The sequence below is a fragment of the Mauremys reevesii genome, linkage group 2 (genome assembly GCF_016161935.1).
Source record: "Mauremys reevesii isolate NIE-2019 linkage group 2, ASM1616193v1, whole genome shotgun sequence".
Lineage (NCBI taxonomy): Eukaryota > Metazoa > Chordata > Testudines > Geoemydidae > Mauremys > Mauremys reevesii.
In genome coordinates, this window is record NC_052624.1 from 129,565,046 (window position 1) to 129,686,941 (window position 121,896).

Genomic DNA, 121,896 nt, shown 5'->3' on the forward strand with positions numbered 1-121,896 from the left:
CCCTCAACCATGCCCCTTCAACTTATCTTACTCTTCTCATCGGGGTAGAGTACAGGTATTGACTGGAGAGCGATCTGCAGTCAATTTGGTGGGTCTTTACTAGACCTGCTAAACCGAGCGCCGGTGGATAGATCTCAGAGCATCAATCCCTGCCGTAGTGTAGACCTGCCCTAAGTGAATGTGAGGTAGCTAAGCCTGATCTACACTTGACTACTTTGCTTAGTTCAGACAAACCCCCAAAGCCTTGACAAATGTTAATTCCCTCTTCATCCTTCTTGTAAAGATTTTTATGGGGCATCACCTTCCACTACTCCTGACTGGGACTTGTGGTACACCATGATATGTCCCAACAGTGCTACAACTCTACAGAGAAACAGTGCAATATAGAGAGTGTAAAGCACTGTGCTAATGCCAGAGTTCTGGTGGGAACGGAGAATATGCAAGAGAGTGTTAGAATGGGGAGAAGCACTCATTTATATTCTGCTAGCTTCATGATAGACCTAGTGGAGGCGGCCTATGGAGATGGAAGTGACAGCCCTTCCAGTGGCCCTGTGACATACATATCATCCCCTGTACCCACATATTCACCACTGTTATATGATTATATGTTTTGTACAAAGTATGCCTCGTGAGGTATTATTTGAAAAGTCTTGGTTTGATGAACCTCATTATCTTGCTCAAATGTGTGTATCATCACTGTATATGAAGTTATGAGACTTTGCCATATGTTTGTTACTGAAACATATTGTGAATCTGGGAAATGCCTACAGATTAGCTCTTCAGTAACAGCAAAAGAGTGACCAACATCCAGCCAGGTGTTAAGTGACCATCACTAGCCATTCACCAGCAGGGGAGTTGTAAACAATACATTTACAATTCATAATGAAGGATAAGACAGCAGCTCGCATACACCAGCAGCTCGCATAACCCCATCAGCATGGATTTTTCCAGCACCTGGAGAAAGGTATAAATGAGAGACAGTGACATCACCACTGGGCCTCTCTCCCCCCATCTCTACTGAAACAAGGCTTGAAAGACTTTGAACTGGGGGGATTGGTCCAAGGCTGGGAAGGGAATCCATCCAACCTGTACTAAGAACTGTGAAATGCCTACAACATCCAGGGGGGTGAGAAAAGCTGTTTGTTTCTAGAATTTTTAGCTTGGAAAAATTTAGTATTCAGATTGGCGTTTTTGCCATTTCCTTTCCTTTTGTAACCAGTTCTGATCTTCTATGCCAATACCACATAATCTCTTAAAATCTATCTTTCTATAGTCAATACATCTGTTTTATATGTAAGCAGAGTCAGGATGAGCCCCACCCTGACATCTGGTGGTAAATTATGGGGAGTGCGGAAAGTGTTGCATTGGTATTTCGGTTATTTGCATGGGCACTCCCACCCCACTTAGCATACCGCAAAGCAGCATGGGATGGTTATTTTCGCAGCTGTGGGAGCCCCAATTTCGTTGTTATTGGGGCAGGAGGAATGAAATGTTGTCACCCTGATTGGGTAAATGGGGAACTACAAAATTGTCTTGTGATGGGGGGGGGGGTTCATTGTCAGCTGGATAGCGCTTGCTAGATGGGGCACATGGGTTCCAAAACCCATTGGAAAGAGAGAGGCTGGGGACAGAGATCTGTACTTGGTGGTGCAGGCTCTTTGTGTGAGCCAGAAGCACCAGTTCCACCTGTGCCTCTCTCCACTGTGGAATGTCAGAGTTAATTTTTGATTCCCTTAAGAGTCTAAATGCAGGTTACTGAGCTGAATTCACTGGTACTGGGGCTCCCCTACTAAAAGCTGGACTCACTAAGAGCTGAAATCACTGAAGAGCTGGACTTGCTGAGCTGAGAGCACTGAGCACTGTGCTAATGAGTGGGGGAGCCTGAAGCCATACCGTGGAGCAGAGCAGCTGGCAGAGCAGAGTGGAGCCAAGCAGCTCGTGAGGACGGCTGGAGCGGATCACAGGACAGCTGGTGGACCAGAGCAGCTGGCAGAGTGGAGCAGCCCACAGAGCAAGCGGAGCTGAGCTGTTTGCGGAGATGACTAGCGGAAGCAGAACCCCACGAAGGGGCAGGGCAGTTGGCCCCGAAACCACATAAGGTGCCCCCTTTTCTACCCAGGCTGGGGAGGGGGACCTCTGCAGAGAGACTCTTGAGCTCTGGGGCTGCACTGACCCGGGACAGAGACTTTTGGATTGTGGGACTTTTGGGACTATGGGTGATTTGGGGGTTGCTGGACTCAAGGGCCCCGAGAGAAGGACATGGCCCAATTTGCTGGAGTGGGTCTTTGCTCACGGTTTGACCTATGAACTCTAGCTGAGGTATTTTCCCAGTTTAATGCTTGTTGTTTGTCATGTAATTAAACCTTTTCTGCTACACCAAGACTCTGTGCTTGCGAGAGGGGAAGTATTGCCTCTTCGAGGTGCCCAGGGGTGAGTGTAAGATTTTCCCAGGTCACTGGGTGGGGGCTCGAGCTGGTTTTGCATTATGTTGTGGGGAAGGGACCACTATGTATTGAACCCGGCCCTTGCTGCTATCGTTTCGGCCTGGCAGAAGGGTTACATATATTTAATCTAAACCAGTTGTTTTTGGCTGGAGTGTTTGGGGAATCTACTCAGGTATAAAGGGTGGTAAATATTTGTACCCTTTGATGGTATGGCTAACTAATTAACAAGCTTGCATTGATCAAGAAGCTTTTGAGCAGTGTAAGGGTATGCCTACACTACAAGACTATTTCGAATCAACTTAAGTCGAATTTGTGGAATCGACCTTATGAAGTCGAATTTGTGTATCCACACTAAATACACTAATTCAACTGTGTGAGTCCACAGTAACGGGGCCAGCGTCGACTTTGGAAGCGGTGCACTGTGGGAAGCTATCCCACAGTTCCCGCACTCCCCGCTGCCCATTGGAATTCTGGGATTTCCCCCCAATGCATGCTGGGGGAAAAAATGTGTCAAGGGTGGTTTTGGGTAACTGTCATCATTGAACCGTCAATCACGCCCTCCCTCCCTCCCCGAAAGCGCCTGCGGGCAATCTGTTTGTGCACTTTTCTGCTCAGTGACAGCGTGGGCGCCACAGCACTGCGAGCACGGAGCCCGCTGCAGTTATGGCCGTTGTCAACTCCTCGCACCTTATCTTCCACCTCTTCCACAGTCAGCTGCTGAGAAATAGGGCTACTTTTCAATGGTGCTGCGAGCACTGGTGGACCATGGGGGACATTTTACCAACATCAACGTTGGGTGGCCAGGCAAGGTTCATGATACGCGTGTTTTCAGGAACTGTGGTCTGTTTAGATGCCTGCAGGAAGGTAGTTTCTTCCCGGACCACAAAATAACTCTTGGGGATGTGCAGATGCCTATAGTGATCGTCGGGGACCCAGCCTACCCGCTAATGCCCTGGCTCGTGAAGCCCTATGCAGGCGCCTTGCACAGCGACAAGGAACTCTTCAAGTACCAGCGAGCAGCGTGACCTGTGACTGTTCAGTTTCTTTACAGAGAAGCTGAACCTGCCCCTGTTTCTTTACCAAGTTACTGTTGACTAGCATCTGCAGTTACATACCCCGTTCACCCCGCTTCCCCCACTTCCAACACACGTTTAAAAATAAAATACATGTTCCACTGTAACTTTACAAAGGTTTCTTTATTGATGACTTTGCGTTAAAGGGTTGAAACTGGGACGCGGACTGTGCTGGGTAGGGTGTGTGGTGATGTAAAGACCGCCTCTAAACTCGAGGAATGACAGGCTCCTGCTCCCAGAGCGGTCTGCAGTGCCGGACTGGTTGTTTCAACGGAGCCTGCCATCCCTCCTTTTTGGGACTCTGTGTGTGGGGGCTATGTGGCCTTTTGGCGGGGGAGGACGGATACAGATTCCTCTGCTGCGTGGCTCTGTGGTCCAGGACAGGGACCGATGCATGAGATCTGTAACCCCCCTCCCCCGCTACAAAGTCACGTACCCCCCCACCCACACAGAACCTGCAAACCACCTCCCATACCGACCAGGGTGCCTACTGACTGCACCGTGTGTGTGACCTGCTGCTGATCCTGCCCCCGTGTCTGTACCCTGGTAAAGGTGATTGTCCTGTCCAATTACCAACCCCCTTCCCCCCTTCAAACACAGTCTCCTCTAAAAGAACATGACGGAAACAGTAATTAACAGAAAAGTATTTTTTATTATCAACTAGACAGTTAGGGGATGAAACTGGGATGGGGGCTTGGATGAGGCGGGAAGGAAAGGACTTGGTAGCCTTGTCTGGGGTCCTTGATTTTCACGCGGCGCTGCGTTGCATCCCGCCTGTATCCTCTGTCTCTCATGGCTTTGGAGACCTTCTCGTAGCTCTTTGCATTCCATTTTTTGGAGCGCAGCTCCGAAAGCACAGACTCCTCGCCCCACACACCGATCAGATCCAAGACTTCCCGGTCAGTTTATGCTGGGTCCCTCTTTCTATTCAGAGATTACATGAACTCCTCTGCTGGAGAGCTCTGCATTGCTGCCGGTGCTGCTGAGCTCGCCCCGATGTCCAACCACGAAATGAGATTCTAACTGTCCAGACAGGAAAAGGAATTCAAATTTTCCCGGGGCTTTTCCTGTGTGGCTGGTCAGAACATCCAAGCTCGGACTGCTGTCCAGAGCGTCAACAGAGTGGTGCACTGTGGGATAGCCCCCGGAGCTACTAAGTTCGATTTGCCTCCACACCTAGCCTAATTCGACATAGCCATGTCGAATTTAGCGCTACTCACCTCATCGGGGAGGAGTACAGAATTCGAACTAAAGAGCCCTCTATGTCGAATTAAATGGCTTCCTGGTATGGACAGGTGCACGGTTAATTTGAATTAACGCTGCTAATTTCGAATTAAAGTCCTAGTGTAGACCAGGCCTAAGATGAACATTTTTGGGATCTGCTTTCTATACAGAGTTCCTGAGCGGCTGTGACAGTCTGGATGTAAATTTGGTGGGTGTGCCACTGCAAGCTGCCTGGAGGGGTTTGCTGTTCACTACCATAGCAGTTTAGGAGACTGCCTGGGCAGGACTGTTAAAGGGTGCACAGTGGTTCCACAGTACAGATTGCACCCTGAGGGATGTCACACTCTGAAACTCTACACTTGCTTTTACAGCTCTTTCATACCTTCCTAGATTTTAAGTCCTAGGGGGACTATTGTGGTCATCTACTGCATAACTTCCCAGACAATAGGGATCCCTGATTCGTCTAGTTCAGTGGTCCTCAAACTTTTGTACTGGTGACCCCTTTCACATAGCAAGCCTCAAATTGCGACCCCACTCTTATAAATTAAAAACACTTTTAAATATATTTAACACCCTTATAAATGTTGGAGGCAAAGTGGGGTTTGGGGTGGAGGCTGACAGCTCGCAACCCCCCATGTAATAACCTCACAATCCCCTGAGGGGTCCCGACCCCCAGTTTGAGAACCCCTGCTCCAGTTGCAGCTGCAATTCTCAGATGGCAGGGTGATTTCAGATAACTTGCAGCAACTACTCCATGCATCAGTAGCTACACAGTGAGTATCAGTGAGAGCATATGAAGAAGAATAAGGTTATAGACTTGTGTCGAACACACTACACAGAAAATGGTGGATTTTGTTAGGGATGTGTCTAGAAAGCCTCCAGGGGATTCAGTCTTCTATATCTCTCTGGGGTACAGGAGCATATCAATTCTCTGTGTCTCAAATTCAGGATAAACTCCCCTCAATGGCGCTTTACTGCCAGTATGTAAACTGAGGTAAAACCTCATTCTTTTGTCTAGGGCAGACCTGTTTATTACCTTTACCTAGGCTAGGCTGTCTTGTCTTAAACATGTTCTAGTAACATCATACAGAGGACATTCATAACTTCCCATATAACATTTAACACATTCATTTTATAATATTAATATTGGCATGTTATTAACTTTCATGATACCTCACCAGCCATGTTTTGTACAAATATTGCAGTAGTGCATAGGGTGTGAATATGTGGGTGCCTAGGGTCACACACAAGCCATAAAACTTACCCAAAATAATTCCTAGAGGATAGCTTTTAGAAAAACATCCAATCTTGATTTAAAAATTTGGTGCTGGAGAATCCATCATGACCTTTGCTAAATTGTTTCAAAGTTAATTACTCTCACTGTTTGAAAATGTCCAGGTTTTTTCCAGTCTGAATTTGCTCTTCTCTAGTTAGTATTAAATCTTTTATTGTCTATTATGCAGGGTTAAATACCAAACATTGGCTGCATAGGGGAAGCTAGTAAGAAGGAAGCTATGCCAGACTGTCAGTGAAACATTGGTGAATAAGTTAATGACCAGACTGTCAGTGAAACATTGGTGAATAAGTTAATGACCAAGGATCAACAGTGTGTAGAGAACTGTAAAGATATACTGAACAGAGCACTTGAGTTTTATGAATGCAAGAGCAAAATACAAGATGATGTACAGCTAATATGAATTAGAAATTTTAATCCTATTAAATTGCTGTGCTATTCTACATTGCAACCCAGGCTCGACTTGACATTATTTGACTCTATTGCTTGTGAGGAGGAGCTTTATTTCCTACAAGACAGGCAGCAGTGCGAACTGCTCTGCTCATGTATGTCAACCATAATCTCAAAAGTATCTACAGATGAAAGGATAGTTCAATCTCAGCCATGCATAATTTAGCCTCTTTGTTGAAGTCGTCAATCAGGGAGCTAATTCTGATCTCTTTCTACTAGAAACTACACCAAATAGCCATTGGGCTTTAATCACTATTGACCTGAGTCAGATTCACACCTGTGATCTAGTGTTGCAAAACTCTGTATCCTATTCATAATCCTCTATGCTGTTCAGTCCACCTTTACATATTTTTTTTAATTCCTATATTATTTTAACAAAATATGTATGGAGCCACACAATACAATGTCATGCACAGAAATCCACTCTTGTTCCTTCCTCCCCAAACCAACATGGTTTGGAGCATTGCCAAAGCATAATCAGTTGCTAAGGGCATGTCTACACTGGCAGAGTTACAGTGCCGGGAGTTACAGCACCGCTCAGAGAGCGCTGAAGGGAAACCACTGTTGTGTGCTCACACTGTCAGCTGCCTGCGCAATAGTGTGTTCACACTTGCAGCACTTACGGCGGTATTCGGAGTGGTGCACTCTGGGCAGCTATCCTACAGAGCATCTCTTCCTCTTCTGCTGGTAAGAGTTGTGGGAAGGTGGAGGAGGTCGCAGGGCATCCTGGGTCCTGTCCCAGTGCCCCAAGATGCACTGCTTTGCATCCCAGCAATCCCTGTGCTTTCATCCACATTTGGCACCATTTTTCAACAGTTTGTGTATTGTGCGCCATGCCTCTTTGGGCTGCAGGAATGGATCCTGAACTGCTGACCAGTATGCTGCTCGCTCTGACCAACACATCATGAGTGGCAGTGGAGCAAGGGAAGAAGAGTGCGACACTGATCTCGCCATGCGTAGTAGCTATGACACGAGATTGCTTGTGGCATTCATGGAAGTGTTGACCACAGTGGAATGCAGCTTTTGGACTTGGGAAACAAGCACTGAGTGGTGAGATCACATTGTGATGCATGTCTGGGATGACGAGCAGTGGCTGCAGAACTTTCGCATGAGGAAAGCTATATTCATGGGACTGTGTGATGAGCTCATCCCAGCCCTGCAGCGCAAGGACACAAGAATGAGAGCTGCCCCGCCATTGGAGAAGCGTGTGGTGATTGTACTGTGGAAGCTGGCTACACAGACTGCTACCGATCGGTCACTAACCAGTTTGGAGTGGGAAAGTTGACCATTCGACTCAAGTTGACAGAAGTCTGCAGGGCCATTAATCGCATCCTGCTCTGAGAGACTGTGACTCTGGGCAATGTGCGAGACATTTTGGATGGCTTTCCACAAATGGGCTTCCCTAACTGTGAAGGGACGATAGCTGGCATGAATATTCCAATTCTGGCACCAGACCACATAGCCACTGAATACATTAATTTCAAAGGGCATTTCTCAATGGTTCTCAAGGTGCTTGTGGATCACTGTGGGCATTTCATAGACATTAATGCAGGCTGGTCTGGAAACACTGGCCTGTTCCGGAAGCTGCAAGCAGGGACTTTCTTCCCGGACCAGATCACTGTAGGGGAAGTTGAAATGCCCATTGTGATCCTGGGAGACCCTGCCTACTCCTTAATGTTGTGGCTTATGAAGCCATGCACGGGGCACCTTGACAGCAGCAAGGAGCAGTTCAACACCAGGCTGAGCAAGTGCAGAATGACTGAGTGTGCTTTTGGCCATTTAAAGGCCGCTAGTGCTGCCTCTATGGGAAGCTGGACCTGGCCAATGACAATATTCCTATGCTTATAGACATGTGCTGTATGTTCCATAATATTTGTGAAGGGAAGGGTGAAAGCTTCACGCAGAGCTGGACTGCAGAGGCTAAGTGCTTGGAAGCTGAGTTTGAACAGCCAGAGACCAGGGCTAGTAGAGGGCTGCAGCGTGGGGCCATAAGGATCAGGGATGCCTTGAGGCAGCAATTTGAAGCTGAAAGCCACTATTTGTTGCTATGCTCTGGAGTTCAGTGCTTGTAATGCTAGGAGGTAATTGATGCAGACGATGCAATATGTGGGTTTAACATAATTGTATGTTGCTTTGCAGGAATCTTTTTGCTTTCAATTAATAGAATAAAGATTGCTTTCAAACCAATACAATTCTTTTATTAAAAAAAACAACTGGAGGAGAGAGTCAAACAAAACAAACAAAAAAAAACCCCATCAGCAGTGAGGGGTATGGGGGAAGGGAAGGTCCCAGGAAGAGGAGGGGTCCCGGGACGGCTAAAGGTTTGTGTATGTCTAGGGATCATATCCAACCTTCTCCTTTGGAGCACAATGCAACAGGTACTGTGCCTCAGCAGGGCCAAACTGCAGAGGGATGGGTGTTGAGTGCAGTGGGTAGTGGGAGTCCACACTGCTGGACTGTAAGGTGGGAGGAGTGGAATGCCGCAAATATAGACAGGAGCCAGGAGGTTGATAAGAGTGTGTTGGCAGTGTCTGGGGGGGTGCACGGGAAAGAGTTTTGTGACAGCAGCTGTAGGGGAAGGAGGGTGAAGAGCTAGTATAGCCTGGAGCGTGTCTGCTTGGCGCTCCATAACCTTTAAGAGCCGCTCTGTGGCTTCATTCTGGTGTGCCATGTTCTCCTTTCGGTCCCTCTTCTTGCTGTCCCACCACTCCTTCAATTCCTGTTTCTCAGCGGTGGAGTGCATCATAACGTCACTCAGAAAGTCCTCCTTAGTTCTTTGTGGCCGCACAGTGGCGCGGGAAAATTACCATTAATGCGGCAAAAACAAAGCAGCTCTGCCAAAGAACTTACGGCAGTGGATTGCCCAGTACCTCAACAAGAGTTTCCTGGAGATCTTTGAGGAAGATTCCCATGAAGTGAGGGAGTCAATTAACAGCCTGTTCTGCTGCTCAGACTAGGTATGCGGAGGGAGACAAGCCTACTTTCTGCAACCCTCCTTCCTCCAACAACTCAGCGATTCCCCAAAATCAAATCCACTTACCAAAGGCCTCCTCTCCAGTTTGCGCTTCGCCAACATCCAACAGCTGTGACTGGCTAGCCTCCCCCGAGGTAGAAAAGAGCTCCTGGCTGCATGCATCTCGACCTCCGAGTCGTCCTCTGCCTCTGGGTCCCTGTCCCCCTCCACATCCTCATCCAAGATTTCCTTCTCCTGGCTCAGTCCACTCTCGACTGGCACGCGAGCCACCAAAGTATCCACAGTAGTCTTCGCAGTGGAGGTGGGGTCACCGCCGAGTATCGCATCCAGCTCTTTGTAGAACCAGCAGCTCGTGGGCACAGCACCGGAGCGGCGGTTTGCCTCCCGCACCTTGTGCTGGCATTTCGCAGCTCCCTCACTTTGACCCTGCACTGCAATGTGTCCCGGTCATGGTCCCTTTCTGTCATGCATCATGAAATCTGTCCACAAGGATCATAATTCCTATGGCTGGAGCTCAGCTAGGACTGGACAGCCTCCTCTCCCTAAATGCTGATGAGGTCCAGCAGCTCGGCATTGCTCCAAGCGGGGGATTGCCTGGTGCGTGGAGCAGGCATGGTCACCTGGAAAGATGTGCTGAGACCACTGCATGCATCACCGAGCAAAGAGGAAAGGGACTTGCAAAATTCCAAAGGAATTTATGGGGTGGGGATGACAGTTGGTCACCTCAGGGCAGGGCAGTAGAGTTTAAATTGATGACCAGAGAGGTGAGAACAGGCATTGTGGGACACCTCCCACAGGCCAATCGGAGTGCTGTAATCAACCAGGGTGTCCATACTGCCACCGCAGCGCTGTACCCCCGGCGCAGAAAGCTGGACACCTCTCACGGGGGTGTTGTTTTTAAAGCGCTACAAGTGTACAGTTTTTGCAGACTAAGTGGCTTGGCAGCGTGTACACTCAGGAGTGATAATGCAGAAAGCTGCTTTACTGCGCACAAACTTGCCAGTGTTGACAGGGTCTAAGAGTATATGTGTGTGGGTTATCTTTTATACTGCCACGCATCCCCTTTTTATTGACTGAAAGAGCAATCCTAAGAGGCTTCAGAAGAAGTGCTTCCCCACCCTCAGCAGACAGGGGGAGGGATGTCCTAACCAGAGCATGACATTTTCAGGGAAAAGAACTCTGACAAGACAGCTCTGAGAATTCAATATATATATATGCACTACCCCTTGCTTTCTAGCTGATATTTGAAATGCTTTCAATAATAAGAGAAACAATATAACTCCAGTTATTTAAGGCTAGATTTTGCTACCCTTACTTGTTATGAAGTACCTTAATCAGCATGTAGTCCTACTGATTTCAGTGGGGCTACTTGTGGAGACTGGTATTCCACAGGTAAGCACAGATAGAAGAATATGATCATTAAAGGGACTGCTAGAGAGAGAGAGGTGTCCACACAATCAGAATTGATATCACCCAGAATTTGTGTTATCTCTACCTTTGGTACATCTTTGAGATAGGAATTCATTAAATGATGTAACCAATCTGAAAATGAAGTTTTCTAAGAATCCTGATTAAGCATATTTTTTTTCTAAGTCTAATTATTTAACACAATATATTTTTTTAAATATTAAGTAAGGGTTAGTCAGGATTCTACTTAAGTTATATTGGTTCCCGAAAAGTTTCAGAGAGTTTACTTAAATCGTGGCTTTTAGAAATTTAGGATTTGTACTAAACAGTTTGCTCAAGGCTTCCTCGCCTCCCCCACTACCTAAACTGCAGACACACATACTCTATATACCACTGATTGGCAATCAGCTTTTTGTCCAATATTAATAAAATCAGAAATGTAAACACATTACTTAATGGAGATGAACAAATGGGCAGCACAGGAGGTGAAGAAGTTGAAGGTGTTCTTGAAATTCAAATAACTCACCTGTCAATTGCAATTTCGTCCTGTGGTGTGTAAAAAAGCAACATGGACAGCTGCATGTCCCCTGGCTAAATCGCTTTTAAAATGTGTCCCTGATGTCAGCATGCTAAGCCGCAGCTTCAATCTTCTCAAAGAGACGTTGATCGGATTATGGGCCAGGACTTTTCTACATGTCTCTTTCTCTTCCTGTCAGCTGCTCCGTGCCTCCTCGCAGCCTTTCCCTACCCAGCTGAAGGGGGTGGTTGGGGTTTGTCTGGGACTCTCCTTTGACACCTGGCTGGGATGACAGCGGCAGAGGCAGGCGGACAGCAGTGGGTGTGTGCAGCAGGAGTTGTCATGGCTCCTGCATCCCAGAAGCGGAGCTAAGATGGGCTCGGAGTTTCGGATCAGCCGAACGAAACTACAGCTGCTGCCGGGGATTTTCGTACTGCCGGCGGGGGCTTGTGCGTAGCCGCGAGCGGCGGGAAAACCCAGCGGGGCTGTTTCGCTGTGGGGAGGGGGGAGCACTGGGTGTGGGGCAGAGACGCGGCTGGCTGGCTGGCTGCGAAGGGGGGATTTCCCACCGGCCCCTCTCGCTAGACGCGTGAGAGCAGGAGACGCGCGGAGATTGCAGGGAGGCGGCGCTTTCCCGGCCAGGGCGTCCCTGGGGCTTGTCCCAGCCTTGCCGGGAGCAGCTGGAGTTGCCGCCCTTCCCAAACACCTCCCGGGGCCCCGGGGACTCCTGCGCCCGGGGCGGGACAACTCCCGTAACCCGCCGCCGCCGCCGCGTGCAAAGCCGCGAGCTCCAGGAACGCGGGGCTTTCTGCCGAGCTGGCTTAAAAGTGGAGAGAAAAATCCCCCCGGCATTTGCATCGACACTGCCCCGCCGGCCGCCCCCACGCGTGTTCGGGAGCCGGGCCGGAGGGAGCCGGGCCGCTGCTCTCAGGGGCTCGCGGGCTGAATTGTGGGGGGCGAGGAGGGCTCAGGGAGTGAGTGTGCGCGGCTCGGACTGGGTGTGCTGTGCAGAGGGGGGTGGGAGGGGCTTAGTGGATGTATTGGGGGAGGAGCTCAGTGAGTGGGGGGTGTATCCATGGGGGCCCCTCAGTAGGCGAGGGGTGTGTGCGTGGGGGTAGCTGTGGGGGGGGGTCCCTGTGGATGAGGTGTGGGGGAGGGGTAGCTGTGGGGGTCTCCCTGGGTGAGGGGTGGGGGAGTAGCTGTGGGGGTCTCTGTGAGGTGTGGGGGGACAGGTAGCTGTGGAAGTTTCAGTGGGTGAGTTGTGGGGGTCTCAGTACACTGGGGTGCCCCCTTCCCTCTGTGGAGACTGGGAACAGCATCTGTGTCAGTGTCCTCCCCTTGGGAGGGGCAATCCCCCCCCAAGCACCTCTCCCAACTCCCGGGTGCGGGGATCATGGTGCTGCTGTCTGGGGATGGGACAGGTGCCGGGGAGTCACGTGGCCCTGGGGGGAGTCTGAAGGGGGAGCAGCAGCAGGTCTGGCCCAACTCAGGGGGGGAGAAGGATGCGCGGGGCCTGGAGGGGGAGCAGCAGGAACAGGTGGTGGCAGCGGTGGCGGAGGAGGAGGAGGACGACTATGAGGAGTACGAGGATTTCTCCGAGCTGCCCGACACCTGCAGCATCGCCTCGGATGATTCCTTCTACCCACCTTGTACTGAGGAGGATGAGGAGGAGAGCTGGTCCCTGGGAGAGTCGGATGTCAGCAGCCCCGAGACGCTGAGCCTCTTCCGAGCCTGCTGCACCAACAACGCCGTGGTGCTGAGAGCGCTGATGCGCCAGGGGCCTGAGGAGGAGGAGGTGCGGGAGACGGACCGCAACAACCGGGTGAGCCAAGCGTGGCCGGGCTGCAGCCCACATCTCCCCTGTGCCCTGCCACCTCTCATTCAGTCTCCAGCCCCACACACAGCCCAAGCCTTGCCCCACTACTGCCCCTGGGTACCACCCATTCACACAGGTCCCTTCCCTGCCCTGTCTCACCCTCTCGCTTCACTCACTCACAATCACACCAGAATTTCTCCACCTTCACATGCATCAGATCCCACTGCTCCATCCTGCTCAGCTTCCACCTCATACACACACTCTAACCCTCTCTTCAGCTATCCCCCAGTCTCCTGCCCAACACACTCTGAATGCATCCTGACCCTATGCAGACTTTATACCATGCCCATCTCTGTAGCATCTGAGCTATTGTTTTCCAAGGCTCTCTGCAGACTCAGGCAGACATCACTGCATTGTTCACACTCAAGTCACGTTCTCAAGCTTTTCTTTGCACTCACAAGGGCTAGAGCCTTTAAAAAAATAATAGCTGATATTGTGATGTAATCATGACTCCAGGATTTGGGGGCTTTCCGGTGTAGACATATACTGCCTGTACCTTAATCTGACCCTGTACATCCTCTTTGGCCTCCATTCGTTCAGCACTAATGCAACACTCCCAACACACACCCAGACTCTCTCTCCCCAAATATGCCTTCCAAACCCCAATGTGTACATCCAACACCCCTAAAATTCCCTTTATTATGCTTCCTAAACATACACACCACACTGGTCTCTTCTGTCCTCTCCTGTCTTCCAACAACTCCCCAGACACCCAGTAATTTTGAAATACTTTTGAGTTTGGCTCCTGTATTCTTTATACACTCTTGGCTCCACTCACACACTTTCCATATATCTCTAAAGCCATCCTTGGCCTCCCACACTCCTGACTCCGCCATTCAAACACACCTGGCTATCCCACACACCCAAATTCATCCTCTGTCTCCCCATACATACCCATGCTTCTGTCACACATCCTAACCCTCATGCCTGCACCCACACCTGACTCTCCTATATGCTCTGTCCTCACATTCTGAAACTTACTCAGCTTCTGTAACACCCAAACATGCACCCACCCCCTCATGTGAACCTATACTTGTTTGCTCACTCAGAGGACATACACCTGAATATGCTGGAAGTAGAAAATGAAGGCATTATGGTATCACTTGCTTTGTAGGGGTTTTAGGGAGAAGCATGCATCCACATTCCTAGATGGGATAGGGACACAGACCAAGTAGTACCCTTATGCACAAGAATGGAGAAAAAAAAGCATAGACCTTAAAACACACACTGACTAACATAACTTTCCATTCCCCTTGGACAAATAGGGCTCCATTTAAAAGAGGGGAGGGATGGTGGTCAAGTTTCCTTACTAAAATAAATGTTTTACCCATGAAAGTTTGAAACACCAGGTAATTTCCCAAGCTCGTCTTCTCAGTTTTATTTTTAGTTGGTTTCTTGTTCAAACAGATTTGTAGAAGGAATGACTTTATTACTAATTATTTTTATTTGCCAGAAGTAAACCAGCTGCTCTCCTGCCCTATCCCTGCATCAGGATACTTTACATTTCTTATTGATCAAGGTTAATAATTTTCTCTTTCTCTGTCTTCTCTCTCTCTTTACAATACTATTTATTTATACTAAAATATAAGCATTCTCTCAGCTTTGAAAATATCAAACAAGGTTTAATGAGTTTCTAAGCTAAAAACTGAGCATCTAGGAGTATTTTTTTCTGATTTCATATACATCTATATGTATTCTGGTTTCAACAGTTTTGGTTGGTCAGGCACTCAGTTTGATTAATTGGTGGGACAGATTTCTTTCACTAAAGCAGATGATATGTAATAGGCTCAGATGAGCTGCACAATGAAGATTCACAGCAGTAACTCCAGAATTAAGATTGACAGTTCCAATTAAAAGCCTAATTTGACACTCTCCACCTCATTTTTGCACACAGACAGAAAATCTCCCCCAATTTTTTTCAGCTTGAAATTGTCCATGCTTAGGAGATCAGATAGGATAATTCTGAAAGAAAGCCAGAGTATAATAAGGCAACTCATTTTCAAGTCCTGATCAAATTAGTGGCTTTTCACTGTTTGACCTACTTTGACCTCAAGACTTCAAAATAATTTTTACTTATTTATCCCAATTGAAAACTAGTGCAGTTTTAGTCTTTTGGAATTCACAAGTCTTTAGACACATAGTTCCCCCCAACCCCATGACCATTATAAACTCTCATGGAAGCCTATAGATCTGGGGTTGTCAAACTTCATTGCACTGTGACCCCCTTCTGACAACAAAAATTACTACACGACCCCAGGAGGGGGAACTGAAGCCTGAGCCCACCTGATTTGGGTGGGGGGCCAAAGCCAAAACCCCAGGGTTTCATCCCCGGGCATGGGGCCTGTAACCTGAGCTCCGCCACCCTGGGCTGAAGCCAAAGTCTGAGCCCAGGCAGTGGGGCTCGGGCTTGGGCTTGGGTCCTGGGCCCCAGCCAATCTAATGCCAGCCCAGGTGACCCTATTAAAATGGAGTTGTGACCCACTTTGGGGTCCTCACCCACAGTTTGAGAGTCGTTGCTATAGATATTAGAAACTCTTTGGTATTGTAAACTCCATGAACTCTGTTTTGGAAGGGAGAGGCTCTTGCACATGAGAAGAAGTTTAGTGGAGTGAGAGTTTTGAGCCTCAGAAGGGAAAGAGAGGGTCTGACTCAGGGGCCATGATGAGGCTATTAGTGAGCTCTGAAGCACATATTGCAGGAGACATTGCTACAGAGCTTATAATATCCTTTCTATGGAGTTTATACAGACAGTCCAGCAACACATGTGACATTTATAAATAGGTTACTCATGGACAAAACTTGTTTTTAAACTTAACTCCCCAGTAAAGTGAAGGGTCTGGCCAAGTTTATAAACTCCACTTCTGTTCATAGTTTCTAAGCATCTGTGACTGACAACTAATTTCAAGGAGACCATGCTATTTCACCAGAGTAGTATTTGATTCCAGAACCATGCTTACTTGTGTTTCATTGAACAGCATAAATGTCTTTATAGGTATAGTTATACTGTCAGGAGATAAGAGTCTAAAGTGTGTTTTTTATTTTCATAATTTAAAAAAAAATACTTTCCTTAAATACACCATGAAAAATCATAAACAAAACACCTTATGAAGATTCAGTTATGATTGTTACAACATATCAATTGCTTTGATTAAAATCCTCATTGGAATATTGTAGTTACCTTTAAAAATTTTGGTCTATTTTTCTTTTATGAGTTCTTAAATACCCACCTGAGAGCATTAATGTAAGTATCTATTTTTCAAAATTTTAGCCTTAAAACAAAAGCAATTCTGAGTTGTTTACATTTATGAAGAAACAAAAGTCTGAAAATTCTAAGTTAATGTCCACAAATAAACTTAATTCTTTCCCTTCCCATGTCCTTGAATTCTATGTTCCAGAGACAGTCTTATATCCCTCCACCACTCATTTCATATATTTCCTTTATGAAGCACATACTTTCCTTTGAGGGGGGACAAGAAGGGATTAAAGGCCCAGTTAGTCATATTCACTTCACCTGGGCAGTAATTAGGTAGTTACTTGGCAGACAGAGAAGGGGGGGAATAAGGAAGAATCAGATAACTCAGACACCTGGGCCTTATAAATAAGCTGAGAGTGTTCATCAGGGAAAGAAGCCACAGGGAGTAGATAGGAAGGCTGTTTCCTCAGAAGGGTTGATGTGCCAGAGATCCTTGGGATATGTCCACACTGCATCTGGATGCAAGCCTCCTAGCCTGGCTACACAGACTTGCGTTAGTAAGACTCACACTAAAAATAGTAGATGTTGCTTTGAGGTTGTGGCTTGGGCTGAGCTCGGGCTCGGGCTCGGGCTCTCAAGTTTGTCCTTCCTCTCTGCCCCTCCCCACCCCGTGCTACCATTAACATAAGAACATAAAAATGGCCATAGCTGGGTCAGGCCAAAGGTCCACCCAGCCCAGTATCCTGTCTACCGACAGTGACCAATGCCAGGTGTCCCAGAGGGAGTGAACCTAACAGCTAATTATCAAGTGATCTCTCTCCTGCCATCCATCTCCATCCTCTGACAAACAGAGGCTAGGGACACCATTCCTTACCCATCCTAGCTAATAGCCATAATGGACTTAACCTCCATGAATTTATCTAGTTCTCTTTTAAACCCTGTTATAGTCCTAGCCTTCACAACCTCCTCAGGCAAAGTGTTCCACAGGTTGACTGTGTGCTGTGTGAAGAAGAACTTCCTTTTATTTATTTTAAACCTGCTGCCCATTAATTTCATTTGGTGGCCCCTAGTTCTTATGGGAACAAGTAACTAACTTTTCCTTATTCACTTTCTCCACACCACTCATGATTTTATATACCTCTATCATACCCCCCCTTAGTCTCCTCTTTTCGAAGCTGAAAAGTTCTAGCCTCTTTAATCTCTCATCATATGGGACCTGTTCCAAACCCCTAATCATTTTAGTTGCCCTTCTCTGAACCTTTTCTAATGCCAGTATATCTTTTTTTGAGGAGAGGAGACCACATCTGTACGCAGTATTCAAGATGTGGGCGTACCATGGATTTACATAAGGGCAATAAGATCTTTTCCATCTTATTCTCTATCCCTTTTTGATTGATTCCTAACATCCTGTTTGCTTTTTTGACTGCCGCTGCACACTGCGTGGATGTCTTCAGAGAACTATCCACAATGACTCCAAGATCTCTTTCCTGATTAGTCGTAGCTAAATTAGCCCCCATCATATTGTATGTATAGTTGGGGTTATTTTTTCCAATGTGCATTACTTTACATTTATCCACATTAAATTTCATTTGCCATTTTGTTGCCCAATCACTTAGTATTGTGAGATCTTTTTGACGTTCTTCACAGTATGCTTTGGTCTTAACTATTTTGAGCAGCTTAGTATTGTCTGCAAACTTTGCCACCTCGCTGTTTACCCCTTTCTCCAGATCATTATGAATAAGTTGAATAGGATTGGTCCTAGGACTGACCCTTGGGGAACACCATTAGTTACCCCTCTCCATTCTGAAAATTTACCATTTATTCCTACCCTTTGTTCCCTGTCTTTTAACCAGTTCTCAATCCATGAAAGGATCTTCCCTCTTATCCCATGACAACTTAATTTATGTAAGAGCCTTTGGTGAGGGACCTTGTCAAAGGCTTTCTGGAAATCTAAGTACATTATGCTTGAAACCCTATGCTCCAGCCCAAAGGGATTTGGACTAGCCAATTCTTGCAGCTGGTCTGCAAGGGGCACCGGATCTGAAAACTCCTGCAATGTCACACACTGATACAAAGAGATGCACGGGTGGTGAGTGTTTGTCCTTACACTTCTCCATAGCCTACCTAATAATCTATGAACTGTATGCTGTCTAGGAGCCACCTACCAAAGGTGTAGCCTTTTCTTAGCTTCCTGCTGTGAGCCAGAATCAGTAGCATCCAGTCTGATAGCTATCAGGTGCAGCCCAAATATGGTTACACTCCCTTGCCACATTCCCACTGTAGTTGAGACAACAGTTTTGCAGTCATTGCCTGCATAAGTTCCTCAAACATTCACCCACCTCACCGTTCCGCGATCCTCTTTATGCAGAGTACAAAAACGGCACTATATAGTACTTATATTTTCCTCCCTCCTGCTGAGCCTGAGACATAACCATTTTAGAAATCCACTGTGACCCTATATAATGTTCCAATGCTAGCTGAAGATCCCAGAGGACTTAGCCTCACTCACCAAAACTTCTAACCTCAGGTATTCTATATAGTCTATGGCAAAACTCCTAATTGACTTCAGTGGGACAAGGATTTCATCCAGAATGCCTTATGTAGGTGGCAATTTACATCATGTGGCTAATATACACTATAGAGGAGAATGGGGGCTGTTGATCCTTAAATTTAACTTAGAACTTCTGGACTTTCAAGACTTTAAAACAACACCAAAACTTTAATATCCTAAGAAAGTTTTTAGTAGAAATCTCTGATACCCCTTTACAACCTTGTCTGTGTATCTCTTGTTCAGTTAGAAAAATTAAATTTAAAAAGTCTATGTAACTGAGTTGTTAAACATTTGATTCGGTCAGGGCAGAGCAACTTTCTTTAAAAAAAGGTAGCCTTGTTTCTAATACATATGGCAATTATCCTCCTAAAATAAATATTTATAACTATGGCAGAAAATATATTAATTATCTGCTTGATATTTCCATAACTTCCTTTTAGAGTTGAGCCTCTCCTCAAAATCTGGTGATGCAAACGTGCTATTATTCCTTCCTCCTCTTCAGTTCTTCACTTTCTTTACTTCATAGATCTCCCTTGCAGTTCTGTCGAGTGCAGAAACCACCACACGCAACACATGCAATTAAGACATTATTTATTATTTTCATAGGTTTAACACTGCATTTTGAGAATATCATGTTTGTGATCAGATTTTTACCCCATTATGTTAGAAAGTTTGAAGATAAAATATTTTCCATGTTTTCGTCCCCTCAGAGTTCTTGCATGTATCAACAGAATACCATTGACCAGCCTTATTCTATGCTGACTTTGCTTTTTCAGGGGTGAATGGCTTAAAGTTCTGTGAAACAGATCATATTTTTCTGGCCTTTGACTGTTTCTCTAGAGGCAGAATTTTGAAGGCAATTGTTGTTCACCATTAGCTAAGCTCCTATTGTGTTACCTTCTCATTAGTTGCTTGCTGCTAAGTATCTGCCAATAAAGATATACACCGGGGAAGGGCACAGACACACCAAAAACCCATAGGTATCTATTAGTCAGCAAACAAAAAGAGGTTAGGATCAGAGTTGTGTGAATAACTGATTTTTTTGGTTTGCTGGTCAAAAAAATTGGAAAAAAAATCATTTTGAGTTAATCACAAAAAGTTTTTGATGAAACAAAAATGCTGAAAAAAATTTGATGACAAATTGTTTCATTTTGGAGGATTTTTTTAACCTTTTTAAAAACAAAGATTGAGGTAATTTGGTGAATTTATGCACAGATTTGAAAAACGTTTTGGTTGACCTGAATCTCTAGTTTTTTGGTCAAATAAAAATGTTATCCAAAAAATTTCACCCAGCTTTAGTTAAGATCACATCAGCCTGGGAACCCAGGATCTCCGAAAAGCATGTTATAGAAATTTGGGTTGGTGCCAACCATTGACATAAGTAGGGTGGAGTTGCGGGGGAAGGACTTTCTAGGGGATGTTGCAGGGGAAGGACTTTCTAGGGGATAAATTCTGTTGGAGAGATCCACAGTCACATAAATATTGAGTAGAAATGCTTTTGTGCCTGCAATGTGGATCTGGTTGTGGCTATACAAAGAGTTTTCAGATCTTCATTGCCCAAGTAGTCTCCCCTTGGACCAATAGGTAGTTTCATACCTGAGGCTACAGTCAAACATGTCATTGCACAGTACTGTATGCCTTGCTCTGGCCAGCAAACATAATGACAGCTCTTTAGCCAGGCCTCAGAGTGGTCTGTAATTCTGTGCAGCTACAGAATTTGTCTTTGTCAAAGGTTTCTGCTCCAGAATTTGTGCTTTTAAACAAAAAATGTTTCCAGTGTTGTAAAGACTGAAAATATGAATAAAATGGAAACCAATGCAGTCTTCCTGAACCTTCAGACTGCCTGGAAAAACAACTCAGGCGTGAACTGCCAAAAATCATTGTTGCCAACCCCAGTAGTTTAACAATAATGAATCAGACCCACAAAAAACAAGAGATTGGCTCAAGAAGATTTTTAAAAAGATTAAATCATATTTAATATTGCCAACTCTTGCAAATTTTCAGTAACGTGATTTTGGCCTTTGCTGCAGGCAGCTCTTACTGGAGAAGCCATCTGAGCTCAGGCACTGCACAGATACACAATAAGAGTTTTCCCAAAGAGCCTACAATCTAGTGCAAAGCATGGTGGTGAGTTTGTGATATGGAAGCTGGAACTGATAGAGAGGATACAAAATAGGATTGCCAGTTTTGGTTGGACATATTCCTGGAGATTTAATCACATGACATCATCTCTAAATAAAGATTAATCTTTAATTCCTCGAGACTCCTGGCAACCCTAATACCAAACCTCCATCAGACTTGAATAACGTTTAGTCTCAGCTGACCTGGGCAGGATTCAATTTGGTGACAGGTGCTCTATTACCAACACCCTGAGGCATCCAGGAACACATAACTAATGCTAGATTTTTGAGAATCAGATTTGCTATCTGGCAAGATAAGTTTATAAAAAGAAGTTCTGACCTTTTCCCAGTTTACACAGGCAGGGCCTTCTACTCTTGGGACATGGGCAACATCTCTCCCACACTGCTCTCAGTCCTGGTCTACGGTACAGCGTTAGGTCAACATAAGGCATCTTACATCGACCTATTTATGTCAGTGTACACACAACAGCCTTGCTCCCACCGATGTAAGTGCCTGTGATGTTCCCCTCTGGTGTTATCTGGACCGGTGATCTGCCAGGTCACCCCAATCCTTGACTCTGGGGAGCCAGCCTTACCCTGCTCTGCTGTGAGAACCCCCACTCCTGGGGTGTTTACACACAGCCTCTGGCATGTAAGCTGCTCCTTGGATTGTGCAACTGAATGACACTAGCCAATACCTCCAGTGCCAGACACAACCCTAGGAATCTCCATCTTGCAGTGTCCAGTTATGCCTGGTGGATACTACAAGCTTATGAGTCCGTCAGTTTAACAAAGAAATTGGTATGTACCAGGCTTGTTATCCCAAGGGGAGTCTCTGACACGCTTCAAATCAAACACACTGCTTCAGGTAAAATAAACAAACAGATTTATTAACTACAAAGATAGTTTTTAAGTGATTATAAGTCAAAGCATAACAAGTCAGATTTGGTCAAATGAAATAAAAGCAAAACTCATTCTAAGCTGATCTTAACACTTTCAATGCCCTTACAAAATCAGATGCTTCTCACCACAGGCTGGCTGGTTGCCCTTCAGCCAGGCTCTCCCCTTTGATCATCGCTTCAGCCACTTGGTGGTGATGTCTGTAGATGTAGGGGGAAGAGAGAGGAAGAGCATGGCAAACATCTCTCCCTTCTATCATGTTCCTTCTTCCCTCTTGGCTTTGCCTCCTCCTTCCCAGAGTCAGGTGAGCATTACCTCATCGCAGTCCCTAACTGACCAAAGGAAGGGCTTTAAACTAGGTTCACTGGGGTAAGGAGACCAAACCCCTGAGGTAAGTGGGGAAGTGGGATACCGGGAGGAAGCACGAGCAGGAGCGCACAAGAGAGGAGAACTCCTGCCTCATACTGAGAAAGTAGGATGATTAGTGAGTTATCTTAAGTTCCTATACACAAATGCAAGAAGCCTGGGCAACAAGCCGGGAGAACTGGAAGTCCTGGCACAGTCAAGGAACTATGATGTGATTGGAATAACAGAGACTTGGTGGGATAACTCACATGACTGGAGTACTGTCATGGATGGATATAAACTGTTCAGGAAGGACAGGCAGGGCAGAAAAGGTGGGGGAGTTGCATTGTATGTAAGAAAGCAGTACGACTGCTCAGAGCTCCGGCATGAAACTGCAGAAAAACCTGAGAGTCTCTGGATTAAGTTTAGAAGTGTGAGCAACAAGGGTGATGTTGTGGTGGGAGTCTGCTATAGACCACCAGACGAAAGGGATGAGGTGGACAAGGCTTTCTTCTGGCAACTAGCAGAAGTTACTAGATCGCAGGCCCTGGTTCTCATGGGAGACTTCCGTCACCCTGATATCTGCTGGGAGAGCAATACAGCGGTTCATAGACAATCCAGGAAGTTTTTGGAAAGTGTAGGGGACAATTTCCTGGTGCAAGTGCTGGAGAAACCAACTAGGGACAGAGCTCTTCTTGACCTGCTGCTCACAAACGGGGAAGAATTAGTAGGGGAAGCAAAAGTGGATGGCAACCTGGGAGACAGTGACCATGAGATGGTCCAGTTCAGGATCCTGATACAAGGAAGAAAGGAGAGCAGCAGAATATGGACCCTGGACTTCAGAAAAGCAGACTTTGACTCCCCCAGGGAACTGAAGGGCAGGATCCCCTGGGAGAATAACATGATGGGGAAAGGAGTCCAGGAGAGCCGGCTGTATTTTAAAGAATCCTTATTGAGACGTATGGGCTGGATGAATGGATTATAAGGTGGATAGAAAGCTGGCTAGATCGTTGGGCTCAACGGGTAGTGATCAATGGCCCCATGTCTAGTTGGCAGCCAGTATCAAGCAGTGTGCCCCAAGGATTGGTCCTGGGGCCGGTTTTGTTCAATATCTTTATTAATGATCTGGAGGATGGCGTGGACTGCACTCTCAGCAAGTTTGCAGATGGCACTAAACTGGGAGGAGTGGTAGATACGCTGGAGGGTAGGGATAGGATACAGAGGGACCTAGAGAAATTAGAGGATTGGGCCAAAAGAAATCTGAAGAGGTTCAACAAGGACAAATGCAGAATCCTGCACTTAGGACGGAAGAATCCCATGCACTGCTACAGACTAGGGACCGAATGGCTAGGCAGCAGTTTGGCAGAAAAGGACCTAGGGTTTACAGTGGACGAAAAGCTGGATATGAGTCGATAGTGTACCTTTGTTGCCAAGAAGGCTAACGGCATTTTGGGCTGTATAAATTGGGGCATTGTCGGCAGATTGAGGGACGTGATTATTCCTCTCTATTCGACATCGGTGAGGCCACATCTGGAGTACTGTGTCCAGTTTTGGGCTCCACACTACAAGAAGGATGTGAAAAAATTGGAAAGAGTCCAGCAGAGGGCAACAAAAATGATTAGGGGGCTGGAGCATATGACTTATGAGGAGAGGCTGAGGGAACTGGGATTGTTTAGTCTGCAGAAGAGAAGAATGAGGGGGAATTTGATAGCTGCTTTCAACTACCTGAAAGGGGGTTCCAAAGAGGATGGATCTAGACTGTTCTCAGTGGTACCAGATGACAGAACAAGGAGTAATGGTCTGAAGTTGCAGTGCGGGAGGTTTAGGTTGGATATTAGGAAAAACTTTTTCACTAGGAGAGTGGTGAAGCACTGGAATGGGTTATCTAGGGAGGTGGTGGAATCTCCTTCCGTAGTGGTTTTTAAGGTCAGGCTTGACAAAGCCCTGGCTGGGATGATTTAGTTAAGGATTGGTCCTGCTTTGAGCAGAGGGGTGGATTAGATGACCTCCTGACATGCCTTCCAACCCTGATATTCTATTATTTTAAGGGGGTGACTCACTCGAGAATCCAACAGTGTTCTTTGTTCCTGTGAGGCTGAGCTGGATTTGTCCCATACATTCTCTGATGAGGCGTGAACTGCCCCTCTGCTCTGTGAGAGTTTTTGCCTGGGCTTGCTTTAAGCCACGAGGACACATTCTCAGCCTCATAACTATACACATGAAATTACAACCTGTAACATTACTATAACATTTCTATAACAACAATGCTCAGTGCATCATGAGCCTTCTGAAGACACCTGATATGACAAACTTTGAATTAGATAACACACAATTAAATTATAAGGATGAACATGGGGGTGCTGGGTGTTCCACCAAGATACAGACTGTTGCAGTGCCCTGCTATATTGACAATAACCCCACCTCCACGAGACGTTTATGTTGGTGTATAGTTAGGGTGACACAGTGTCTGTGTAGATATTGTGTTACTTATATCTATTGGCTGTCATTTTTGCTGGGCTACTGCCCAGTCTCTCCTCCAAGCCAGACTGCCACTCAGCTCCCTGCTCCCCGCCGGGGATGGGGCAGCCGCACTGGGTTTCTCGGCTCCACCCTCCCCGCTCGGAATGGGGCAACCGACCAGATACTGGGAGCTGATCGCCCTGCTGGGAGCCCATGTGCCCTCCCAGGGACTCCGCTCCCACTGGGAGCTCCACGCTTGGAGTCTGGTCGGCTGCCATGCTCCTGACAGAAAGTTGAGAGCACGGGGGTGGGGGGGGGGGAGAGAGGAGAGGGGGCACATTCCCAGCGGGGAGGGGAGAGCCACGAAGCCTGGTGTGGCTGCCCTGTTCCCGGCAGGTAGGGGAGAGCCGGGGGCAGGGGGTTGGCAGCCGGGCTCCCGCCAGGGAGCTGTGCATGGAGCTGAGAGCCCCGGCTCTCAGCCACCCACGCTGCTCCTTTGAAGCCAGTGGAAGTACTCTGGTGAGGACATGAACCACCAACAGGAGAAGTATCAGAGGGGTAGCCGTGTTAGTCTGGATCTGTAAAAAGCAACTAAGAGTCCTGTGGCACCTTATACACTAACAAATGTATTGGAGCATGAGCTTTCGTGGGTGAATACCCACTTCATCAGAGGCATGTAATGGAAATTTCCAGAGGCAGGTATAAATATGCAGGCAGGAATCAGTCTAGGGCAGTGTGGACATAACCACTACAATAATTTCTGGGATGGCTGTAAGTCAGCCTAATGTAGGTTGACTTAAGTTTACAGTGTCAGACATGCCCTCAGTATCAAACATGTTCTAAGTCTACTGCACTTTATCTTAAAGAAACAGCTCCCATTAACCAAATACCAATAATAAATAAATAACAGTAAAGCTAATTTTTGAACAATTTCCACATTCATCTTTAAATACATTTTGCAATATAAATTCATTCTGAAACTATAGTAAAGAACAGATTGATTAGACACATAGATGAACACTATTTGTTGGGAAGAGTCAACATGGTTTATGTAAATGGAAATCATAACTCACCAATCTACTAGAATTCTTTGAGGAGGTCAACAAGCATGTGGACAAGGGTGATCGAGTGGATATAGTGTACTTAGATTTTCAGAAAGCCTTTGACAAGGTCCCTCACCAAAGGCTCTTAAGCAAAGTAAGCTGTCATGGGATAAGAGGGAAGGTCCTCTCATGGATCAGTAACTGGTTAAAAGATAGGAAACAAAGGGTAGGAATAAACGGTCAGTTTTCAGAATGGAGAGAGGTAAATAGTGGTGTCCCCCATGGGTATATACTGGGACCAGTACTGGTCAACATATTCATATGTGATCTGAAAAAGGGGGTAAACAGTGAGGTGCCAAATTTGCAGATGATTTAAAACTACGTAAGATAGTTAAGTCCAAAGCAGACCATGAAGAGTTGCAGGGGGGTTGCAAGGCTACTTTAGGGGGTAATGGTATTGCCATTCTCACTTTTGCAGTGCCTTCAGAGCTGGGCAGCTGCAGAGCGGCAGCTGTTGGCCAGGTGCCCAGGTCTGAAGGCAGCTCTCAGCCAGAAGCAGCACAGAAGTAAGGGTAGCAATACCATACCATGCCACCCTTACTTCTGCGCTGCTGCCTTCAGAGCTAGGTGGCCAGAGAGTGGCGGCTGCTGACTGAGGGTCCAGTTCTGCAGGCAGCAGCGCAAAAGTAAGGGTGGCAATACCATACTGTGCCATCTTTACTTCTGCACTGCAGCTGGCAGTGGCTCTGTCTTCAGAGCTGGGCTCTCAGCCAGCAGGGAGCACTCTACTCTCCTTGCCACAGGAACAGCAGGCCCGGTAATTCTGTGATTGTCCAGTGGGTATGTCTGGGCACTACAGGGGGATACTCGGAGAACTCAGGGTTCAGAGGATGCTCAGAGAACCACTGTCCCTCATGCATCGCTAGGCTGCAGGGAACATCTAAAACAAAATCATAACATGTATTCTAGAGCCTAAACTCAACTACCATGTGCTCTTTTGTCTAAGACCCCAAAGTCTTCAGAGCATTTTTCAGCCAGGATGGGCTGAGACCCTTCTTTCATGAGATCAAGTCCTTTGGCAACTTGAACCCCCAGTTATCCTTCATCAAGGGGAGACATCTGTTCCCCAGATACAAGTTCATTGTCTTTACTCCTAAACAGAATAACCTCTGTTCTTGGTTGTTGTTTTTTTTCCTGCAAGCCCCTCAATCTATTGATTAGCATTTCACTCAAATTGTGAATACTCAATTTGCACATGATCGGACAGAGAAAAAGAAGCATATGCCTGTCAGGAATATCATCGAATCATAGAAGATTAGGGTTGGAAGAGACCTCAGGAGGTCATCTAGACCAACCCCAACTCCTTCCAGGGTTGCAAATGTTGTAATGCATGAGGGGGCAAGGGATTAAACCAAAACTAACTATTCTTCCTGTTGGAGAGAGTCCAGCAGAGTCTATTCTTCCCGTTCCCCCCACAGACAAGTAGGGGGAGGGATAGCTCAGTGGTTTGAGCAGTGGCCTGCTAAACCCAGGGTTGTGAGTTCAATCCTTGAGGGGGCCATGTAAGTATCTGGGTCAAAAATCAGTCTGGGACAGCACTTGGTCCTGCTGTAAAGGCAGGAGACGGGACTCAATGACCTTTCAAGGTCCTTTCCAGTTCTATGTAAAACAGGGCTGCATCCAAACCAAGGTCCCATAGGCCCAGTGGTGGCACAGTCTGGAAGGGCAGGTACTGAGCAATGTGTCTGCACACGGAGTTCAGGAGTCCTGAGCAAAGTTCCAGTCCAGTGGTGGGTCTTGGGTGCTCCTGGTTGTCTTCAGCACCAGTGAACTTTCCCCCAACAAACCCCTCTGGTGCCCTCTTCTGCCGCTCTCTGCAAAGCCACACAGAGCGACCACCTCCCCACTTAACTATCTAGCAGCCTCTCTCCTTGTTCCCAATGCAGGGTCACAAGCCCCTGTGGGTGAGTGTGCTACCACACCCCTATGTTGCGCACCCTGGGCTCTCCTTCACAGAGCAAAGAAACTTCTGAGTGACTTTCATCTCCATTAAAAAAAAAAAATGGAGAGAGGATTATTAGAAGACCTGTGCCGAGGGGCACGAATCCCAGTAACCAAAGCTGTGCTGGTGGCGGGGTTCCCAGAAGAGATGGAACCAAATGAAATTGAGAAGAGCCTAGATGCAGCTGAAATACTGGGGGGAGTAAAGGTCCACACCCGTATTTACAACCACAAAGTGCAGGGCATGGTAGCACTATGTACTCACTCCAAGGAAGCAGATCTTGATAAAGTGCCCAAAGAGGTGCAAGTAGCAGGTATCCCCTGGACAATTCTGGGGGCAGAGCAGTCCCCTCCTAGTGTGCCTGTGTCACTTGAGGTGGATTCTGTAGCACAGAAATTGCAAGCTCTGATGGTGGATGAGAAGCGGACAAGAGAAGAATTAATATTGGCATTAGGAGGGGCTCCCAACACCTGCAGCACCCAGCCTAGTGGGATGGGCCAAAGAGTGGGGAGATGCTCTCAAAGATGCATTGAAGCCGGTATATGACAGTGCTCCATACAAGTGGTTACTTTCTTTCTCAGGGATGTCACCTGTACCCTCAGGGGAGGATGATTACGAGACGAGGGAGAGGGAGAGGCAGTCAGCAGGCCCTGGAAAAGTGAAGCAGGGAGAACCTGCCTGCAGCCTGAGGAGGACAGGTCCGATCAGGGACAGCCCAGGACAGGAGCCAGGAGGAGCCCTGTGCCAGGGAGGAATCGCCTGAGAAGGACAGGCCAGAGCTGGATCCAGTATCACAGCTACCCAAAGCTGCATGGGGCTGTGAGTACTGGGGCTTGTGACCCTGCATTGGGAACAAGGAGGGAGGCTGTGAGATAGTTAAGTGGGGAGGTGGTTGCTCTGTGTGGCTTTGCAGAGAGCGGCAGAAGAGGGCACTGGAGGGGTTTGTTGGGGGAAAGTTCACTGGCACAGAAGACAACCAGGAGCACCCAAGACTCTGCACTGGACTGGAACTTTGCTCAGGACTCCTGAACTCTGTGTGCAGACACATTGCTCAGTGTCTGCCCTTCCAGACTGTGCTACCGCTGGGCCTATGGGGCCTTGGTTTGGACGCAGCCCTGTTTTACTGCTCCCCTTATATCTCTCTTTGTTGTATTTCTCCTCTCATCCCTCTGTAAATAAATATCTCCCTTTGTTATATCCATTGTACTTTTCCTGTGGGTGTGGGTGTTCACTCGGGGGTGAGGGGGTGTTGGAACAGGTGCCCCTGGGGTGGAAGGGATTTCTCCTGCTGCATTCCTGTGTGCGCCTTCTCTTGGCCAGAGCTGCTTGCAGAGCAGACTCCATCTTGGCTACAAGGGCGCTAAAGTTACACTTGCAATAGATATTAAGGAACTAAATCTTCCCCACCAGGGTTTTATCAAGCTGGGTCTTAAAAATCTGTAAAGATGCAGATTCCACTCCCTCCTTAGGTAACCCATTCCAGTGCTTCACCACCCTCCTAGTGAAATAGTTTTTCCTAACATCCAACCTAGACCTCCCCTACTGCAACTTGAGATCATTGCTTCTTGTTCAGTCATCTACCACCACTGAGAACAGCCTAGCTCCATCCTCTTTGGAACCGCCCTTCAGGTAGTTGAAGGCCCCCTAATCATTTTTGTTGCCCTCTGCTGGACTCTCTCCAATTCGTCCACATCCTTTCTGTAGAGGGGGACCCAAAACTGGATGCAATACTTCAGATGTGGCCTCACCAGTGCCGAATAGAGGGGAATAATCACTTCACTCGATCTGCTGGTAATGCTCCTACTAATGCAGCCCAATATGCCATTAGCCTTCTTGGCAACAAGGACACACTGTTGACTCATATCCAGCTTCTCACCCACTGTAATCCCCGGGTCCTTTTCTGCAGAACTGCCGCTTAGCCAGTTGGTCCCCAGCCTATAGCAGTACATGGGATTCTTCCGTCCTAAGTGCAGGACTCTGCACTTGTCCTTGTTGAATCTCATCAGATTTCTTTTGGCCTAATCCTCCAATTTGTCTCGGTCACTCTGGACCCTATCCCTACCCTCTCCCCCCATCTTCTTGAACTTGCTGAGGGTACAATCCATCCCATCATCCAGATCATTAATGAAGATATTGAACCAACCCCTGCAGGACTCCGTTTGATACGTGCTCACCTTTTGGTGACCTGCCCTAACTCACAGACCTAGAGAACATAATGGTTAGTATACATACCTAGCTCCTTGCCTATTTTCCTTACATACATCTCACAATGATTATGATGACCAGTGTGACATAGGCTTTCTGTAGAGACCTTATATGATATTCAGTGGTGAACTAATATGGAGATCCCAGACCCAGGGGACCCCTGTAACCCTCATGCATCCCTGTGCCGTGGGCACAAAGAGGTCCCTGGGTCACAGTAATTGAAATCAATGGAATCTCTAATTGAAGACTTTGTGTACATGAGAAAGCTGCACCAGGGCAGTATGTAGCTTTTAATGAAACCAAGCAGATGGCAGTCAGCCAGCTTCATTGAAATGTTTTGGAGGCTGCTGCATGTAACAAGGGTTCCATGGGATTCTTCCACTCGTACATAGCTTTTTATGCAAGATCCACACGTCTTTTGCTTTGCATGCAATAACTTCTTGCAATGGAGAGCCAGTAGAACAGTAGCTATAATGACTTTATTTTGTTCCCTCATCTCTTCTCTAAAGTAAGCAATTGCTCCCCTTTCAATCTCTTCATAAGGAAATCTTCTAGTGCCTCCAATCATTTTCATTATCCATCTGAACTCTTCTGTTACATATTTTTTTGCAAAAGGCTGGCCAGAGCTGCACAAAGTATTCCAGGTGAAAGTGTGATTTATATAATGCCATTATATTTTCTGTATTATTTTCTATTCCATTTTTTATACATCTTCACTGTTTGTTTGCTAGTTTGACCTCTGTTGCACGTAGGTTATCACTGAGCTGTCCAGATCCATAGATTCAAAGGCCAGAAGGGACCAGTGTGATTGTCTAGTCTGACCCCAGGTATAACACAGTCCACAGAATTTCACACAGTCCACAAAGATGCATAGGTCTTTTTCTTGAGTGGTTACAGTTGATTTAGAACCAAACACTGTTTATGAGTAGTTCAGACTATTCCTTCCAATGTACCCCATTACCTTGTATTTTTCAACACTGAATTTCATCTGCTACTGAGCCAGCCAGTCACCTAACTTGGAGGTGAGGCAGTCCTTGGAGTGCAGCAGGAATTAGGAACAATGAGTTAGGATTCCTGCAAAGGCCACATTCGGGCATGGGCTTGTTTCTAGACCATGTAGTAGGGGGCATGGATCCTAATAAGCTGTGCTGTGGAGATCTGACTTATTTTGGAATATAAAAAGGATGAGGGGGGGAAGACCAAGGTAAAGAAAAGAAAGGTGTGTGGGGACATACACGAGTACAAAAGAGGGAAAGGAGGGCGCGGTTAATGTACGAGACGGAAGATAGATTGTTGTGAAATCAAGGAAGGGAGAACTGAAAGCAGGGAGAAGCTGGGAAGGCAAAGTGGAACATAGTGAAGAGAGAAAGGAAGAAAATAAGAAAATGTTCAGAAGATAAATGTGTGAGAGACAAAGAAATAGAATGAAATAAAGTAGGGCTGTCGATTAATCACAGTTAACTCACGTGATTAACTCAAAAAAATTAATCATGATTAAAAAATTAATCTTGATTAATCCCAGTTTTAAATCACACTGTTAATCAGTAGAATACCTTTTGAAATTTATTAAATATTTTGGAATGTTTTTCTACATTTTCAAATATATTGATTTCAATTACAACACAGAATACAAAGTATACACTGCTAACTTTATGTTATTATTTTTTATTACAAATATTTGCACTATAAAATTATAAACAAAAGAAATAGTATTTTTTCAGTTCACCTCAGACAAGTACTGTAGTGCAATCTCTTTATCATGAAAATGCAACTTACAAATGTAGATTTTTTTTTGTTACAGAACTGCACTCAAAAATAAATCAATGCAAAACTTTAGAGCCTACAAGTCCTCTCAGTCCTACTTCTTGTTCAGCCAATTGCTAAGACAAACATTTACATGAGATAATGCTGCCCACTTCTTATTTACATCACCAGAAAATGAGAACAGGCATTTGCATGGGACTTTTGTAGCCGGCATTGCAAGGTATTTACATGCCAGATATGCTAACCATTTGTATGCCCTTTCATGCTTTGGCCACCATTCCAGAGGACATGCGTCTATGCTGATGGCGCTCGTTAAAAAAATAACGCGTTAATTAAATTTGTCCTCTGGAATGGTGGATGAAGCATGAAAGGACATATGAATTTTTAGCACAGCTGGCATGTAATTATCTTGCGATGCTGTCTGCAACAGTGCCATGCGAACGCTTGTTCTCACTTTCAGGTGACATTGTGAACAAGAAGCAGGCAGCATTATCTCCTGCAAATGTAAACAAACTTGTTTGCCTGAGCGACTGGCTGAACAAGAAACAGGACTGAGTGGGCTTGTAGGCGCTAAAGTTTTACATTGTTTGTTTTATTTTTGAATGCAGTTATTTTTTGTACATAATTCTACATTTTTTAGTTCAACGTTCATGATAAAGAGATTGCACTGCAGTACTTGTATGAGGTGAATTGAAAAATTCTATTTATTTTTTTCTTTTCTTTTCTTTTTACAGTGCAAATATTTATAATAAAAATAAATATAAAATTAGCATTGTACACTTTGTATTCTGTGTTGTAATTGAAATCAATATTTGAAAATGTAGAAAACATCCAAACATATTTAAATAAATGTTATTCTATTATTGCTTAATCGTGCAATTAATCACACAGTTAATTTTTTTAATTGCTTGAGAGCCCTAAAATAAAGGAAACCAAGCAAGTAGAGGACAAAAAAAAAATTAAGAATATGGAATTTGAGCATTCTCCAAATGGGTATTTTATATCAAGTCAACTATTTGGTCTTATGGAGCTTTTTGTCAAGCCTAAGAATGATCAGGGGTACAGTCAAGCACAGATTGACTCCTCATCTGATAAAATATGGTTAAATTTAAAATCACATGAAATTATAACAAGGTTGGTGGTCAGAGAGATTTGTTATCAATGATTCCAAGGACAAGACTAAAAAGAAAGCTATTTGTAATATAATGTGCTTTTAATGTAGTCATGAAATATAACCTCAATATGCCTTATTGCATTTTCCAGGAGGCTGTTTGAGGTTAGCTTTGCAATGCTGTTTTCAAGCTGTAATTCTACTAATGAATTAAGGCAGCAGCTGTGCTCCTTACCACCTCCTTCAACCCTTTATGAAATATAAGTTTATATTCTTGGCACAGGACTTTGGTGGAATTACTGACTCAAGAAACTGTACTCGTGTCCTCTCTCTCTTGGTATTTCAGTGAGATAGAAAATCGTGGTTAAAAAAAATCCAGATTTAGAAAAGTTTTTTGTGGTGCATTGAAAACTGTGTTAAAATTACACGCCATAACTAAGTTTTAAGAGGTTTCCTGGTCCTGCTTGCAGGCTAAGGGGCTCTGTAGGGAAGTAGCAATTTGTGTCTTTGGGTATGGCTACACTTGAGATTTGCAGTGCTGGGAGTTACAGCGCTGGTCGTACAGCTGTGTAGGGACAGCGCTGGTGTGTGGCCACACTCACAGCTACCAGCGCTGCAGTGTGGCCACATTTGCAGCATTTGCAGCGCTGTATTGAGAGGTGCATTGTGGGCAGCTATCCCACAGAGCACCTTGTCGCATTTTGGCGCTGAGTATTGTGGGAAGGGGAAGGAAGGGTGCGGGTCATTCCGCTTCCTCTCCCAACGCCCCATGGTGCATCGCTTCACATCCCAGCAGTCACAGTTTTCCTGTCCACGTTTCTTGCCATTGTGAGTGCAGCGCGATTTCTGTGTGAAATGGAGCCTGAGCTGCTGAGGACTTTGCTCATGAGTGTCGCCAGCACATCACGTTTGGCAGTTGAGCTATTCCTTCAGTTCCAAAGTGACAGTGAGGAGTCAACGATGATCTGGAGTCGCCTGACGCGTGTGACATGAAATTGCTTTTGGCGGTAACGGAAATGCTCAGCACCGTGGAACGCCGCTTTTGGGCTCGGGAAACCAGCACTGAGTGGTGGGATCACATCGTCATGGAAGTCTGGGATGACGAGCAGTGGCTGCAGAACTTTCGCATGAGAAAAGCCACTTTCATGGGACTGTGTGCTGAGCTCGCCCCCACCCTGCGGCGCAAGGACACGAGATTGAGAGCTGCCCTGACGGTGGAGAAGCATGTGGCTATTGCAATCTGGAAGCTGGCAACTCCAGACAGCTACCAATCGGTCGCGAACCAGTTTGGAGTGAGAAAGTCGACCGTTGGAATCGTTTTGATGCAAGTTTGCAGGGCCATTAATCGCATCCTGCTAAGGAGAACCGTGACTCTGGGGAATGTGCAGGACATTGTGGATGGCTTTGCAGAAATGGGTTTCCCTAACTGTGGAGGGGCGATAGATGGGACGCATATTCCTATTCTGGCACCACCCCACCTAGCTTCCGAGTACATAAATCGGAAGGGGTATTTCTCTATGGTTCTCCAGGTGCTTGTGGATCACTGTGGGCGTTTCATTGACATTTACACAGGCTGGCCTGGAAAGGTGCATGATGCACGCATCTTTCGGAACAGTGGCCTGTTCAGGAAGCTGCAGGACGGGACATTTTTCCCAGACCAGAAAATCACAGTAGGGGACGTTGAAATGCCCATTGTGATCCTTGGGGACCCCGCTTACCCGTTAATGCCTTGGCTCATGAAACCCTATACAGGGAAGCTGGACAGAAGCAAGGACCGTTTCAACTACAGGCTGAGCCGGTGCCGAATGACTGTGGAGTGTGCTTTCGGCCGTTTAAAAGGACGCTGGAGAGCGCTTTATGGGAAGCTAGACTTGGGGGAAAGCAGCATCCCTGCGGTTATATCCGCGTGCTGTACCCTCCATAATATTTGTGAAGGGAAGGGTGAAACATTCAGCCAGGCATGGACCAACGTGGTACAAGTCCTGGAGGCTGAATTTGCACAGCCAGAGAGCAGGGCTACTAGAGAGGCCCACAACAGGGCTACAAGGAGTAGGGATGCCTTGAGGGAGGAATTTGAGGCTGAAAGCCAACAGTAATGGTTTTTGCCTTAAACGGGAGTGAAGTGCAGTGGGTACAGTGATTTTAAGTGCCTGTGGTTTCCTTGGGGTTTGTTATCTATCACTTTATACAATAATAAAAACTGTTTCATACGCCAAGAAATCATTTATTAAAAAAAAAAAGTAAGTAAAAGGGCAGGGGGGTTGGTTGTTGAACTGTACATTCATAGGTTTGCATATGTACTGCCAGGAGTGCTGTGCACTTCAGGATTATAATGCTGCATGGTGATGAGGGTTGAGTGCAGAGGGTAAGGGTCGTAGTTGTCTGGGCTCATAGGTGACCGTACAGGTGTCAGGGGCAGCTGGTGGTGGTGTAGGTAAGAACCTGGATGGTGGGGAACGGGGTTTGGAGCTGACATTGGTGCACAAGGGCAAGAGGTTTGGGAGTGGGAGTGGGGGTTGGCACGGTAGTGCTCTGCCTGTATGGCTACCAGTGACTGGATACAGTCCGTTTGGCGCGCCATGAGGCTTATAAGCTGCCTCATGGTTTTCTTCAGCGACAACTCCTTTCTCCTGGTTTGTGTTTCTTTCCATTGCTGCATTTTGTCTCTCCATTCCTGCGTAGTTTTATTGTCTCTTGCACACTGATTCATAACTGCCTTCACCAAATCTTCCTTGCTTTTTTTAGGATTCCTCCTTAGGTTTTTAAGCCTTTTTTCAGTCTCTGATAAGGCCGGTCCATTTCTAGGACTAGTCAAGGACACTAAAAAAATACAACAAATGATACATTTTAAGAGAGCCTGCATTGTGTATAATCTCAGTGAGGTAGTTTCCAGTCTCACACTGTAGCATTCCTCACACATTCCAAACACAACTAGAGAATTCACAGCCTCGCAGACATGGTGAGTAATAGGGTAAGACATTAGTGTAGAAGTTAATCAATCCTGGAAGATATGTTCCTGCTGTGGGTTGCCTGCCTGGGAAGGGGTGCTGATTGGTTCAGGGATGCACTGGTGTTTCTGTGCTTTGGGAAAAGCAGAAAGCTGCTGTTGGGACCTGCAATGAAACAAGTGTCCCTTCATTTCCCACAGGAGTTAATCCTTGAAGATATCTCCCTGCTGCGGGTTACCTGGGAAGCAAGGGAGGGTCTTCTACAACAATGCGGATTCCGCCCTGGCCCCTACGCAGCTTGCCTGTGTGCAGCAATGGTCCCCCCACCCCACCTGGAACAGTGGCGCGGACGCGTTAGCCTGACTGGGACAGGGACCACACTGGCTCTCCCTTTAAACTTGCTCAAGCGCATTGCCTATGCTCTTGCTGAAACTTTTGAAGAGATTATCGAGGCCGATTACTGCGACGTGATAGACCACATCAATGGGATATTCCACGTCTAGGCATGCATGCATGCAGCCATACCCCGCCCCCCATCCTCTTCCAAAACATTTCCATTGCAATAAAAGCTGCTTACCTGGGACTTGCTCCTGTGATTCTTCTTCACCAAGTTCCAGGTGCTGCGACTGGCTAGCTTCCTCCTGGCTTGAGAAGAGCTCCTGACTGCATGCCTCCTGGGACTCCGGGGTGTCTCCCCCCACCGCAGTACCCTCACTGTCTGTTTCGATCCCACCCTCCTCCTCCCTCTCCTCTCCCTGCTCTGAACTGTCCATCGTGGTCCTCGGATTTACAGTGGGGTCACCCCCATAAATCGCATCCATCTCCTTGTAAAAATGGCAGGTCGTGGGGGCAGTGCCGGAGCGGTGGTTTCCCTCGCGTGCTTTGCAATAGGCACTCCGCAGCTCCTTTACTTTAACCCTGCACTGCAGTGCGTCCCGGTAATGGCCCCTTTCCAGCATGGCTCTTGATACCTGGGCAAAGGTATCATAATTCTTACGGCTAGAGCGCAGCTGTGCCTGCACAGATTCCTCACCAAAAACACTGATGAGGTCCATCAGCTCGCCATTGCTCCATGCTGGGGCTCGTTTGGCACGTGGAGGCATGGTCACCTGGAAAGATTCACTGATTGCACTCCACACCTGGCTGAGCAAACAGGAAGTGGATTTTTAAAATTCCCGGGGCATTTAAAGGGCGGGTCACCTGAGGCCAGGGCAGTAGAGTCCTCGGCTGATGAGCAGAGTGGCTGAACAGGCATTCTGGGATATATCCTTATACCCTAGAGGCCAATAACAGCGCTGGTGTGTGGCCACACTTTACGACCAGTGCTGCAGCACCAGCGCTGCAATGCTTATTCCCCAAGCAGACCCAGGTGTACGGCCAGCGGTGCAGCCAGGGCGTTGCAGCGCTGGATGCAGGGCGACTCTGGCACGCTGGTGCCTAGGGCGGCAAAAAATCTAGGGCCCCTGCGCCGGGAGGGCGGGCGGAGGGGGGTGGGACCCGCCATGGCGCGGCAGGCGGCAGGGCGGCCGGGGGCAGTGGGCCTGCGCAGGCATGCACCGGCGAGGCGCGTGGAGGGGCGCTGCTCTGGCCTCCCGCGCTGGACGACCCGGCGCAGCATGACCGGGCGCCCGGGCACGCACGGCGCAGCGGCCGCGCGCGCCCATGTCATGCCTCCGGGCGGCCCTCCGGGCTCCGCCCCGAGCGGGAGCCGAGCCGGGGGAAGGGAGACGCGGGAAGGGAGGACCGCCGCAGCGGCGGCGGGCGCGCGCGCGCGGCGGCGCCGCGCCTTGGGGGGCCTGGCTGGATGTGCCCTGCAGGTGTGGACAGTTACTAATTGCAGCGCTGGAAAGCCTCCACCAGCGCTGCAAATCTCAAGTGTAGCCATACCCTTTGACTTCAGCAGTCCGTCTGCAAAGAGCCAGCCTGGAGCAAGGAGGGTTGAATTGTGCTTCTGTGCCTTGGGTAGCAGCCTGCTTTCTCTCTAATTGGTTGGGGTGTGAAAATTTTCTGGATTCTAAGAGATAAAGTTGTTTTATGTTGCAATCTTACAGGAAGAGTATCTGTTTTTTTTCTGTGTGTATATGCCATGAACATAACACTTTAAATTTTATTTACTGTTTGATGGTTTAAAAGGCATAGTTCAAAGTCATTTCTTTAGAGACTTGATTTATGTCTATTAACACCGTATAACTGCTAGGAAAATTAAGGCTGAAGTTCCTTCTAACATTGGAGTCAGATGGCAGAGCAGGATTAGAGAAAAATGGTGGGATTAGAGCATTTTAGAAGTGATAGAGTGACTTGAGAAAAAAACATGAAGAGCATACATTTCCTTAGTAAATTCAGATTCCATTCCTGCTAGAGTGGAGATAGAAAAGGAAGACGACTTTTCCAGCCTCATGCCCTAGCATTAGAGTTCCAGAATACCATGCAGCAGACCTACACTTTTCACTCCAGGCTGGCCTCACAGGAGGGGAGAATTTGAGAGGCACCCTGGGATGGGGAAGAGAAGAGAATTATTCATGCCATTCAGTGGTGTTCCTGTGAGCTAGCTACATGAGGAAATAAGAGTTTTCAAATCCATCTGTCATCCCCCGTAACATTACTCTGAATTTAAACATTGTGGGACCTGGAAGATCACAGTGCAAAGTGACCTTAAAGCTGCTCCCTAAAGGGGCAGTTGAGGATACCCTCAGCATGGGGGAATCCTGAGATAGCGTGAAGTTGGCATAGCTCAGTACCTGGATGTTTCCATGCTGCCTGGGAGTGGGAAGGAAATGTGACAGGCACTGAAGAAGGTGGAAATGGAGGGTGATGTGCTTCACTCATCCCCGGATGGCAGAAGTCTCTAAGGGGTTATGCTAGTTGGCATCAATTTGGCCCTTGGCCAGGCCCAGGATCAGCAGAGACATGAAGGTGAGAGAGGCACATTTGCCTCTCCCCTGTCACCCTCTCACAGATGGGAATTGAACCCTGTCAATTGCAATAGGTAGATGAAGACAAACTTGTCCCGCACTTCATTTCAGAAAGCATTGTTGCAGCGAATTAAAAGAACTTTTTGGGGATATGTCCTGGACCAGCTGCTGCTTTCCAGGGTGTTTCCCTGTCAGGCACTCTATAAGGCAGAGTGATCCTAGTACAATTTGTTACAAATCTTCTGTGATCTCCCAGATCTTTTCTGTGCTGTGTAGTCTGGTATCTTCACTGGCAAAGGAGAGCCTCAGAAGTGCAAAGTTTGAAAGGAACAATACTGAGCCCAGTACTGCTGCATTTTACAGGCCCTAGGTGAAGAAGCAGAAGGAAGAGAAGCACTTTCCTATTCCAGGCCCCTTCCAATCAAGGCCTCCTTCTTCTGTATGTTCTCATTACACAACCTTGCTCCAACTTTGCCCCCTCACATCCCTGCTTACGACCCACGCCCTCCCCGCTATGGCTGCTGTGTGGTGGGCCCAGTGAGGGATAAAAGGGGATTGTGAGGTGGGGAGTCTACTCTTCTAAACTTCTGTCTCCCCACTTCCTTACTCATGCAGTATGGCCTCCTGGAGTCCCATCTTTCCCCTACAATCCACTCCTGTTTGCCCTTTGCTGCCCAGGTTGCCTGGCTCTCTCCCTGGTCGTTATGCTGAGCAGAGGTGACAAGGAAGTGGCTGGCGACTTTGGAAAACAAAAGTAGCTGATGGAACTGAAATTTCATTGCCTAATCTTAGAGTATATCAAATTAGTTACTCTGAATAAGGGGAATAATGCTTTATGTATTTAATTTAAAATTTCAAAAGTAGCCTGTTTCCAAGATGTTATCAGAATGAGTGTGTGTGAAGTTTGGAATTTATAGGGAGTGGGGTTGCTAGATATAACCAAAGAAATGTGAGAAGAATTTAGTACAACTTAAAAAAGGGAACATGTAAAAAGAGTTCCTCTGCAAAAGTTAGCATTTTACTAAAAATTACATAGAAAATGTGTTTGTCTTATTAAGAGTTTTTGTGTTAAATTTGGAGAATAAATTTAATTACTCAAATATGTAACAGATTTTAGTCCTGCTTTATCTGCAAATTTTAGTACAACTTTAACTATCTTCTTTACCAATGCCTCCCTTACATGCATTTATAATAGCAGTGGCAATTAATAATTAATTAATAAGTAATTTAATCCGGCTTCCCCACCCCCCCGGTGTCCCCCGCCCCCCCCGCCCCCTCCCGGCTCCCTGGCCGCCCACCCCCCCGCCCCGCCGCCCCTCGCACCCCCCCGCCTCCCCCCCCGCGCCCGCCCCCCCCCCCCCCCCCACCCCCCCCCCCCCCCCGGCAGCCCCCCCCCCCCCCCCCCCCTCGCCCCCGCCCGCCCTCCCCCCCCCGCCCCCACCCGCCCCCCCCACCCGCCCCCCCCGCCCCCGGCCGCCCCGGCCCCCCGCCAGTCCCCCCCCCCCCGCCCCCGCCCCGCCGCCCCCCCCCCGCCCGCCCCCCGCCCCGCGCCCGCCCCCCCGCCCCGCCCTGCCGCCTGCCCGTCCCGCCCGCCCGCCTCCCTGCTCCGCTGCCCTGGCCCCCGCCTGCCCGCTGCCCCCGCCCGCCTGCCGCCCGCCCGCCCTCCGCCCGCCCCCCCGCCCGGGCCCGCCCCGCCTGCCCCGCCCCGCCGCCCCCTCCTGCGCCCCGCCCGCCCGCCCCCGCTGCCCCCCCCGCCCCGCCCCCGCCCCCGCCCCCCCCGCCCGCCCCCCCCGCCCGCCCGCGCCCCCCGCCCCCCGCCCGCGTCCGCCCCCCCGTCCGCGCCGCCCCCCCCCCCCCGCCCGCCCTGGTGCCGCCCCGCCCCCGCGCGCCCGGCCGCGCCGCCCCCGCCTCCCCGCGCCGCCGCCGCCGCGCCCCCCCCCCCGCACCTGCGCCGCCGGCCCGCCGCCCCGCCCCCCCGCCGCCCGCCCCGCCCGCCCCTGCCGCCGCCGCCCCGCCCGCCGGGCCCGCCCGCCCGCGCTCGCCGCCCCGCCGCCCGCCCGCCGCCCGGCCGGCCGCCTGCCCGCCGCCGCCCGCCCGTCCGCTTGCCCAGCGCCCCGCCGCCGTCCGCCCGGCCCCGCGCCGCCCCCCCCGGCCGCGCCACGCCCGCTCGCAGGGCCTACTCAGGTGCGGGCGGGAGGTGGGCAGGCAGGGGGGTCCATGGGGGGCAGGGACAGGGGGTTCAGGGGACGGGGGTGAATCGGGTTTCCCGGGGCAGTCGAGGGGCAGAGAGGGCAAACCTGTAATTTACCAATGCCTCCCTTACATGCATTTATAATAGCAGTGGCAAAACTCTCATTGACTTCAGTAGGGCCAGAAATTCACCCTTAGTGCTTGTTTGCAGTACTTCATTCTGAATGCTTTTTTTCCTGGTAAATTATTTAATACCTATGCCATGTACATCCACATTTCTACATCTGTGAGCTTTTTTCATTTACTTCTTCCCAACCCACCCTTCCCCAAAAAAACCCTGGGCTCATTACCAGATTTTGCAGCATATCCTATATGTCGCAATAAGAAATAATTAAATACCACATGAACAGGACAGTTGTTATACCGTCTGTAGCTGCACATCTGGCAGTGAATTAGCAATTCAAATTTCAACCATTATGGAAAAAGCAATGTGGAAATGGTTCCCATTTCTCACTTCTATTACTTTTTACTGTGTCTGTTAAATTTTATAGGGAACAATGTGAAACAGCTTTATGAAACTTATTCCATTTTCAGTACAGAGCAATGCATTATTTTCTTTGTGTCAAGGAGTTATATAAATTGTGTGTAGGGTGGCAAAGTGGCTCTTGTGATGCACAACAGAGTTTATGTGTAATATTTTGAGCCCAACCTGTACTACCTATGGGCCTAATCTTGCAATATGCTGAGCACCCTGTTGTCTATGTGTCATGCCAGCTCCTATCTAATCATATCCAAGGCCCCTACCTTGTACTGAGCTCCATATGGGCAGACCCCTGAAGTCAATGGAAGTTCAAAGTGCTCAACTCCTTTAAATATCAGGCCACATTCAAGCAAAGCTGTTATCGGTCTCAGTGGGAGTTTTGCCCGCATTAGGAATGGGTGTTTAGATTGAAAACCATTGTAAATAGTTATATGAAGTAGGAATGTGATGAATAATAATACCTAAGTCTTTTCATTAATAGATCTCAGAGTGCTTTACTGAGTGCTTTATCATTATCCTCATTTTACAGATGGGGAATAGCTGAATACATTAAATTTGATCACACAAACAGCCTTTCAGGAAGCATTTGATAGTGCTTGCAGAACTACCCTAAAAACTAATATAATCAATTATAATTAATTACAATTACATATTTTCATATGAAAACAAAATATAGTATACTCTTTAGCACTAAGAAAAAATGTAACGTATACTGAAATCATAATGGAAAACAAATAATAAATAATACAATTTGTATATATGTATACAATTAATCATTATAACTTAGACATGTACGTAGAATTACATCATTTATATTGTTTTAACAAAGATTTAAAATTGATACTAAGTGTGGGCAGCATGTGGTCTGTCTTTCATGTAAATAATTTCCATTATTTGTGTATATATCATTTTACCTAGGAACTGTCATACTGGATTACATTGTGGTTCACCTCGTCCAGTACTCTGTCTCCGACAGGGACCAGTACTAGATTTTTCAAAGGAAAGCAACTCTGCATTAGGCAGTTAGGGGATAACCTGTTCACAAGGGTATCCCTCTTCACCTCTATGGTTAAGAGATCACCTTATGTCCTGAAACATGAGTATTTGTATCCATTCCAAATCCCATGTTTCTTTAACCTTGCTTCCTGACAATCACCAACAAAATTTCAGCCATGATTGATCAGTCATTCACATTTTCACTAGGTGTTTCCCTCTGTATTTGGAAAGCAGTTGGCACATTTTGGGTGTTACTGCAAAATAAACAACAATACAGCATTAGTTCTCTGTTAGCACCACAAATCTTAGTTTTAGAGAATCTGATCCACTGTGAGAGCAACAGTGATTTCACATGAAGTTCTACCAAATCTGGAGAGTGGGTGTTTGAGCAATAGATGGATATTTGTGTGTCCCACACCACTTCTGCTGGACTTTGCTAGAAATCTGGATAGTCAGGATTATCTCTACGTGAACTGATAGTAACAACCCTAAAATGTATTATAATTAGTAACTGATATTTTGTAAGGTGTAGTCCATACAATACTGATGGGTGGGGGGGAGGGAATCAAAAGACATCTGACTAGCACCTCTTAGTACAGATAGGACCATCAGAATTAAATCCTTTTTTATTAGGTGAAAACAGCACAAGAGATAAAGTCCATAGCTGATGGCAACAGGAATTTTACACACAAGAATATGAACTAATATGAATTCAGGAAGCAAATTACTGGACTTCTCTTCTGGAAGGGGCTAGTTCTGCAGTCCTCCTGCACAAAGAACTCCTGTTAAACTTGATTCTGATCTTATGCAGGTGTAAGTCAGCAATAAATCACAAGTAACTCTGCTGAATCCAGTAGGACTGATCCTCAGCTGGCATAAATCAGTGTAGTTTCCTAGAAGTTAACAAAGCTAATTACACTAATTTACACCAGCTGAGAAGCTCATCCAAAGGACTTACAACAATGTAAAATTGGTATGTGAACAGAATTAGGACCACTGATTTTCAGTGAGAGCTTTGCGCATGGAATGGCTGTAGGGGTGTTTACATCCTGTAAAGAGACTAAATAAATAATTTGTGCAAATTAAAATTGAGAAGAGGCAGCCCCTGTGAAACAAGGGGCAGAAATTAACATTTCTGTTGGATATAACTCTCAAATGGCACGGCAATTTACTGAGGACTGTTGTTTCTTTACCAACACACTGATATTTTGCCACTTGATAGGTGATACAGCATGCTTTCAGCGAGCATTCTCCAAAACACTGCAGTCTTATGACAATTTAGTGCTTGCATTTATAATGTAGCCAAAACTTTTATTGGATGTCCAGCTGTACACCATCCCAGTGCAAACTCCTTCGCTTATCTTGAATTAAAACTTAAAACAAGTGAACCTCTTAGATGTTGGTGCCATGATTCAAACACTCTCCTCCTCTTTGTCCCAGTAAATGAGGACCAAAAATTTCCATGTGTAGTTGATTTGCTTTGGCAATATGCTTTCAAGATGCATGTCAAAAGAGAGCTCCCTTAAAATATTATGCAGTGAAAAGGATTAGAGCTATAAGGTTTCATTTTGCAATATATCAAAAGTAAAATGTTCAAGAGGACACAGAATATGGAGGAGTGTCTCGTCCAGGAACTGTATTCCTGCAAACTAGCTAAGAGATTTCATTAACGAAAGGCAGAAAATTTAGTTGCGACAGAAAGCATAAATACATATATTCCCTATAACTGAAAAGCTCCTTATCTGTGAGACCTCCAGATGCCCTGGCATCTGAAGGATGAGAGAGGAGGAAAGACAGACCACATGCTACCCCTATTTATGCCCTCAAACCACCATACAAATATCCCTCCTTTCTCTGGGAAGCTTAATTAAAATTTCTATCAGGGTTGACAGTCAATAAATTTAAAAGTGCAGTATTTCATCTATTTTAGCGTTAGTGTAGGTGGTTTCCTTCCCTTCTGGGTCATGTATAGCCTAATACAATTTAAAAAGCAGCTTCTTTGTATTGTTTCTGGAGTCTGAAGATGTTTTTTACTACTTGTTTGTGGATTGCAAATTTATGCCCCAGCCTTGCAAACACTTACGTACACAAGTACCTTTACACACACAAATAGTCTCATTGTGTAAAGTTATTCATGACTGTAAGTGCTGGTGGAATAGGGGCTTTAATTGAAATGTAGTAGAATTGGGCCCTTGGTAAGAAATAATCTTGTCAGTATCTCACTTGAATTAAAATAGCTTGTGTGCAACAAACTGAATCCTGATACCTTGGTGCAGTTAAACAATAATACTTTTCCACCCAGTTTCACAAGAAACATGTTAGTTCCCATAGAAACCAATAAAACTAATTACAATTAGTTTTACAATAGAAAACAGTTTTACAATAACAGGAAGATCATTTCATGTGACACCTGGGTGCTATTAAATGCTTTGCCCCACCCCTTATTAAAGGCTGATCATACAGTTGCTTGAAAGAACAAAGCAAAATGCAATTTAAAAAAAAATCAAATGTAATGCAAAAAGTCAGTGTTTGTTTTTCTCAGTATAACAGTTCCCAACAAACTTCATGACAAATGACAGTTATGTGACATGATGTGAAAAAAGTTAACCCTGAGAAAAGATGTTTTAGTAGCAATAAGCAATATCAAGCAGCCACAAATGTGTAAAGAGAAGTGATGAAAGTGATCTGTCTACCTTTCTCCTATAATTCATCACTCCAAGTATTTTCCTCAGAGATGCAACATTGTGAAATGTCCTTCATTTAACATTAGTGTTTTATATTTTTCTGTGGCATTTTTTTAGTTTGATCTAGTTTATGCTTAATCAGAGCATTAAACAAAAAATAATTATATTTTTTTACATAGCACCTTCAGAAAACTGACTCAATATGCACTAGTCATTTAATTTTGAAGAGTGTTCCTTTATATATAATAACACTAACATAGCTGCACATTTTAACTGAAAAGGCTTATATATTTCTATTCAATGGATAATGTGCAAAAGAGGTAATAGCAGTATATTCTTCTTGCACCTGTCTCATAATCTATAACATACAAATTATTAATTATTATAATAGTAAATTACTCAAATTTATAATAGCAGTGGCAATTAATAGGTATATCCACTCTAAAATTTAGTATTGTAACTATCCAGTTGTTTGTGGCACGTGAGTGTGTAAATCCAAACTGACCTTCTTCCAAGTGTTTTGCTTGTTGGTAATTTCAATAACAAAAAACAAACTTTATATGGACTTTTTTCCTCAAGGTTGGCTGTTCCTAGGACTTTTCTTGCAGAAATCCCTCTGTCCCCTCCCCTAGATCCTTCTGCTGCAGAGACTCTACAACTTCTGTTATAGCTTAGTCTGATTACTAAGGGCTTGTCCTTCACTATGGGGGTAAATCAGTCTAAATTATGCTACTTCAGCTACATGAATAATGTAGCTGGAGTCAACGTAGCTTAGGTCGACTTACTGTGGTGTCTGCGCTGTGCTGCATCGACGAGAGATGCTCTCCGGTTGATTTACCTTAGAGCATGGCTACACTTGCAGATGTAAAGCACTGTGAGTTAAACCTGCCTTTGTAGAGCACAGTAGGGAAAGTGCTCCAATCTGTCCACACTGACAGCTTCAAGCGCACTGGCGTGGCCACATTTGCAGCACTTGCAGCGGCATTGGGAGCGATACATTATGGGCAGCTATCCCAGCATACAAGTGACTGCAACGTGCTTTTCAAATGGGGGTGGGGTGGGGTGGAGTGTGACAGAGAGTGTGTTGTGTGCATGTGGGGGGAGAGAGAGTAGGTTTTTGGGATCCTGAGAGTGTGTTAGCATGCTGTCTTTTAAGTTCAGACCACCCTCTCCCCCTCCGCCTCTCTCTCACTCACTCAAAGTAAACAGTAAATGTTTGCTTTTCTCGGAGCTGATAAGCAGCCGGCTTCTCCAAAATGAAGCGTTGAAAGGGCATTTCCACATTGTTGCAGCCGATTTCACAACAATGACAAGAGTGGCCACTTGACTTAAGGGGATTGTGGGACGTTTCCAGAGGTTGATCACAGTGCAGTAATGCAACACCTTGTTCACACTGGTGCTGCGGCGCTCCAGCGGGGGCGCAGCAAATGTTATTCCGCTTGCCGAGGTGGAGTACCAGCAGCGCTGTAGCTGCGGAGTCAGAGTGCTCTACATACCTTGCCAGTGAGCTAGGGCACCCGGGGCTGCTTTATTGCGCTGTAACTCGCAAGTGTAGCCAAAGCCTTACTCTTCTCAGGGAGCTGGAATACCAGAGTCCACTGGAGAGTGCTCTGCCATCGATTTAGTGGGTCTTAACTAGACCCACTAAATCAACACCCATTGCATCGATTGCAGCAGCATCTATCTTCCCGGTAGTGAAGACAAACCCTAACAAAATCAACTGGCCATCATGAGTCAGCAGAAATTACTGTATCTCTTTAAATACAGTTCTAGCATGAAAGCTTAGGGAGATTCAAAGTCCTGCATTCCTATGCAAGGTCCAAGAACCTGACACCTTGTTAGAGAGACCCATACAAGAATAATAGTGCAATAGTTTTACACATAGAAAATGAACACCACAGACCAAATTTTCATTTGTACCCATGTAATAAATACAACAAAGATGAAGAAGTTTAAATATTTTGGGCTTTATTCTTCTCTTATTTACACCAGTGCTAGTGAGAAATAACTCCACTAAAGACTATTTACACACGTGGTGAAGTGGTGTGAAAAGGACACTAAGTTTACATGTTCTAAAATATTTGTTTATCACATCACCTATAGCATAGGATTGTTAAACTGTGCCCTTAATTTCCTAGTGTACTGATTACCACACTATAACCACTTCTAAAACCACTTTTCAGTGATTAAACACTATGTAATTACTTATTACCCTGCATGGCTTTTGCACACATTTTACTAAAGTACCTCTCTAAACATATATTGATGGCTGTGGGCTTCATGCTGGATTCCTTACTCAATGTATCCATGATCTGGCCCTATTTATGTTACAATTCTTAGGGTATGTCTACACTACGGGATTATTCCAATTTTATAGACACCAGTTTTTTAAAACAGATTGTATAAAGTTGAATGCACGCGGCCACACTAAGCACATTAATTCGGCGGTGTGCGTCCATGTACCGAGGCTAGTGTCGATTTCCGGAGCGTTGCACTGTGGGTAGCTATCCCATAACTATCCCATAGTTCCCGCAGTCTCCCCCGCCCATTGGAATTCTGGGTTTAGATCCCAGTGCCTGATGGGGCAAAAAACATTGTCATGGGTGGTTCTGAGTACAGCCTCACCCCTCCCTCTGTGAAAGCAGCAGCAGACAACCGTTTCGCGCCTTTTTTCCTGGGTGAACTGTGCAGACTCCATACCACGGCAAGCATGGAGCCTGCTCAGCTCAAGACAGCAATCATGGACGTTGTAAACACCTCGCGCATTCTCATGCAGTCTGTGCTGAACCAGGACCTGCAAAACCAGGCGAGGAGGAGGCGGCTACGGCAGAGTGGCGATGAGAGTGATGAGGACATGGACACAGACTTCTCTCAAACCACGGGCCCTGGCGCATTGGAGATCATGCTGGTAATGAGGCGATTCTAGCCACTGAACGCCGATTTGGGGCCCGGTAGGTTTGGGACGATTCCCAGTTGCTGCGAAACTTTCGCATGTGTAAGGGCACTTTCATGGAACTTTGTGACTTGCATTCCCCTGCCCTGAAGCTCCAGAATACCAAGATGAGAGCAGCCCTCACAGTTGAGAAGTGAGTGGCGATAGCCCTCTGGAAGCTTGCAACGCCAGACAGCTACCGGTCAGTCGGGAATCAATTTGGAGTGGGTAAATCTACTGTGAGGGCTGCTGTGATGCAAGTAGCCAAAGCAATCACTAAGCTGCTACAACGAAAGGTAGTGACTCTGGGAAATGTGCGGGTCATAGGGGATGGCTTTGCTGCAATGGGATTCCCTAACTGTGGTGGGGCGATAGATGGAACCCATATCCCTATCTTGGCACCGGAGTACCAGGGCACCCAGTACATAAACCGCAAGGGGTACTTTTCAATGGTGCTGCAAGCACTGGTGGATCACAAGGGATGTTTCACCAGCATCAACATGGGATGGCTGGGAAGGGTTCATGATGCTCGTGTCTTCAGGAACACTACTCTGTTTAAACGGCTGCAGCAAGGGAATTACTTCCCAGACCAGAAAATAACAGTTGGGGATGTTGAAATGCCTGTAGTTATCCTGGGGGACCCAGCATACCCCTTGATGCCATGGCTTATGAAGCCATACACAGGCAGCCTGGACAGTAGTCAGGAGCTGTTCAACTACAGGCTGAGCAAGTGCAGAATGGTGGTGGAATGTGCATTTGGCCATTTAAAGGGATGCTGGCGCACATTACTGACTAGCTCAGACCTCAGCCAAACCAATATCTCCATTGTTACTGCTGCTTGCTGTGTGCTCCACAATCTCTGTGAGAGTAAGGGGGAGACCTTTATGGCGGGGTGGGAGGCTGAGGCAAATCACCTGGCCGCTGATTACGTGCAGCCAGACACCAGGGTGATTAGAAGAGCACACCAGGAAGCAGTGCGCATCAGAGAAGCTTTGAAAACCAGTTTCATCTCTGGCCAGGGTACGGTGTGACTGTTGTGTTTGTTTCTCCTTGATGAAAACCCGCCCCCCTTGATTGACTCATTCCCTGTAAGCAACCCACCCTCCCCCTTCGATCACAGCTTGCTTTCTAAGGAAATAAAGTCACTATCGTTTAAAAATATGTATTCTTTATTAATTGATTATAAAAAGGGAGAGAACTGACAAGGTAGCCCGAGTGGGGTTTGGGAGGAGGAGAAGAGGGAAGGAAAAGGCCACTTAAAAAATTTCAAAATAATGACAGCCTTTGATTGGGCTGTCCACTGGGGTGGAATGGACGGGGGCACGGAGCCTCCCCTCACGCGTTCTTACACGTCTGGTGGGTGAGGAGGCTAAGGAAGATGGTGAGGGGGGAGGGTGGTTATACAGGGGCTGCAGCGGCACTCTGTGATCCTGCTGATGTTCCTGAAGCTCCACCAGACGCCGGAGCATGTCCGTTTGATCACGCTGCAGCCCCAGAGTTGCATCCCGCCACCGCTGATCTTCCTTCCACCACCTCTCATCTCGAGCGTCTCTCCTGTCCTCCAGTTCGTCTTTCCTGTCCTCCCGTTCGTCCCTCCTGTCCTCACGGTCACTGGCATCTTTCCTATACTTTGATATCACGTCCTTCCACTCATTCAGATGAGCTCTTTCATTGCGGGTCACTTCCATGATTTCTGAGAACATTTCATCTCGCGTCTTTTTTTTCGGCTGCCTTATCTGAGATAGCCTTCGGGATGGAGTAGGGAGGCTTGAAAAATTTGCAGCTGCAGGAGGGAGGGAAAAAAGGGAGAGAAGTATTTAAAAAGATACATTTTACAGAACAGTGGTTACACTCGTTCATGGTGAACAACACTATTCACATTACATTGCACATGTGATTTCAGTACAAGGTCGCATTTTGCATCTTTTTAATATTGAGTGCCTGCGGCTTTGGTGTTAGAGATCACAGACGCAGGTCTGGGCAACAGAATTCGGCTTGCATGTGGCCATGGTAAGCCACTGTCTTTCAGTTTCTGCAGCCTTCATATATCCAGCACCCTCCTTTCCCAAATACCAAGCAAAGCCCGTTGAGTGCTGCATCTTTCCTGTTAATGTGCAGCAGCAGAAACCAGCCCCCCCATCCAATTCTCTGGGATGATCGCTTTACCCCTCCCCCCACCGCGTGGCTAGTATCATGGAAGATCCCTGCTAGCCACCCCCGCCACCACCACCACCGTGTGGCTGGTATCAGAGAAGATCCCTGCTAGCCAAACGCAAAAACCCTCAGCGCCAATCACCCTCCCACTCTCCCCTGCCTGCTTGGCTAACCACAAGGAAGGATTTTTTTTAAGCCACAGGCAAACAGCCCAGTAGGAATGGCCACCTCTGTCCCCTTGATTAAATTCCCGTATTTCAACCAGGTTACCATGAACGATATCACTCTCCTGAGATAGGCGATGTGATAAATAGCGAGATAAAGAACGGATGTTGCTTGAATGCCAGCAAACACTGGGACCATACCCTACTAGGCTTTGTCATGCAATGATACCAGATTACTTGCTACATTCATGGCGTGGTCAAGTGTCCTACCATGGAGGACGAAATAAGGCTGCGCTGCCCAGAAACCTTCTGCAAAGGCTTTTGGAGTACCTCCAGGAGAGCTTCATAGAGATGTCCCTGGAGGATTTCCGCTCCATCCCCAGATATGTTAACAGACTTTTCCAGTAACTGTACTGGCCGCGAATGCATCCCAAATTAATCATTAAAAAATGCTTGCTTTTAAACCATGTTTTATATTTACAGAGGTACACTCACCAGAGGTCCCTTCCATGGCTTCATTGTCTGGGATAGTGGCTTGGGAGGGCTGGGAGGGTAATTCCGTCAGGCTGAGAAAAAGGTCTTGGCTGTTGGGGAGAACGGTGTGCTGTGTGCTCTCTGCAAGCTCGTCCTCCTCTTCCTCCTCCTCATCTTCCCCGTCCGCAGAATCCTCAGGCATGGCTGAGATTATCCCTGCCTCGGAATCCACAGTCAGGGGTGGAGTAGTGGTGGCAGACCCCCCTAGAATTGCATGCAGCTCAGCGTAGAAGTGTCATGTTTGTGACCCTGCCCCGGACCTTCCGTTTGCTTCTTTGGTTTTCTGGTAGGCTTGTCTGTGCTCCTTAACTTTCACACAGCACTGTTCTGAGTCCCTGGTGTGGCCTCTCTCCGTCATGGTCTTGGAGATTTTTTCAAATGTTTTTTCATTTCGTCTTTTGGAACAGAGTTCTGTTAGCACGCAATCATCTCCCCATACAGCGATCAGATTCAGTACCTCCCATACGGTCCATGCTGGAGCTCTTTTTCGATTCTCAGACTGCATAGTTACCTGTGCTGATGAGCTCTGCGTGGTCACCTGTGCTGATCAGCTCTCCACGCTGGGCAAATAGGAAATGAAATTCAAAAGTTCATGGGGCTTTTCCTGTCTACCTGGCCAGTGCATCCGAGTTCAGATTGCTGTCCAGAGCGGTCACAATGGTGCACTATGGGATAGCGCTCGGAGGCCAATACCGTCGAATTGCGGCCACACTAACCCTAATCCGACATGGCAATACCGATTTCAGCGCTACTCCCCTCGTTGGGGAGGATTACAGATATCAGTATTAAGAGCCCTTTATATTGATATTAAGGGCTTCGTTGTGTGGATGGGTGCAGGGTTAATTCGGTTTAACGCTGCTAAATTCGGTATAAATGCATAGTGTAGACCAGGCCTTATATGGGAGAACTCTGTGTGCAAACAAGTCCATACTGCTGTGAATAATATACGCTGTATACCTCTCTCTCTCTGGCTATGGTGATATCATTCATATATTAGTGTAAAAAGACTGACAATTTAGTACAAGTATTTATGTTGCTAAAACATACGATTGTTTTTAACTACACAAAGCAGTGCTAGCATTGTGAAATGCCAAATAGTTGTAGCTGTGACCTGTTTGTTAACTTTTCCCTTTCAAATGTTCCCACTTCCACTAAATACATTTCACTATGGAAGAAGCTTTACAATATCTGTTAGATACACAAGTTCAAACTATTTATTTTTCACTTCCTCAAAAAAAATTATTTTTAATACAGTAACTATATCACTTCCTGATTTCTCAGTCAAGTGTCAGTATGTAACTTATTAATATAGACCAGAGGTGGGCAAACTACGGCCCGTGGGATTGCCACCCCTGTGGTGCTGTAGGCCCCGTGCCGCTCCCGGAAGTGGCCAGCACCACGTCCCAGCGGCCCTTGGGGGAAGTGGCAGGTAGAGGGCTCCGTGTGCTGCCTTTGCCTCCAGGCACTGCCCCCTACAGCTTCCATTGGCCAGGAACTGGGAAACGCAACCAATGGGAGCTTCGGGGGAGGTACCTGCAGCGGAGGGCAGCGCACAGAGCCCTCTGCCTCCCCTCCCTCTGGGGCCACAGGGACGTGGTGCTGGCCGCTTCCGGGAGCGGCATGGGGCCAGGGCAGGCAGGAAGCCTGTCTTAGCCTCGCTGCGCACTGCTGTCACCCCGGCGCCGCTCCAGGTAAGCGGCGCAGGGCTGGAGCCTGAACCCCTCCTGCACCCCACCCCCCTGCCCTGAGCCCCCTTGTACACCCCACACTCCTCCTGCACCCCAACCCCCTGCCCTGAGCCCCCTGCTGCACCTCTCCTGCACCCCAACCCTCTTGCCCTGAGCCCTCTGCTGCACTCCGCACCCCCTCCTGCACCGCAGCCCCCTGCCCTGAGCCCCTTCCTGCACTCCGCACCCTCTCCCACACCACACACTCCCTTCTGCACTCCAACCCGCTGCCCCAACCCTACATTCATGGCCCTGTATGCAATTTTCCCACCCAGATGTGGCCCTCGGGCCAAAAAGTTTGCCCACCCCGATATAGATGTTAGAAACAAGGCCTATTTCTGCTATGGAAACTACAAAATTGGCCAGCTGTCAATCTCAAGGTAGGAGGGCAGCTGTGGGGAAGCTTATTCAATAAACAAATGGAAAACAACAGTAGAAAATATGGAACTACTAATATGTGTGGCAGCCGTCACCCTTAAAAGTGGCTTGTATATTCTACCCTCTTCCCCCACTCTTTATCTGTTTTCGTTTTTCAGATTATAAAGTCTTCGGGGCAATGGAATTTTTAAGTGTTTGGAAAAAACCTAGCACTATATGCATGCAACGGCAATCAATTATCATCTGTCTAAGGGGACACTTCTGCTTTCCATTCTTATTAGTCATATTTTAAAAATGATTGGTATGGAGCAATGTTAAATTAGAATAATTGCATTATTAATAATAACAGTTATATTGTGGGAACACCCAAAACGGGCTTTCTGAACATATAGGAAGACACAGCCTCTGTTTCAAAGAGCTTAAATTCTAATTCTAGACATGATGCAGCAAGTGATAGTTACAATAGGTGGGAAAAAGAAAGAAGTCAGATGGACAAGGTTTATAAAAATAAGGTTACACAGTTACTTAGCTGCTATTCACATGTTGTCTTATAAAATATATCCCCCCAGTATGTGATGGCACCTAGGGTGCTATATGCCCAGAACAGATTGACCCTTCTTGGAGGGCTTCAGAAGGAAGACGTGTATAAAGGGATGGACCACAGCACAGGAAAATGGATGATGTTTTCTGGAATCCTGACTGGGGATAGATCTTCGATCATCACCTCAAACAGACTCTGCACTGTCGGAGAAAAACTCAGTTCTCGCTTTTTCTTTTGGGTGCAGCAAAATCAAATACTTTATTATTTCTCCAGTAATTACAATGGAGGGAGAGAGTGCCATAGGACACAGGGTCGCCCCAGTCCCGGACAGGTCTCTCAACTGGTAAACAATTACAGCAAGCCTTTATACTTTTGTTACAGACAATAACTAGCAATAATACAGACAATAAAAAGCAACAAATACATTTTGTTTATACATAAGCCTTTCGGCTATCTTATTTGTCTCACTCCTAAAAGACGCCAGCCTGCATATTTGGTTATCAAGTTGCAAGGTCGTAATAACTTTTTACACAGTTCTTTTCCTCTGCCTCACACTATCCTTGCTTCTATAAGTCTCACGTCATTAGGGTCACAGCTAGCCTAACTCTTGCTAACTGACTGACATGCATTAAGATCCCCTTCAAATCCTTATTAATTCTTTCCCTGCTTCCACAGCACCAACAACTCTGGTGTTGGTGTTCTGAAGTAGTAGGTTTTCTCCCCCCTGCTCCCCCCCAAAGCCGGTTCTTCGTCCCAGCATGCTATCTTTTATCTTTTTTAGCAGGAACAGCCATTGGGGCTGGTGGTGGTGCCAAGTTGCAAAGAATGGCCCTGAGCTGGGGAAGTAGGGATAGACCTTTCCCAAATGGAAACGTACAGGGGTCCTTGAAGGAGAAATGTGGCTTGTAAAAGAGATGGGGCATGGGGAGGTTTTAGATTATTAGGGAAAAATGCACATCCTTCAACAGATACTCAATTTAAAATCTAGTCCTCAGAAATTTCCTATGGATTCATTATTTGGTTCCCTTTTTTTGAGGACTGTGTGTTCATAAATCATGTGAATGGATAATACTCTTCATATGTGTAGTTTCTTTTATAAGTAACAGAATATTCTTCATCTGGTAATTAATTCCAGTGTAAGGTAATATTTCTAATCTAAATTACAATGGTCCCATATCTGACAGAACACAACAGAATGGAAAATATTTATTTAAAATGTGTAAGAAAAAAGTTCAAGCATTTGGTGATATGCAACATGCTATCTTTTTGGCAGTGGCATGTTATTGTAGAATGGTGTAGAATTCATTTCTTTTCACTTCACTCCTCTACACACTACAGTACGTCTCAAAATGCAACCCTTACTGCTTTTTAAATGGTGAGGAAAAAACAATGACTCTACAGAAGTCCTGCACAGAAATACAATATGTTCAGCTGGTTGGTGATTAGGCCCAAGCCACAGAGTTCGGATCCAGACTCACTTCTGAATTTTCCCAAAGGTTAGGGGTGTTCAGACTCGATGTATTGGTTGGGAACGTTGCTATACATGTTATGTCACATTTTGGGTATACGCTAGGGTGATCCAATAGTGGCATGTTAATTTTGGTTAGCCCAAGGGGCCTTGGCCTTTCTGTAGAAATACTATTGTGCTTCAGATGGTACCAATAGTTAGGAAGATGATTACTGTAATTTAAATTAATTATGTAACCTGAAAATCCATCCTGTGTTATGAAACCAGAACAAAGCACTGTTCAAAAATCAAAGTGAAACAAAATACTGGATCTAGATTATGGTTGCCAGTCATCCGGTTTTCAATCAGAACACCTGGTCGAAAAGGGACCCTGGCAGCTCCGGTCAGCACAGATGACCGGACTGTTAAAGTTCGGCCGGCGGCACAGCAGGGCTTCCTGCCTTCCCTGCCTCCGTGCACCTCCCGGAAGTGGCTGGCATGTGCAGCTCCTAGGTGCAGGGGAATTGGGGAAGCTCCATGTGCTGCCTCCTCCCCCAGTGCTGGCTCCACAGCTCCCATTGGCCAGGAACCATGGCCAATGGGAGCTGTGGGGATGGTGCCTGCAGGTGCGGGCAGTGTACATTGCTCAGAGCCACCTGGACGTGCCTCCACCTACAGGCCGGACGTGCCGTCTGCTTCTGGGAGCAGCGCAGAGCCAGGGCAGGTGGGCACGCAGGGAGCCTGCCTTAGCCCTGCTGCAGCCGACCGGAGGTAAGTGCCGCCCGGCCAGAGCCTGCACTCCAAAGCCCCTCCTGCACCCCCACCCACTGCCCCAGGTCAGAACCCCCTCCTGCACCTAATTCTCTCCCAGACCCCACACCTCAATCCCCGGCCTGCACCCCGAATCCCCTCCTGTACCCCAACCCCCTGTCCCAGCCCTGAGCCCCCTGCCAGAGCCCGCACCCCATACCAGCTCCTGCACCCCAACACCCTACCCCATCCCTGAGCCCCCTCCTTCACCCAAACTCCCTCCTGGAACCTACACCCCCTCCCACACTTCACACCCTTTGGAGCCCTCCTGGAGCCCACATCCTGAACCTCCTCCTGCATCCCAACCCCGAGCCCCCTCCCACACTTCACACCCTTTGGTCCCAGCCCGCAGCCTCCTCCTATACCCCAAACCTCTCATCCCTGGCCCTAACCCATAGCCCACACCCCCAGCCAGAGCCCTCACTCCCTCCCACACCCCAGACCCCTGCCCCAGCCTGGAGCCCCCTCCTGCACTCTGAACTCCTCATTTCTGGCCTCACCCCGGAGCCTGCACCCCCAGCCCAGTGAAAGTGAGTGAGAGTGGGTGAAAGCGAGCGACTGAGGGAGGGGGCTGGAGTGGGTGGGGCCTCAGAGAAAGGGCAGGGCATGGGTGGGGCCTCATGGAAGGAGCGGGGCAGGCGGCGTGGCAAGGGTGTTCAGCGTTGTGCAATTAGAAAGTTGGCAACCTTAACCTAGATATGGAACTAATTGTTGGCTAAATAGTGATATTTCTGACCTGTGTATTTATAAAGCCCTCCCAAAGCCTCCTTTGCAGCAAAGACCACACAACAGGATCTGTATTCTTTAAATGGCTAGATTTGGAATTGGTTTCCCTGCCTTGATCATTCATACAGATACTGCAAAATCTTCTTATCTACTTTTTTCTTCAAAGGGGTAGAATTTGATCCTTACTGTAAACTCACTGTAGATCAAAGGATCCAAAAACACTTTTTACAAAAATGTAAGTATTACTACTGCCTATTTTACAGGTGGTGAAGTGGAGGCACAGTGGTTAGGAGCCTTGCTAAAGTCATACAGCAAGTCAGTGAAAACAGATTGCAAGTCTGACTCCCAGTTCGCTGCACTACAGCCAAATCCAGATCCTCTGAAGTCAATGGGAGTCTTTCCAATCAACTCAGTGGGCTTTGGATCAAGCTGCTAATGACTTAGATCAATGGTTCTCAAAAGGGGGTCTGTGAACCCTTTCAGGGCGCCTCGCATCTAACACCCTGAACCCCAGCACCTCCCGCAGGGCTGAAGCCAGGAGCTGTAGGGTTGAAGCCCTCATTCCCAGTGCCCCCTGTGGGGCTGAAACCGGGAGCAACAGGGCTGAATTCCAGAGCCCCAAGCCCATGGGCAGAGTTGGGGGGGACATGGGTGTGTTACCCCCCCAAAAAAACTACAGTGCAAGAGCAGGACAGTCCCAAGGCAGTTCCATAACTTGGCCAGGTCGGAGCCGGGCAGTGCAGGCAGCTGTTGCTCTGGCTGGTGCCATGGATCAGGCAGCCGCAGCGCTTCGTCTCCTGCTGCTGATGTAGGGGGTTGAAGCTGCTCCTCAGCTCCCAGCCCCCTTTGCTCATGCAGCCAGTAAGAGCAGCCTGGGTGAGGGGACCTGGCTCCGTGGCTGGTAGAGCCCTCGGGGAACAGGGACTGCAGGGGAGCCCACACAGCCCCTAGCTAGCCCACTCTCTGCACGCTGAGCTACCGTCCTGCCTGCACACTGCCCCAGCTACTCCTTTCCCTGCACTGAGATACCCTCCCTGCATCCTGAGCTGCCCTTCTGCCCGCACACTGCCCCTAGCTACCCCCTCCCTGCACCGAGCTACCTGCACCCTGAACTGTTTTCAAACTTTTTGAGCTGAGCCCCCCCCCACCTCTGAGTCATAATTTTGGTTGTGGCCCCCCTCAATCCAGACAGGTTGGTGGCCTGCTGAGGTGAGTCAGAGGACGGAGGTGGTACTCCCTCCCCAGACCCCACTGTGCAGAGCTGCCTGAGCCCTGCTGACCCCTGCCCACCCAAAACAGAAGTCAAACTACACCTATGCCTGAGCCCCCCCCCCACCTCCCAGAACCCCCAGTACCTGCCTCACCCGCTGGGCCCTGGAGTTTTTATAGTATGTTGTGGGGGGCCTCAGAAAGAAAAAGATTGAGAACCCCTGACTTAGATGATCTTAAACTGCAGTCAGAGGATGTGTGGGGGAAAGTGGTCTTCTTAAAATAATGGGGCTTTTACCCATTGTGACAGGTTGCCCCCCACTTCCAGGGTGCCTCCTCATGTACTGGGGTGTCACTGAGCCTGCCTGTTCCACCAGCCTGGGCTCTCTTACAGTGTCCTCCTGAGACAGGCACTCAAGCCTCCTCCAGCACACACACAGGTAGGGACACACCCAGCTGCAGAAAGACACAGTCACTGAGGTCAGCTCTGCATGGGAAGACTCAGCTAGGGAATTGCCCAGCACTCAAGTGCACAAACCCTCTGGAGTGTAACCCAAAACTGTATTGTCTTGCGCTGCATGGAGAACTGCACAGCGAAAGCTCATGAAATTCACTCCCTCCCTCAATGTGGAGGAAGATATGCACAGCTTTTTGCCCGCCCCCCTCACCCCCCGAGTTATGAATTCCACAAACTGGTTTCAGAGAAAACAAAAACAAGTTTATGACTAGAAAAGATACATTTTAAGTGATTATAAGGGTTAGCAAACAGGTCAAAGCAGATCACCCAGCAAATGAAACAAACACACAGCTAAGCTTAGTACAAAAGAAACTGGTTATAAATAAAAACAATGAGGACTCCTTGTGGCACCTTAGAGACTAACAATTTTATTTGGGCATAAGCTTTCATGGGCTAAAACCACTTCATTGGATGCATGGAGTGGAAAATACAGTAGGCAGGTATAAAAATACAGCATGTGAAAAGATGGGAGTTGCCTTACCAAGTGGGGAGTCAGTGCTAACGAGGCCAATTCAATCAGGGTGGAAGTGGGCCATTCCCAACAGTAGACAAGAAGGGGTGGTTTTGTTCAACATCTTTATTAATGATCTGGATGATGGGATGGGTTGCACCCTCAGCAAATTCACAGATGACACTAAGCTGTGGGGAGAGGTAGATACGCTGGAGGGTAGGGATAGGGTCCAGAGTGACTAGACAAATTGGAGGATTGGGCCAAAAGAAATCTGATGAGGTTCAACAAGGACAAGTGCAGAGTCCTGCAGTTAGGAAGGAAGAATCCCATGCACCGCTACCGGCTGGGGACCGACTGGCTAAGCAGCAGTTCTGCAGAAAAAGACCAGGAGATTACAGTGGAAGCGAATCTGGATATGAATCAGCAGTGTGCCCTTGTTGCCAAAAAAGCCAATGGCATATTGGGCTGTATTAGTAGGAGCATTACCAGCAGATCGAGGGAAGTGATTATTCCCTTCTATTCGGCACTGGTGAGGCCACACTGGAGTATTGTGTCCAGTTTTGGTCCCCCCACTACAGAAAGGATGTGGACAAATTGGAGAGAGCCCAGTGGAGGGCAAGGAAAATGATTAGAGGGCTGGGACACATGACTTACGAGGAGAGACTGAGGGAACTGAGTTATTTAGTCTGCAGAAGAGAAGAGTGAAGGGGGATTTGATAGCAGCCTTCAACTACCTGAAGGGGGTTTCAAAGGGGATGGAGCTCAGCTGTTCTTAGTGGTGGCAGATGACAGAACAAGAAGCAATGGTCTCAAGTTGCAGTGTAGGAGGTCTAGGTTGGATATTAGAAAACACTATTTCACTAGGAGGGTGGTGAAGCACTGGAATGGGTTTACCTAGGGAGGTGGTGGAATCTCCATCTTTAGAAGTTTTTAAGTCCAGCTTGACAAAGCCCTGGCTGAGATGATTAATTGGTGTTGGTCCTGCTTGGTCCTCCGGAGGTCTCTTCCAATCCTAATATTCGATGATTCTATCAACAGAGGGAAAATTACTTTTTGTAGTGCTAACGAGGCCAATTCAATTAGGGTGGATGTGGTCCATTCCCAACAGTTGACAAGAAGGTGTGAGTATCAACAGAGGGAAAATTATTTTTTTGTAGTGACCCAGCCATTCCCAGTCTTTATTCAGGCCTAATTTGATGGTGTCAAGTTTGCAAATTAATTCCAGTTCTGCAGTTTCTCATTTAAGACTCAGAGGGGTAGCCGTGTTAGTCTGGTTCTGTAGAAGCAGCAAAGAATCCTGTGGCACCTTATAGACTAACAGACGTTTTGCAGCATGAGCTTTTGTGGGTGAATACCCACTTCTTCGGATGCAAGTAGTGGACATTTCCAGGGGCAGGTTTATATAAGCAAGCAAGAAGCAAGCTAGAGATAACGAGATTAGTTCAATCAGGGAGGATGAGGCCCTGTTCTAGCAGTTGAGGTGTGAAAACCAAGGGAGGAGAAACTGGTTTTGTAGTTGGCAAGCCATTCACAGTCTTTGTTTAATCCTGAGCTGATGGTGTCAAATTTGCAGATGAACTGGAGCTCAGCAGTTTCTCTTTGAAGTCTGGTCCTGAAGTTTTTTTGCTGCAGGATGGCCACCTTAAGATCTGCTATTGTCTGGCCAGGGAGGTTGAAGTGTTCTCCTACAGGTTTTTGTATATTGCCATTCCTAATATCTGATTTGTGTCCATTTATCCTTTTCCTTAGAGACTGTCCAGTTTGGCCGATGTACATAGCAGAGGGGCATTGCTGGCATATGATGGCATATATTACATTGGTGGTCGTGCAGGTGAATGAACCGGTGATGGTGTGGCTGATCTGGTTAGGTCCTGTGATGGTGTCGCTGGTGTAGATATGTGTGGTGTTACCATAGTAACTCTAACTCAGGAACCAATCCATGCAACAAACCTCGATGCCAACTCTGCCCACATATCTACACCAGCGAGCAGTGCAGAGAGGCTTTATTGGGAGCTGAGTATCTGGCCCTCAGTTTCTGACTTTACCATCAGGACCTTAACTCAGCAGAGGTCAGAGGGAGCACAACCAGCCTGATAGAGAAGAAACATGCAGTAGAACCTCAGAGTTACAAACACCAGTTACGAAGTGACCTGTCAACCACAGACCTCATTTGGAACTGGAAGTACACAATCAGACAGTAGCAGAGACCAAAAAAAGAAGCAAATACAGTTCAGTAATGTGATAAACATAAACTACTAAAAAAAAAAGAAAAGCAGCATTTTCCCTCTGCATAGTAAAGTTTCAAAACTGTATTAGGTCAATGTTCAGTTGTAAACTTAGAACAACCATAATGTTTAATTCAGAGTTGAGTTACAAACAACCTACATTCCTGAGGTGTCTGTAAATCTGAGGTTATACTGTAGCTGGTCAACTTAAGAAAAAGGCAGAGGAAAGGGCAGGAGATGGACAAAGACATTCCACATTCACAGTAGAAGCAGGATGGTCTCTCATCCTAAAAATCCTGAGCATGTTTGTAAGATTTCTTTTTAAAGCCTGACATTGATTTCTTATTTTATCTCATAGAGCACAAGGAAACACTAATGCCACAGTGATACTGTGATCCCCAAAATAATAAAACAACAATCTAATAATAAACAACAAAATACTAAAACCACCACACACATACAGAGGCAGGAAAATAGACTCTTATCCAAGCTGTGCTTTTAGGGACCCTTTCAGACAAATTGTGTCCAGACCAGAGAGCTGAACAAACAGCCTCCATCTGTCTCAAAGAGCTATAACTGGACTTTTTACCTGAGAGCCTTTGCCTCTTTTGACCCTGAATCAGCTGAGACTGGTTAACTCCTTACAAGTCACTTGGTCTCAGTTAGTTAAAACCTTTCCACTTCCTCTTTAACATAAACATTTTGTTAAGATAAGCACTTTTAATAGTGAGATGGTTATTTCTACCTCTTACAAGAGTTAGAAATAACCATGCCATCATAGGAATTATGAGTTTACATGTAATTCCCTCACTGTGAAAAAGAGATTAGTTTTGTAAAGCAGAAGTATCTGCTAGCCTACTCTCATCATTTTTATGACATTATTGATGCTGCTATAACTAATTAAAATAATTTACATGTTAACAACTGTAACATTGACTTTATTAGCAGAAAACATGCCCTTCTGTTAGCTTACTTATTTTCCAGGTAACAACTGGTTTATTTGTTGTACAATGTAAGCTTTTGCAAGCATAGAAAAATGGCCTCTCATAGGCTATTTTTAGTAGTGATTACTATAGATTTAGATTACAGTAGATTATGAAGGGATTTTTAACAGAACTGATACATAGACTAAATTCTACCTTTATTTACACCTGTGAAGCCACACTGACATATGTAGCATTTTATGGGGTACCTGAGGACAGAATGTATCCCATTCATTAAATGGCAGATGAGAGTTATACATTATTTTTTGTAAGGTTTGAGGACCAGCATGCTTTTACATAGTGCAAAACTCTTATGTACTTCAAGCTGAGTTCTTAGTGTTTGTCAAGGTTCCTCCCCCACTCTGAACTTTAGGGTACAGATGTGGGGACCTGCATGGACACTTCTAAGCTTAATTACTAGCTTAGATCTGGTAACACTGCCACCATCCAGAAATTTCAGTGTCTGGATCACTTTCTATCCCCGCAAAACCTTCCCCTCCCTGGGCAGCCTTGAGAGGCTTTTTCACCAAGTTCCTGGTGAACACCGATCCAACCCCTTGGATCTTAACACAAGGAGAATTTAACCATCCCTCCTCCCTTCCCCCACCAATTCCTGGTGAGTCCAGATCCAATCCCCTTGGATCTTAACACAAGGGAAAAATCAATCAGGTTCTTAAAAAGAAAGCTTTTAATTAATGAAAGAAAGGTAAAAATTATCTCTGTAAAATCAGGATGGAAAATACTTTACAGGGTAATCAGATTCATGTAGCCCAGAGGAACCCCCTCTAGCCTTAGGTTCAAAGTTACAGCAAACAGCGGTAAAATCCTCTCAGCAAAGGAACATTTACAAGTTGAGAAAACAAAAATAAGACTAACACGCCTTGCCTGGCTATTACTTACAAGTTTGAAACATGAGAGACTGATTCAGAAAGATTTGGAGAGCCTGGATTGATGTCTGGTCCCTCTTAATCCCAAGAGCGAACAATCCCCCCAAAAAGAGCACAAACAAAAGACTTCCCTCCACCAAGATTTGAAAGTAGCTTGTCCCCTTATTGGTCCTCTGGTCAGGTGTCAGCCAGGTTTACTGAGCTTCTTAACCCTTTACAGGTAAAAGAGACATTAACCCTTAACTATCTGTTTATGACAGTGTTCTTAATGTTCTGCAGTGGAGGTGACATTTTTGTGACCCTCTTATTCAGGAACCGGAGTGGATAGTGTCATCAAGCTTTGCTGTTAGAGACAAGATTTTGCTTTTGGCTTTTATGTTCCTATGCAGAGTCACAAAGATTTACACTTCCCTGCTTCAGTCCACACTGAAAGACTCTCTTTTGCTCTTGTCTGACCGCTTTCATTGGAAAAATCAGCATCTTCCCCCAGGCTCCTGTATTTTTGTCCAAACAACAATTTCCTCTTTCAAACTCATGATTTTTTGGTCAATTTCCCTATATAATAGCTACACAAATACATTACTACTCTTCTCTCTCTAAAAGGTCAGTCTAAATTCTCTCTTTACGAACGGTATTAAAATTGATATGCCTTACAGATTTCTGTGGCACACAAACAATCTTTCTCATGGGATTGAAGACCCAGATAATTACTTTATCTCATTCTCTGCTGACCTAATTAGCAAAACCAATTATAAATATGATTTCAGCTACTGGCAAATGTTTCTCCTAATGGTATATGTAGTCTATAAGAGTTTATCCATTCCACACGAATCAGGTAAGAACAGATATCAGTGCGCAGTACTAAATTCTGCTCAATTACTCTGGTGTAAATCTGGATTTTCTCAGATGATTTATAGGCTACCTGCACAGTGGGAGCTGGCTGTGATTCCCAGTTCGTGTCGACATACCCACGCTAGCTCTGCTTCAGCTGGCACGCTACGAAGAGCAGTATAGTCAGGGCAGTGGCTCAGGCTAGCTGCCCAGGTAGAAACCCACCTGGACCCTCTGGGTTTGTAGTTAAGCAGCGAGGCTGAGCCGCCACCCCAGCTACAGAGATATGATTAGCACAGGTATCTCTGCAAGCTGGGACTGACACCTCCCACTCAAAGTGCAGAGGTAGATTAAGAGTTACTCCAGATTTACACAGTTTCAACTGAGAGCAGAATTTGACCTATATTGCATAATTTGAGGAGATTTTTTTTGAAATCTATAAAATAATGATGCTTTCTTTTGTTTTATGGTATTTTTAAAATAAAATATCCAGATTTTTAATGCTACTCATCACATTAAATATTTTATTTATGAATTACCGTTATTTATAACATTTAATACAGTAATGATGAGTATTTTTATTTTTCTTAAGTGAAAATTTCTGATGATTATATAAGTGCTGTTTGATTTATATACTTTTAAAACTAATAAATGTAGTTACCATAATTCTCTCTAAATACGTTTGTGCATATATACATTGTTAGTTAAATTATTAAATTTAATTAAGTTACATATTTGTTTAATCTTGCTTTTAACCAACCTTGCAAAAGTGTCACAAAAGCTTACAAAGCTAGGGTCATGGGTCCCCAATCCACCAAGGGACTTAGGCACTGTAATGCTCAGTGTCCCAGTGTTTAATTTTTAGGCCCTTAGAAAATCACAGGAACCACACTCTGATCCACAAGGCCTGAATTAGGCAGCCTGTACAATGAATGGGTAGAGAGTGATGCCTTAGAATGCAATCCTTGAAGCCAGCATGCTAGGAAGCTTCTTGGCTAAGCTAGCCAAGGGGAGATGCTGCCAACAGAGGTGCATCTTAAATCCCTCTCCTTTCATGGAGACAGATGCCTAAGTCCAGGCTGCAGGGAAGTACGTATCTCTGCTTGTGATTTATGAACCAGGGGATGCTAGGTGTTCGGCTGCCTAAATCATGTGCAGGGCCCAATCTGGTATATGGGCTCAGCCTCAGAGGCCATCTGACTCTACACAAAACAGATGGAGAAGGATGAAAACCTGCCTCATTGCCTTCACCTCAGTGGTTAGTGTACTCATCTAGGAGAATGTTTCCCAAACTTGGGACGCCGCTTGTGTAGGGAAAGCCACTGGCAGGCCGGGCCAGTTTGTTTACTTGCCGCATCTGCAGGTCCGGCCGATCGCAGCTCCCACTGGCCGCGGATCGCTGCTCCGGGCCAATGGGAGCTGCTGGAAGCGGCGGCTAGTATGTCCCTCAGCCCATGCTGCTTCCAGGGCCGCCCAGACGGGGGTGCAACTGGGGCTACAGGAGCCCCCACAAGAATACAGTATTCTATAGTATTGCAACTTTTCTTATGGAAGGGGCCCCCAAAATTGCTTTGCCCCAGGCCCCCTGAATCCTCTGGGCAGCCCTGGGAAACACTGATCTAGGATATGGGAAACCCCTGGTTCAAGTCCTCCCTCTGCTTGCTGAGGAGAAGGGATTTGAACAGGGATCTGCCACTTCTGAGGTGAGTGTGCTAACCACTGAGGTATGGGGTAGCCGGGGGAGGTGCTCTCAAGCTCTCCTGTTCAAGTTGTTTTACTTTAATAAAATAATCAAATAGTTAACTATTAGTTTGGCCAGAGACAGCATTAGAATGGCTTTCTAGTCATAGCACTCACCTGAGCAGTGATAGATCCCTGTTCAAATTCCTTCTCCTCAGCAAGTGGGGGAGTGGGGGTTTGAATAAGGATCTCCTACATCATGAGAGTGTAGCCTAACCACTAAGCTACAGGTTATGAGAGAGTTTGCCCGTGATGGTTTTGCATGGTGTTAGGCTGCCTCTGAGCGTGCTTACCAGATCAGGCCCCACACGCAATTTAGGCATTCAGCTGCCTATCTTTTCCCCTATTTGTGAATCTATCTGGGACTCAGGCAGGAGATAGGCATCTGAGCCTAGAATGGCGCAGCAGTGTGCTTGCTCTGAGGCAGAAACAGGCACCTCAGGAACTTTTACTGCAAAAACTTGGGCACCAAGTGAATTTAGGGTCTTCAGGTTTAGGCGGCAACCAAGTGGGAGTTTTGTGGATTGCAGTGGAGCCTAAAAATGGGACTTAGGTGCCTGAAGTATTTTTATGGAACACACCCAAAATGTATTTGTCAATTCTTTACCAAGATGCTCATAACAATCTAATGACATTTTATTCTCCTGTCAAACACATTATTTGTTCCAGGCAAGTGGGGGAAAGGTTAGATTAAGTTGTTTTCATTCTTACCTTCCTGGAGTAAATGTGTTGTCTGAAGATAATTTAATTAAGCTAAAATCATTTTATGGTATTTGTGATTTTCTCTGCTGTTCACCGTGTGTTCATTATTGATCCTGTGATATTTCCAGCAATCTCTTTATTTTCCATAATGATCTGATGCACAACTAACATTGCCTATTTATAAAAACAATGAGGAGACCAGTGGCAATTTAAAGACTAACAGATTTATTTGGGCATAAGCTTTCATGGGTAAAAACCCCACTTCTTCAGATGTATGGAGTGAAAATTACAGATACAGGCATAAATATATATTGGCACATGAAGAGAAGGGAGTTACCTTACAAGTGGAGAACCAATGTTGAAGGCCAATTTAGTCAAGGTGGATGTTGTCCACTCCTAATAATTGATGAGGAGGTGTCAATACCAAGAGAAGAAAAATTGCTTTTGTAATGAGCCAGCCACTCCCAATCCCTAATTCAAACTCCAAATTGATGGTGTTAAGTTTGTAAATAAATTGTAGGTCAGCAGTTTCTCCTGTTTTTGAAGTTTTTTTGTTGAAGAATGGCTACTTTTAAATCTGTTTTTGAGTGTCCAGGGAGACTGAAGTGTTCTCCTACTGGCTTTTGTATGTTGCCATTCCTGATGTCTGATTTGTGTCCATTTATACTTTTACGTCGAGACTGTCTGGTTTGGCCAATGTACATGGCAGAGGGACATTGCTGGCACATGACAGCATATATCACATTAGTAGATGTGCAAGTGAATGAGCCTCTGAAGGTGTGGCTGGATCCTCTGTTGGTGTCGCTAGAGTAGATATGGGGACAGAGAAGGCAACAGGGTTTGTTACAGGGATTGGTTCCTGGGTTAGTGTTTCTGTGATGTTGTGTGTAGTTACTGGTGAGTATTTGCTTCAGATTGGGGGACTGTCTGTAAGCGAGGACTGGCCTGCCTCCCAAGGCCTGTGAGAGTGGGGTATCATTCTCTAGGATAGGTTGTAGATCGTTGATGATGCGCTAGACAGGTTTAAGCTGGCAGTTGTACATGATGGCCAGTTGTGTTCTGTTATTTTCCTTGTTGGGCCTGTCCTGTAGTAGGTGACTTCTGGGTACCCATGTCACTCTCTCAATCTGTTTCCTCACTTCCCCAGGTGGCAATTGTAGTTTTAAGAATGCTTGATAAAGATCTTGTAGGTGTTTGTCTATGTCTGAGAGATTGGAGCAAATGCAGTGGTATCTTAGGGCTTAGCTGTAGACAATGGATCATGTGATGTGTCCTGGATGGAAGCTGGAGGCATGTAGGTAAGTATAGTGGTCAGTAGGTTTCCGGTATAGGGTGGTGTTTATGTGACCATCGCTTATTAGCACTGTAGTGTCCAGGAAGTGTATCTCTTGTGTGGACTGGTCCAGGCTGAGATTGATGGTGGGGTGGAAATTGTTGAAATCCAAGTGGAATTCTGCAAGGGCCTTATGGTGGGCTTGTCACTGCAGCGCCCCCTTGTGGCAGGGGTAGGATGGGGTGTCCACACCTCACCATTGTCCCATCCTTGTGGCTGCCCCTCTGCAGGTGGCCTGTTACAGCCTCTTGGCCTTCTTCTCTACTGTTCCCCTGTCTGGAGCAGTAGTGTGGCCTAGTGGACAGAGTCCATCTAAACCCCCATTTCGAGCGGGTTAGCATGGCCTAGCAGCCAGAGTCCATATAAACCCCCTTCCGAGCAGGGTAGCGCAGCCTAGCAGCCAGAGTCCATATAAACCCCCACAGTCTGGGAGTGAGGGGGCGGGGCTCAGGCCCACCCTCTCCACCGAGCCCCAACCCAGGGCCCTGGTAGCGGCAAGCTTTCCTTTCCACTCGCTTAGCAGGGATCCTCCCGCAACACGCCAAGCGGCAATATAGCTTTAACGCCATTTATCTCTATAGTTCCCCTGGGTCACTTCCTACCAGGAACAACAGTACCTCTGTGGCAAGGGGTCCTCCGGTCGGTTTCTCCCCTGGTCCATCCTCTGTCAGGGTCTCAAGCAGTGCCTTGGCTTGGCTGACTCACGGATCCTGGCTCGCAGGCCCTCCCTCTGCGGGAGCTAGCGGCGTGCATCCTTCCCCTCTGGTGGTCAGCCCAGACTGAGCTGATCTGCAGCCTTTTATATCTGATCTCCAGTTGGAGCATGCCCAGCAGAGCTTCTGGGGCGTGGCTTTCTCTGCTAGGAAGGAAGGGTTAACTCCTGCTGTACCAGTGCAGGGCTGCTCTGCCCCGTCACAGGCCTCCTTCCCATGGGTCCATATGATGAAGATGTCATCAATGAAGTGTCAGTAGAGTAGGGGCATTAGGGGACGATAGCTAAGGAAGCATTGTTCTAAGTCAGCCATAAAAATGTTGGCATACTGTGGGGCCATGCAGGTACCCATAGCAGTGCCGCTGACTTGAAGGTATAAGTTGTCCCCAAATCTTAAATGGTTGTGGGTGAGGACAAAGTCACAAAGCTCAGCCACAAGGCATGCTGTGGCCTCATCAGGGATACTGTTCCTGACAGCTTGTAGTCCATCTTCATGTGGAATATTGGTGTAAAGAGCTTCTACATCCATGGTGGCCAGGATGGTGTTTTCAGGAAGATCACCAATGCATTGTAGTTTCCTCAGGAAGTCAGTGGTGTATCAAAGATAGCTGGGAGTGCTGATAGCGTGGGGTCTGAGGAGAGAATCCAAATAGCCAGATAATCCTACTGTAAGAGTACCAATGCCTGAGATGATGGGGTGTCCAGGATTTCCAGGTTTATGGATCTTGGGTAGCAGATAGAATACCCCTGGTTGGAGTTCTAGGGGTGTGTCTGTGTAGATTTGTTCCTGTGCTGTAGCAGGGAGTTTCTTCAGCAGATAGTGTAGTTTTTTTTGGTGCTCCTCAGTGGGATCGGAGGATAGGAGAGTTGTCTCGCAGCCCCCTGTTCATAGTCCAACTTGTTCATGATGACTACAGCACTTCCTTTGTCAGCCCTTTTGATTATAATGTCCCAATCCCTGGCCCAAACCCTGAGCCCTCCCCAAATCCAGAGCCCCTTCCTGCACCCCAAACCCTTCATCCCCAGCCCCACCCCAGAGCCTGCACCAGCAGCCCAGAGCCCTGACCCCCTCCCACACCCGAACCCCCTGCCCCAGCCCTGAGCCCCCCACCCAAACCTGGAGCCCCCTCCTGCACCCCAAGCCCCCCATCCCCGACTCCAGCCCAGAGCCTGCACCCGCAGCCCAGAGCCCTGACCACCTCCTGCACCCCAGCCCCCTGCCCCAGCCCAGAACCCCCTCCAACACCTTGAACACCTCATTCCTGGCCTCACCCTGCAGCCCTCACCCCCACACCCCAACCCTGTGCCCCAGCCCTGAGCCCCTTCCACACCCCAAACCCCTCGTCCCCAGCTCCGTTGGGTTGTGAGCATCAACAGTTTTCTTCAACTGAGTCGCTAGAAAAAAATTTGAAAACCACTACTCTAAAGATAGTGTTATTTATTGTGCTTTGTCAGTCCAAAAAATGAAGACTGTGCTAGTCACAAAGGCCCATGTTTTTGCTCCCAGTAGAATTTAATAATGTGGGCCCAATCCTGGGAGGTTCTGATTATCTTCAGTTTCCATAGACGTCAAAGGAAAATTTAAGTCCTCAACGCCTTGCAGGATCAGCCCATTAGGAAAACAAGCGAGTCTGAGCCCTGCTTTCAAACAATTCTCACAAGTGCAATTAGTTCAGGGTGCACAGATTCTATGTGCATGTGATATGAAGAGTAAGGAACTCATATTGCCTTGTCTCAGAGTCTCTTGACATGGTGTCTGATAGGATGGAATAGGACCTGTTCCAAATCTTGAAGATGTATAACATAGGCCCTGGTTTCCTTAGTCAGAGAAGCTTTTGATATTCTAATCCAAAGGCTTCATCAGTGCCCTTTCATATCTGGATTTCTTTTGCTTTTCTTCTGTCCTGGGGAACAAAGCAGTTTTCCTTTGTCTCTTCTTTCACTGGTCTTGGAATGACTGGCAGCAGCTATGGTAAAAGCACAAGAAAGAACAGGTCTTGCTTGACCTTGAATATCAAGTGGTTTTGTGTGCATATCATATGTGTGAAAGTGTACGTATGATTGCTTCTTCTAGCACAACTATTTAGTGCCAGCAACTGAATTTTACTGTGATTTCAAACAAATGGGGGTAATGGTGCAGAGAGAGGGGACGAGGTGCACTGGAGTTGGCAAGAGAGACCCTGAGCTGAGGAGGGAAGAGTTGATGGCAGAAGGAGAAAGCAAGTCAGAAATCATGAGAAAGGATTAATAGTTCATGGATTCAAAGGCAAGAAGGGACTGTTGTGATCATCCAGTCTGACCTCCTTTAGAACACAAGCCATAGAACTTCCCCAAAATAATTCCTAGAGTGTAGCTTTTTGAACAACATCCAGTCTTGATTTAAAAATGGTCAGTGATGCAGAATCCCCCACAAATTAGTAAATTGGTCTAATGGTTAGTTATTCTCCCTGTTACATTTGATGCCTTATTTCCAGTCTGAGTTTGTCTACCTTCAACTTCCAGCCGTTGGATTGTGTTACAACTTTTGTCTGCTAGACTGAAGATTCCATTACTAAATATTAAATATTTGTTCACCATGTAGATACTTATAGACTGTAATCAAGTCATCCCTTAACCTTCTCCTTGTTAAGCTAAATAGATTGAGCTCTTTGAGCCTATCACTGTAAGGCCTGTTTTCTAATCCTTTCATCATTCTTGTGGCTCTTCTCTGAACTCCCTCCAGTTTATCAACATTCTTCCTGAATTGTTGGCACCAGAATAGGACACAGCATTTCAGTAGCGGTCGCTCAGTTTACCAAATGATACAGATCACTCTGAATCAGTGACCTGTCCTCTTCATTATTTACCCCTCCCCCAGTTTATGTGTCATCTGCAGTCTTCATCAGTGATGATTTTATGTATTCTTCCAGGTCATTGATAAAAGATGTTAAATAGCATAGGGCCAAGAACGATCCCTGTGAGACTCCACTGTAAATACAGCCATGGAAAACACACCCAGTGAATGACAATTCCCTGTTTACAATTACATTTTGAGACTTATCAGTTAGTCAGTTTTGAATCCATTTAGTATGTGACATAAGAACGGCCATATTGGGTCAGAACAAAGGTCCAGAGGAGTTCAGACTCTGTGGTTGTCTGACAGGAGCCTTTCACCGGCACCACAATTAAACTGCCTTTAACAAAATTATTGATGAAGTGCATGCTACTGCAGACTACTCTGCAGTCCATTGGATCTTACAGCTTCATCAGTAACCCCAAGACATCAGTTGCTAGTAGCCATTTTGTGTCAGTTATATTTGTTAATTGGGATTGTGGAAACCATTTTAAATTGATTATGACTATTGTTAGCTGAATTTAGTGCCTTTAAAATTAAAACAGCTTTTCTGAGCTGCTGTATACTCTCCCGGCTAATGCTGCCGCCTCCTATAAAATGAGATTAGTGATTCACGGGGTATCCTGGATAACCTGCTCTGTCTACGTTATTGTGGACTATTGTAACCTTTTGCAAGATGTCTAGGGATAGAGCCAGGAACAGAGGAGAAAACACAAAAAATAAGTTAGCCTGCAGGGACCACAAAGGGCACTACAGTATCAAAGAACCAGGTAACCCCTGAGCTCCAAAAGTATCAAATGGTTGTGGTTCTCACGTTTATTGTTATACAACAGCTAGATGCTCATGTGGCACTGTCACTATGATATTGGAGCAAAATGTATCTCATTCCATGGCACATGAAAATTGACATCTACATTAAAATCAAAATGTTTGAAGGATTGGAACTATTAAGCAAATACATTTTGCCTGTATTAAACAAATATTTTACCTAAAACGTTGGCATTCAATTAAGAAAAAGTATATATTGAGAACAAAGACTGTGAGAGTAGTTGTCAATAGTAGCATCACCTCACCTTCTGTGCTCACTGCCCATCTGTTTCTAGCTCTGGTAGCAGCTACTAGATGGGAACCATCTGAACTAGCTCCTTCTACCTTGTTTCTGGCTCCATATATGGTAGGCTATCTCCCATTCCGACACTGCTCCTGCAATTCTTGCTCTGCACATAGGAGGAGTATTACAAATTTTCAAAAATCATGAGTCCATGTCCCCAAAAATCATGAGATTGGTCTCCCAAACCTGATTTTTAAAAGAAAAATTACATCATGCTTTTTGGTCTGTATTCTGTTTTTTGAATTCATGCAGTGCATATGTATATGACATTATAGTGTTGCTAAGTCTCACAAATTTAGAGTGAGTAATGCAATTTTGGCCCCTACTACAGGCAGTCTTGCTAGAGACAGACCTTTCAACAGTCCCAGGTTTCGCAAGACTGTCCAACTTTGATCCCTGAAAACTCTCTGTCCTGGCTGGAGCAGAACATTTCCCACAGTCAGGGTCTCTTGGGAGGTGGGGGCAAAAGGGATAGTTTGCCCTGGGCATTTGAGAGGGACCGCAAGGCGAGTGGTGTTGTGACCTGGCACACAGAATTGCAGCATCACTCAGGTTTGGCCTGGCCACCCCTCTCTCAGCGTCTATGGAGGAGTGGCCAGGCCAAGTCTGAGTGGTGGTGTGACCTCATGCACTAGGTTGCAATGCCAATCAACTTTTGCCCACCCTCCCCTCTATCTCTATCTACAAAGGGATGGATGGGCCGCACCTGAGGGACACTGCATCCCACTTTAGCCACTTGAAATGTTAGGAGGTATGTAGGGGACATGACTGAGCTCAGGGGCCCTTTGTGGTAGTCACTGTAGAAACACATAATAAGAGACAATCTCTGCCATGAACAGGGCCGGCTCCAGACCCCAGCGTGGCAAGCACGCGCGTGGGGCGGCCCTTTGCCGGGGGGGCGGCAGATTGGAACGGCGGACCTGCCGCAGTCACGCCTGCGGGAGGTCCACCGGAGCCCCGGGAGGACCGGACCTGCTGCAGGCATGACTGCGGAGGGGGCGCTCGTCCCGCGGCTCCAGTGGACCTCCCGCAGGCGTGACTGTGGGGGATTTCCGTCGTCGCGCGCGCCGGCTGGACCCCGCAGCGGCATGCGCGCCGGGTTCGCTTCGCCGGCGTCCGCGCGCTCGCACCGCAGCTGCGGGAGGTCCAGCCGAGCTGCGCGACCAGCGGACCCTCTGCAGTCATGCCCGCGGGAAGTCCGCTGCTCCCGCGGCTCCGGGGCGCCTCCCGCGCATGACTGCTTGGGGCGGCCAAAAAGGTAGAGCCGCCCCTGACCATGAACGACTTACAAAATAGTGGGTCCATGGTAGGGAGTTTGTGACATGGGAGTTGGAGCTTAGACTCACCAAACTCATCTTGTATAGGGGATACATAGGCAGGGCCATCCACTTTCTGGACACACCATTACACACTGCTTTCCATTAACCAAACACCAATAATTAAAAAAAAACAGTAAAGCAAATATTAGCACAGAATCCATATTCACCTCTAAATTCAATGTTTTGCAACATACAATCATTCTACTAGTTACACCAAGGTTCTTATATTAACTTTTATACATATATCTCTTTTTCTCCTGCCATGAGTCAACATCAAGGTTGGATCCCACCACTTTTAAAACCACACGACAGACCACTTCTGCTATAGAAAATGAGAGAAAAGTCATACTGGTCTGCATGGACCAGCCCAAACAGAAAGACACAACACAGCTATTACCAGTGGGTTACACAAGTATTTGTGAGATAGCACTGGAATGCCAGTCAAAATTCTTGGTTTTTATTCCTGGCTCTGGGAATAGATTGTGATCTAAACAGCATAGCTAAACATAACAGTCTACTTGTTTGAGTCCTCTACAGCAGTGGTTTTCAAACTTTTTTTCTGGCGACCTAGTTGAAGAAAATTGTTCATGTCTGTGACCCAACAGAGCTGGGGATGAGGGGTTTGAGGTTTGGGAGGGGTTCCGGTCTGGGGCAGAGGGTGAGGGCTATGGGATGGGGCTGTGAATGAGGGGTTCAGGGTGTGGGAGGGGTGCTCCAGGCTGGCGCAGTGGATCAGGGTGCAGGAGGTGGTCAGGGCTCTGGGCTGCGGGTGCAGGCTCTGGGGTGGAGCCGGCGATGAGGGGTTTTGGGTGCAGGAAGGGGCTCTGGATTTGGGGAGGGATCAGGGCTGGGGCAGGGGATTGGGGTGTGGGGTTGGGGCACGGGCTTACCTCAGGCAGTTCCTGGTCAGCAGCACAGCGGAGTGCAAAGGCAGGCTTGCTGCCTGTCCTGGCACTGCAGACTGCGCTGCGCCCCGGAAGTGGCCAGCAGCAGGTCCAGCTCCTAGGTGGAAGTGCACAAGCGGCTCTGCACAGCTCTCGCTCGCAGGCGCAGGTGGGGCGGGGGAAGCTCGGGAAGCCCTGTGGCCCCCCTGCCTAGGAGCCGGACCTGCTGCTGGCTGCTTCTGGGGTGCAGCTCGGTGTCAGAACAGATAGGAACTAGCCTGCCTTATCCAGGCAGCACTGCCGATGGGACTTTTAACGGCCGGGTCAGCGGTGCTGACCAGAGCCACCGCAACCCAGTGTCTTACATTCTGCAACCCATTACTGGGTCATGACCCGCAGTTTGAAAACCACTGGTCTCCAGGGACTGAACCCAGCACCTCCAGATACAATAGTATAAGCATCTATCACTAGAGCTAAAGAACCAGGAAATAAGCAGTAGGAGACTCAAACTTGTACATAACCTGTAGCTGCTAGAGGGTGACTGAGTCACACTGTGCTAACATAGGTTACATCAAGGTATTTCTGAAAGACAATGCGCTGTATTTAATTATAAACCAGGTTTCTATACCCAGCTCTACCTGAAGTGATCTTATGTAAGTTCTATGTTATATTATCTGAAAAAAGGTACCCGCTGAGGTGGGCAGAGGGGCCCAGTCTGTGTGCTCCTGCCTGCTCTGGTCTGCAATGGCAACTCTCTTGTGGGGGAAGCAGGGCTGGATGTGGGACAGAGAGGGGAAGACTCTAAAACTCCTTCCCCCAACATATGGTCCCAGCACTGGGTGGCTGCACTGGGCCTCATGTTATCAGCTTTGCCCGTTGCTTTGGGGTATGCTCATTTATTAGAGTTACTCTTCTGGGGAAGGGGGTGGGGGTTCTGTACTTCTATCAATGTACTGGTTGTGCCACTTGTGTTCTCACATGGAGCTCTACTTCTCCCTGCCGCAAGTTCCCTCCCAATGGAGCTATCCTGCAGGGCCTAGGTTCCCCAGCGCTGGATTCTTCCAGCCCCAGAATCAGACAAACACACACACACATTAACAGAGTGCGTCTGAGAGGACTGGGTTAATCAGCACTCCCAAGCTGACCCCTTATATCAGTAGTTCTCAAACTTTTGTACTGGTGACCCCTTTCACATAGCAAACCTCTGAGTGCGACCCCCCCCCTTTTAATTAAAAACACTTTAAAATATATTTAACACCATTATAAATGCTGGATGCAAAGCGGGGTTTGGGATGGAGGCTTACAACTTGCAACCCCCCATGTAATAACCTCGCAACCCTCTGAGGGGTCCCGACTCCCAGTTTGAGAACCCCTGCCTTATATGTCCCTGGACTCAATAGGGTGGGTCGAGCAGCATTTCCAAGCCTTCACCCTCGTATGCCATGGGCCCTGCACCAGAATAAAGTATGCCTGAGCAGGCTGGGTTGAGCAGCACTTTCAGGCTGCCACCCTCATATGTCCCAGGTTCATCATGTCTCTATCCCCACTTTCATGTTACAATTGGGGGTAGAGGAGGGAAGACAGAGAGAGAAGCAACCATCTTAATCGTGAAAGTTATTTATTGCCAGTTAATAACCATAGGGGAGCCAAACAAACAAAACACTTATAATATTAAATCTTACTTAAATTTGATTATAAAAGACAGCTTTAAAATTATAACTGTTCACACAAGTCAAGGTCAGAAGGCTATACCAATATATATATATATAGAGAGAGAGAGAGAGAGATGCGTTCTCACCACTCGATGAAACTTGAATCGATAGGGGGTCCCCGGTGGTGGTGGTAGCTGAGGGTCCAGAGTGCTGGAGACAGGCAGAGCCCCCAGCAGGATCAGTCAAGAGAAGATGAAGTCCCAGTGGAACTGATGCAGATTTTGGATCCAGGCATCAGAACACTTACTTGAGAATGGGTAGGGGGTTTTGTAGAGAAACAACAATGGTTCAAGGGAGAACACTAGATTTGTTTATGTGTAATCTGATGGCTCAAGGGAGTATACCAAAGTTGTTTTGTTCAGGCTAGACAATGGGAGCTGATCATTCCTGGCTCACAATGCAATTAGGGAGCTTCACTATTTTGAATACCAATAAAGGATTTATTACTAGAATTGGTCTGGTAACTGCTGAGCTGGGTGTGTGCAGGGGGGTTCATTAACATCTGGCACAGAGATCCCCCATCATGCAGTGCTTCCCTGCTTGTCTGGTCCCAAAGTTCCATGCGGTTCTTGCCTTGGAATCTCTGTTCTCCATTCTGTATGCTAATGGGGATGCCTCCTTGTCCCATGTTTGATGCAAATGAAGCTAGGGGAGTTTCTTTAATCCTGTCACCCTTATCCAGGGGTTCAGGTGTGTCTCCCACTGCTTTTTCATTGCTTTTGGTAAGTCTTTCTTCTGATCAGTTTTGGTTCAGTCAGAGGCTGGGAGGGGGTAAGATCTTTCATGAGTCAGATAGGCTGGGTACTGGGCCCTGGTTCCCCAAGAACGCAGAGCTGCTAGATAACATTAAGGAGCCCTGGACACAGGGCCGGCTCCAGACCCCAGCGCGCCAAGCACGTGCTTGGGGCGGCATGCCGCGGGGGGTGCTCTGCCTGTCGCCGGAAGGGCGGCAGGCGGCTCCGGTGGACCTCCCGCAGGCACGCCTGTGGATGCTCCACCAGAGCCGCGGGACCAGCGGACCCTCCGCAGTCACGTCTGCAGGAGGTCCACCGGAGCCGCGGGACCGGCGACCGCCAGAGTGCCCCCCCCCCCCACCGCGTGCCGCCGTGCTTGGGGCGGCGAAATTCCTAGAGCCGCCCCTGCCTGGACACCATGCATATTTGCACCCTCCCCCATTGAAATTTGAAATGCCAACCCTGACACAATACCCAGGGCCGTCCTTAGGCATAGGCAGAATAGGCAGCCGCCTAGGGCACCACTAGGTCTGGGGGCACCGCTCTGCCGGGAGCCCAGGCCAGACAGATGGGAAGCAGAGAGAGCCGAATGCAGCACAGTCTGAGGGAGGGGATTGGCTGCTGGGGTCTCTGGGAAGGGGAGGGGGTTGGGGAAGGAGCTCACCTGTGAGTGTGACTCTTTCCTTCTGGCTGAGGTGAGGCAGGCTCAGAGGCTCTGGAACCAGGCAGTATCCTTTGTTGTCCCCCATAACATCCATTCTTCTCCCCACCCCCTGCCCGATGGAGCACCCCCTCCTTTCTCCCTCCTCCCCAGGAGCATCCCTCTCTCTCTCCTCCCTCCCCCCCTCCGTCAGGGCTGGGTTGGGTGAGGTGCGGGGGGGGGGGGGTAGGGGGGGGGAGGCGGCTGGCTGCCTGCCTGCTGAGGAATGAAAGTGAAAGTAACTCACTTCCTCGGCAGTGAGCCAGAATTAGAATGTCACACAGGGCTGGGCTGGGGATAGCCATATAGCCAGATGTGTGAAAAATCAGGACAGGGGGTTGGGGTAGGGTGAGCATATATCCCTATTTTATAGGGACAGTCCCAATTTTGGGGTCTTTTTCTTATATAGGGTCCTTTTACTCCCCACCCCCTGTCCTGATTTTTCACACTTGCTGTCTGGTCACTCTAGGTGGGGGCAATTGGTGCCTATATAAGACAAAGCCCCAAATATCAGGACTGGCTGTTTAAAATGAGGACATCTGGATCTGGTCACCCTAGCTGGGGAGCGCGTCTCCCCCGGGCTGGCAGCGATTCATCTCATCCGGGGGGAGCTGCGCAGGGCAGGATGAGCTGCTGTGGCTCCATGGGTGCCCCGTCCCTGAGATCAGATGCTGTGCTAACTTCACCATGGTCCATTGGGCTGGCGGTGGTGCCCATTGGCATGTGATCGGACCTGAGGGTTTGCTGCTGCTGTTGCCACTCTGCACCCCAAGAGGTGGATTTTGGGGTCTACTGAAGCTGTTGGACCAGCAGGCTGCGGGGTGAGCCAAGCATGAAAGCAGTGCTGTGTTGCCATTTAGATTGTCATTTAACAACTTTGTTTGTTTGCCAAAAATGCTTGCTAACAATCTTGAATCCAATTTCAATATATTTTTTTAAATCAATATCTTAGCCAAAAACAGAAAATTAAGTTGTTGACAATTATTAGTGACAGGTTTGGTTTGAGGCAGGGAGTGGACCAGTTTTCATCAGAGAAACAAAAAATGTTGACTGACTTTCCTATAGCCTGTTACTCCTGATAAGAGCCCTCCAACAACTGTAATATGCTCATCTCCTTATTAGTGTTTAGAGCAGGAGTCGGCAACCTACGGCACACGTGCCAAAGGTGGTAGGTGAGCTGATTTTTGATGGTACGCAGCGGCAGGCTGAGCGGCTCAGCCCATCACTGCTCTGGGGTTCCGACTGCTGCACTATTGCCAGCTGGGATACTGGCCACCGGCCCCACTCAGCACCCGCTGCTGGCCTGGGGACCCCCAAGGAACCCCAGGCTGGCAGCGGGCTGAGCAGGCCGGCTGAACCACTCAACCTGCTGTCAGCCTGGGGTTCCATTCATTCAGCTGGCAGCGGGCTGAGTGGGCTGGTGGCGGGCTGAGAAGGGCCGGTGGGGAGCTGAGTGGCTCAGTCTGCTGCCAGTCTGGGGTGCCGGCAGCACTCAGCCTGCTGCTACTCCGGGGTTCCAGCTGTCAGCCCCTTGCCAGTCAGGAGCCCAGCCGCCGGCCCCACTCTGCCTCCTGCCAGCCTGGGTGAGCAGAACCCCAGGCTGGTAGCAGGCTGAGGGGGCTTGGTGGCCGGGATCCTGGCTGGCAGGAGTTGGTGGTCAGAACTCCAGACCACCAGTGGGCTGAGCAGGGCCTGGGATCCTTGTCTCAGGTTCCAGCTACCAGCCCCGCTCAGCCCGCTTGCCGGTCTGGGGTTCCATTTACTCAGCTGGCAGCGGGCTGAGCAGGACCAGTGGCCGGGACCCCAGATAATAACAATAGTTTATTTATATAATATAGACATAGAGAGAGAGACCTTCTACAAACGTTAAAATATATTACTGGCACAAGAAACCTTAAATTACAGTGAACTTGGCACACCACTTCTGAAAGGTTGCCGACTCCTGGTATAGACTGACCATATGTTGTACTAAGATTCTCCTGCTTTTTTTTTCCTGTGAGTCGGTATAGCTTTTGCCAGCCCAGAAGTTGGGCAGCCAATGTTTTACGTTTTCACAATGTTTTGTCCAACTTTCATAAAGTAAATACATAGTTAATATGAGTTAAAAAGGCCAGGGACACTTCCTTGTGAAGAATCTGTACAGCAGATCATGCTAGAGCTGTGAAAATGTCAGTTTTTGATGGAACTTTAGAGGCAGTGATTTATCATGTATTTTATCATGTGAATGTGCTGCTATTGCCAATGTCTTTCCAAACAAAAATAAGGCACAATAGGACTTCTGTAACATTTCTGTGCTACCTTAATCTAGATGAGATGATTCTGTGCTGACTTCATTTTGGTCACTTTGTGCTTTACCTAGCAGTAAAACTAGGGTTATATTTTCCCACTGTTTGGAAACCCAGCTTATTAAACTGATTTTGCAGCCAAAAAAGCCAGAAAGATTGCTTTTAATTAAAAACAAATCTTTGTTTCAATAACTCTTCATATAAATTTCCAATAAAATTTTGACAAATTAAAAAAATTATATTATTTGCATCATTCTGTCAAATCAGAATTTTTTCTATAGGGCTACTTCTTTAGTGCTAGTGCATCAGCATTACAGTGTGCTTAATTAAGTTAAACTGGTTTTAATAACGTGAATGTGGCAAGTTTTCCAATACTGTATGCTTATATTTGTGTTGCTAAGAGCAGATCAGGCACAGGGGCACCAGTTTAATAATCTTGCCTAGGGCACCATAAATCCTAAGGATGGCCCTGACAATACCACTCAAATTTGACCTGTCCACAATTTACTTTAATCACAATTTTAAGAGACTGTGACTGCAACTTCTGAGCCACCCCTGACCCCCACAACTTTCTTACAACTTTACCCATAATATATTACATTTAAGATATAAGACACACACAGGAGTGGAACATGTATCAGTTCACTCAACTGAATCGTGCTACCGCCTAGTGCTATAGAGTGTAACATAGATGCTTTATAGTCTAGCATTTAACTATTGTTTATGCACAGAAATCTCTGTTAACATCAGAGAGAGCTACTTACGTGGATCTAGTCTGTCTGTAGTTATTCAAAAATATGCCTGCAAAAAGAAATAGACCACTACATGTGGCAGCAAAGTACTAATGGGTGTTTGTGTAGTAAGTTCATTGTATTACAGTATTAGTGACACCTGAAAATGGTGCCTATTTTACACATGATGTGAAGGTTTTACAATAAAAAAATTTTCTAAACAGCATTCACAGCTGTTTTGTCACTGCTGTCCATTTTCTACTATTCCAGGCTTATATAATTCTATGGAATGGTGTCAAGTTAGGCTTCACAATCTCATAGTTTTTATTGATTCTCCTCCTCAAAAAGTAAAAAGAGAAGAGGACAGCAATATCACTAGTCTTACCAGGAATCTCTTTTCAGCAGGAGGAAAATAGTGCTGTGTGATTAAAGTAACCTGACTGGTTGCACAGAATAATGTGATGTTGAGGGAAGGGAAATGGTGACAGAATTATAACATCTCAGTAAATGTCTACATCGAATTTTGTTCTTAAAGCTTCATAACATGTAATGCATATTAAAAATGAAAGTCAACACTTTTATGTTGCCATTGTGCTTACATTAAATGGAAAATTGTCTGAATTTTCAGACAGATTTGAAAACTTTTCCTCTCTTTGGGCAGGAAGGACAGTGAGGTACAATTCCTATAGAAGTGGTTCTCAAATATTTTATTCTGCGGATCAGTTCTTAAAACAAAGATATTAGTGGGCCAGCTCTCCTGCCACCCACGCATTCCAGATCCCACACCAAATAGAGAGCTATATGAAAATAATATTAGGATGGTGGTAAGAAGACTAAATGAAAATAAACTCACTTTAATGAGACAGTTGTTGCTATTTGATTACATTGCTCAATACTGTGTATGTGTGTTATTTAGTTCCTTTCCCTGGGTGTAGGTCTTTAATAAAAGTGGCCTCCCATTCTCTGCAGCTCTTGTTGGAGTAATCTCTCCCTGTCACTTTGCAGTATAGTTTGGTCTTCCTGTGTGTGCGCGCTACCTCTCCACTTAGATTGTAAGTTTTTTGGAGGCAGAACGATGTCTTTCTGCATGTTTGTACAGTGACTCCTAGTCTCCTAGCACAAAGGGACACTGATCCGATTGGGTCCAGGGCACTGCATTAGAACTCAATCGTGACAACAGCTTTGGCGTCAGTCACATGCTTCACTGCAGAAACCCTTGAAAAAGAAAGACATGAAGCAACTGTTCAGGGTTTGGAGAAATTCTTTTCTAGATTAATTGGTCAGTAAATTCTCTGGAAACCATAAAAGAGGCACGTGAAATATGAACCTTTATAAATAAACTGGCAAGATTTCTCCAAACCTGTATCTGAACTCTAATAAGTGATGCTTTGGCTCACAAAGAAACCTTGCCTAGAAGCCTTTCAAAACAAGAGGAAAGTCTCAAAATGCTGTAATGCAGCAATCTTCCCCCAAATGAAGGGGTCAGTGTTTTCTCTCTTTTTTTTCCGTAGAAAGCAAGAAGCAAGCTCAGGAGATGAGCAATGGGCTTTTCTGAAGTACACTAACAAGTTTCTGAACTCATTACAGTATTGATACTCCGAATAGTGATTGAAGCAGTCAGTGGTTTACCCACTGAAAAGCAGAACTACATTGTATTGCTGTCAGGGCATGCTGAAAATGCCATTGTATTAAAAATTATTTTCTTCTCAAATAAAACAATCATCTATCTTTTCTTGAAGAGCCCTATATTCCTATAACTTTCTTACACTTATTTTGCTGATACCATTAATATTTTACTTTTTCCATATGATCAGACTATGTTTTTCATCTGCAGACTTTTAAAGCTGAGGTGATTTAAGTCCTGAGCATTTGACAGGAAGTGAAATTATTGAAGAAATAGAGTAATGTTAAGGGTGTGACCAAAAGCAGTTGCATTATGTCTCAGGACCAATCATTTAGGCTAAGGGAATGCGCATACCTGCAGGGGGTCAGAATGATTAAATTGCAGTAAGATTTCAATTAGCAGAGGCAGTCCCACCTGGAAAATGAATGTCTTCTGATAGTGTTACTTGAAATTGTATGCAAATAAGGATGCTTTCACTTAACAAGATCCCCTATCCAGTTTCAAAGGAATCTTTTGAAGTATTGCATGTTAAGTGGAAGGAAATTGAAATGCTCTTTATCAAGGAGTGCTGAGCTTTGTTAAATATTGGGTGTGAGGTGAATTGTGTAAAACAGAAATCAGAATAATAGTCTTATTCAAAGGTGCAGTTGAGAAATATTGTGGTCTGTATGGTGATTGTAATGACAAAACAGCTTGACAGAGGACGCTCAGTGTGTCAGTAGTACATCAATTGTGCAGACTAGAGGGCTGAGGTAAGAGTAATTCAGAAAGGTGATGAGATTGGCTAGGATGGGATTATTAACAGTAGTGGTACTGTGGTAGGAGTAGGCTGAGTAAACTAAGCCCAGAAGTGATCGACTGTCTTCTGTATTTGCTAATGGCTTTATTGTCAGTTTAGGCATGTCCCTGAGCAAGGAGTGGTGTGTAAAGCGCATCACCTCAGGAGTAGCCTGGAGAGGCATTGTGACTCAGAGACACACCTGTGAATCACAGCTTCTTCTCCCTTGGTGCATTCAGTGGGCTAGATCTTAAACGGATGTAAGTTGGCACAGCTTTATTAATTTCAGTGGAGCTATGCCAATTTACACCAGCTAGACATCTGGTCCAATATTTTCCTTAACAAAAAAGATTAGAGATGGTTTCTGCCGAGGTCTTTCCTTTACAAGCTTATCGATCCCAGGGATGCAAGAAATGTGTAACTTTGGTGTTTCATATCGATTCAATAAACATCTTTCCCACACCATGTTGTGCCTTTGCTGCTGTTTTAATTTTCCCAAGAAAAGAAAAAAAAACCTAAGGGTCAGATTCTGATGTGCTTACGCCTCCCCATTACTCTGCTTTAAATGTGACTAAGGGGTTGTAGCCACAATAGTGGCTAGAAGGGGATTCTCTTTTGGCCTTGTGCACATGGTGGACAGGCTGGAGTATGTGAAGGTCCCTGCTACTATTAACAGCAGACACCACTTCTCTGATTAAATAAGGACCAAGTAGGAGTCAAATGGGGTCATTTGGACCTTTTGAACTGAAAAAATTTCAGGGAGGTTTGTGTTTGCACTTCATTAGGTTTAAAGTTCTTTCACCAACGGGCTTCTTACTTCCTCCTGTAAGTTGGTGGTCAAGTTGAATTCTGAATGTCCGTGTGTTCTGGCTAGGCAGAGGGAGCAGAGTAGAAAGCAGGGCCGGCTCCAGACCCCAGCGCGCCAAGCAGGCGTGTGGGGCGGCATTGTCCTGGCAGGGCGGTATTTGGCTCCGGCGGACCTTCCGCAGTCATGCCTGTGGGAGGTCCACCGGAGCCCTGGGAGGAGCAGACCTGCCACAGGCACGACTGCGGAGGGTCCCTTCTTCCCGCGGCATACCTGCGGATGCTCCACCGGAGCCGCGGAACCACGGGACCGTCCGCAGCCACTTCTGCCCCGGCCGCGGGACTGCTTGGGGCGGCGGAATTTCTAGAGCCACCCCTGGTAGAAAGGATTAATTTTGTCTCCTTATTCTTTGCCTCTGTCTTCTGAGAAGTTAATTGATGTGTTTAGATCACAGTCAGCATTTAAGAACAATGTGTAGGCAGTGGGGAAAACTCATGGACTCTCACTAAACACTGAAGTTATTTTACTTGTTGCTGCCTTATTTTGTACATTTATCAGAGCACTGTGGATGCTTATGTACTGGGTTACACAAGTAATCCTGAAAAAACGAGATAATGGTTTTAATTCTAATGGTCAAGTGAGATGTTGAGGATTAAGTACTCTGGTTCCATTTAGTCAATGGCTAGAGTATTTTGATATTCATATCCTGTTTTTTCTTTGTCTTGGAGATTTTACTGAGCTTTTAGTTGTTATTAAGAACATTAAACAGTGATTTTTTTCCTAGAAAAGTTGATTTATTTTATTTACAGTATTAGGATGTGGGATTGCCAGGTGATAGCTGAAATATTTAAAATTGACCATAGATATTATGAACTTAAAATAAAACTACCCATAGGACAGATATTTGCTTTTCAAATGACTGAATGCAAAATCACCCAATGGTCTGGGAACTTCTTGTGTTCATCTTGATATATATTATAATCTGATAGTTTATCATAATTAGTATACAAAATTTTCTAGACCTGCATATCATTAAGCCACATTTGTTAAATAATTTTTGCCTAGTAGTACAATATTATGCCTGGCTTATTGATGTGTGATAAATATAAGGAAAGTTCTTGTGTCCCACCATAAAATATATGTATAAGGCACAGAAATCAGTATGCCATGGGTGCCTTAAATCTGAATTTCCCAAATTTACGTCAGAACATTAGGGTTCTAGTAGCATACTAGTCTGTATTTTAATATCAGCCTTTTTTGTGCTTCCAAAAATGAGTTGTATGGTGGCTTATGAATACTCTTATGCTTCATAATCCCACATTGATTTACAGTATAATGACTTGTACACTGTTAGAGATGCATTTTTTTGGTCTATTATCCAAAGCTATTGTGAGAAGTAGAATTTCTGAATTAAAATATTTTGTAAAAACTCATTTATGAATCTGGAACACCATTGTCACTAGCTGAACTACAACACATTACTAGTGGCACTGATTGATAAATGGTAGTTAGTGGGGCTCAATGGGCTATAATTTTCCATAATATTTAAAATTGTTAGAGCTCATTTAATATTTTTCAAAATATATTATTTAGCGTTGGTTTTTTTTTTAAGGAAGTAATTTACAAATGTAAATGTAAATTTACCCCCCTTCCCTTCTGGTTTTTGGGGACACAGTCATGGCCTCCCCTACCTCCTGCCCCTTTGCGGTGTCATGCACCCAAGGGGAGAGCAGTCCCTTTAGTGTAGGAAGCACAGGGACTGCTATGGAGCCTATTGCTGTGCCTCTCATCTTCACTTCAACCCCTGCGCAACCATGAAGCAGCAGGGAACAATCTGGCCCTAAGAAAATTAGCCCAAACGAAAGCCCCAGATACAAACACACTCACAGAGTTTTGTGGGAGCTCAGATCCAGGTCCAGTGTAACCCCTCACTCAAACTACCCTAACTTTGTGGAAATTCAGTTTCAAACTTTGCAACTTAGGCTCACCACTAGTTAACACTCAAATGTCATGTTATTTCTCACATGTAAAAAAAAAAAAAAAAGCCAGGTGATATACTGTACTTCCTCAATGTACTATTGATCAGTCTGCTTACCCTTAACTACCTCCTTGTTTTTTATTTATAGACTGGCCTTATTGTTGCCTGTTACCAAGGTTTTGTGGATATTGTAATAGCCTTAGCACAATGCCCTCATGTTGATGTAAACTGGCAGGACAATGAAGGGAACACGGCTCTAATTACAGCTGCGCAGGCAGGTAAGGCTCTTTCTCTGTTTCACCTTTATGTATCAGATTTACGGTGGTGTGTTTGTCATGGCCATTGCTTTGGGGACAAAACTGTGACTCTTAGGGGTTTTTTCCACAATGGCTTGTGGAATTTATAAACCCAGCTAGTTTACACCGAAGCAAAGCTCTCATGAAACTTTTACAAGTTCAGTATATATAAATAGCAAATTCAAGCTATATCTTTTGTAGTGGAGTACGGGAGAGTAACCCGGGCTTATGAATGGGTCTAAGCCATTAATTGTTAACAGATGGTTTTAATTATTTTAACTTCAAAATAAATGAAATTTTGTTCAAAAATGTGATCCTGTGACTTTTTTATTTTGTTTTTTTCCTTTTGAATTTTCTGTTTTTCTTCCATGTTAATAGACTCAGAGACTCATAGACTTTAAGGTCAGAAGGGACCATTATGATCATCTAGTCTGACCTCCTGCACAATGCAGGCCACAGAATCTTACCCATCCACTTCTATAACAAACCCCTAACCTATGTCTGAGTTATTGAAGTCTTCAAATTGTGGTTTGAAGACCTCAAGCTGCAGAGAATCCTCCAGCAAGTGACCCGTGCCCCATGGTGCAGAGGAAGGCAAAAAACCTCCGGGGCCTCTGCCAATCTGCCCCGGAGGAAAATTCCTTCCCGACCCCAAATATGGCGATCAGTTAAACCCTGAGCATGTGGGCAAGACTCACCCGCCAGCACCCAGGAAAGAATTCTCTGCAGTAACTCAGATCCCATCCCATCTAACATCCCATCACAGACCACTGGGCATACTTACCTGCTGATAATCAAAGATCAATTGCCAAAATTAATTGCCAAAATTAGGCTATCCCATCATACCATCCCTTCCATAAATTTATCAAGCTTAGTCTTAAAGCCAGATATGCCCCCACTACTCCCCTTGGAAGGCTGTTCCAGAACTTCACTCCTCTAATGGTTAAAAACCTTCGTCTAATTTCAAGTCTAAACTTCCTAGTGTCCAGTTTATACCCATTTGTTCTTGTGTCCACATTGGTACTAAGCTTAAATAATTCCTCTCCCTCCCTAATATTAATCCCTCTGATATATTTATAAAGAGCAAGCATATCCCCCCTCAACCTTCTTTTGGTTAGGCTAAACAAGCCAAGCTCTTTGAGTCTCCTTTCATAAGACAGGTTTTCCATTCCTCGGATCATCCTAGTAGCCCGTCTCTGAACCTGTTCCAGTTTGAATTCATCCTTCTTAAACATGGGAGACCAGAACTGCACACAGTATTCCAGATGAGGTCTCACCAGTGCCTTATATAACGGTACTAACACCTCCTTATCTTTGCTGGAAATACCTCGCCTGATGCATCCTAAAACTGCATTAGCTTTTTTAACGGCCATATCACATTGGTGGCTCATAGTCATCCTGTGATCAGCCAATACTCCGAGGTCCTTCTCCTCCTCTGTTACTTCCAACTGATGTGTCCCCAATTTATAACTAAATTCTTATTATTAATCCCTAAATGCATGACCTTGCACTTTTCACTAAACAACTAGTCATAATGATGTTAATACAGTATATTATGTAGCTGCAGTATGTTCATAACTGTAGCTTTCTTTCACATACCTTGCACATATCTTGATGGCCTGTGGTCATTGCTAAATATTGGAAAGAAAATTAAGGTGCTATGTGACAACTCAGAAGTATTTTAACTGCAAATATGTTATTTAGTCATTCCCTATTAAGGACAAGGAATCTGGTCAGATATTGTGGGCCTGATTCAGCATTCACTAATACTGGTTTTATACCAGGGTAACTACATTGACTTCAGTGGAGATACTCCTAATTTACACTGGAGTGAGAGAAAAATCAAAGAATCACTCTGCATGTTTTATCCCACCCAGAGACAAATGTGTGTTTATTTCTAGCATGAATATACTCATAATCAACTAACTGTTGATTATTGTTAAAAACTAAAATACTCTGCCTTAATTTTAAAGATTGCTGTAGTCCTGTACTGTAAGTGGATACAAAATGCTGAAGTGACTCAGAAAAGAGAGGTGACAAATATGATTAGGATCTGTATCTACAGGCCAAATACAGACTCTTTTTGTCTGTGGTGTGGAGCCCAAAACAGCTCTGCAGCCCTACCGGGCTCTGCAGCTATGCTCATCTAAGCAAATTGTCTAGCTTGGTCCTCAGAGGCAATCATGTAACAGCTAAGTGGCTGCCCAACCTTCTCCCCTCCCCAGGCATGGAATCCATGATGTACTTAACTGTATTTATTTGTTTCAAGTGTTGTAGCCGTGCTGGTCCCAGGATGTTAGAGAGACAAGATAGGTGAGGTAGTATCTTTTATTGGACCAACTTCTATAGGTGAAAGAGACAAACTTTCAAACTCACACAGAGCTCTTCTTCAGGTCTGGAAAAGGCACTCAGAGGGCTTGGCTACACTTACAAATTTGCAGCGCTGCAGCAGGGTGTGAAAACACACCCTCTCCAGCGCTGCAAATTGCGGCGCTGCAAAGTGCCAGTGTGGTCAAAGCCCCAGCGCTGGGAGCATGGCTCCCAGCGCTGTACGTTATTCTCCACACGGAGGTGGAGTACGGACAGCGCTGGGAGAGCTCTCTCCCAGCGCTGGCGCTTTGACTACACTTAGCGCTTCAAAGCGCTGCCACGGCAGCGCTACCGCGGCAGCACTTTGAAGTGCTAAGTGTAGCCACAGCCAGAGTGTCATGGCTAAATACAAGGTGGAGCAGATAAGGAGTTAACACAAGTTGCAAGAAACCATTCAAGGTGAAGTGCGCAGTCAACCCCTCTACAGTCACAGGACAAAGGAGGGCTAGGCCATGTTTACTCTACCACTTATGTTGGCAAACCTTATGTTGCTCAGGGGCGTGAAAAAAGATACCCCTGAGTGACATACATTTTACTGGCATAAGTGGCAGTGTGCACAGGGCTATGTCAACGGGAGAGCTTCTCCCACCGACATAGCTACCACCACTCACTGAGGTGATTTTATTATGTCAGCATATAGTGGCTACACGAGCAATCTTACAGTCAGGGGCGGCTCTACCCTTTTGGCCGCCCCAAGCAGTCATGCGCGGGAGGCGCCCCGGAGCCGCGGGAGCAGCGGACCTCCCGCGGGCATGACTGCCGCGTGGCTCGGCTGGACCTCCCGCGGCTGCGGACGGTTTGCGGGTCCGGCGGCTCTGCTTGAGCTGCCGCAGTCATCCCTGCGGGAGGTCCAGCCGAGCCGCGGGACGAGCGCCCCCTCCGCAGTCATGCCTGCGGCAGGTCCAGTCGTCCCGGGGCTCCGGTGGACCTCCCGCAGGCATGCCTGCGGCAGGTCCGCCGGCCCAGCCTGCCGCCCCTCCGCTCGCAGGGGACGGGCCGCTCCTCGGCTCGCAGCAGCAGGATGAGCTGGGGCCCCAGCCTTTTGCCGCCCCCTAGATTTTGCCGCCCTAGGCACCAGCTTGTTTTGCTGGTGCCTAGAGCCGCCCCTGCTTACAGTGACACAGCTGCTAGAGTAGACATGGCCATAGTGGGTTACAGATTGTTGTAATGGGCCGTATATCCAGTGTCTTTATTAAGTCCATGATTTTTGGTGTCTAGCGGAGTTATGAATTTAAGCTTAGTGGATCATAGTGTTATTCCTGTGATTTTTCTATATGTCTAAAAGTTAGGTTTTGTGACCCTGAGCTTCGTGGTACCTATGTCCTTTTGTCGATCTAAGCCTTAGTATCTCTGACTGGCAGCGAGTGTGAGGTTCTGCAACTTTGAAGTTATAGACCCTTGAGATAATTAATTCTGACCTATGTTACTTAAGAGGATTTATATCTAGTGTTGAGGAGTTCCAAATCTGAGATCAGAGGAACTGAAGGAATGTAATAATTAGCAACAATTAGGTTGATATACATACATACAGCCAGACCTATCCCATCCACAGGACAGACTGGGGCAACTGCCCCGGGCCCTGTGCTTTGGGATGCGGGGTCCAGGGTGGCCTGGGGGGTTAGCAGAGGGCCTAGCACTGGCAGCAGTGAGCGACCCAGCCTCAGCCCATCCTGCTCCAACCCCCGGCTCCCAGCATCACTTGGGGGAGAGGGCAGAAGCTGGAAAGAGGTGGGGTGGGGGTTTGGGGGAAGGGGTGGAATGCGGGTGGGGAGGGGGTGGGGCAGGGGTGGGAAGAGGCAGGGTTGGGCAGGAGTGGGAAGGGGGAGGGGCAGGGCCTGAGGGAAGGGGTGGAGAGGGGGCGGGGCCTAGGATGGAGGGGGTAGGTTGTCCCAGGTCCCACACCCCCCCTAGGGATGGCCCTGCATACAGCATACATTTAGTGTTACATTTAATGGACAACATCACACAAGTGGTCCAGCTGTGGTACTCAAGTCCCTTTTAAAAGCTGTTGTTTAAAAAAGAAAATTATATAGTTTAATAATACATTTCTGTGCCCTAGTTACCACAAAATTTGTTTGGCAGTGAACTGGACATGCATAAACATTATTTATTTAGCAATAAAAACTAGTATTACCTTTGCTGCTAGTAAATATTTGGCTTTACCTGGGAATTTTTTTTGTATTATTATGAAAAAGGAAATGATGGATTATTTGCTACTTAAGAAATCACTTGGAGGTAGTAATTATAAAATGTTTAAGTTTTTTCAGAATTTTCTTATTTATAGTGCTTTCTGAATAGAATCAGGAGATCTTACATGCTCTGAAACCTGTTTTTCTTTTAGCTGCTTCTGATGTATATTTGGCCCATAAAAGGTTTAGAGTTAAGGCTGGCTCTTTTCTGACCTTTATACTTAATTATAATGAGCTCGGAATTAATCTACAGTGCTGACATTGTCTCGACAGACATTGACTTGACACTGTCTGTCAGTATTTTATATTGATCCCAAAAGCAATTGAGACTGACAGTAGTCAGCAGAAGTTTATACAAGCTTATAAATATTTGTTTTTACTTATTTTCCCCTTTGTAATCCTGTGCCAGAGTGTTGATACCAGTTATTTAATACATTATTACAAGATACTGTTGTGTTAATACAGATTATCATGTGGTTAACATCGCAATCAGTGGAGTTAACATGGAATATAGTTGCTACTTACTTCTAAGTAGTAGCCTAGAGCAATATACTGTAGACAGCTGAAGTATATATTTTATGTGTTTTTTCTTGAATTTTCAAGTATATTGTCAATAACCTTTTCTAATACAATATTTTTAAACTTTAGAATGATCCTCTCTCATGTCTTCTGTTTTTCTTATTTGGTTAGGCCATGTCTACACTACAAAATTAAGTCGACCTAACTTACGTCAGCATAGAACCACTGCAAGTAATTACATTGCTTGTGCATGTCTACAGTTCGCTCCTTCTGTTAGCGATGCACATCCTCACCAGGAGAACTTGTATCGATTGTACTGTTAGTGTGGGATAGCTCCTGAAAGGTAACATTCGACGTGAGCAATGCAGTATTTACACTGACACTCGGTCGACCTAACTACATCGACCTTGACTCTATGCCATTTGTGGAGGTGGAGTTATTAAGTTGGTGTAGCAGGGCAGTTACATCGGCGGGACTGAAATTTACGTGTAGACAGTTTCATAGTTAGGTTGACGTAAGCTGCCTTGTGTCCACCTAACTCTGTAGTGTAGACCAGACTTTATTTACTTCCTTTCTCCCCTCCACCCCCCATAACTTGCAGTTACTACTTTCTTGCAACTTTTGGTTGGTTTCCTCCCCGACCCCAAAGTTGCTCTCATTAGCTTTCCATGCTGATTGGGTAGACTGGCCCACCATTGAAATCAATACATTTGTCAAACTGAACCTAGTTGTCCAGTTATTTGTGTTGAACTGTAATTTGCTACTAAAGACCTAAAGATGCATCTCTTTACTATGATGTGTGTAATTACACACACACACACACACACACGATAACTGCATTGAAAAATGGAACACCTGTCACTCCCCACAGCTGTGGAGAGCCCATTCCCCAAGACCACTCTTTCCCTTTGGTTTCTGGGCTGTTGATGCTGCTAGGTTGGCCCCTCCTCAGCTAGCCTGGCAGTACCAGTGCTACCTGCCAGCTCCTGGTTATTGTGGTGATACATAACTGCCAGGGGCAGCTCCGTGTATGAGCTTTTGTGAATTATTTAAGGAGTTTATTTGTAAACAGTTTGCATGAATTATATTCTTTAAAGAAATCATGTGCATTTGGTGCTGGTGAATGGCATCACCTTGATATACAAAGCTCTCTGTCTATCCCACGTACACTGCCCTGCCAGCATTGCTCTTCCCTTTATCTGGGGCAATGGGACAGTTGAGTTTCCTTGGCCCATGAAGTTCTTGGCTTCTCTGCTGAATCTGCCAATTAGTGCAGAGTGTGCTGGTGAGTTTGTGATGTGGGAGCTGAAACTGAGATCCACTGAGATATCCTCCTGTAGAGGCCACCAAACATCCACTAGATAGGAATAAATTTTAATCTGTACTGAGTTTGGCCAAATTCAAACCAGTAACCAGAGGTAAAAGGCTCACTAGCAGTGCCCTGAGGCATCTAGTCACCCAATACATGCTGATTTAATAGGGGGTTCCATAGACACCTTTATTAAATCCAAAAAAGAAAATTTTACTTACTGGTGACGGTTATTCATAGATTCATAGACTCTAGGACTGGAAGGGACCTCGAGAGGTCAACGAGTCCAGTCCCCTGCCCTCATGGCAGGACCAAATACTGTCTAGACCATCCCGGATAGACATTTATCTAACCTACTCTTGAATATCTCCAGAGATGGAGATTCCACAACCTCCCTAGGCAATTTATTTCAGTATTTAACCACCCTGACAGTTAGGAACATTTTCCTAATGTCCAGCCTAAACCTCCCTTGCTGCAGTTTAAGCCCATTGCTTCTTGTTCCATCCTTAGAGGCTAAGGTGAACAAGTTTTCTCCCACCTCCTTATGACACCCTTTTAGATACCTGATTCTCCGAGTCCCCTCTGTGGAGGGCCACTTGTAGGGTTTGGTGCTCTCAGGTTTGATCTTAAGTAACTTTACAAACAGCATGTCCATTGGGTCACATAAGCAGCCCCTTCTCCCATGACTTCGATGTTTGAGTCTTCATAGGTGAGTGTATCCCTCCACTGCCTCACTCTTTTCTTCCACACCATGGAGTCCTAAACTGAGATAAGAACTCTGAGAAAGAGGAGAAGGTGACAAGGAAATGTGAATGCAAAGAGGCGGCTCTCAAAGAACAACAGTTACCAGTAACTGACCTTTCTTCTTTGAGGGCCTCTGAGCATCCCCCCACATGGGAGATTAGTGAACAGTATCACCAAAGATGAATGGCAGGCTGAGGAGTTCTATAATTAAATAAATATTGCAGAGCTACCTGCCCAAACCTAGCTTCTAAACAGAAGGCCAGGTTTAATGAATTGTGCTTAGTGAAGGTGTGAGCCAAACTCCAAGCGGCTGTTCTGCAAATCTCCTTGCTTTAAATATGCCAGGAAGCAGTACCTGTGGCCATGGTCCGAGTTAGTTCATTGTATTTCAAACTATTATCACTAATTGATTTTTCCTAGCTGCATGGTATTCCCATTTAAAATAATCACTGGAACAAACTCCCAGGCCATTGAAATAGCAATTTAAAAAAAAAAGAGTAATTATTACACCAAGATCATTGTTGTTTTAATCTGAAATTATTCTTTCATGTGCTATACAGAGTAGTAAATCCACACTATTTGATTTGTAAGATTATATAAAACAGTTCAAATATATGGCTGATATGTGCATCCTCAGAAATGCTCTCACAGGGTCTGAATCCAAACAGTACTTGGGTGTAGATAAGGTGGTTCTATGGAATTTCACAGTCTCAGACACATCTTTTGTGTGCAGTTCAGCAAAGGAAACATATAGATGATAAGCAGGCCTGCAGTGTTTAGTGAGGCTGTATGAAGGACTTGTCTATATATTTTGTAGATTGAGGTTAAAAGAAAACTCTTTGATATGTAGAATGTCATGGTTATTCTGACACTCTGATCTGAGCATCAGGATCTGTCAAGATGCTGGCAGCAGAATTGCTTTTAAAACCTCAGATTAGCAAAGGTTTTAGTAGAGAAATGAATTCAGCTCACTGAAGTTCATTTGCTTTTTGAAATGTAAGATGTACATCTTTGCAAAGATAGCATCCAGCTCAAGGGTTTTTCTAGATGGACAACCTTGAAATAGTATAGGGAGGGAGCTGTACTTTCAGCTTAGTAATATTGAGAAGCAGCTACAAACTACCCAATTTGGCATGCAAATCACAGGTTTGAAAAATGACAAGCATGCCTCTGTAACTTGCTTGCCCATCTCTCAGCATCTCTTCCAGCCAAAGCATTTTTTTTCAGAGACAACATGCCTGTTGTCTAGAATTGTAAATTCATCACAGCCTAAAACAGGTTATGTCTAAAAGATGGTAGAGGGTTTTAAATATACATTTATAAATTCTAAGAGGGGAACAAGATTGAGTGGGTGGGTGTAGTGGGGCAGTGAAGAAAGGATGGGGGTAGGGTTGCTGAGCGTCCGGTTTTCGACCGAACGCCTGGTCAAAAAGGGACTGGTGCTGACCAGGCTGGTAAAAGTCAGTCCATTCGGCGGCGCAGCAGGGGCCTGGGGCTAAGGTAGGCACCCTGCCTGCCCTAGCTCCGTGCAGCTGCCAGAAACGGCCACCAGGTCCCTGCAGCCCCTACATGCATGGGCAGCCAGGGAGGCTCTGCATTCTGCCCCCGCCCCTAGGGCCATCTCCACAGCTCCTATTAGTGACTAATGGGAGCTGCAGGGGTGGCATCTGCTTGCGCGAGGGCAGTACCCAGAGCCTCCCTGGCCGTCCATGCACCTAGGGGCTGCAGGGACCTGGCAGCCGTTTCCCAGGAGCCATGGAAAGCGCCCCCTGGACCCTGCACCCCAACCCCTGCCCCAGCCCCTTCCTGCACCCCAAACCCCTCATCCCCAGCCCCATCCCGCAGCCCACACCCCAAGCCAGAGCCCTCACCCCCTCCTGCACTCTGAACCCCTTGGCCCCAGCCCAAAGCCCATACCCCCAGCCCAGAGCCCATATCCTCCCACCCCAAGCTTCTGCCCCAGCTCAGAGCCCCCCTCCCGCATCTCAACCCCTTTCCCCAGCCCGTGAAAGTGAGTGAGGGTGGGGGAGAGTGAGCAATGGAAGGAGAGTGGGATGGAGTCTGCAGGGGTGGGGTCTTGGAGATGGGCTTCAGAGAAACGGCAAGACAGGGGTGTTTGGTTTTGTGCGATTAGAAAGTTGGCAACCCTAGATGGGAGATTGAGGAAGATGAAGGTAATAAAAGAATGACAAAAAGAGTGGGGAAGAAATGTGAAAATGGTAATGAAGGAGCGATTGTTGTGAAAGGAGAAAAGAAAGTGGGATGAGAGGATAACAAAACGGGGAAGAGAAGAAAAAAATAGAGGAAGAAAAACAATGCAAAAACAGAAGGAAAGAATACTACATAGAGTAAAAGGAAAGAAAAAGTCATGAAGGAATAAAAAATGGAAACAGAAGGGAAAAAAGGGAGGAAGATACAGTACAGTAACTTTTATTTCATAAAGGTTAATTCAACAATACAATAAAGTAATAATAATAATACTAAAAACTCAGGGACTGGATGCACAATATTGCTGCTGCTGGATAGCAATTGCTCTAGCCAGACATGAATGATAACAGGTGCTGTTATTCAGTGGGAATCCTTATTTGCTCACTCTTTCAAAACATCTGCTGGATGCCAGTGTGTTATATGGACCAACTACCTATCAATCTCTAACACAGTTATGTAGTAATTGTGGAGTATAGAATTGCACATTAGAATAATTCCTTTAAATTAATGAGGATGTAAAAACCAATCATACAAAGTATTGAGAATGTTATGGAAGGTGCTGAGCAGCCTCCATTCTGTGGATCTGTCAGGAGGCACTCGATATCTTACAGGACTGGACTCTACATTCGCAGGCACAAATCAATGTTTCAACTATGATGTTTCAAAACAGATTCTCTCCTTTTTTTCTTCTTGATATTACACCCATTTTCAGGACAGTGAGTGAGTTATATCATCATAGGTGCTGGAACTAGGGGTGCCAGGGGTGCTGCCACATCCCCTGGCTTGAAGTGGTTTCCATCATATACAGGGCTTACAGTTTGGTTCAATGGATTTCAGCATCCCCACTATACAAATTGTTCCAGCGCCTCTGGACATCATGCCGGATTATATGCAGAAATAACAACGAGGCAGCTATAATCCAGTGGTTAGGGCCCCAAACTAGAAGTCAAGAGGCCTAAATGATGTGTATTCTTGGGGAAAGTCATTCCACCGTCCTGTCTCAGTCCCCGCAACTGTAAAATGGAGATAATGATATTTACCTTCCTTGTAAAGCATGGATGGAAAATAATAATTCCTAAATAAAGATAGCCTGGGGAGCCTTTGCATATAGTGCACTGAATCTGCATGCTGCTGCTGACATTATTATTTATTATTATTTTTGTAGTACAGCAGTGCCTAGAAGCCCCGACCAAAACCATTGTACCAGGCCCTTTCAAACCAAATAGAAAAGACATTCTAGAGGACTGCCCAGGCCAGGCATAAAGTGAGTCACGGAGCATGTCTTTGAGGTCACTGATACACTTCACAGAAAATAAGCTTGGCATATGTATGAGTTAAGCTATGATTGATTACTTATACTGTATAGACACTCCTCTAGTTGCATAAGAATGGCCATACTGGGTCAGACCAAAGGTCCATCTAGCCCAGTGTTCTGTCTTCCGACAGTGGCCAATGCCAGGTGCTTCAGAGGGAATGAACAGAACAGGTAATCATCAAGTGAGCCATTTCCTGTTGTCCATTCCCAGCTTCTGGCAAAACCGGGGCTAGAGACACCATCCCTGCCACCCTGGCTAATAACCATTGATGGACCTATCCTCCATGAATTTATCTAGTTTATTTTTGAACCCTCTTATAGTCTTGGCCTTCACAACATCCTCTGGCAATGAGTTCCACAGGTTGACTGTGCGTTGTGTGAAAAAATACTTCCTTTTTTTGTTTTAAACCCGCTGCCTGCATTTGATGACCCCTAGTTCTTGTGTTATGAGTAGGAATAAATAACATTTCTTATTTACTTTCTCTACACCCGTCATGATTTTATAGATCTCTATCATATCCCCCCTTATTTGTCGCTTTTCCAAGTTTAAAAAGTCCTAGACTTTTTAATTTCTCCTCATATGGAAGCTGTTCTATACCCCTAATCATTTTTGTTCCCTTTTCAAAACCTTTTCCAATTTCAATATTCCTTTTTTGAGATGGGGCGACCACATTTGCACGCAGTATTCAATATGTGGGCATACCATGGTGTGACGTTCCCCTCTGGTGTTATCTGGACCGGTGATCTGCTAGGTCACTCCAATCCGTGTCTCTGGGGAGCCAGCCTTACCCTGCTGTGCTGTGAGAACCCCCACACCTGTACTGTTCACGCACAGCCTCTGGCATGTAAGCTGCTCCTTGGATTGTGCAACTAAATGACACTAGCCAGTATCTCTGGTCCCAGATACAACCCTAGGAATCTCCATCTTGGTGTCCAGTTATGCCCGCTGGACGCTGCACGGTTATATAAGTTCGTCAATTTAACAAATAAACGGATATGTACCAGGCTTGTTATCCCAAGGGGAGTCTCTGAAATGCTTCAAATCAAACGCACTGCTTCAGGTAGAATAAACAAATTTATTAACTATAAAGATAGATTTTAAGTGATTATACGTCAAAGCAAAACATAGGTCAGATTTGGTAAAATGAAATAAAAGCAAAACACATTCTAAGCTGATCGTAACACTTTCAGTGCCCTTACAAACTTAGATGCTTCTCACCACAGGCTGGCTGGTTGCTCTTCAGCCAGGCTCTCCCCTTTGATCAATGTTCAGTTGCGTGGTGTGGTGTCTGCAGATGGAGGTGGAAGAGAGAGGAAGAGCATGGCAAATGTCTCTCCCTTTTATCATGTCCTTTCTTCCCTCTTGGCTTTGCCCCCCTCCCTTCAGATTCAGGTGAGAATTACCTCATCGTAGTTCCAAATTGATCAAAGGAGTGTGTGTGGGGGGGTGACTCCCTCAATAGTCCAACAAAATCTTTTGTTGCTGCCTAGGCCAGCGTCCTTTGTCCCTGTCAGGCTGGGCTGGGTTTGTCCCATACTTGCCCTGATGAGGTGTGAGCTGCCTCTCTGCTCTTGGAGAGTTTTTGCCTGGGCTTGTTTTAAGCATGAGAATACATTTTCAGCCTCATAATTACATACATGAAATTATAACCCGGGGGAGGCAACCTATGGCACGCGTGCCAAAGGCGGCAACGAGCTGGTTTTCAGTGGCACTCACACTGCCTGGGGCCTGGCCTCCGGTCTGTGGGGGCTCTGCATTTTAATTTAATTTGAAATGAAGCTTATTAAACATTTTAAAAACCTTATTTACTTTACATAAAACAAAAGTTTAGTTATATATTATAGACTTATAGAAAGAGACCTTCTAAAAACGTTAAAATGTATTACTGGCACGTGAAACCTTACATTAGAGAGAATAAAGGAAGACTCGGCACACCACTTCTGAAAGGTTGCCGACCCCTGTTATAACCTATAGCCTTACTATAACATTACTGTAACAACAATGCTCAGTGCATCATGAGCCTTCCAAAGACACCTGATATGACAGACTTTGCATTGGATACCACACAATCATTTTACAAGGATGAACATGGGGATGCTGGCTGTTCCCCCGAGGTACAGAGCATCACACATGGATTTATATAGAGACACTATGATATTCTCTATCTTATTATGTATCCCTCTCTTAAAGATTCCCAACATTCTGTTTGCTTTTTTGACTGCCACTGCACATTGAGTGGATGTTTTCAGAGAACTATACACCATGACTCCAAGAGCTCTTACCTGAGTGGTAACAGCTAATTTAGACCCCATCACTTTATATGTATAATTGGGATTATGTTTTCTGACATGCATTACTTTGCATTTATCAACACTGAATTTCATCTGCCATTTTCTTTCCCAGTCACCCAGTTTTGTGAGATCCCTTTGTAATTCTTCGCAGTCTGCTTTGGACTTAACTATTTTGAGTAGTTTTGTATAATCTGCAAATTTTGCCACCTCACTGTTTACCCCTTTTTCCAGATCGTTCACCTATGTGTCTGATAATTCTGCTCTTTACTATAGTTTCAACCAGATTGTCCGGTACCGAAGTTAGGCTTATTGGACTATAATTGCTGGGATCACCTCTGGAGCCTTTATAAAAATTGGCATCACATTAGCTTTCCACCAGTCATCTGATACAGAAGCTGATTATATGATAGATTACAGATTATAGTTAGAAGTTTTGAAATTTCACATGTGAGTTCCTTCAGAACTCTTGGGTGAATACCATCTGGTCCTGGTGATTTATTACTGCTTAGTTTAACAATTTGTTCCAAAACCTCCTCTAATGACTCCTCAATCTGGGACAGTTGCTCAGATTTGTCACCTAAAAAGAATAGCTCAGGTTTGGGAATCTCCCTCACATACTTAGCCGTGAAGACCAATGCAAAGAATTAATTTAGTTTCTCTGCAATGGCCTTATCGTCATTGAATGCTCCTTTAACAGCTTGATCGTACAGTGGCCCCACTGGTTGTTTAGTAGGCTTCCTGTTTCTGATGTACTTAAAAAAATATATATTATCTTTTGAGTCTTTGGCTAGCTGTTCAAATTCTTTTTTGGCCTTCCTAATGATATTTTTCCCTTGCCAGAGTTTATGATCCTTTATGTTTTCCTCACTAAGATTTAACTTCCACTTTGTAAAGGATGCCTTTTTGCCTCTTACTGCTTCTTTTACTTTGTTGTTTAGCCATGGTGACTCTTTTTTTGGTTCCCTTACTATGTTTTTTAATTTGAGGTATACATTTAAGTTGAGCCTCTATTATGGTGTCTTTAAAATTTTACTGGGTCTTGTGCTGTGCTCCACTTTGCAAGTCACTGGTGAAACAGTACCATGCTTAGAAAAAGTGAGTTTAGTTGTATTTAATGTGATGTATAAGAAATTAAACAGCACAAGGTTTCCATAAGCAAGTAATAATGTATAAATTGTACAGGTTCTCTCTAAGCTAGTCATGGAGTGAATGAAAAACAGACACTTCAGCTGGACAACAATCTCTCCCCAGGTCTTTAAATAAGAGACATGCACAGAGACCACCCAGAACTCTTGATGGTTGGATGGGAGAACAATTTAAAGATGTGTGGGGGGGCACGTGACCACCTCTTTCCATGCATGCGTCACCTCTGGGCCCTTTCCCTCTCCCCCTGCGCCTCCAATGCCTTCTCGCCCTTACTCCCCTCATAGAGCTCCTTCCTTGCTTCCTTCTCCTATTGCTTCCCCACTGAGCCAGAGTGGGCTCTGATACCTACCGCCAAGCAGGTTACTGCAGCTGTGAGCAAGGAAAGGACAGGATTCAGAGGGCTTTCCATGCCCGCTCTGGCGTTGCTGTGCTGCCAACCCCATCTCTCTTCCCTGCTCCAGGTGCCTCCTCGCAGGACTCAGCAGGAGTGCTTGGTGCCGGTGCCTTTCCCTGGCATGTCCCCCTCAGCCGCACTCAGCCAGACTCCCACCTTGGCAGAAATCAGGGGAGGGGGACTTGTGACACCACATGCCCCTTCCCCCACGCAGGACAAAGAACTGGATACCATATGCCGAGCACAGTATTCTTGGTAGGAGGCACACCAAGCATACAGACCAACAAACTGATGTTGGAAAATATTTTCCCCCCATTCTGCAGCTTCCTAGTGCCATGCTTCCTCATTCGCAATCCCCTTTCACACTCTCTAAGTGCTGTGACTTTCTCCCACTCCCACTACACTACTGTATGTATAGCAGCCCAAGGTTACTGCCACTATGGATCAGACTATACATCTGTCATTAATAATCAGCAATAGCATGCAATTCAAATATATCCATGGTAACTTCTTCTTAGAGCTTCATGAAGCTTTTGTAGCAAACCTGAAATCACACAATACATACCTGGTTTCAGGTTAGGTACAAACTCTAGCATTCACCTAGGTTCACGGAAACACTGGTGAAATTTCAAGAGAACCTGGGCCAAATTCATGGCTTTGTATCAAAACCATATAACAGGTTGAACTCAAAATAAGGTGAAATTGGGCATTTATGACTGTTTTATTTTGAGTTTGTGTTTCTTTGAACCCGAAATTTGAAGCAAACCTCCGGGTACATAAACCCTGGTGGATTGAAATTGAAGAGGTTTGCATGAATCCCTGTGATATTGAACAGCTGAGTTCCACACTGCTCTGCTTAATTTTCTTTGTTACTTTGCTGCTATTTTTTTGTCTTCACTTGAAATTAGATCCAATTCCCTGGGGAGCTTTGACTATGATTTCCTCCACCCCACTCCCTATCTGTGTCAAATAGCCCAATCTGTAGTTATATTTTTGGCAACATAAAGAAGAGCATCTTTAACCATAATTAACATAGAGATTTGAAAAAAAATCATTTATTTGTATATAATGCTGTTGTTTTAAATGTCCTCACTATTCTGATGTTCTCTAGACGTCCCTGGTTGAAAAGAAGTGTTTCTGCTACATTGAGGCCTTCAGGCTAGGCAGAGGGATACTTACACATCGGGCTTGGCTACACTTACAAATTTGCAGCACTGCAGCAGGGTGTGAAAACACACCCTCTGCAGCGCTGCAATGCCAGCGCCGCGCTAGCCAGTGCCAGTGCCCCCAGCTGGCGCGCGCCTCCCAGCCGCTGTCTGTCCCCACAGGAGGAGTGACGAGAGGGACGAGGGGAGCTTCCAGCTTTTGCTGCTGCTGGCTACGCTCGCTGGCAGCGCGCGCGCTGCTGCGCGCTGCCGGCAGCGCTGAGAAGTGTAGAAACTGAGCATTCTGGGGCCAGTCCTGCAAACCTTCTGGGCACAGAGATTCCATTAGTGTTAATTGTCTTATTTGTGCCTTGATCCTGCTCCCATTGAAGTCAATAGGAGTTTTGCCATCTACTGCAACATGAGCAGAATTGGGGCATTTGTTCATGTTATGGGCCCAGTTGAAAATGAGTGTAAATCATTGCCACTCTAATTTGGAATTTTTTTTACATCTAGTTTGCACTCATTTTGTACTGAACTAAGTGATGGCACAAAGTGCAGGGCCACTATGCGTTTGGCCTTCAATTTCTTTGATTCAGTTTAAACTCTTGTTTTAGGTTGTCTATGAAATTGCTTGAGTTTCAAGGAAGTTTCCGGTTAAACAAATAGGTTGGTGGGATTTGGCAAACCTCAGAGAAGGGTGAGACTGAAAACATAGTTAACACTACGACTACAGATATATCTAAAACCATTTAACTGGCAAAAAAATCGCTTTTCCTGCCTTCCAGAAGAAGTGTAGGATTGTGTTGGTGCAAACAACTGCTGATGAAAACTGCACCAGATGTGCTGCAACAAATTTATTTTAAAAATTGCTCTGTCTGAATTAAAATCTGCTTCAGTAACATTTCTGGATATACTTGACAGCCATGCATCGCAGAATATCCAACTGGACTGCAGAGTGAGATGACAGAACATTTTTTACAGCTCACAGTAGTTAAGTTGTGGTTGTTCCAGCTGCTTGACAGACTGCATTATTATACAAACCATCATAAAATAAATGACAAGTGAAGGGAAAACTGTTTTGAATAAGTCATAATGGCACTAGATGTTTGTCATCTTCTGTTAATCCAATTATAAGGGCTTGATGTTTTAACTGGTCTTCAGGCTGTTAGCTCCGTAACACTTATTATTTTAGCCAGTGATAGTCTTCCAGTACTCTGCATATCCCTGCTGACACCAGTGACCCTGGCACACAAACCAAAGGAAGTGAAAGGCAGCAATGGCCATTTTTGGAGAGTAAAACTTGACAGCAGAACATCAGTCACATTGATTTTACTGTGAAGCCAGTAAAGCAGCCCCACTGGCCTGTTGCTAATAAGTGGCCCAGTGGCTCTCCACAGCCAGACAGGGAAAGAAATGGTGGAAAAGAGCAAAAAAAGAACACAAATAATCCCTTTGTCTAATATCAACTCACCCGAAGTTCTGTTGAGATTTTCAGCTCTGAATGCCTAGTGCAAACGGGGGGGGGTAGCTTAGTGGTGTGAGCATTGGCCTGCTAAAGCCAGCGTTGTGAGTTCAGTCCTCAAGGGGGCTGTTTAGGGATCTGGGGCAAAAATTTGTCTGGCGATTAGCTCTGCTTTGAGCAGGGGGTTGGACTAGATGATCTCCTGAGGTCCCCTCCAACCCTGATGCTCTATGATTAATCAGGCTCCATGATTTTAGAGAAAAGGATCCAGCTGTCTGCATATCTCCATGGCAGTATCTTGTCCAGTTCTTTAAAAATATGTGTACAATTAATAACTTCACACTTGCATCAGACCTTCCATTTTCAAAGGGTTTTAGGGGTCAGTTTGGTTTTCCCACAACCCCTGTGTATGGGGCAGGATGTCTTTGCACTGCCCTAATAGCAGACCCTGATGCATTCTGTGTTTTGGCCAGGGCCGGCTCCAGGCACCAGCTCAGCAAGCAGGCGCTTGGGGCGGTCAAGGGGAAGGGGCAGCACGTCGGGCTCTTCGGCGGCAATTCGGCAGCAGGTCCCTTGGTCCCTCTTGGAGGGAAGGACCTGCCGCCGAATTGCCGCCGAAGAAGAAAGCGGCACGGTGGAGCTGCAGTCGATCACGATTGTGGCTTTTTCCCCCCCCCCCACCGCTTGGGGCTGCAAAAACCCTGGAGCCAGCCCTGGTTTTGGCTTCCCCCATTCCAGCCTTATAACTGGCACGGCCTACATCCCCTAGTGCCGCTGTGCTGGCCGGCACATTGGAGGTGGTGGAACCACACAGCTCCACCCATTCCCTATCCCTTCCCACAAATATGAATTGGGGGACACATAGTATCCCCACATACAATATGGTCCTTAGCTATTCCCCACAACAACCCCTGAAGTGGGTAAGTAAGAGTGTTATGTACATCAGTTTTTATAGAGGGGAAAGCCATATTCAGAGTCAATGTCAGAGCTGGGATTACAACCCAGGAATTCCAGGCTCCTGTTCGCATGCTCCAGTCAGACCATCAAGACACTTTAAGAATAAATGCTACTGACTGCAGCATGTGAAAAAAGATGTGAGAATGGCATAGTATTAAGTAGCCGTGGCTTGCATATTTGATAGCGGGTAGTGGTCAATTAAAAGTTTCAAGCAGTCTAAACCTCAGAGTGATTCTTAACTCTAATATTTTTCTGTAGCGATAACTCTTCTCTCCCTTGTTTTATCCTTCTACAGGGCATATAACCATTACAAACTACTTGTTGAACTATTTTCCTGGTCTTGATATTGAGAAGAGGAATGTATTTGGATTCACAGCACTGATGAAATCTGCAATGCAAGGCCGAACTGAATGTGTCAGAGCCTTAATGTTGGCAGGTATGTGAAATTATTTGCTTCATCAGTACTTCTTGCTCTGAATAAGATAGCAGTAAATCAGTGAAAAGCTGGCCTTTCCAGTATTTACTTTATTAAGAGGTGTGGTGGAGCTATTTATACAAATGAAAACAATTTCTGAATGTCTTGTAAATAGAGACGTGAAGCAGTTTTATTTATTAATTATTATTATTATTGTAACAATAGTACTTCACAGTGCTCTTGAATTTCCATCTGAGCATCTCAATGGAAATTAAAAGCATTCATTGGTTTAGACTTGCATCATCCATGAGAAGTAGATAAGTATTATTATCTGCAATTTTTCAGATGGGGAAACTGAGGCATAGGAGGTTAAATAACTTGTTCAAGGTCACACTGTATGTTTGAGACAAACTAAGGAACAAAAGACAGATCTCCTATGGCCATGCTTTACCAACAGTCTATCTATTCTTACAATATTAGAATAGTAGAGGACAGTAATTTTTTCTTTTTAATCTTGGTAAAATATGGGGCCAGATACATTACTACAAAATTGGGCCTGAAAGATTTGAAAAATCTGGGATGATTTTTGACTTTATAAGAAAACCCAGAAGTTTTGATGTGATATTGAGTTTCATTACAAACATTTCACACAGCTCAAATACTATGAATATGATACAATATTAAAATATGATCTGATAACTATGTGTCCAGAATTATAAAGCCACCTAATGTTAAATACCATAAGGCATGATAAGCTGTGTATGGTAGTTAGATATAACTTCTTCTTAGGGTATGTCTACACAACAAAGAAGAATCCACAGCTGGCCTGTGCTAGCTGACTTGGGCTCGTGGAACTCGGGCTGTGGGGCTGTTCCAGTGCCATGTAGACTTCCAAGCTTGGGCTGGAGCCCAGGGTCTGGGATCCTTTATCCCCACAGAGTCCTAGAGCCTGGGCTCCAGCCTGAGCCTGGAAGCTTACACAACAATGAAACAGCCCCGTAGCCCGAGCCCTGCGAACCTGAGTCTACAGCTGGCGCACATAGACTGTGTAGACCAGTGGAGGACAACCTGCGGCCCATGGGCCGCACGCATGTTATACCAATATAATAAAAACCAGCAGGATCTTATTAAGAGGGATAAGGCAAAGATGCCACATTTATTGTAAATACCATAACAAAACAAAAGACAATGTTTTCCTACTTATTTCTATTACTACTTATTCCTTATACACACACACACACACACATATTCATTCACACAATCATTCATTCAGGTTCTGTATAGATGTTATAGTTACCAGCCTAGATGTTGCTCATGCCAAGTTACTGGCCAGGTATCTTGGTCATGAGGATGGAGCCGAGTCTGTGTCAGATGCATCTGATGCTCCTGGAGGTTGGTATCAGAACCATAGACTCAAAGTCCTCAGTCTTTAGAGTCCAGTTTTATAGGAATTTTTCCCTATGTTAGTTCATGAGAGTTGCTTCATTTTGCTGTTGCTAAATCAATCAGCAGGTGGCTGGCTCCATGTTATTAGATGTTTTGTTTTTCCTTCCTTTGAGGTGTGGTGGGTGTCATCTGGTTGATCCCACTTGACACCTTCTTCAGCCAACACTGAATTCTTTAGACTGGTAACTCCCTAACCCCATTCATTGTTTAAACTAGGCATGCATTCACATACATTCTTTATCTTAATCACATCTATTTCACTGTCTCTTTACCTTTTGGGGTGTTACCAATTTATGTGAGACTCCCTGTCTTTTAACAAGCAAAGATAAAGTGAGATGAAAACTTACAGAGGGTGGGGGTCTCTATCTATACACTATAACAGCTACTGTTTTGGCTTACTTGGAGATAATTAATGTTTAACAAGTTTTATACAAAGTATCTCTTTGAGCAGGCTTTACACAGACACAGCTGGTGGCTTGCAGGTTAGAGGCTAAATGTTGGGAATCACAAATTTACTTCTAACATAAACCTTAAGTTATAAAGTATCAATTAACAATAAATCAATAAATCATTTCTCATATAAACCATGTTTAATATAAACCTTCTTTAATATCCCTACACGCAGCCCATCAGGGCAATCTGCTAGTGGGCCGCAAAACAGTTTGTTTACATTGACTGTCCGCAGGCACGGCTGCCCGCAGCTCCCAGTGGCCACGGTTCGCCGTTCCCAGCCAATGGGAGCTGCAGGAAACGATGGCCAGCACGTCGCTGCAGCCCACGCCGCTTCCCGCAGCTCCCATTGGCTGGGAATGGTGAACTGCGGCCACTGGGAGCTGCGGGCAGCCGTGCCTATGGACGGTCAATATAAACAAACTGTCTCACAGCCCATCAGCAGATTGACCTGACGAGCTGCGGGCAGCCCGCAGGCCACAGGTTGCCCACCACTTGTATAGACATTCCCTTACTTGGCATTGTTGCTCTTTGAGCAATCATTATACAGTGGATCACGTAAAAAACTAAATAAAATAAAAACCCTGCATCCCTTATGTCTGAGTACATATAACCTTGTGCCATTAAGCACAATTTATAGAATGTTTGGTATGTTCTTTTGTGAAGGACAGGGCTCTATAATGTGTATTTCAGAGAAGGAGGAAACACTTTCCTTGATTATCCTATTAAACTGATATCAAGTCATGAGAAAGGAAAATATATTGTTATAGCCACTTAATTACAAATAGCAAATTGGAATAACTGCATTCTGCATGGATTTTGAAATGTGATTTATTTATTACAAGACTCATTTACTATTATTATTGTGGTATGGCAGCACTACTATAGTTAAGGTTGCACCATGACATCTATTTAAAGGTGGACCTTTTTAAGTCCTCTAAAATCAACATGCTTAGTCAGATTTCTTTGAAATTTAGTGTGCCTCAAGAATACACAGGTATGGTTAATGACCCAAATTTGGACTCATTTAAGCCCAGAGTTCCAGAAATATAAGCCTTGAAAAAAATAGCCATTTTAAAAAAGAAAGTGTCTAGGTGGATTCCCCCCCCCCCCCTCTTGTGGTGCAGGTCAAAATGATCTCAGTCTGTTGAGGTTTACCCAGGGTAGTACATGGCACTCACTAAATCTTTGGGGACACAAATTGAGAACAGTATTTAAGAAAATGTACATTTTTTTACACTGTTCATGCTCCAGTGCAGAAAAATGGCTAGATGGTTTCTATTCCCACCATTTTATATGCTTTAAAGTTCAACTCCTGTAAGTGCTTTAAAATCCGAACATTTATTCAGATTGTTTTGAAATGTGGTGTGCCTTACAGGATCACTGAGTAGCATTAGTGATCCAAATTTGGGGTCATCTAACCTAGGGTTCCTGAATTACAGCCACCCCCCCTCCCCGACCTCCAACCCAGTTTCCTTCTGCTGCCTTGTACTGTTACAGTGAGAGGGTCTGATTGGATGAATCACAGACCTTTTGATGGCTGTGAACTCACCCTTCAATTAACATAACTAAGGATATGTTAATCACAAGCCCGCAACTAAGGGCTTGGCTACACTTGTGAGTTAGAGCACATTAAAGCAGCCCCCGGCACCCTAACTCATGACCCATCCACACTGGCAAGGCACTTAGAGAGCTCTGACTCCGTGGCTAGAGCGCTCCTGGTAATCCACCTCGGCGAGAAGCATAACGCTTGGTGCGCCTTGGGTGAAACGCCCAGGCATCAGTGTGAACGAGGTGTTGCATTACTGTGCTCTGATTGGCCTCCGGACGTCCCATAATCCCCTTAAGTCAAGTGGCCACTCTTGTCTTGTTTTGGAATCACTGCAGGAATGCGGCTATCAAAGCAAACAATTACTGTGGGAGATCTGCTGCTCTTTGAATTTACAAGACAGCATGCTGACATGCTCTCAGCTCCCAAAAAACTCACTCTCTCTCCCCCCACATACACACAACATGCTCCCTGTCACACTCTACCCCACCCCCCATTTGAAAAGCACATTGCAGCCACTTGCATGCTGGGAGAGCTACCACAATGCACTGCTCTCTGTGGCCACTGCAAGTGCTGCAAATGTGGCCATGCCAGTGCGCTTTCAGCTGTCAGTGTGGACAGATTGCAGCGCTTTCCCTTCTGCGCTCTACGAAGGCTGGTTTAACTCAAAGTACTCTACATTTGCAAGTGTAGCCATGCCCTAAGACAAAAGGAGGTTTGAATTGATGGCTGGAGGTTGCTACAATTTGTGAGTTGGGTGGCAATTTCATTTTGGGGGGAAATGTAATCAAAGGATTTGGGGGGAAAATTAAACATCGGTATGCCTGCTGGGAGGAGAGATTTGGGGTAGAAGTGTGGGGGAGGGTGGTTTGGGGCGTAGGGAGAGGAGGGGGGTTATGGGAAGGGGAAATAAATGGGGATGGATGGTAGGGGAGATGAGGTTGGGGACTTATGTGAGGGAGGCATGGCACCCTACAGCCCTGCTAGTGCACCCCAGCCCCTCACCCCAATCCCCATGCACCCCCAGCTCTGCCAATTCACCCCAACCCTCTGAGCCCCAATCCCCTGCGGCCAAACCTTCCTGTAGCTTAATCCCCTCCAGTCCTGCCAGTGCACCCCAAGACTGCTATGAATAAGTGTTAGAAGAACATTCATTGAGAAATTGGAAGGTTCCTAGCTGACTGAAAAATGTGTGCTGTATGGCACAGAAATACTTTCTCTCAAACATAAAACTGTCAGTATTGTGGAGCAGAAACCCTGTCTGTGATTTCTCTCCCTGGCCCTGCCACAAACCCTACCGTCCAACCATTCAGCAATGTGACCAGAAACGCCATTCCACCGTCACATAGTTGGCCTTCACTTCAGGTACTGCATGTGAGCCAGGCTGTGGGAGGTGGGGTGGAATTAACAACAGTAGAAATGTTTGTATGCCAGGGAGTGAAGATTTCAGGGAGATGAGTTCCCTGCTTGTGGTGGGGGGCCTGTGTACAGCATTGGGGAGGGGCCAAGTTGGAGGCGGGGAATGTAGTGAATGGGTTAGAGTCATGACTAGGGATGTGTGGTGAAGCAAGGCTGGTGGGGCCCAGTTGGTGTGTGTGTGTTTACATGGGGCGGGCTGGCTCAGTATGCAAGTCGCAGGACATGATATATACAACTGTCTAAATGACCACTAACTCCTACCAACACCATATGTTTTCCTGTTTAAAAAAAACCTATGAAATTCAGTGGCAAAGCACTATGTTAACACAGAGTTAAGGTTGCTTGGCAGTATGTCGTCATGCCCATGCTCTTTCAGCAGTGCCCCAATACACCCCATTAACACAAATACCTTTACTCTGCCAGCCTCACAGTTGCGGAAAAGTACAAACTCTTCACCTCCTTTTACAGCCCAGACACTCTCACCCACCAGGATTCCAGGTAACACTATTAAAGGACATAAAGATTGCACACGCCACCTTCCCTCTACCCTCTTTGAGCAGTGCCTCAATATGCACACACTCACACTGGCCTTGGCACTGTAAGATTCAGATCCTGGCACACAGTCACACACTTAGCCAACTCCCCAGAAAGAACATCTCACATATACTTGTTAAGAACCCTTCACACCTTTGATAGCCCTTTACCCTGAGGGTACATCTACATTGCAGCTGTGTGATTCCCAGCTCCTGTAGACGTCAAGCTAATGCACTAAAAACATCAGTGTAGCTGGGGTTGCACAGGCAGTGGCTTGGGCTAGACGCATGGTCCCCCTGGGTCCATGCTGGGCAGATAGCCCAAGTCACTGGCCGTGCTGCCCTGGCTACACTGATATGTTTAGCATGCTAGCTTGAGCAGAAGTACCATGGGTACATCTATGAGAACTGAGAATCACAGTCCCACCTCAAATGTAGATATACCATATGTCATGCTGTCTGGAGTAGCTCAACACTGAGAGTACCAACTTCAGGGAAGACCCCCCACCCCAAATGTGTAACAAATGTGAACTCCTGGATCACTATAACAGTCGTACCGTGGAGTCACAGACAGTGCCCTTGGCCTCTCCAGTCTATCTTACCACCCAGGCAAGTTGGCCTTAGTGATAAATGGTCACTTTCGCCAAAAATTCACACCATATTCAGGTTGCTTCCAGTCCCAAGAGACCAGTCACTTACCCCAGATCAATTGTTACCCTAGATCTTACACCAAAGACAAGGCTTGTAGCCAATCCTGTAATGAACTCTCTAAAGGTTTACTAAATAGGAAAAAGAAATGAGAGTTATTTACAGATTAAAGCAAGCAAACATATACCCGCAAATGAGTTATTACCTATATCCTAAGAGTTACAGTGTTTTAGTGATCTGTCAATTCAAAGTGTCTTTCGGAGCATACCTAGGAGGTTAACCCTGGGAATCTCTGTCTTCAGTTTGGTGTCTCTAGCCCTCTCAGAGTTCAGACAGGAAAGAAATGGAAAATTTTCCTGTGACTTGTTAAGTAAGGTAAAGTCTAGCAGGGATATGTATCGTACTGTTAATGCTGAAAATGTGCAGTATGCAGGAATAAGCTTATCTTGTGACTATAGTAGGGATACAAGAGTACAAGGGAACGCTAATGATTTGCTCTGCATTTCCATACTTTCCAACTATTTAAGAATAGTTTTACAAGTAGCTTATGTTAAAGGACCATTGAAGTTTTCAAACACTTGACAGCCAGGAAGCTTTAAGATCTTCCTCTGACTGCCCCCCCCCCACCTTAAATTACTGAGATGTATTTACATCATTAATTCCAGTGTTGTGGGGTTTTTAGACTGGCAATTTCAGCTATGCTTAGATGTAGTGCATTGTAAATCCTGAAGCTTGCTAGTCATACTGAATAGTAAGCAAGTAAGTAATCAGAAAACAATTGTAAGAAATTTTGTGATGGCGTTCTTCAAAGCCATGGATTCCATGATTTTCCATTGTTTGCTTTATTATCATGACTTTCCTTTTCCCCTCTACCCCATAGGACTAAAATGGTATCATTGCTTCAAAGGATGTTGTTGATATGGTGACATGTCCCCTATGTGCACGTGTATATGTGAACCTCACTTAAAAACTACTTGCTTACAAAATCAGACATAAAAATACAAGTGTATAGGCAGCCTATTACTGAAAAATTGCTTAATTTCTCATTTTTATCATATCATTATAAAATAATATAATTGGAATATAAATATTGTACTTACATTTCAGTATATAGAGCAGTATAAACAAGTCATTGTCTATATGGAATTATAGTTTGTACTGACTTCGCTAGTGCTTTTTATGTGGCCTGTTGTGAAACTAGGCAAATATTTAGATGAGTTAATGTAACACCTGGAAGACCTCTGTGTACCCCTGGTTGAAAACCACTGCTGTAGATTATAGCCCAGTATGCCAATGTAAATGGGTGCCTGCCCTGTAGTGCCCACTGCTGGCCAAGTGTGGCTTTGCTGAGGCCTGCCTCCGTTTCCTCTTCACTCAGACCCCTCAAAAAGTCCTCACAGTCCAGCTATTCATTCCCCTCCCCGGGGCCAATTTATTAAGTCCTGCACAAAGTTTTTCAAAATAGAACTTAAACCTACAAAATCTTTATCCCAGGTTCAGATGGTCACAGCTCCTCCTCCCTGAGGGTCTGGCTTCCCTTCAGACTTCAAACACTCTTCTGCTCCAGTTCCAAGATGGGCACAGCCTTCCTCTCTGAGGGTCTGTTTTCCTCTCCTCCTAGCACCTGTTGCTTGGAGTATGGCCTTCTCCACAGGCTTTCCTGCTGGTGTCTTCCTGCAGGACTCAGGGCCCTGCAGCAGCCTTATGCCATGCTGTGCCTACAGGCATCTGCCAACCTGTACCTGCAGCCGTCTCCCTCTTTATAAGGCCCAGGGGCCTTCCCTTAAGCCCAACTGGGCAGCAGGTTTTTCGCCTTCCTCTGCAGCGTGGGACACGGGTCACTTGCTGGAGGATTCTCTGCAGCTTGAGGTCTTCAAACCACAATCTGAGGACTTCAATAACTCAGACATAGGTTAGGGGTTTGTTACAGGAGTGGGTGGGTGAGATTCTGTGGCCTGCATTGTGCAGGAGGTCAGACTAGATGATCATAATGGTCCCTTCTGACCTTAAAGTCTATGAGCAGGTAATCATTCCATGTGCCCTGGACCCTGCTTCCTCTTAAAGGGATCAGTGACAGCGAACCTTATAATGAGGATGATCAAAGCACTATGGAGTAATTTCTGCTGTAAATCATAACCAGGAAGTATTTACTGTGTACATGTATTAGTGATATTATTAGTGTATTATTACCTGTGACACTGGCAATGCAAGAGCTCAGTACTGGACACTAAACAAGTTTCCAACCTGCTTTAGTACTGGTTATAGAAGTCACATGGGGGAAACTGTAGGGAAAAATGTGATGAATGATTGGAGCCCAATTTTCAGAGTGGCTGTTCTTTCTGAAAGTCGGGGTGTTCAGGTTGGGAACCAAAATACTGAGGCAGCCACAGTCACTAGTCACTTTGGAAAATCTTGGCCATAATATTTAATCTTTAAAAAATGTGAATGTACTTTTTGGAATGTAAAATGAATATTAAAGCAGGTTAATTACTGTTCTGCAGTTACTTCCATTGGGCTGCCGCACTGCCAAGGTCACAACTGATATCACTTCTTAACAAGATAACCACCTCCAGCAGAAGACATACAGAAATGCCAATTGTGATTAAAAATGGAGGGCCAGATAGTGCTACTCCAGTGAAACCATTGGAACTGCTGTGGATTTACACTGGTTTAACAGAGCAGAATTTGGTCCTTAAATAATACATTTCATAGTGTAAGTCCACAGGGTCAAACCCTGAAAGTGAAAGTGTTGCCTGGCTGAGAGCTTCAGAGTTGACCTGACTAGAGTTCTACTTACTCTAGCACTCTCATATTACTAAACTGAGCAAAATGGGTGCAGTTTTCCTTGACGATTTCATTTAATTAAAGTTGGTGGGGCCGGTATTTTTTAAAAGAGATGAATATTTAACCAGAATTTTAGATCCTACTTCTTATTAACAGACTTGCATACATTGAGAAGAAACCCATAGTTGTTTGTCTATTCTGTCACTAATCAGATAGGATAAAGGAGAAATGCAGGAAATGTGAGACTTACAACTGGATTTTAATGAAAAAAAAATTCATAGTACCCTGGGCATTTTTATTCAGAGGTCTGAAATTCTGATTAATTGGAACTCTGATGCTTTGGCAGCCCAGCACAAACACAGCAGCAGTGATGTCAGTTTTGCGGATAACAATCTCTTGAGACATGAAACCTCATTAACTGAATATAATATTCATATCCCAAAGTGACACATCTACTCAAATTAGTTGCTTGAAAAACAGGATTCAGGACATGATTTAATCTGAGGAAAATGAGGACTAAGGGCAATGCACACATTTTCTAAAAGAAGACTCGTTAGACCAGCCTTAAATCTGAATGACAAGTAGTTCAATAAGACTGCCATAAACTTTGAAAAAGGGCTTGAATATTGATGTCTGATCCAACTGGTAAAGTCCCTAGAAATTTTGTTGAATGAAGAATTTGTTTAGGAATGTTTCTGGATTTGCAAAGTAAGTCAGTAGCGTCTTCAGAAGATCTTGTGTCACACAAGATTTCATTAGATGAGACATAAAATGAGCATTGAGTATGCTGCTCAAAGATTTGGATTGCTGTATTTGGTAAATTTCTTTTGTGAGATATAGCTCCAAGAAGAGCTGGGAATGTGTCAATTTGTATTGATAAAACCTGAAATCATAGAAGAGGCAGCACGAATGGTGAGCTCAATGGACCCTTGTAAATGGTCTCTGATCAGTTTGGACAAATGTATCTGAGAAAGAAGAAACAGTGTATTTGACTGTGGTTTAGAGACAGAGCATCTGGAATATATCTGGAGGCAAACACACTTGGCTTTGTGTTGCCTGTTTGCAAACAAATCCAAGTGGAGATGGCCTCACAAATTGGTTAACCTGTTTAATCATATATCAGAATAGCCACCTCTACTAGCATCAGGTCTGGCTGGACCATCTGCCCTGGAATTGTCGATGTTTTGGTTTTGTGTGTGTGTGGTTTTGGGGGTGGACGGGAAGTGTGGGTGGGAGGTTGGCCATCAGCAAACTTGATCTGAAAACCCAGGGCCAGTTTAAACACATTCAGAATCCACAGCACATGGTTGGGGGCCCTGTCCTATGTAATAAATCATTCCCACCCTCGGCTTACTATTAAAATGTATGTTGTATGAACACAACAAAAAAACAAATCCCAGGCAATTTCCTATATTCCTAGAGAGACCTAGGTAAGTTGGAGAGGAGAAGAAGTGCAGGCACAGGTGGGGCTGAGGAAAGGTTGGGAGTCCAGGGACAGTCAGGATAAGGGGACAGGCTGAGAGGGGGAAAGATGAAGGAAGAGGAGGCTGGTGTAGGGGAAGAGAATAGGGGTTCAGAGCAGCGGCGGCTCCAGGCACCAGCGCTCCAAGCACCTGCCTGGGGCGGCAAGCCGCGGGGAGCATCCTGCCGGTCCCTGCGAGGGCGGCAGTCAAGGAGCATTCAGCGACTTGCCTGTGGGAGGTCTGCCGGTCCCGCAGATTGGGCGGCAATTTGGCGGGTCATGCTGAAGGGGCGGGACCAGCGAACTTCCCGCAGAAATGCCGCCGAAGGCTCCCTGACTGCCGTGCTTGGAGCGGCAAAAAAGCTAGAGCCGCCCCTGGTTCAGAAACAGACAGGCTGATGGGGAGATGAAGAATAGACTAAGGCCAAACATCATGGCCTCTATCATATTCTTGTTGACCTCTTTACAGCTTTAGATACTGTTAACCAGTTTCTTCTTGAAATCCTGTCCTCTGTTAGCTTTCAAGATATTGTCCTTACCCTGCTTCCACTCCTGCTTCTCTGACTGCTTCTGCAGTGTCTTATTTGGTGGGTCCTCCTCTTCCTTCCCTCTCCTTCTTTCAGTGGGGTCCCACAGAGTTCCATTTTGGTCCCCTCCCCTTCTTGCTCGGTACCCTGTCTCTGATGATCTTCTCTGCAAACATGGCTTTAACTATTACCTTTATACAGATTCCTCAGAGATCTACTTCTGTTTGCAACCTGTCTCCCTCCATCCTAACCACATCTTGGCCTATCTTTCTGACGTCTCCTTGTGGGGTCTGGCCATCAGCTGAAACTTAACATGGCTAAAACTGAGCTTCTGATCTATCACCCACGTTCTCCCTTCTCCCTTCTTTATCTATCATAGTGGACAGCACCATCTTCCTCCCTGTCACTCAGGGTATGTCTACACCAGAAATGCTCCAGTGGCACAGCTGCACCTGCACTGCTGTAGTGTAGACATTTACTACAGAGACAGAAGGGGTTCTTCCATTGCTATATGTTTCTTTACTCAGTAGTGACTGGTCCAGATATAGGAGAACAGTCCGCTATTGCTACCAGTTACTCCATTAGCTCAAGTGGGCAGAGGTCTGTGCTGTGGATCTAAATGTTTCAGTCCTATTTGTGGCCAATGTGTGGGGGGGTCAGTATGATTCCACATGGGTTGTGTGGTGGTTTTTGTTTTATTTTTGTGGTTTTTATTTTCAGTGTGCTGTTTAAAAATAGGAATTTATATACAAGAAAACTACATTAAAAACAATAAGGTTGCAAAGTCAAGCACTCAAAAGTCAGGACATTCCAGAATTGTGTGCGTGCATTATGATACAGTCTTCAATTACATAATCACATACTATTTTTCTTGACATGATCCCTGCTTCATTCAGTTTTGACTATGGCAGTGGGAGTTGAAGTGTGCACTATATAACCGATAAACACCAATGTTTTTCCTTTCTCTCCTTTAAGGGGCAGATGTTCATGCGACTGACCCAAGCCGTGGAATGACTCCACGGGAATGGGCTTGTTACACAGGAAGATCAGAAGCAGCCTTCCTCATGCAGAGGCTGATGGACAGGCCATGCCCTGAGCAGTTTTGTGACCAGTATAAGTCAGAATGGCCAAAGATGAAGGAACTTCTTGCCAAGGCCGCAGAACCAAAAAGCTGTTTTCAGAGGATCTCGGAGGGTGTGAGGTCAGCAATGTCATTCAGGGCTTCCTGTGGCCCTGAAGAAGATGGCGTCCTTGACCACATGGTTAGGATGACAACAAGTTTAAACAGCCCCTTTATTGCCATATCTTGCAGGACTGTGTGCCCAGGGAGCCCACCCTGCGTGGGGAAACGCACACTGGCTGTGCAGGAAATCCTTAGGAAGCAGAGAGCCCAGGATATCCGATCTCAGGACAAAGACCATGTTAGCAGCTATGAGAAATTATTTCAGAACTCCAGAGTCATGTTAATCCCCAAAAAGAAGGACCGGCGGGCTAGTCTGCAGCCCCTCAGCCTCACAGTAGCTCACATGAACACTGTGGTCACAAGGAAAGGAAGCCTCCTGCCTCTGCACCTACTGAGAAGGAGCAGTGTGAGGCCAGGATTTGTCATCCCCAAAGTCCGTGTCAACAAGGCTCCTCCACCCACCTACCAACCAGAGAAAGTGAGGAGGAAGAGCAGTGCCAAAGATGGCACTTATCTACAGATTCCCAAATGGAGATACAAAGAGCTAAAGGAGGAGCGGAAGAAGGCAGAGGAACAAGAGACGAGGAAAGCAGCAGAGGCTCAGAAACTGAGGCAGGGGTCTCCGCAGAAAAACAGGACATGACTCAATGGTGGGGATATCAGACATTCCATTGTTAACAGACTGTGCACATCAAAGTAGGGGCAACTAAATTGAATAATGGCCCTATGGCACTGAAATAGCACATGGGCTATCACTGACTGTATCTGGTGGAGTGTATGTGGAAATCTTGGGGTTGAAGTGTAAAAAATTGTTTGTTTGCCCACTGGCAGAAAATTAAGGTGGTGATTTTTTCCCAAGATTAACAGCTGAGAAGCAGCCTTCATGGCACATATGCATGAAAGGGCCACATTTTGTGTTCATTTTCTACTGGATAAAATTAAGGGCTTCAGCTTTTGATACTAGTCACTCTCCCTTCCCCTTTGGTAGGACCATATGAATTGCAATGCTTTGTAATAATAATGAAAACCACAAAGAGTTTCAGGTATGCCACAATCTTGGTACAGTAGGTAATGAATCCGGGGCTATATGTAATGCATATCTTTTTTAATATGATAAAGCACTTTATGATTAACATTTTAATTCTGAAAACCAGAGTTTAAGACATCAAAGGTATCAAACACTACACATGTACTGTCTGAATGAATGTGATTCTTAACACTATTGGTTTTACTCTTTGAAGATAAAAAATGGCTGCACATCTAATATATACACTGTCTCAACAACTGAGATAATCAGATCCCCACTTGATGTAAATCAACCTGGTTCCATAAACGTCAATGAAGCTACACCCATTTACAGCAGCTATGGATTTGGCCCAATTTTTTAATGTCACGGTCAACTTTAAGATTCCCCTCCTCCCTTACAGTTTTTCCTTTACTTGCTATCGGCTTCTCTTTTGTCTCAGGGAATGTGCTACTCCACTCTCGGATGATTGCATTTACCTACAAAATCATCGGCTGGTTGAAGGTCCTTTTACTAAATCTAAGTTTGCCCCTTGGGAATGGTCCAGTGTACAGCCAGAAAGGACCAGATGATCACTCAAATAATGAAATTGTCTTCTCCTACCTTCAAGAAGTAGATCATGGATAGTGAGTGCAGGAGTACTCTATGAAAATAATCAAAAAGGTCATATGAGGCAGCCCATTCACCAGCATTGGGAAATCCAGGATAGTCATCCTGGTGAGGGTCTGAGATAGTACATCACGGGTGCCAAATGGATAGTGCTGCATCTACCATCTCCATCCCAGTCCTTGGAAAACCATTTCTTAATATCAAATTCACAGTAGGAATCACCCAAGTTGTTCTTAAACTGGCAAATGAAGAGCAACATGTCAGGCATATTGTTCCACACCCTTCCTGGATCCCATAAAACTAATAAAGCATGCTGCATAAGGTAGCTTTACCAGCATCAAAGCCCTGTGACTTTCAGAGCAATTCCCTAAGTCCCACACATAATCCTAGCTGTAACGTGAGTGGCATTTATGGCCACAGAAATGCACTGTTCCTGTATGCACATAGCCCTTTTGAAACTCAGAATTTGCTTAATTGGGCAAAGTTTATTTCAGTCCCTATTAAGGTTATTTTGGTTCTAGCAAGAGGAATGTGTAAAGGGCATAGAAACCACTTGTAAGTTTAGGAATTTTCTATAGATTTTTTTTTTTTTATAGCAAGTTAGCTGACAAACTTTGGTAAGGGCTCTGTGCTTGCTACTTGCAATAGAAAGATAATGTTAATAGTAGTATTCAAAAGAAAACAGCAAGGCATACAGTAAATAATGCATCTATGTTTTTATATTTCCTTCCATTTCAAAAGCACTGTATTGCTCTGTGTTCATTTCACTGTGTTACTCTGCATTCAAGACTAGATAGAACTTAAATGAGAATATTACTGAAAATGTTAATGCATAGGTAACCCGCCTTCACTATACTCTACAACAGGGGCAGGCAAACTTTTTGGCCTGAGGGCTGCGTCGGGTTTTCGAAATTGTATGGAGGGCCAGTTAGGGGAGGCTGTGCCTCCCCAGACAGCCAGGGGTGACCCAGCCCCTATCCGAGCCCCCTTACTTTTTGCCGCTTGATGTCCCCCCCAGGTCTCCTGCCCCATCCAACCCTCCCAGCTCTCTGTCCCCTGACTGTCCCCGGGCCCCCTGCCCCTAACTGCCCCCCACCACCCCATCCAACCCCTCTCCTTCCTGAATGCCCCCAGGACACTGCCCCCATTCAACCCCTGTTCCCCACCCTCTGACCGCCCCGACCCCTATCCACACCCCAGGCTCCTGACTACAACCCCAAACTCCCCTGCCCTCTATCCAACTCCCACCCCCCCCGCTCCCTGCCCCCGTACCATGCTCCCTGGAGCACCGGTGGCTGGCAGCACAGCTGCACCAGGATAGGCAGTTGCGCTGCCCGGCTGGAGCCAGCCACGCACAGCACAGAGCACGGGTTCAGGCTGCGGCTCTGCAGCTGCGCTGCCCCAGGAGCTCGTCACCCCGCAGCCCAGAGCATTGGGCTGGCAGCGGAGTGAGCGAGCTGAGGCTGCGGGGGAGGGGGACAGCAGGAGAGGGGCCGGGGGCGAGCCTCCAGGGCCAGGAGCTCAGGGGCCGGGCAGGAGGGTCCTGCAGGCTGGATGTGGCCTGCGGGCCGTAGTTTGCCTACCTCTGCTCTAGAGTACTCTCAATTACAGCCTTCCCAAATAAGGCTCAGTTCCTAAAGGCACTAAGAATGTGACTCTCTCCAGATCTTGCTTCACATCTTCTCAACAGTAATATATTGAAGTAAGACAGGAAACAAGCTATTGCTGCTCTCAAGTTTTTACATTTAAGCAGCTTTAAGAGCTAGCAGTATTTAATAGGCCTCAGTAACTTCAGAGTCAAACAGGACATTGCAGCACTACTGGTGGGACTCACTCCCCTCTTCTCCTGCATCACTATCTGTCCATTTCTTTTGCATCCACTTGAGAGAACGGTTTCTAGGGAAGCTTTTTGCACTTGGGGTCAGTCAGACGTTTCTTGTTAACATAGCCCCAAGCAGATGGTGGGGGTTCTGCATCCCAGTAGGCGCTCTGCCTCAGGGAGGTCCAGTGCAATCCCTTCTGCAGCTCCTGGGGAACCAAGCTGCTGTGTTGCTCCTTAGGAAGGTGCAGCATGCATGATGCTTTACAGCAACTGCTCTCACTGGCTGGTGCAGAGAGGTAGAGTCATGGGACCCACTGCCTCTGCTGTGGTGGAAAGGATGCTTGGGGGTGCTCGCAGGGAGCAGTCCCTAAATGCCGTTGTGGCTGACTCCTTCATAACACGCAAAGAGGGGAAAGTTCGCCTGTGTCCTCCTCCCTCATAGCACATAGAATGGCCACAATCTGGCCAGACTCTTAGTGAAACACTAATGGCCATGGACCAAAATCCAGCTCCTAGAAAACTAGGGCTCACATCATAACAGCATCATAACTGCTGCTAATTAACCTCCTCTCAGCAGAGCCTGGGCGGACCTGTCAAGCAATGTTTTTCTCTCTAGCTAGGCTTTTTATAAGGTCACCCCTCGCAGTGGTGTCTCATCCTGGCAACTGAACTACATTAGAACTGGTCCTTCCAGTTCAGAGTGGAGGGAGCTTGCATTAATGCTGTCTAAGCTACCTTGGCTCGATACAGGATCTCAGCCTGCAAGCCTGGCAGTCATGCACATTTCACTTCAAGCACGGACTTCACTTTTAAAAGGGAAGCAAAAATAAAAAGATAGGATTTTATGTGAGCATAATGTAAGCTTAAAAGGAAGATATTGAAACTTTATTTTGGGGGATTAGGTGACAGCCTTTTAACTGTCCAGAGCAAGAATTCCAGGATGGATTTGATTTCTCCCTGAGACACAGTGTAGGACTGATGAACTATTGTACAGTGGATTTTTGCTCACAATGAGCATAGTGAGTTTAAGTATCAAAAGACAAATTCAATATCCCAAAAGCAATCAATACTGCAAAATGAACACATGAATTTGCACTCTCACTCATGATAGAGATACAGCTGACATACTTTCTCTCAGGGATTAATGCACAATAGGTTACAATTAGGGGCTGAAAATGAAGCCTTTTCTAACTCTTTGTACTTTGCTGTGCATGTATATAGATGTATGCTTAATTAAAAGAATTAAAAACTGCTAAAAATCATGTACTTGTTGTTCAGAGATGAAGGGGGTTTGCTTTTTGTTTCTAGATCACCAATATGAGTTTAAACCAGGTCAGTGGGAGTGGTTAGTACTTATTTTGCCTAGATGAAAGGTGTTAACCTGGGTGGTCTCAATCCAACTCCTAGTGGATAAGTGTTCCAATGAGAAAAAAGTTAATTGTATTTGTCGCTAATTTGCACTCTTGCTGGCTGTCTCTTCAGAGGTGAGTGGTTGAATGGGCATTGAAAATTCACTCGTGCCCAGAGATGGTCCCACTAACTCATGGTTGAGGCTGATGGGCTGAGTCATTTGGAAAAGCTAGCAATGTTGGCACCTTTGCTGCATATCATGTGACTGTTTTCTATATGTATAAACTCCAGATGGTTTCCACAAAACATCAGTCACCTCAGGAATACAGTGGCCAAAAATTAATCAGCTCCACAAAGATATGCACTTATTTTTTTCCTGGCAACCGTACCCTGATCCTTGAGATTTCCAAATGGATCCTTCAGTTAGCCTCTATCTTTGCTAGATGAAAAGACAGAATTTAGGTACCTGTCTCTTTGGTCAGTGTAATACTGGTATTTACTCCAGTGACTGCAGTGGAGTTACTCCCAATTTAAACCAGGGTGAGCGGAGAATGAGGCCCATGATTTAGCTACCTGATTTGCAATCACAGAAGCTGCATTTCAGC

The 121,896-nt window shown here is 46.0% G+C and overlaps 1 protein-coding gene across 2 annotated transcripts; it reads left to right on the forward strand.

The window, feature by feature from the left end:
- The first annotated feature begins 12,609 nt into the window (after positions 1-12,609).
- On the forward strand, positions 12,610-119,174 carry ANKRD33B (ankyrin repeat domain 33B). 2 transcript variants are annotated; one of them, XM_039527954.1, is made up of 4 exons: positions 12,610-13,205; positions 85,870-85,999; positions 104,366-104,506; positions 116,279-119,174. In XM_039527954.1, the coding sequence occupies exons 1-4, from the start codon at positions 12,777-12,779 to the stop codon at positions 117,127-117,129; spliced, it is 1,551 nt and encodes a 516-aa protein (XP_039383888.1). In that variant the 5' UTR covers positions 12,610-12,776; the 3' UTR covers positions 117,130-119,174. The 2 variants fall into 2 exon arrangements, with proteins under 2 accessions (XP_039383888.1, XP_039383889.1); XM_039527955.1 differs by having other exon boundaries at positions 12,610-13,178.
- The last annotated feature ends 2,722 nt before the right edge of the window (positions 119,175-121,896 follow it).

Bases quoted from the DNA above. Each gene is read 5' to 3' on its own strand.
- ANKRD33B (XM_039527954.1), top strand. From the start codon at position 12,777: ATGGTGCTGCTGTCTGGGGATGGGACAGGTGCCGGGGAGTCACGTGGC. The intron at 86,000-104,365 runs GTAAGGCTCTTT...ATCCTTCTACAG, and splicing joins AATTACAGCTGCGCAGGCAG to GGCATATAACCATTACAAAC. The intron at 104,507-116,278 runs GTATGTGAAATT...CTCTCCTTTAAG, and splicing joins CAGAGCCTTAATGTTGGCAG to GGGCAGATGTTCATGCGACT.